Below are 144179 nucleotides of genomic sequence, written 5' to 3' on the forward strand. Positions count from 1 at the left end.
GCCAGCAAAAATGGAGCTTGGGAGGGCCACACTCCGTTTCTGCTCTCGGAGGGTTGCAGGAAGCAGTCCCAGCTGAAAACAGAGATTGGAAGCCCATTTTCCCTAGCAGAGTACTTGGTGCCCTTGACGTGAGTGACATCAAGCTGGCCACGCCCACTCTGGCCATATACCCCCCACCCCCATGATATGTCCCTCAATGAAATTGAGTTTGATGCCCCTGAACTAGATTGACCAAGCTGTGTTCATTTAAAATAAGGCAGATGCAGATATAGCCACCACTAAGAACACTAGAAGGCCATACCTCAGAGTGAGAGGCAGTAGTCTGGCTGATCTTTGTGTCAGGCTGAAGCCATTTTAATTAGAGTCTTTGGTCTGCCACACTTTATGCTATTTTAAAATGTATTCTTAGCTGTGAGAATTTGGGAGGGGTAGTTGCATGAGGTATGTCCACATGTATACCTCTGGGACCGCCTTCTGCTGCACGAATCCCAGCGACCGGTTAGGTCCCACAGAGTTGGCCTTCTCCGGGTCCCGTCGACTAAACAATGTCGTTTGGCTTTGCACATCTGCACCTGCACAGAAGGAGATGGGAGTTGCTGCCAAGCTGGCAGATGAAGATTGGTCAACGTGATGGACTTGGGGATGTGGGGACAAAGGGATTGAACTTTCAACTGGTTGGAGAAACTCCTGGGACTTCACATTCGGCTTTCTCCCAGATGTGGCAACATGGCTCTGTTAATAAATTTGAACTTTGAGTAATACTTTGCCTCGCACTCTGATTTGATTTTCAATGCTATTTGGAAATCCTGACACTTAGTCCTGAATTTGTCTTTCATTATTTGGATTTTTAAAAAAGTATCAACCCTAAATCCATAGCTTTTCCATGTACTACTTTGAGCTAAATTTGTAGTGGGCATTAAGAAGCTGCTAGTTTCATTCATTAATTGCTTTTGGCAAGAATTTTCTATCTCACAGTCCTTAGAACTAATTCTAGCATACAAGCAGGTAACTTGAAATGGAGAGATGCATGTGCCCTCTTTGCCAAGCCTTTGGGTAGTCCCCAAAATTATCCTAAAGCTAAATTGCCGCTTTTTAGATGGCAGGAGAACAATTATGCTAATTGCATTAATTAATTTGCATAAATTACACATGTCAAATTAAATGTTTGTTTAAAGTGCATGTTATATGTGTATTCTTTTAATTAAACAATTTCTCTCTCCTTCTTCTGAGAGATCTCTTTGTCTTCAGTCCATTTGGGGTTTCTACTGAATCATGTAAAATTTGACTACTTCAAGATGGAAACAAGTCAGAATTAGGGTGGGGTGGGAAGGATGGGTGCCTTATTTGTTGCAGTTAGGAGTTTTTTCTCTTTATTTCTCCTCTCTACTTCCTCAATTATAAGACAAATAAGACTGTGTCATCTTATCTTATGACTATTGGGAGCCAGATTACACATTTTAGAAGAAAAAGACTTTCTTAATATTGGCACCTTCAATATGGAGAAGTGATCCACAAACTTCATTTAGACCAAATGAAGTCCATGGATCACTTCTTCATATTGAAGGTGCCAATATTAAGAAAGTCTTTTCTTCTAAAGTGTGACTAATACAATGATTTTGAGCCTTACACTGGCATTTTGCCCAGAGTTATTTCTATCTCTACCTCTGGAACAATCAATAGAATTCTGAAGAATCCACTGTCAGCAATTGAGTAACAAGGATATTGACACGAGCTGCTTTAAATCTTTGAAACATGGGAAATATAAAAAGAAAAATGTTGAGGACAAGCTGAAAAAGCCCTATAATAAAATATTTAATAGCTCAGCTACATCCATGTTAAGCACGTCAGGTAAAAATATGCTAAGAACTATCTGGTACTGCATTTTGTAATGATACATTTTTAAATTTTTACTTTTTAATCTTGATATGAAATAGAGGTCAAATTAGGTTTTTTAATTAGGCTTCTTTCAGTTCAAGGTGCCCTCTAAGGCATCTAAAATAGTACAGCATAGATTTACCTGATCTCAGCATGGATTTACCTGATTTTACAAAAGCTGGCAGAACGGCTGTTAGTCTTTTAGTAATCCAGCTATTAGCATAGTCTACTCATCAGTCAAGTGAATTAAACCATTCTTTATTAAGAGGCTAGGATTAGCAGAGTGTTGCTTTAGCTCTAAAATTCTGGCCATGTGGTCATAGCTTAAGCTTATTTGCAAAAATGAAAATAGTGTAAAATATGTTCATTAATTTGCTCAGCAGGTTTTTGACCAAACATAGTATATGCATTTCCTTAATTGCTTAAATTATTATCAACTTTTTCCTGGCATGCTCACTGTTTCCATAACTTTAACCTCAATCTGATAAACAGAAAATTAGCAGGTTGTATTTCTTATCAGATAGGTCAGGCACCAAGACAAATTTCACTTGCTTAATTTATTTCACAGATCATTTTAAAGATATAGAAGCAAGTCTAATTAAGATGTTGCAACACTGAATTAAAATGTGTATTTGGACCAGTTGCAAAGGCTTGTGGTGGGTAAGGGCAATGTAATCACCAAAAACTCCTAAGTAGAGGTTAACAAGCCAGTCCCATGGTTTGATTTTTTTCGATGCACAAAAGAATAAGCAAAAAAAAAAAAATTTTAAGGGGGAGAGGAAAATATAAACCTAATTTAAAAATCAAGATTAATTTATCTGATAAAAACAAAGAACATCTTCAGAATGAAATATTTTAGCTGCCAGAGGAAAAGTATTAAACCAACATTTCCAGAAATAGGTTTACACTGAGACAAATATACTTACCACTTCCTAATAAAGAATGTGCATGAAGCCATTTTTCTCTTCTGTCGAAACACCTCCGCAGATCTTCTTAGAAAATTTAACCACAGCTGCTATCAGCTTCTTAAACTGGGCTTTTTTTTTTCTTTTAAACTGTCAACTCAGGAGAACAGTTCTGCAATTTGCCAATCTAATCTAGCAAGCCACTTGAACATTTATTTATATACGTGCTTGAAGGCAGAGGACCTAGTGGGAGCTTATTCTGTACAATTTTAGTGTCTTTAGCCACCCAGGTTTACACAGATGAGACCTTCGAACAGACTTACTGAGAAACATGACCCCACAATGGTTAGCACTGTAGCACCCATTCAGGATAATAAGTTTTATTAAAATGCATAAGCTTTCATGAACTGTGGGCTCCCAAATTCCTACATCAGTTTAGTGATGCCATTCATCTGATAAAGTCAGTTACAGTCCATGAAAGCTTATATCTTTTAATAAAACCTGTCAGTCTGAAGCAGAGTTACTAACCTCCAAGATTTGTATGGCTGAGCTCCTAAAATTTTCTGTGCTGGCCTATATTAATACATTGCATGCACCTTTTCCTTTCTGTTAGCTGTCTTCTTTGTTTTGAGCAAAGGACCCTTAAAATGGAATTCAGACCCCAAAGGGAACATCTCCTCCAAGCATTCTGCATTCATTGCGCTGCATTGCAAAAACATATCCAGGGCCTCCAGTGACCACTACACAGCTAATTTTCTGTTTTTAAAGCTTTCCAAATACACTGCTCAAAAAAAAAATAAAGGGGACGCTTAAACAACACAATATAACTCCAAGTAAATCAAACTTCTGTGAAATCAAACTGTCCACTTAGGACGCAACACTGATTGACAATCAATTTCACATGCTGTTGTGCACATCCAACTTTGTACGGAACAAAGTATCCGATGAGAATATTTCATTCATTCAGATCTAGGATGTGTTATTTGAGTGTTCCCTTTATTTTTTTGAGCAGTATATACAGTGATACCTTGTCTTACAAACTTAATTGGTTCAGGGACGAGGTTCTTAAGGTGAAAAGTTTGTAAGATGAAACAATGTTTTCCACAGGAATAAATGGAAAAGTGATTAATGCGTGCAAGCCCAAAATTCACCCCTTTTGCCAGCCGAAGCGCCTAGTTTTGAGCTGCTGGGATTCCCCTGAGGCTCCCCTCCATGGGAAACCCCACCTCCGGACTTCCGTTGCCAGCGAAGCACCTGTTTTTGCACTGCCGGGATTCCCCTGCAACATCACAAAAACATGGAAGTCCGGAGGTGGGGTTTCCCATAGAGGGGAGCCTCAGGGGAATCCCAGCAGCACAAAAACGGGTGCTTCGCTGGCAACGGAAGTCTGGAGGCGGGGCATCCCAGAAGCGGCGGTGGGTTTGTAAGGTGAAAATAGTTTGTAAGAAGAGGCAAAAAAATCTTAAACCCCGGGTTTGTATCTCGAAAAGTTTGTATGACGAGGCGTTTGTAAGACGAGGTATCACTGTATTTCAGGTATGAATATTCCCATAGGACAGCATTTAGTATGAATTTGTGCAATATAATTAGCTCTTGGAACAGGGTAAGTGCTATCAGGTGTAAAGTATGAGGAGTAATATATGGGAAAGGATTTTTTTAGCCTCCTCCCACCTCCCCCATCTTACTCTCAAGGAAAAATTGGTTGGGATCACCAGGACACAATTAGAGGTAGACAAAATAAATATCCTCTTTTGTTCCCCCTCTATCTATCTATCTATCTATCTATCTATCTATCTATCTATCTATCTATCTATCCACACACACACACAATTTATACATGTACAGTGACATACCAATTGATTTCACCAGCATAAACATACACACACATTTTCTCTGCTCATCCATTCACAAGTTTTTATCCACTTTCCTATCCAAGTGGTGCTCTTTCTTAAAAGTGCTATTAAGTTTGATCAGGAATGTAATAATTAGGAGCATAAGTGGCCCCCCTTATTTAAATTTGTGAGGGAAGAAGAGCAGGAATCTTATTCCCAGAATTTCTCTCACCAGGCAGTTAAAAACATAAAAGCAAAATCACTAAATTCCCAACAATGAAATCCTAGACATGTCTCTTCAGAAGCAAGAGTCCAACTAAGGATGCCCTTTTTGTGCTACCAGGGCTTTGTGATTTGATGCTCCAAATCACAGGTATTTTAGATATTCATCACACACCTGACAAAGTATAAAATTCTAATTGGACAACTATGTAATTCCAAGACCACCTTCATCCAGTGCAGAGCCAAAATTGTGGAAGCAATCGTCACTTTTAAAGATGAAACAATGGCAAGGTATAGCTGCTGGAACAGTTAGGTTCTTTTCCATGTTGCTCAGTGAATGGCAGAAACTGCAGGAAAGCTGATGTTCCCCATGCCTGCAATTCCTCTCCCAAGTTGGAGCCTGTGGTTTAGTCTTCCTCATTTTGGCCTCCCTACAAATAAACTAGGAAGGCAGATCTGACGCATCTGAAAGGGTGAGAGGCTTATCATATGGCTGCTCATGTTATTAGATAGTAAAAAAAAATAAAAATGAGTAGCATTGTAGCTGTTTCCATATCAGTGACACAATAGGCCAGTGATGGCGAACCGATGGCACAGGTGCCACAGGTGGCACGTGGAACCATATCTGCTGGCACACGAGCCGTTGCCCTAGCACAGTTCCATTGTGCATGTGTATGCTGGCTGTTCTGCCGGCGTGTCCCAACCGCCAGTAATTACAGGGTAATTGGTCCAAAAAGACACACACCACACGATAGAAGGAAAACAAAAAGTCTTTATCAACAGAAAAGCAGAAAAAACTCCCTTTTTAAATGTCAAAGGGATTTTCTGGTACACACAAGGCACAGGTTAAATGCAATCCAATTTCTCACCCAGTAATTGGGAAATTGAGTCCAATTCCAAAGTCCAGAAAGTCCACACACAATCTTGAACAGGGAAACAGCAAAACCACGATCTTGACGAAACTATGAATCAGATAAACTTCCACGAGGCTAAATCAGCACGCTGCTCTTTTTATCTGTAGCCCTAATTACAGCGGCTCCACCCAACCACAGGTGGCCTCACTTATGTCCTGTAATAATCCTTCAGTTGTTCTCTCCTATGCATCACTCTACGCATGCGTGGGTCTGTCATATGTTCTTGTTCAGAATCCAGGGATGATAAGGATGATTGATCTCCTCCTGTGCTGTCTGCCAAAGTCCCCTCTTCCCTGATACTCACACTTCCTTCATCAGAGGAGCCTTCGTCGGGAGATTCTATCGGGAGTAAAACAGGCCTGTGGCATGTGGATGTTTCCCCCACATCCACATCCATATTCCTTGGGGCAGGAGCTGGGCGAGAGCCAACCACAACACTGGCCAGCTGATTTTTGGTTCCCACAGAAGCTCTGGGAGGGCGTTTATGGCTTCCAAAGAGCCTCTGGGGGGTGGGGAAGGGCATTTCTATCTTCCTCCAGCTCCAGGGTAGCCTTTGGAGCCTGGGGAGGGAGAAACATGAGCCTACTGGGTGCACCAGAAGTTGGGAAACAGGCTGTTTCCAGACTTCAAGGGACTTGGGGGGTGCTGTTTTCACCCTCCCCAGATATTGAATTATGGGTGTGGGCACTCGCACATGCACGATAGTGCGTATGCATGCTCTTTTGGCACCCGAGGAAGAAAAGGTTCGCCATCACTGCAATAGACAATAATCCATCTGCAGGGTTCTTGGTGCTCTCCGAGCTTGATCGTTTTCTTGTAGGTGCTTCATTATCCAACTACAGTATGTAACATCTTCAGTATTAGATTAGATTACAGCACTATATAACGTGTAACATTTTGAAAAAAAATATTTTAAGTCTTACACAACTATTAACATCCTGTAATGTTTATGATCATATAGCTAGGCGGTCACTTTGATTTTTCCCTAAATAAACAGGGTTTCCCGCCCACCCCCAGAGATCTATAAAAAGCAGGAATGGGTGCAGAGAGGACTATATTTTTTCCCTGCATTTGACTTGAGACCATCTAAGGTATAAGACATCTAGTTCTTTACTCTCAAGTGACATTCTGGAGCTGATCTGCATAGCCAAGCTTGCAATTATTTTTTATAACTTCGAATGTTATGACAGATAGCTTATACTTGTGCTCAAGGAGAAATCGTCATCTATTCTAGATATTGTGAAGGCAGTGGACCAAGTCACAAAACAGAGCAAAATCCTTTTCAAGCGATTTCATTATGCAGTGCAATACATGTATTCGCCTTGGTAATGTCAAGAAAATTCAACAGTCCCGATTTGCAGAAATAAAATTCCAGGCCATCCCTAGTTCACAGAAATTATTACTTTGCATTATCTATCTATCTATCTATCTATCTATCTATCTATCTATCTATCTATCTACCTATCTACCTATCTACCTATCTATCTATCTATCTATCTACAGTATCTATCCAACCATTCATCAATCCATTCATACATTCATTCATTCATTCATTCAAGTACGTATTAGTAGTATACAAAAATATAACAATGTTCATATACATGGTATTAGTAAGAGAGAAACATTAGGACGTAGGCACGCTGGTGCACTTATGCACAGCCCTTATCAGTCAGTCCTAAAAAGAACAAGGATTTTGCATGTGGTTCGCAGACAGAATCCAAGTACATACAGTTTGAATTCTTATGGGGTACATTCAAACTTTTAGAGGACAAAGAAGAATTACGCTGCACACTATTAAAATAATTTGTGGGATCTGGGTTGGTAAATCAAATGCGTTGCAGCCTTAATTTATTTCCCACCCTCATGTTTCCCCTGTGGCTTTAGAAATACTGCCATCAAGCATTTCCAGTTCAGATTAATTCTTAGTAAAATGTGTGCAATCATAATAAGGATGCACCTCAAGCAAAGGTAGCAAGCTAAGAAATCAAGCTTGCTGTCTCTGAAACCTGTAACAACGCATCCATTCTCAAGCTTTCTCACACTTTGAAACCAGAGAACAGAGATACACTGAATAGGAGCTTGTTAATAGAAATTCATCGCTCAAATGGGTTCCATTAACAAAATAAAAAAGACCACTTGCTCCATTCGTCCTGGCTTAAAAGGGAGAATAGAGCCCTCTCCCTTCAATTTGGCCTTTTCCAGTCCTAAATTTGGAAAGAAAAGAAATAAAATGGCACTACATCCAATGCAAAGAATTGTGACCAGGTGGTAAACCAGAATTCTGATTTTAGCTTAAATCAGCAGAACTGCCCTGTAATGCATGCCACCTTGTATCAAAATTATGGGTCATTTTTCTTGTTTCTTCTATCAGTGCAGCAGGTTAGCACAGAGATTTTTGTATCATTCCATAGCTTGGCTGCCAAAGAAATACATTTCCTTGATCCATAATGAATGCAATGGTTCTTTCCCCTCTCTTTTTCAGGAATGAGGAGAGGGCAGTTTCCTACTTTTTGTACCCGTGGGAGCCACACAAACAAGGTATTTTAGCATTTCAAGGTGATCTTTGTGAACAGCAGCAAGAACATTTCCTCTTCCTGGGCAAACCCCCTTTTTGTCATCTCTTGTGATATCTTCACTAAATTTCCAAGGCAGAAAAGAAACCAGATTAAAATCGGATAGCCTTTTGATTGGCACTTGCAATGAGGTGCCAAACTTAAAAGCATGTAATCCCTGGTGGACATGGGAGACATCTGCACTTTTTATATGGTAAGGAGAAATGGAAGAAAGCTACAGAATTCACTCCTTGCTTTATGTCCTGGTTGTTCCGATCCATTAAAAAACGAAATTTACGGCACCACGCCTTGCCATAAACCTCCCAGAGACCAATAAGAGACCAATAAGAGTTGGCCTCGTCCAGATCCCATCGACTAAACAATGCAGGTTGATGGGACTGGAGGGAGGGCCTTATCTGTGGCTGCCCCAGCTCTATGGAACCAACTCCCCCTCCCCAATGTCCGTACTGCTCCCACCCTGCTGACCTTCTGTAAAGCCATGAAGACCTGGCTTTGCCGGCAGGCCTGGGGGCCATGAATTGTAAATCTTTCATCGCCAAACTATGTGAATGCTATGCATGCATGCAATTATGACTGGTTTTTTAAATAACAAATGGGGTTTTTATTACGGGGTTTTAGTTTTAGATATTATATTTGACTTCTTCTTATTGCTTTGTATCTTTTTGTATTTGTATTATATTATTTTGTAAGCCGCCCTGAGTCCTTCGGGATTGAGCGGCATAGAAGTCGAAGAAGTCGAAATAAATTTTTACCCTGAAATTAATACTGCATTCCAATATAGTTGTTTTTTTAAAATATGTAGATATATATCAACACTTGTTTGAAGCAGAAAGCACCTAAATATTGTAGGAAGCAAACTTCTGAAATGGGAAAGGGGTTCAAAGGCAGAATAACCTGGAGGAAACGGCAATGTTGAAAAATCCTGTATGGAAAAAAGTTTTAATCCACTATGAGGAAGGTGGAGTCCTTTAAAAAGGGGTAGAAAACTGAACTGTCTTCCATACAGGTAGTCCTTGACTTACATTCATTTGCTTAGTGATTATTTGGAATACTGTACTGTGTTCAGTTTATTTATTCGATTTTTATGCCGCCCTTCTTAGACTCAGGGCGGCTTGCAACATGTTAGCAATAGCACTTTTCAACAGAGCCAGCATATTGCCCCCACAATCCGGGTCCTCATTTTACCCACCTTGGAAGGATGGAAGGCTGAGTCAACGTTGAGCTGGTGATGAGATTTGAACTGCTGACCTACAGATCTACAGTCAGCTTCAGTGGCCTGCAGTATAGCACTCTACCTACTGCGCCGCCCCGGCTCATATTTCTGGAGACCTCACCTACAAAAAGATATTGATAAAATTGAACGGGCTACAAAAATGGTGGAAGGTCCTAAGCATAAAACTTATCAGGAAAGACTCAATTAACTCAATCTGTATAGTCTGGAGGACAGAAGGTAAAGGGGCGACATGATCAAAGCATTTAAATATGTTAAAGGGTTAAATAAGGTTCAGGAGGGAAGTGTTTTTAATAGGAAAGTGAACACAAGAACAAGGAGCCATAATCTGAGGTTAGTTGAGGGAAAGATCAGAAGAAACATGAGAAAATATTATTTTACTGAAAGAGTAGTAGATCCTTGGAACAAACTTCCAGCAGACGTGGTTGGTAAATCCACAATAACTGAATTTAAACATGCCTGGAATAAACTAAGATAAAATACAGGAAAGAGTATAAGGGCAGACTAGATGGACCATGAGGTCTTTTTCTGCCATCAATCTTCTATGTACTATGTTTGTTGATCAGAGTTTGGCCTTATCATTTATAAGGTAGGTAAACCTCCTTTTTCCTCCCTTTATAATCCAGGGTAGGTGCGGATGGTCATTTATCAAGCCTTTAACCTATCAAATACCACACGGTGAACCTTAATTAATCACATTAGCTATGTAGGCCTTGGATATAAACAGGATGGTAAAATGATTGTCTGTAATCTCCAGAAATTGGGGGAGAGAAACATTGGAACAGGCTGAGGCACACAGAGGAGAAAAGGTAGAGGGGGAGAAACAATGCAGAAGAAGAAACTAAATTTAAAGCCTGTAAATTTCTTTTCTCTTTACACCATCTGTGCTGTATAGCTCTTAGGTCTATTACATTGGTCATCCTGGGAACAAAAAACGAAAGCAGATTCCAGCAGTTTTTCCATTCACTATTCATTCAAAGGTTCATCAGCTCCATATGGATTCAGCCAACTGCTGTGTTAAATCAGAGGCCTTTCTCAGAATTGACATGGTAATGAAGTAATGGTTCTGCTCACAGAAAAAGGCCTCCATAGGTATTCCACTCATTAATACACCAGTCCCTCCTCTGAAATGATTTCTAACCTTTGTGAATTGGGTTTTTGCCTCTGGATGAGGACTGTTCTTTGCGCTGGTTAATAGGACTCCTATGTAAGCGATGCACTTTTATTCCTAACCCACCATGTGCAAATCCAATGCACAGCGATAATTGCCCCGTTTTCCCAGTGATTGGCTTGTGGAAGTATCTGCTGCCAGTTGGATTAGTAGCTGCATATGCAAAAAGCCATTCATATGAAACAATAACCTGTTTCAATACACAAAAAGCAGAATAGGGCACCCAATGGATGAAAACAAAAAATAATTTATTTTCTGATATTTGGTGAAGGCGGGAATTTTGCACAGAAATTCTTTACAAATTTGAATCACAAATTCAGTACGGGACCAACTCAATGCATTTGCTGGACGGCATGAAAAGAAGAATCTATGCTGTAATTTCACTGTTACATTATTTGAATGTACCCACACACGCACACCATAAATCAGGAGGGTTGTGCCGCTGCTCTTTCGCCCTGCCCCAACAAATTCTAACGGATGACGCAGTTACTTCATTTTACCTAATGATAAAACCAGCTTTGGTTCGTAAAAGTGATATACTGTACATATAAATTTACAAACTACATTCTATCAATCAAAGGTTTTGTGGCATTATTTCCAATTCCATGTGAACACAATGCTAAAGATGTTAAAAAGAACACTAAAAATGTGCAAAAGGTATCTAGAAAACTCAGGAGATTGAACTGGGATCCAGAGCGATTACTTGGACAGGATGTGGAGACTGATGGTTATGTATTAACATCAGTTCTGTTTGAAAACTGGAGACAGGAACGATTAAAAATCGTTATTAAAATGTGTCTGTGTGAAATTATCCAAGGCTTTTTCTTCCATACATAGGGATCTTACAGTCAAAAGAAAGAAATTTAATTTAATTGACTTCTATGCCGCTCAATCCCAGAGGAAGGAAGGAAGGAAGGAAGGAAGGAAGGAAGGAAGGAAGGAAGGAAGGAAGGAAGGAAGGAAGGAAGGAACGAAGGAACGAAGGAAGGAACGAAGGAACGAACGAAGGAACGAACGAAGGAACGAAGGAACGAAGGAACGAAGGAACGAAGGAACGAAGGAACGAAGGAACGAAGGAACGAACGAAGAAAAGAAAAGAAAAAAGAAAAGAAAAGAAAAGATCTATTGTATCTATTGATCTTAATTTGGTTGTCTAGCTCATCCTGTATGAAATATCAAAAATTACAAATCATCAAATAATACCATAACAATCTACATATAACAAGTAACAAATATGCAAAATATGTAAATGTTATGCAAATGTATTAATTAACATAGAAAATTCCTTTACCACAATTTATGGAATTGTTGGCTCGAGTTGCTGGCTGTGGCACATTCCCTTGTGTACTACAATAAATTATATTTCTTCATAAGACTGAAAGTTTTTTATTCAGTATCTTTTAATTCCGAAATGTAGACTCGGTATTTCAACGCCAAATTAACATTCCAAGGGCAAATTACTAAGGTATAAATATACAAATACTTCAAAACATCTAAAACAATAAAATATTTTGCAAGATATAACTTCAACCTGTTCATCAATCAAGCCCCGTGAAGGACCATTCATTGAAGAGGGGGGGGGGGGGAAATGACAAAGCATCCAAAAAATGTGATCAAAGCATTTAATTCAGAAGTTGAAATATAAGGATGCAAGGATGGCATTTACTCTAAGTCATAATGTTCCTGCATACTATTATTATGACCATCTTGTTTGCTGAAGATGGCTATTTATTAGCAAGGTCATTTCACCGGAGGTGGGATCCTTAACAAAAGGTGTCTCTTTAGTCCCCCACAAGATCAACATAGATTGATTTTTCTCCAAGAAGCACTGTCCCTAAACTGGTCTTTTAAGCCTCCCAATGGGGCATGCCTTAAATATTATTTTGCCAGTGGGTGAAATTAAAATATTGTACATCTCCTTAGTGCTTAGCACCCATTCAAAGCTACATTGGACACCCCCTCACAAATAGGTACTTATGAATCAATTCCAAAATTCCAACAGTCACTATCCTACCTCCTCAAAGTCCCTAACTGCATTTTGAGTTAGCAGCAAGCCCCTTGCATTTACGACCAGTGACCATGATTTAAACTTTTTTGCAGAAAACCAATGTTTACTGCTTAACAACCATGGTTTTATTCAACAACTGTGTAGTTTATGTACTTCCCAACCATGTATTTCACTTAACAACTGTGGTGATTTGTTTCACAACCATTGTAAAAATGGCCATAAAATCAAATCAATTTCAACACAAAGCAGTTCAGCAATGAGGAAAATAAGGATTTAGACTTAGGCAAGAAAAAGCCAAATGCACAGGTATAGAATACGTGATACCTGACACAACAACAGTAACTTTGAGAGGGAAGTAGGAATCCTATCACTATTTTCCAATATGCTTAACTGCCTCAAAATGTTAATGATTCCTAGTATAATTTCATAAAGTAACTAAATCCAACAGACTGAGTTTGTTAGTCCATGAATGTTTAATAAGTTATGTGTTATATTTGAACATTACAGTATTTATTTTTTTCATTTGTCTATGTGTCATAGTCCTTTTTTTCTGCTTTCCATTAGAGTCCCATTATCTAGTTTGAAAAACTAATGCCATTTAAAGTACTTTTTGGCTAAATTGATTGATTGCGTGAGATTGGGTGGCAACTAAATTGTAGCTAAGATGTTTTAAGAAACTCGTGGGTTGCTTAGAGTAAAACTCTATAAATATATTGTATCACTCTGATCTTTGATCAAAAAGTGTTGCAGAATTTTGACACAATACACTTCCTCTCCAAGAAACCCAAAAGTGAACCATGTTAACCAGAAATGACAACAGGATGACACTAAAAGCAGAAATCTTTTAACCCACTTTGTTTATGGAAAATAATTTCTTCCCACTAAAGTACTCATTAAGTTGCTAACAATGGGTGTATATTTGTTGCAGTCACTCCACCTGAAGTTTAGGGGGCAAATTTTGCGTGTCAGCATTCTACATACTGAATTTATTTCAGCTTCAGTTAACCTTGTCTGGATAGTCCAAACATTAAAAAAAATGCATACTGAAAATTGCATTGTTCTATTTTTGTGAATAATTCACATCTCCAAACCATTATTTCAAATTTGTACTCTTAATTTTAATATTGTTTGAAAAATATTTGCCTACCAGCTTAATCCTGAATTGTGCAAATCCATTTGTCATGAAGAGGTCTGAAGAAATTTATAACTATATGAATCATTGTGGGTCCATAGTGCATTTGAAATTTACTACATGGTAAAAACACCCCAGATATTCCCTTAATACTGGTAATAGCAGTAGCCACTCTGCTTAAAAGCATATGTTTTATGTTACTCGCCATTCCTGACCTGGTGAGTCAAAAGGGAAAGTAAGGCAATACCAGTACAGTGAACTTCCAAAGTCTCTATCCGTTAACTCAGACATAATCTGGAATCTTAAACTGTCCTTAAACCTTTAAATTGTTATGCTACACAACACAAATTGTATGGCAATATATCCAATTCTACATCAATCACCTGCCCCCAAGACTCAGTAATAACTCAGTAATAAAGGTCAGCAGCTCCACCTCCATCTCAACAAAGGCACCTGGAAAACATTTTCATCATATTCCTGCTAATCTGATTTCCTCATTCACCACCCCAAATCCCTTCAACACACTTAAAATTGCATTCAAGAACCTTTATTCACTGGAGTCTTCAAAAATTCAACTAAGGCTATATGTAAGTAGATCAGAAGGAGCCCTTTAAAAGAAGTGGGTTATATAAGAAACACCCCCGATTTGGTGGTGGGGTATGTGTGTGTGTCAGGGTGGTGGGCACATTTCACTATGCACTGTTTTATGTTGTGTGTATATTAAACTTGTTAAAAATCAATAAAAATATTTTTTTTAAAAAAGAGGGAAATAGAGGGGGTGTTGGTGGGGGTGGCAAAAGAGTGCAACCCCTATCCCTTCTTTCTCATTCCTCCTTCCCTTCCATCCCCCCCCCCATCAAGTATGATCTGAGTTCCATTCCAACTAGTAGACACATAGAGAGGGAAGAGGAAGGCTTGGAAACCCTCCATGCAAAGTGGAGGACACATAGAAAGCACATAGAGAGGGAACGAGACAGAGGAAGGCTTAGAAACCCTCCATGCAAACTAGTGGACACATAGAGAGCAAAAGGGATGAATCTCTAACTTTCGTCTCTCGCTGGAATGAGGGAGAAGGTGGTGGGATTGTTCAGAGTGGAGGGAAACAGAAAGGGTTTGGGAAGGGTTGGAAACCTTTTGTGCAAACTAGTGGACACTTAGAGAGCAAAAGGGATGAATTTCCAACCTTCCTCTCTTGCTGGAAGGAAACCCTCCATGCAAACTAGTGGATACAAAGATAGAAAAAGCAAACTAGGGGGAGAATTCTTGCTCCTCTGATTGGCTGGCAGCAAAAGCCGGGGGGGGGGTGAATGGGGTTTTGTGCCTGTTTGGAGAAAGGCCTGTGACTAAGGGGCTGTAACGGGAGGGGCTGTGATTGAAGGGCTGGGCCAAACAACTAAGGCCCTTTCAGTGAAGGAGAAAAGGCAGAGCTCAATAGTCCAAGGCAGAAGGCTGGAGATGAATCAGGCGCGGCCAACAGTAGGAGGCAAAAAGTCCTAGACCCAACTCTATGTGCTGCAACGAACAGGAGCCCAGCACAGTTATTGATGGGCAGGAAACTATGATCAACTCTGGACAGACTGAACCCAAATTACTCTCCAGAACCAACTGTACCAACCCCTGCACCAGAGAGAGTATTAAAGACAGGAGACTTGGTGTTTGCCCAGAATTACATAGTCAAAGCTAAATGGTTGAAAGCCACAGTAATAGAAGTTACCAGCCCAAAATCGTACAAAATTAGGCTAAAAGTGTCCGAGAGTGGTGGAGACATAGAGATCAACTGAGAATTAAAACAGGGATCTCCTGGCTCTGCCAACTGGGGACTGAACCTGGATGAGATAAGGAAGACAACAGATATCATCCCCGAGGACCATACAATTCTGCAGAGACCGTGACTGCTAGAAACAATGCAGACCCAATCGAAACGACAGTGGAGAACCACAACAGAGACCGAGAGGGCTACTGCAGGTACTTACCTGAACTTCCCAGAGTTACCAGGGACATCTCGGAAGACAACGAAACCAGAGGGGAGTCTTCAGCCAACACACCTGTAGGCCAGTTCCAGATTTTCCATTGGACACCGGAGGAGCTAAAGCAGGCATGTCCTCTCAGCTCAGAGACTCCAGAGGAACTGAACCGCGTAGGCCAAGTAGGACTGTCAGGCGGCCATTATACATAAGGGATTATGTGACGCTGATCAATGCAATGATTGGATAAGCTAGAAACCTAAGGGGAAGGGTATGTTATGTACAGAGGTATGTTTCCAAATTTGCATACAGCTCACTGATTGGTTAAGGTGCAAGCAGAAGATCTGAATGCTGTCAGCAGCTGGCTGCCTCCAAGCAAGTTCTTTAAAAGAGGTTTGCCTGGAGCCGGCTGGCATTCTGCATTCGCTTCAGCGGAGATTCAAATAAAGTGCTGAAAGGTCGTTGTGACTCTGATCTCTTGGTTAGCGCAAATCTAACACACTCCTACCCTGAGAGCGACTTTTTGTGATATTACTCTAAACCAGGGGTCCCCCAAATTGGCAACATTAAGACTTGTGGACTCCAACTCCCAGAATTCTCCAGCCAACATAGCTGGCTAGAGAATTCAGGGAGTTGAAGTCCATAAGTCTTAACATTGCCAAGTTTGATAACCTCTGATATAAACAAATCTCATAAACAAATCTCCAACTCCATCTAATATCTAGAGATAATTTGGACCTGGTTGCCATAACTGAGACATGGTTTAAGGATTCTAATGAATGGGAAATATCCATACCAGGATATACACTGTATAGGAAGGATAGAATAGAGAGAAGGGGAGGTGGAGTAGCCATTTATATTAAAGAAAGTCTAAAAACAACACTAATTCAAAATACGTGTCAAGATCTAGAGACTCTCTGGATTTGCATGCAAAATAAAGAAGGTTCTGTCATTAGAATTGGGGTGATCTATAGGCCTCCAGGGCAATCCGAGGAATATGACAACAAGATGGTGGATGAAATTACCCAAATGGCAGTAAAGGGAGATATTGTGGTTATGGGTGATTTCAACATGCCTGATGTTGACTGGAATATCCCCAGTGCAAAAGTAAGAATATAGTAGAGGCCTTTACAGGAGCAGCTCTGGCACAGCTGGTTAAGACACCAACTAGAGGGGAGAATATTCTAGATTTAGTTTTTACGAATGGGAATTGGGTTTCAGATGTCAAGGTGGGAGAAAATTTAGGTTGCAGTGACCATCTATGTTTGTGGTTTGATGTAAAAACTCATTGTGAGCAATCCTATAATGCAACCAAAGTATTGGATTTCAGAAAAACAAATTTTAATGCAATGGGAGAATATTTAGATAATGAATTAAAGGGGAGGGATAAAATGGCAGGAGCGAGCATCCAGTGGACTGTATTAAAAAAGGCCATCTTAAAAGCCACTGGACTGTATGTAAGACAAATAACTAAAGGTAAAAGGAAGAAGAAACCGCTATGGTTTAGCAATGATGTAAGGGCTATAGTCAATGAAAAAAAGGCTGCCTATAGGAGGTATAAAGAGTCTGGAAGTATAGCTGATAGGGAGGTATATAAAATGAGACAGAAGGAGGCGAAACAGATAATATATGCTGCTAAAGCCTCAAAAGAGGAAGAAATTGCCAAATCTGTAAAGAAGGGGGATAAAACCTTCTTCAGATATATTAATGATAAGAAGAAGAAAAACTGCAGCATCACGAAGCTTAGTACCGGGAATAATACATGCATTAATGGGAATAAGGAGATCGCTGACCATTTCAATAGCTACTTCTGTACAGTTTTCTCAAAAGACACCTTACAAAATAATACTATAGAGGGATATAGCATTGCTTCCAGCTGTACGGATTCAGCTCCAGTGATCTTAGAAGCCGATGTCTTAGAAGAACTTGAAAGATTAAAGATAAATAAGGCAATGGGTCCAGATGGCATCCACCCCAGAGTTCTTAAAGAACTCAGATCTGTCATTGCTACCCCCCTGACTGATTTGTTTAACCAATCCTTGTTAACAGGAGAAGTTCCTGAGGATTGGAGAATGGCCAGTGTTGTGCCTATTCACAAGAAGGGCAGTAGAGAAGAAGCTGGTAACTACAGGCCAGTTAGCTTGACATCAGTTGTAGTTAAAATGATGGAGACTCTACTCAAAAAGAGGATAAATCAGCACCTAAAAAACAATAACTTATTAGACCCAAATCAGCATGGCTTTACTGAAGGCAAATCATGTCAGACTAATCTCATTGATTTCTTTGACTATGTCACAAAGGTGTTGGATGAAGGTGGTGCCGTGGATATTGCCTACCTGGACTTCAGCAAAGCCTTTGATACGGTTCCACATAAAGAGCTGATAGATAAATTAGTGAAGATTGGACTTAATCCCTGGATAGTTCAATGGATTTGCAGCTGGCTGAAGCGTAGACATCAGAGAGTTATTGTTAATGGCGAGTATCCTGAGCAGAGTCAGGTTACAAGCGGTGTGCCACAAGGATCTGTTCTGGGTCCTATTCTTTTTAATATATTTGTGAGTGACATAGGGGAAGGTTTGGTAGGGAAGGTTTGCCTATTTGCCGATGACTCTAAAGTGTGCAATAGGGTTGATATTCCTGGAGGCGTCTGTAATATGGTAAATGATTTAGCTTTACTAGATAAATGGTCTAAGCAATGGAAACTGCAGTTTAATGTTTCCAAATGTAAAATAATGCACTTGGGGAAAAGGAATCCTCAATCTGAGTATTGTATTGGCAGTTCAGTGTTGGCAAATACTTCAAAAGAAAAGGATTTAGGGGTAGTGATTTCTGACAGTCTCAAAATGGGTGAACAGTGCAGTCAGGCGGTAGGGAAAGCAAGTAGGATGCTTGGCTGCATAGCTAGAGGTATAACAAGCAGGAAGAGGGAGATTATGATCCCACTATATAGAATGATGGTGAGACCACATTTGGAATACTGTGTTCAGTTCTGGAGACCTCACCTACAAAAAGATATTGACAAAATTGAACGGGTCCAAAGACGGGCTACAAGAATGGTGGAAGGTCTTAAGCATAAAACGTATCAGGAAAGACTTAATGAACTCAATCTGTATAGTCTGGAGGACAGAAGGAAAAGGGGGGACATGATCGAAACATTTAAATATATTAAAGGGTTAAATAAGGTCCAGGAGGAAAGTGTTTTTAATAGGAAAGTGAACACAAGAACAAGGGGACACAATCTGAAGTTAGTTGGGGGAAAGATCAAAAGCAACATGAGAAAATATTATTTTACTGAAAGAGTAGTAGATCCTTGGAACAAACTTCCAGCAGATGTGGTAGATAAATCCACAGTAACTGAATTTAAACATGCCTGGGATAAACATATATCCATCCTAAGATAAAATACAGAAAATAGTATAAGGGCAGACTAGATGGACCATGAGGTCTTTTTCTGCCGTCAGACTTCTATGTTTCTATGTTTCTATCTAAGTGAATAGAGTTAGCTGTCAGGAGCGCATAATTAACATGTTTTGGTACTGCCATGGTGTAAAAATATGATTCTGAAGAACAATCCTTTTGATTTTGCATTATTTTATGATAGATCCACACAAAATAACGGTTGCCCTGCATATGCTGAACCTAAACAGCTTAATGCCAATTTCTGGCAACACCATCCTATAAAAATGTGGATCCAAAACATGAGCTTCCTGGCTTCACGATTTTACAATCCAGTCTACATGAAACCATCATCAAATCACAGAGCACAGCTATCTACATGCAGTGACCAATTACAATCATAGATAGGCACAACACTTTTTGTTGCTGTTGTGATACAAAACCTTGTCTTGACGATATGGATAGCATGCTTTTATGCATGGAGGGAAACTATCATAATGATGGAATCAATCATTTTTCATACAACAGTGACACAAAATGAGGAACATGGTTGTTGCATAATGTCATTTTTACATGAGATAAACATAAAACCACCACGAGACGGAATTATCCCTGTGGTTCTATCTGTTTGCTTATCGTTTTGCTTGCCTGCAACCTTAATGTTGTCCACTGTGTGTTTCTATAATAGTAATAGCAATAGCAGTTAGTTATAACTGCTTCTTAGACTTAGACACAATGCTTTTACAGCCCTTTCTAGATGATTTACAGCAGTGTTTCCCAACCTTGTCAACTTGAAGAGATCTGGACTTCAACTCCCAGAATTCCCCAGCCAGTGAATGCTGGCTGGGGAATTCTGGGAGTTGAAGTCCAGATCTCTTCAAGTTGCCAAGATTGGGAAACACTGATTTACAGAATCAGCCTATTGCCCCCAACAATCTGGGTCTTCATTTTACCACCTTGAAAGCAGAGGTGGGTTCCTCCTGGTTCGGACCAATCCTATAGAATCAGTAATAACGTGGCAGCCTGGGTCTCTGAACCACTAGTAACCTCTGCAGGTGGGGGTTGCCATTCCTGCCGCTATCCAGTGCACTGCGCTCACAGCTCTGTGTCTCCAGTGTGTCCAAGGGAGATTTTGCTTCTGTGTATGCACAGGCAGCAACATCTTGAGAATGTGCATGAGATTTTGGCAATTTTTGGCTTCTGCACATGCGCAGAAGCAAAAAATCACCAAAATCTCACATACGCATGTGTCCCCTCATGAGATTTTGCTTGCAACACATGCTTGAAGACGTCTGCTCTGGGAGGAGCTGAAGAAGCGTCTTGGAGGAGATGCAAAAGGTCTTAGAAAAAGCAGGAAGTCCAGCTGCCTCTTGAAAAAGAAAGCATCTTTGGGGCAACCTGGATGACCAAGAATCCTTACAGACATCCCTCATCCTAGCCTTCCTTTCTGATGCCTCCTAGCCTGGCTTGCCTTCCATCCTTTGTTTGATGATGACCTGATGTTGGTTTAAGTTTTGGAGAAAGATTTACGGTAATTCACCCTAAGTTTGTGACTGCTTTCATCAAACCTTAGAGTGGGGAAGGAAGGAAGGAAGGAAGGAAGGAAGAAACAAAGAAAGAAACAAAGAAACAAAGAAAGAAACAAAGGAGGGAGGGATAAGGAAGGAAGGAAGGAAGGAAGGAAGGAAGGAAGGAAGGAAGGAAGGAAGGAAGGAAAGAGAAATAGATAGAAACAGAGAAAGAGAAAGAGAAAGGAGACAGGAGAGGAAGGAAGAAGGAGAAGGGAAAAAACGGTGGTATTGTTTTTAGTTGTTCCATTATCATGTGTTAATACTTTACATTGTCCCTAACACCTAGAGCAGTGATGGAGAACCTATGGCACAGGTGCCACAAGTGGCACATGAAGCCGTATCTGCTGAGAGAGGAGCTGTTGCCCTACCTCAGCTCCAACATGTATGTGGGTGCTGTCCAGCTGATTTTTGGCTCGCACGGAGGCTCTGGGAGGGCATTTTTGGCTTCCAGAGAGCCTCCGGGGGATGGGGGAGGATGTTTTTACCTTCCCCTGGCTCCAGGGAATCCTTTGGAGCCTGGGAAGGGCAAAACACGAGCATAGCGGACCCACCAGAAATTGGGAAACAAGCCATTTTCAGCTTCCAGAGGTCCTTTGGGGTGGGGGAAGCTCTTTTCGCCCTCCCCAGGCAGGCGAGTGTGGGCACTCACGCATGCACGATAGCACACGCACACGCTCTTTCGGCACTGGAGGAAAAAAAGGTTCGCCATTACTGACCTAGAGTGATTTTACTGCTTTTCTTTTGCCCAGGGCTACCACATATTTTTCAGGGATTAATATGCATTCAATAATTTTACAGAACTATAGATTCGTTGAAGCTGGGTGTGACAAGGAATGACCGGGAGGGCAGGGGCCAAGCAAGGCACTTAAACAACACAATTTAACTCCAAGTAAATCAAACTTCTGTGAAATCAAACTGTCCATTTGAGAAGCAACACTGATTGACAATCAATTTCACATGCCATTGTACACATTCAACTTTGTACAAAGTATTCAATGAGAATATTTTATTCATTCAGATCTAGGATGTATTATTTGAGTGTTCCCTTTATTTTTTTTGAGCAGTATACATGGATATTTGGGGAAAGCCCTGCTTATGGAAGGTACTAACATGAAAAGACTATGACCTCAAACACTTTATATTTGTATTTTGACCTACTGTTCCTTGACTAAGTGCAATTCTTTGTTAAACACATATTTGCATAAACAAATTGCTGGATGCATGATTTTTCTTTATATGTTAAGAAATGTATTCCACAATTTTGTAAGCTTCCACAACTTGCGACTATTTTTCACACCATGGCAGCATCTCCAAGATCAAGGGATCAAAATTCAGTTGCTTGTCAACTTACTCATATTTATGAATAAGGTGGCCACGTGATCAGTTTTTGCGACCATCCCACAAGCAAAGTCAAGAGGGAAGCCAGATTCGCTTAACAAGTATGTCACTAACTTAACAATCGCAGTGATTCATTAGAATGACTTGTGGCAAGGAAGGTTGCAAAATGAGGCAAAACTCACTTAACAACCATCCCACTTAGCAACATAAACTTTGGGTTTGGTTGGGGTCGAAAGCCAAGGATACTCTAGGGGTCTTGACCAGAAGGTCGCTACTACGGGCTTTATTCCCCTCACTCTCTCGCGCGGGCTTTCTGTCTCTCTGCCTCAGCCTGTCAGGCCTGAATTTGTCCTTCGCCCACGTCCCGTTCAAGGGTCCCCGAGCGGCCCGCAAGAGGCTCTCCCGGCTAGCCGCCTGGGGCTGGGGGAACCAGACAGGGGTGGCTGCTTCCCATGAAAGGCACGACTGCGCTGCCGCCGCCCCCTCCCCGTCCTACAACCGGGAGCCACCGGCAATGTTTACGCACAACAGCACGCGACAGGCGTGCGGCCGATAGTTTACCACAGCGGCGCCTGGCGTTCTGCAGAAACTGGCGCAGGGGCGGCCACTGAGGGGAAATACAAACTGGGCCGGCGGGCTCGTGCTTGGAAGCCGTGGCTGGGCGAGAGTCAAGCCAAAGGAAGGGGCTTCGAGGCGGTTTTTATACGCGGTCTGCTTTTCCCTCCTCCCCCCCTCTCTCCCCCTCAGGTGCAATCAGCCCTAAATATCTGGAGGTGAGGAGTGCACCGTGCAAAAAAAAAAAAGGGAAAGGAAGTGCGTTTGAAGCATTGCCAACTAGGGTGGGGGTCATGCAGGCAAATTTGCAATTGACAGACCTACATCCTCTTTATCACAGGAGAAACGCCACTTCTTCGGGCTCTTCTGCAGCAGACTTACCAGAATCGTCCCCCACCCCGCAGCCTCCTTTTTAAAACAGCATGTTGACAAGCGAAGTTTTTCAAAGCCAGCAACCCCCGCTTTTCACTCCACGGCACCCTACCCGCTTTCTATTTTTCCCCCCTCCTCCCGAGAGAAAAGAGCGCACACAATATGTTTCTTGTTACGGGGTCGGACTTTTTTTTCCCCCTTCTATTTTTTTTCTGTATGGGTTACATCGAAATGTTAAGCTGTAAATTTAGTTCTGGACAAACAATATCTTGTTGCATGTCTGGGATAGAAGGGGGGGGGGGAGTTAGTGTATTCCCACAGATGATGTTGCCCAAACAGCGATCGGCTTGTGACTTGATTTCCAGCATCATGATGTGGTGTGTGGAAAAGGGAGGGGGGCGGCGGGGGGGGGGAGGTCAGTACAGACAAGCGCATTGAAGGGGAAAAGGCTGCCTACAGCAGGATTGTTTCTACAAGCTAATTGTACGGAGTGCAGCTGCACAAAGCTGGATCAACAGTAATAGAAGGCGGCGCAGACTTTCTGACGCCAGCCCTGTAGAGCTCCCACCAACACTGGCAATTCCAGATTGTTTTGCAGACCTTATCTCTCCCTAGTTAATTTCTTTCGCTCGCTGGCTTGCTCTAATTTTGTGACCGGAACAAAAGTTAACAGGAAAACCATTTGGGAAAGCAATGCACCCAAAAAAAAAAATCCTGTTTGAGATCAGTGCACTTCACAGATTTCTCTAACGCTGTTTCCATATATTGTTTTAACTCCCCCTCCCAAGTTTTCTTATAACTTTTCGAGGGGGGCAGGAGAGTTGAAAAAAATCATTCAGTGAACTAGAGAAATGTTCCCACGGCATTATCTGCAAGGCGATTTGTCGGTGGCATCTAGTTGCAATCTAGTTTTTACGAAGAAGCCCCACTGAACCCAATTCCGAATTGACCTACGTAGGATTTTTCTATTAACGACTCGGCATAGGATCAAAAGGATGGATTTTTACGCCAGTCGACAATCCCACGTTTGAGTTCGTGCCTGAAGAAAGTATCCTACGAAGCGTTCGGGGTGTCAAATAAACAAAATTGTTACGATCTCTTTATTAAATGAGTCAAAATGACAGGTAAATGTAGGGAGGCTTCGATCTCTTTTCCAAACAAGCGGTTGCTCCCTATCGTTTTGTTGCCTCGTTAGGGTCTGTCGGTAAATCACGTAGAGGTCTGTATGTATAGCCGCTCCCCAGATGAAGGGGATCTCCAACGTTTATTTTGAAGTGTCTTCAAATATCCATCAATCCAAACAGCACTCTGAATTGTTGACAAACTTTTTAAGTTCACGTGGAAGAAACATGAAAGGCCACTGATTACATAGAATTTACGGGGCTGTAAATCGATCTTTGGCGCACACACAGGCACACACGAAATTTCACACAAGTTTCCTCTTCCCAAAGTAGGTGGAGGATGCCCCCTACCCTTATCTCTCAAGCATTTGCGCAAGTATGGGTTGCACCGGGGGAATGTAATCTTAAATTATCTATTATGTGTCATCCTGTCGGGGGGGGGGGGTGTTTCGACTCGACCACACAGATAACGGTATGAAATCCGCCAACTGGACCAAATCTTGAGTTGCAGAATCTGGACAGTCTATTTATTATTTGTTCAATTTATCGCACAAATAATAAACAGTATTGCACTAAATAAATAATAATATTGCAGTCAAGAAAGGGTAGGAAAGAGACCCAGAACTTGTTTTTTTTTTTTTTGCTGCCCCCTCGTGGTAGTCCGGATGTTTGCAGCCCAAATTTCCTAACAGCGGCTTTTCCTGGGATTTTTTTGATGGGAACGATCTGGTGTCAAAATGACAAGGAGTAGCTGCAGGACAATTAATAATAGGCGGGGGAGTCCGTCGCTTCTTCAGGTAGGTGCGCTTTTAAAATCAGCCGCCCTAGATAAGCCTGGGGAATCTCGGGGGAGCTGCCCGGTCTTCCAGTGCAGGTGCGGCCCGGGAGAAAGGCCGACCGCCGCTGCTCGCTCCCGCCGCCAAGCCGAGCCCTGCAGCAGCCTCCCACAACTCAGGGCCGAGCCCCGGTCTCCATGGCAGCCGCCTCAGAGGCGCCGCCGGCCCGAACCGGGAGGGAGACGAGGCAGCGGGGGTGACGTCACGGCGCTGGCGCCGAGGAGTCGGGCCCGGCCTCTGGAAAGGGAGGGAAGGAGGCGGGCGGGGGCGGCCTTGAGCTGCAAAAGGGAAGAGGCGCCCGGTGCCCTCGCGCTGACTCCGGGAAATGCTCAGGCCGCGGCCCGCGCCAACCCAGGTGCAGGAGCCGGGCGCGCGCGTGGAGGCGAGGGCGGGCGCGGGGGGGGGAGGGTTGCGCAAGCTTGCTGCGGGCCGTGGGACTCCCGCTTTCTTCCCCTTCGTGCGCCGGGAAGGCTGCGTGTCCTTGGACGGAGAGAGCGGACGCATCTCTGAGGGGCGAAACCCAATATCATACACACTCGCGCACACAGAGTGGCGCCTGAAAAGTTACTGTTTTCCCAGGTACGGCATCCTGGGCAACCTTCCCGCCACTTTCCTGTGGTAAACAAACGCCTCTTTAAAAGGGTCAACCCAGCTATGCCCTGCCTGCATCTTTATCCCCCCCCCCCTCAAAAAAAGTTTTATAGGGTTTGGTTTGTAGCGTTCTTTAAAGCCGTGTTATGAAGGTTTCCCTTCCTTTGCCAACCTGTAAGGAAAGAATTGTAACCCACCTCAAGTTTTTCCCAAGTCATCAGAGCACAAAAATAGATGGCTTTGCTTTGGGTAAGGGCCGTGAGAGTGGAGACATTGAGCCAGAGTCGTTTTTTCCTGCATTTGCCAAAATGTTCTCACCATGTTTGACTCGGCCCGGTTTTGCGACTTCATAGGATCTGCTTGGATCTTATATTAACCATATGGATTGAGTTTTGCACACCACGCTATAAAATGAATGCCATGCCCTCCTTTGCATCTCTTAAAATACATAGTTTGGGGCATTAAAATAACGATTTATAACTGGAGCCATAAAGAAAGACTACCCCCTCTGTATTGCAGTACTATATAAACAATCTAAAATTGTATTGCAATTCTGCCGACCTTATTAGGGTTCGTATAATTGTAATTGCAAATAATGTAAAGTTAAAAATGTTCCCGTTGCTTTAATTCTCTATTGTGATTATTATACTGTACTTCAAAATGATAATGTAGTCTGGAAGATAGCATGGTATCTGAATATGTCCAATTCTGATTTTAAATTTGCTCACATACCCCCTGGACATAATTATCACTGCAATTTGTTATTGTATTAGGGTACAGCAAATTAAAAACTATGAAATTGCAAGTCTGATTGGAGAGGGTACTAATTCAGAGTCTTAAAAGATCTGCTGGCAGTTGGGCAGTTTTTAAATATATTTACAAGTAATTGTACAAATAAGTAACGATTTAAAGTAAACCTGTTCAAGTCTACAGGAATAATCTTAGGTGTCTATAATCTTATTGTAAGTATTTAAGCAATATTGTCATAGTGGAACATTCTTTGGCAGTAAATGCTCAGATACCATTCTGATCAAGCATCCAAAAATATTATACTGTACAGAGAAGATCAGTGAACTTCTAAATAAACTTATCTAGGACTACACTGCCAGTCTTCAATTGGATCCTAGCCATATGTTGTACTTTGTTACACTGCTTGCTCTATTATTTGGATATCCCATGTAAGATTGACAATTCTATTGTCAATTTATAAAATACAAGTAAATGGATGAATAAAACATTGTAGATACAAGAACTCCGTGTATCTTTTCAAATATTGTTCTTTTAGCTCAACTTCCTCTCAATGAGATGAATCTGAGAATTTTCATCACAGCCATTTTACTATTACTGGGTGAGAATGAAAGTAATCTGAATTACCAGTTCTCAGAATTTTAAAGGGAACAGTATTTTGTGGCACCCACTGTACGTGAATTCTGGGTCTTGCTGCACTTGGAGTATACTTTATCACAATTCCAGACTTTATTTTACTAAGTAGCACCTTAGTTAGTATTTAACTTGTCCAATCAGTGTTAATGAGTATGCTCTCAAGCCTACATTCAATCTACAATGACATGGAAAAAAAGAAAATGGGGGGAAAGACGATAGAATAAAGTTTTCAGGTTCCAGAAACACAGCACCCAAAAAACTGCCTAATAAGTCCCAGTCACAAAATTCCCACCTAGGTGATTTTTTATTATTATTATTATTATTTACAAAGTTGAAGGGAAAGTGAATAGCTTCCATTTGCTTAAGTATGTTTATTCAATAAATTTCAAACTGGTTGAGTCTGCCAACACACTCAGCTTAATATTGTAGAACATCTGGATTTACACAACTTAAACAGCCAAACAAATTCTTAACTATCACCATCTTCATTGGATCACATTGTATGAATATCATTGCCACTAATACCCAGCTACTAAACAAGAACAATATAAGATTTTATTTGTGGCAAGTCAAGCTGTACAATAAAAAGTATATGTTAGTGGTACTTTGCAATCATTAGGGAGAAAATGCCTCAATTGCTGTGCCTGGCCAGATCTTGAATCCAGAGATGACAAAGTGATGTGTATCTTTCTTTTGTTAGAACAGACAAGACAAAAGGCAAGAAAGTAGCATATAAACTTGCCAAATACACTTGATAGTTCTTAGATATATATTTACTATGAGTATATCCTCTATAACCTTCATTGTGTATTTTACTATGTGTATACCCACTAAAACACTCATTGTGTATTGGACAATCAATTAATCAATCAATAAAGCTAGTAATGTGGTGGAATGTGATTTGCAGGTATTGCAAATATGCAAGTTAATGTTAGAAATTAGTAGGGGACTTTTAATGAACTGTTGTAATTAAATGTCATGATTACATTGGAATGTTCTAGTGATCTGCTTAGGGATTGACTACCTTGGAAAGCAAACTTGCATTCTTGTTTGAAATGTTTCTGGCTGTGGTGACCTAGCGCTGCATGTACCCTATGCCTAACTTAATTGCTCTACGCGCCTGAAAGGCGGCGCTGATACAACCTCATATTATATGTATATATAGGTATTCAATGCGCGCTCTCCCAATTAACCGCACGGCTACTTTAGCATACTTGTGAAATTCAATGACTGCCTTGTCCTGGGAACGGACGGGCTTTTTATTCTGGAGCGGTTCCCACAGTTGTCACTCTGCCTGCCTCCGAAGGTGCTAGCTGGCATTGCAGAATCCGGAGCGCCCTGCGTTTCATCCACGGGCAGTGCACAAGATTGACAGCATTGTAAGCAGCCACTGTTCTTTCCTGTCCCTGACAATGCTCGGTCTGTTTGTCTCCTTTCTCTCGTTTGGCACACGCCCTGCATCGGAAAAGCCATGCCTGCAGACCGAGCCTTTAAAAGCAAGATCGTTTCAAAGCCACTCTTTTTTTTTTACCCGAGCTTGGACTGGGAAGAATGCCAGCCAAGTGGGGCAGAAATGCCCCGACCTGGATTTCCCCGCGTGGAATTGATTGGATAAATTTGTAAAACGAATGACCCGCTTCGCTCCCTTCACAGTCGTCCTTCCGAGATCGCCTCGGGTTGAACCGAAGCTCGGCGGCTCTACGCCACACACGCACACCCCGCCGCCTTTCCCGGCGCCAGCGTACTGTATATTTACTAGCCACAGCTGTGCTTTGGACACACCCCCTTGGCCGAGGATTGGCTCCAAACGCGGAAGGTCCGGGCCGCCTCTTGGGTGAGACTTGTACCAATGAGTAGCGCCTGGAGCCTTGACGGACGTGCAACGCTCCTCCAATAAGCAACGAGCGCGACCCGGATTTGTCAGCGGAGAGGCTAAGGCTATAAAAGCAGGAGCGGAGGGGGGGCTTAACTTCATTCTGACTGTACAAGTGGGAAGCCGCAGGGAGGAAGGAGAGAAGCAGGCAGGCAGGGCTGAAAGGCGACATCGTTCTTCTCCGTCCCGGAGTGTGCGGCGGGCTTTAAAAAAAAAGCAGGCAAAAGCCGCCCGGCTCCCTCCGTCTTCTTTCGCAGCATGAAAGCCTTCAGTCCGGTGCGATCCGTCCGGAAAAACAGCCTTTCGGAGCACAGCCTGGGCATCTCCCGGAGTAAAACCCCGGTGGACGACCCTCTGAGTTTGCTCTACAACATGAACGACTGCTACTCCAAGCTGAAAGAGCTGGTGCCCAGCATCCCGCAGAACAAGAAAGTCAGCAAGATGGAAATCCTGCAGCACGTTATCGACTACATCCTGGACCTGCAGATCGCCCTCGACACGCACCCCAGCATCGTCAGCCTCCATCACCAGAGGCCGCCGGGGCAGCAGGTCCCGCCTTCCTCCAGGACTCCGCTGACCACCTTGAACACAGACATCAGCATCTTGTCGCTACAGGTGAGCTGCTTCCCCGTCCCCTCTTCCCCTTGGCTGGTCGCTCCTTTAAACCGGGATTTAGATGAACGGCGTGGCTCTCAATCTGTTGATCCGGGTTGCGATTGGCTTAAAAAAAATAATTGGGAAACAAAATCAATGATAAGGTACCTGCGGCGTCGGCTGATTTATTAGCAAGAATCGCCGTTGGTTTGATGGCGTTCGGAGTTTGCAAGCTTCCTTGAAACGCTTTGGGTTTTTTTAACCCCTTCTTTTTTCTCTCTCTCTCTCCTCCTCCCCCCCTTTTGCAGGCGGCTGAATTTCCCTCAGAGTTAATGTCAAATGAGAGCAAAGCACTTTGTGGCTAAATGTGTTTGGTAAGTGCTCAATTCCTGTGTTCTTATATATTAATATTAATATATTATATATTAATATATATATTAATATATATTAATGTTTTATATATATATTATATATGTTTTATATATATATTAAATACTGAGGCATTTTTGTTGTCTTTTGAGGACTCCGACATAAAATCCAGGCGCAGTTCTCCTCTATATTTTAATCTGGAGTGAAACTTGTGGTGTGTGGCTCAGGATCAATTGGACAGCTTCTAATTTATTTATTATTTATTTATTTTATTACTTAGATTTGTATTAAATTGTTGCTTTTTCAGAGGTCTTCAAACTTAGCAACTTTAAGACTTGTGGACTTCAACTCCCAGAATTCTGGGAGAATTCTGGCTATGCTGGCTGGAGAATTCTGGGAGTTGAAGTCCACAAGTCTTAAAGTTGCCAAGTTTGGGACCTCTGCAAACTGTTAAGCTGACCATCTCCTCCTTGACCCCTCTAAGAGTTTAAGCAAAAATCAGATCGTGTCTCCTCTTGAATGTGCTTGTTTCATTGGGTGTGTGTGTGTGAAAGGGAGCACGCATTTGCATGCACATGCTGCATCTGGACGCCAGGGTTTGCCCAATCTTTGAGTGTTTGGCTAAATGCTCAAACTGTGGTTTCCTCTCTGGCGCCAGTCTGTCCGGATCTCTCTGCCCTGTTAGCATTCTTCTAAATATGCTTCTCTCTTCAATGTTTTGCAGGTGTTTGCTGAATTTTTTGCACAAGAAGATACATTCCCCCCCACGGCAACTCCGTTGTATCTGGAGGGGAGAGGAAATCCACATTCAGTGAAAGGAACCTTTTAAAGAAAAAATTAATGGATATCATCTTCCACTGTTCTTCATCTTGGACTAATCTTAATTATTTATGAAGAGACTTTTAAAATGTCCTTTCCCTAGCTGGAAAGGCTTCATTTATATGCTATTCCCATAGTAGGGAGCCAAATGAAACTTTTTTTAAAAAGCCCTCTTTAAGGAATTTCCCCTTTTAAAGCAGACTTTGCCTTTTTTTCCTCCAAAAGGTGGAGCGTGAGTATTAGAAGATTTGAGTGTTCAGTTTTCTGTGAAGTCTTGGTCAAAAATTAGCTTTTTTTGACATGCGTATAGGACTGAATGCTGTGTACATATTTATATATAAATATGGGAATGAAACTTTGAACTCTTTAATTAGAGTTTTCTTGTATAGTAGCAGAAATTTATATTTCTGCAACAACAAAAAAAGTTATGTACCTAATCATGCTGAACTTTTTATAAAAGTTTAGTTGTAAACTTAACCTTTTTATACAGAATCAAAATAAATTGTGTGTTCATTGAATAGCTTGTTTGCCTTCTTTGTAAGTGCCAGCTGTTTTGTGGCAGAGCAGCTGAATTGGCAACATACCAGTTACATTCTATGTAGATTGTCCTGGAAGTTCTTTATTTTTTCTGAGAAACTGTTTGAAAGAAGTTGCTTGTTTAAAAAAAAAACCTCCAAAGCTGTGAAGAGAAACTTTTTGAGAAGTTTGAATTTTTGAAGCAAAAACTTAAAATTGTGCACAAATAATTTCTTTGCCTGTTTTCTCTTCACCCTGTTGATTGGCTGTGTGAACTTCTAAAAGCAATTACACCACCTCTGCTGAACTTTTGATTATGCAGAAATTAAGAATGGGGCTAATAATTTCCCCAACCGTTAACTTGTTAAAAAAAAAAACTTTCATGTAAAAGCAACTTTAATGTAAGAGCTCTTGATGTATGAATACTGGAAAGTTTATATGAATCTCTGAAATATTTCATGGAAAGGATATTAATAAGTTGTAGCAGCTTCTCTATATGACTAAGCTGCTGAGAAATGAAAGTCACTCTCATGTTGTTGATTAAACTTTGGCTGCTCTAAGCATCAACCTCCTAAAAAGAATTAAATGTCATTTTCTAGTATTGTTTTAAGGTTGCAGTGCCAACTATAAGAGTAAGATGGACTTCAGCAGGATTTAAATTATAAGCATATGCAGAATGGCTGCTCTTCTGTCAGTTCTCATCACTACACCACTAACTCCTTTTTTTTCAATACTGTCCTACTATAACCCTAATTTCTTAATTATATGCTTTGTAGTATTCTCCTAAACTTCCCCTACTGTAAGGTAATGGATAATGGCTCAGTCCCTTTGCAGCTTGGAATGATGTTTTAATTTCCCACTTCAGCCAACCTGCAGGCATACTCAGCAAAAGCAGTTTGAAGCAAGCTAGCAAAATCCATTGCAAAAAATAAATAAAGAGTTTGCCAAGCAGTGTGAAACTGGGCACCTGGGTGTGCTCTGGAGACACTTATGGGAAAAGGCAGAAGCTCCACCTGAGGCCTGTATATAACATTTGCACCAAAATGAACAGGTGTGTGGGTGGTGCCGTGCAGTTTGGTGCAGCTGGGTTTTTATTTTTTGTGGTTTATTTTGCACTCAATATCAGATCTATGCAGAGTTACTGGGGGGTGGGGGTGGACAGATAGATGGCAGACTGGCCTGCTCTGAACCGAAAAACTGCTATAAGCAATGTGCTATGCAGTGTTTTCGGAAGGTGTAACTCTGTGCCAACTCAGATGCTTCATTATTTCTGTTAAATGGTAGATTTGAAAGCCTTAAAGTGTACAACAAGCACAAGTAGTCCTCAGCTTATGGTCACAATTGAGCCCAAATTTATGTTGCTAAGTGAGTTGCCTCAATTTATGCTACATTTGTTAAGCGAATCACTGCAGACCTTAATAACCCTGTTAAGTGACTCTGGTTTCTCCATTGACTATTTGTCAAAAGGGGAACATATGATTGGGACACTGCAACCCTTATGTGAGTTGTCAAGCATCTGAGTGTAAATCATGTGACCATGGGGATGCTGAAATGGTCATACGTGTGAAAAATGGTCATGTGAGCCACCCTGAGTCCCTAGGGAGTTGAGCGACCATAGAAATATAAACAAACGAATGTTATTTTTTCAGTTATTTTTAACTTTGAAGGGTCACTAAAGGAATTGTTGTAAGTCAAGGGCTACCTGTCAATACTCTTTCAAGAGACTGCCCTGCAGCGTAATACTTTCGAAAGCAAAATCTTCAAGATCAAATGAGATTAGTGATCTTTTCTCCTTTCTACATATTGCAATTTCTCCAGAGTAGCTTCAACAATTTATGAGTCACTTGCTTCTCTTTTTTTCCAAAGGCTGCTGCATTTCATGTTGCATGCTCATTAACAAAGGCAAAACAAACTTTTAGATGATCAGATTTTTCACTACTTAATTTTGGATTAGTCATGCTAATCTAAAACATAATTACTATTCCAGGTAATAAATTACTGTATGTTGATTTTTCAGACTCTTATTAATGGTTGCGCTGTTAGTAGTTGGAGAGAGAATGGGAAATTATTTTATACTCAGCCTGGCTAAAATAACTTGATAACTTATTTCTTGCATATTGAAGATTTTATTATATCACAATCTAAACAAATGGGGATCTCTAGTTTTAGTGCGTATTTGCAATATTTGAGATTCTCATACTTAACTATTTGGTTATACAATGTATTTTATTTTAGAAAGTGATAAAACAATGCACATTAGCTTATAGGAAGCTGGTTGGGGAAGGAGAGGATAAGGATGAATCACCTCACAGTCAAGAATTTACATGATAGGAACTTAGGGTTTTTTTAAAAAAAATTGAATAAGTACATTCTTAATTTATGCAGACAACTCTTAATAATTGTATACAGTAATTTAAAAGTACTGCATACTTTTGCACCTAACAGGAATATAGAGGAATTATCTATAAGATTACCTAAAACACTAAATCAAGCAAATTTTTAAAAACTTAAAAGTATTAAAAGTGAGAAACACTCTAATAGTTTATCGTAATAATCCCTATTCTGAATATAAAAGTGTGTGATAAGAATTCGTTGAAAGTTTATTAAATTGTGAGAGCCAATATATTTGAAAGAACAGTATGCCAATTTTTGGATTCTAGCCTAAAGTAGCCAAGTACTAGTACCAGTTAAATTTTACACATTCAACAGCAAGCAGGAAATAGATCTGGATAATATTGGGAGATGGGAGTTAGCTAAGGTTAACTGAAAGGAATTCAAGTCTCATAAATTTTACCTGTATGTTTGAGTGTGCCTTCTAAATTACAAACTGCAACAAAATTTGATGGAATTAGTCAATCATAAGATTTTAATTAAGAATTTCAGAATTTCCTACACATAAAAATTAAGAAATAAAATAATAGTCTCTCCGATGTGTACCTTAGAAAATACATGCAAATATTTAATATTTATATTTTGAGCAACATTCCATTCATGCCAACCTCTTAAGATCCTATTGTTAACATTTGTGGAAGACGAGTGCCACCTTCTGGCCTATGCATAGAAGACAATTACCATTAAAAAACCTATTCATTAAAAATAGTACATTGGCATTGTAAACAAAATTTTGTCATCTTCAGAGATTTAAATTAAAAGGCAAAATTAGTCATTAAAATGGTTACAATGTTGAAAAAATGTGTTTAGTACTAGACTGTCAATAAATTTTCACTTATTGAAGTAATTCCACTTTTGGATTAGCTTTATTGTCAAATACGTTTTAAAAACATTTAACAATAAATAGCATTTATTTATTTATCCAGCCTTCCCTGGACCCAGCCGTACTTAATAACTTTCATCCAGTCTCCAACCTTCCCTTTATGGGGAAGGTTGTTGAGAAGGTGGTGTCGCTCCAGCTCCAGCGGTCCTTGGAAAAAGCCAATTATCTAGGCCCTCAACAGTCAGCATTCAGGCCCGGCTACAGCACGGAAACTGTTTAGTTGTGCTGATGGATTATCTCAGGCGGGCCCGGGACAGAGGTTTATCCCCTGTCCTGGTGCTTCTTGACCTCTCAGCAGCTTTCGATACCATCGACCATAGTATCCTTCTACGTTGGCTAGAAGGGTTGGGAGTGGGAGGCACTGTTCTGCAATGGTTCTCCTCCTACCTCTCCGGTCGGTCGCAGTCGGTGTTAGTGGGGGACCTAGAGGTTGCTAGGTTGCTCCCTTGCGGGGTACCTCAGGGGTCAGTCCTCTCCCCCCTGCTATTTAATATCTACATGAAACTACTGGGTGAGATCATCCAGGGGCATGGGGTGAGGTATCATCAGTATGCTGATGATACCCAGTTATACATCTGCACCACATGTCCAGTCGGTGAAGCAGTGGAAGTGACGTGCCGATGCCTGGAAGCTGTTGGGGTCTGGATGGGTGTCAACAGGCTCAAACTCAACCCTGACAAGACAGAGTGGCTGTGGGTTTTGCCTCCCAAAGACAATTCCATCTTTCCATCCATTACCCTGGGGGGGGGAATTATTGACCCCCTCAGAGAGGGTCCACAACTTGGGCATCCTACTCGATCCACAGCTGACACTGGAACATCATCTTTCGGCTGTGGCAAGGAGGGCATTTGCCCAGGTTCGCCTGGTGCATCAGTTGCGGCGCTATTTGGACCAGGAGTCACTGCTCAGTCACTCATGCCCTCATCACCTCGAGGTTCGACTACTGCAACTATCTCTACATGGGGCTACCTCTGAAAAGTGTTCGGAAACTTCAGATCGTCCAGAATGCAGCCGCGAGAGCAATCATGGGCTTACCTAGATATGCCCATGTCTCATCAACACTCCGTGGCCTGCACTGGCTGCCAATCAGTTTCCGGTCACAATTCAAAGTGTTGGTTATGACTTATAAAGCCCTACATGGCATCGGACCAGAATATCTCCAGGACCACCTTCTGCCACACAAATCCCAGCGGCCGGTTAGGTCCCACAGAGTTGGCCTTCTCCAGGTCCCGTCAACTAAATAATGTCGGCTGGCGGGACCTGGGGAAAGAGCCTTCTCTGTGGCGGCCCTGGCCCTCTGGAATCAACTCCCTCCAGAGATTCAAACAACCCCCACCTTCATCGCCTTCCGTAAAATGTTGAAGACCCACCTTTGTCGCCAGGCGTGGGGATAATTATCACGCTCTCTCCCCTTTTTTGTTGTTTTCGGCCTTACTGTATGACGGATTAGGTTAAATGTGTATGATTGTATAGTTAGGGATTTAATTAATGTTTTTTAAATTGATTTTATTTTTCTACTATTGGATTTGTAATGCATTGTATCACTGTTATGTTGTGAGCCGCATTTAAATAGAATTATGAAATAAAAGTTAAAAATAAAAGGAATACAGAACATTTGTTGCCTTCTTCCAGATAAGGCACAACTAAAAAGAGAATTTCTAATTTAAATTCTTCACTAAAGCTTTTTACTGTTTATCCACTATATAAACAGGCTTGGCTTATGGCTTTCTATCTAACTGTATAGCCAGGAAAGATGTCACAATATATTTAGTTCTTATTCTCCAATGTCACAATATTTAAGTCCGTAAGATGACGTTCCAGTAGAATTATAAGATTATTAAAATTGAACATTTTTTAAATTTCTGTACCCAAGTTTCTTTTTATTCATTCTTAGGAAGGTAAGTACTTTGATAAAGTGTTGAGTTACTCTGAATTACTGGAAAGTGCCTAGAACATGTTCACTAAAATTAAAAGGGGGAAGAAATCCAACACTTTTAAACATACAAATGGCTTTGGAAGCTGTGAAAAAAATGCCATTAAAAGAACAGACTTCTCCAGTTTTCACGTAATTCCAGTCAGCCATGCCATCTTCCATTATATTTTAGCACTGGCAAAGCGAGAAAAACAAAGTGCAAACATTGGCCTTTTTAAGTTATTCCTAATTTTATTGCCATTTTTGTGCAAGGCCTGGCCCAAGAATGATACAACACAAGCTAGCCAAGGTTCAGTTCTGTATCATGACATTTTTCTTCATGGAGCTGGGGTAGGCGTGGCCTGGATATGACGCATCCAGCCCGCTGGCCGCCAGTTTGACACCACTGATATAGACAGAGCATTGTCAGATTACATTGATAACAGCTCTTACCCTGATGGATGTATCTGTAAGATTTTAGGGAGTGGACATCCTAAAACTCTTCCTCTGACTCCAGCTCTGCCTTTTGTCTTGTGCATTTCTTCCTGGGAACCTGCTGAATTACTGTAGTCCATCACATTACCTCTCGCTTCCTCTTGCATCACAATTTGGGAACTATTTTTGGTTGCTTTATTTCTCACTTGAAAATAGATCCTGGCATTTGGGCTACATAAGGATTTGTGTTTGGAAAGTTCAACAATTACATATAGCATGTAGAGCAACCTATCATTCTTAAAGCAGAATCCTTTGGCATTTGAGTGTGCTTCTCCATGAAAAGCTGGGATTTACCGTTTTGGAACACTGAAAATGATACACACAACCCTTCTAGATTATTGTATGTGTTTTTGCTGACTGTAGCTTTTGGTTAGCAAAATATAAATAATGTAACCTACCCAAACATAGGTACATGCAGAAAAGTGGAGCAGACTACTCTGCTTCACTAACAGGGTCTCTGGAATGCTCTGGAGACCTTTAAAAGTTAAGTGCATGATGGACAATGGGGGGGCAGAGTGGAGAAAAGGGTGTGGGACCCGGTTGGGTGAATGACCATGGGGAACCTGCAGTGGCCATAATGTCAAAACCAGATCATAAAAAGCTTTTCTGCAGTAACTTCAAATATTTGCTAGATCAGGGGTCAACAACCTTTTGGACCTCAGGAACCACTAAATTCATAATTTTAAATCCTGAGGATCCCTAATACGAATCCAACGTGGTGCTTGCTGAAGCGCCTGGACTCCCAGTGATGGGATGGGGTCCTTCAGGCACTCTCCCCCCTTTCTACCTCTCTATCTCTCTCAGATTCTCTTTGTTTCTTTCATTTTCTCATTCTGATTCTTTCTTTCCCAGACTACGAAATAAATGCATCTTTTTCCAAATCTTTTAATTGTTGATTTTAGCACTTTTTGTGATTAATTCCTTATATTCCATGTTTAAATTAAAATTTAATTTAGTAGCCAGTAGGGCAGAAATATAATCAATATAAATCAAGGCAGTAAATAAATATAGGATTTGTTTTCACAAGTAGTGATCTAACAAGAGAGAACTGACCAGCCACAGAATGTATTAAATGGACGTAATAGTGAGGGATGGGAGGGTAACCCCTGCATCTCACAATTGAAAACCTGACTTCTAAAATCATTATCTTAAAAATAATAGTTAACTATACATATTTTTGTTGCTCTAGAACCATTGTTAGAATAAGTAGATTAAAACACTGAGTATGGTCATCTAGATTTTTTAATGTATCAAAATAGGGATTTGAAATATTGAGTTCAGAAAAGATCTTATTCAATTCAGTGTAGCTTCGCTGAAGAAATTTAAGAATCTTTAATTTAAGCCAACAATGTCCATCCACATCACTTTTCTTATTTATGCTCTGCCTTTTGTTTCTCTGGGAAGGTTTCTGTAAGTAAGCTCTGACTACTTGATCAGACTTTCAGTAGCTTTACCTTTATTTTCTGTTTTATTCTGATTGACCTCAATTTACAGTTAATGCTGTTTTGATGTTGTTATCTGTCTCAAAGACTCAGAATGAGAATTCTGGTTTGACGTTGCGGCGAGATTGGATGCAATGAGCGGGGGTCAAACTTGTGCTGAATCCTCCTCGTTGGAGGGCCCCCAAAGGGGCTAAATCACATGGTGAAGAAAGGAGGGGCACCCTGCAGGTCATGTAGAGCAGCGGCTCTCCAGCTTGACCCAGGGATTCCCCTCCATCCAAAAAGGAGAGGCAGCCATTATGGCCACAGCCGAAGAACGTGCTGGAGCGGTGTAGATAACAGTGATTGGAACCGGGTGAGGTGATTCTCTTTTTACCTAGAACCTAACCCCAAAGAAAATAAACTCCTACAATCTTGGAAAGTACTGACAAGACAAAAGGAAAAAAAGTGGAAATAAATAACATCTGGAGGACTGTTCTATATCTGTCTGCTTCATAGTTATTGGAGGTTTAACTGTGAGATTATCTGAAGAAAGCAACTTTTAAGTGCTAAGATCTATGACTGAATTTACAGAGTGGACTTGAGACATTTGGAAATCTTCCTGGATTACCTAAATGGAACTAATCGACTGATTGTGGGATACAAAGAACTGTAACTATTGCATTCCTCTGAGGAGCAATACTAAGATTGAGCAAATGGTTTCTAAGCTGGCTTTCTGAGGTCATGGACAATTGAAACTTTGGGGTGGTGATGGACTACTGACATGCTATTCAGTAATATTTGGACCTATCAAAATAAGATAAGATGTTGCATCAGAGGGAGATGAGTGGGTTTCAAAAAGAAATGGTGTTGATGCTTCAAAATACTTATGACATGATGATAACCACAGGAGATAAAAGACTTAATGCATGACGATGGAGGAAATCAGAAAATGTTCAACAAGGGGCAATGAATAAAGATAATGAAACACAGGAAATACAGATAATTCCAGAGGAAATGACAGAACAGATGAATCAACAAATAAAAAAAGAGAATAAAAAGACAATAAAGATTTATTAATCAAATAAAGGATAGTATATATTGTAACCCCAAACCCACTTATTTATTACTTATTGCCAATTTATTATTACTGAAGTGCCAACATGGCAATTTAACTTAAATAAGAAGTGGTGGGATTCAAATAATTGAACGACCTGGTGGGCGTGGCTGGCATGGTGGTCATGTGACTGAGTGGGCATGGCCAACTCTATGTCACTCATGTGGATAGTGTCTGTATGAGACAGGCAGGGTTGGGGAGGGAATCCAGGGGGTCTCTGGTGGTTGGGGTGGGAGGAAAGAAAGATCCAACCTGTTTGTGTGTGTGTGCATGCATGTGTGTGTGCGCTGCCAGCCCCAATATAACCCTCCGAGATTGAATTGGCTTTCTCTCTCTAAGAAAAAAAATAAGTCAGCTTTTCTCTTTATCATCAATTTTCTTCCGGTTCTAAAGTCTTTCTTTTGTTACACTTCCACATTGAGTCTGTTGTTTTTAATTACAGCAAGTGAAGAGTGTTTTTCTTACCTCTGAGTAAGTGCAGGAATTAGTAGGATTGTGGTGGGAATTTACCTTGAGACACTTATATCCTCAGCAATACCACTCTCAATATCCAGGTTGAACAAGACAAAAAATTTCAGAATAAGTGTGAAAAAGCCAAGGGGTTTAGTAGCTACCCTTCTGTTGAATCAGATTAACAGCAACAGAAATCATGCACATATCTATAGTTTAAGAATATTTTTATTTTAGTAAACTTCCTGACACCAAAAAGACCAGGACATGAGCAGAGGCTTAGAAATATTTACTATCAGATGTAAATCTAAGTGTAGGTCTGCAAAAGTCTACTATCAAAGCACTTTTTCTAGAAACACTAGCCTATTCAAGTAATGGGGTGGTGGTGTATATCTAACATAACAAAAGTCGAATCCTTTTTAAAGAAGTAACCAATACAAAAAACCTGGAATTGCTACCAACAACTATCATCAAGACCATACATTTGGCTGTTGGCCTGTGCCTCTACATAGACACAACAGATGTCTATGAATTGGATGCAGTGGAACTAGATTATTCAACCTGAGTTTTCTCTTCAGATGAATGGGAGGGGACTGGTCACAGCTGTTTTATAGAAGAAAACCATTTTCTATCATTCTGTGCTCAACGTGGGCAGATGGGTGCCTTCAAAGCTGGTAAAAATGGAAATATCTATTGCCTCTCTAGTTCAGACTTTTCAGCCCAAGCCAAATTGGGGGAGGGTCTCATTGAAGCAAAATAATGAATCATGTCATCCATAAATGTATGTAAAGCTGAAAATAGAAAGGAACATTAGTACCAAAAGAATTTTTGTTCCTCTTTAGCATGAGTAATCGCAAAGAGGAGAATCCCGAGACCATGTTTTCTGATAGAGACAGAAGGGAAAGCAACTGACAGTATTCAAACCTGGAAAGATTTAATAAAAACCAAAAATTGCTATCCAAGAAAGCTTGGATGCAATGGAACACCCACCACGGTCATCGGCCACCATGGTAGTGTGTTGCTTGAGCTGCTCCAACACCGACTCCATCTTCTGCTTTTTTACTGGGGAAACTGACATGATCGTGCGCACGGTAGTGAAAGAAATTAAAGGAGGCGCGACGGGGGCGTCCGAGCCTTTTCCGTAAGAAATAAAAGGAGACAGGTGGCTGCGGGCTGTTTTGGCGGAAGACGGGAGGGTGGGCCTACATCAATACAGAACCTGCCCCCTCCCCTTTCCAAAGAGCGCTGGGGTGAGCTAAGGCTGCCCTGGGCAATGGGCACAATAGGCGATTGGTGCAGACTTTGGTTTTGTTTCCTGCTCGGCAGCCAATCAGTATAGCTCTAGGTTGCAGGACGAGCAAGGCGGTGTCGTGGCCTCAACTTCCTTATTTATTTAGTCCACCCTTGGCAACTTTTAAGACTTTATGGACTTCAACTCCCAGAGTTCTTCAACCAGCTTCACTGAGTCAGAGCCCTCCCCACCTCCACCTCCCGCCCACCACTTGAACACGGACTTTTAAAAAGGTTTGGGTTCGAGTTCGGTATGCCGAACACTGCAAAGTTCGGCACAGACCCAAACTATGCAAGTTCAGTTCGCCCAACACTACCTATAAATAAAAAAATTCAGCAGTGTTATAAAAGCATTACAAATAAATTAAAGACAATTCGAGCTTTTTCAGTTTAGGTAACTGCCCTTGGTGTTCTGAAATCTAATGTTTGCAAATTTTAAGCAATTTGTTTATGTGGCTTCCATCAAATACCAGGATATGGTAGAAAAGGGAAATAAACATTTGCTTCCATTTACTACAGATCTGCTATATTTGATTTAGGGGAAAAGGTGATTAATTTGAGTTCTCATATTGGAACAAGCCACTATTCATTAAAACAAGTAGTTTACAAGATTTAACCAGGAATTGCAGTTGCTTAAGTAATTATTGTAGTCTTGTCTCCTGACAATCTAAAGAGAAGGGGAAAGCACATAGACTGTGTTGTGGTTAGCTCTGGCCCAGCTCCTGCCCCAAGGACTGATGCGGTGGATGCGGGGGAAACATCAACATGTCATAGGCCTGTTTTGCTGCCGACAGAGTCAGACAGTGAATTGTCCTCTGCAAAAGGAAGTGACGGTGAGATGGAGGAGGGGGGCTTGGAAGACAACCCAGGAAAAAGTCAATCTTCCTTAGATTCGGATGAGGAAATAATGATAGACCCACGCATGCGTAGAGCTATGCATAGGAGTAAACAGCTTCAAAAGTATTATAGGAGATATTTGAGTCTACCTATGGTTGGGTGGGGTTCAAGTAAATAGGGCTGCTGTTAAATTGGCAGCGTACTGGCCTTGCAGTGTGGAGATTATCTGATGGTTTGGATCATGACTTGCTGTTTTAGGACTCTGTTGATTTTTCAAGACTTTGAAACCAAGGCAGAGCAAAGCGTGTATGTTTCAACTTGTGGAAGAAGGAGGGCTGTGACTTTTCTTCACAGCTGCTAGCTAAGTACTTAAGGACTGTTTCAAGGGGTTTTTACAGCCTACAAGTTTGTTTTGGGAAGAGCACTCTTTGCAATACAAAAAGGGTGCTTTGTTTCTTTTGAATTTTGTGATAAGAAACATTGTTTTTGAATGTTCAAGTGTGTGTGTGTCTGAATTTTTTACCCTTGGATTTTCAGGAGGCTCATTCCGGCTGAACAGACTGAAGGCTTACTGCAGCTTTTTTGGAAGCAGGAAATAAAAAACTTACATTTTGAATCCAAATATTGCTTTGAATGGAAGTTTATTTCTTAAAATTTAATATATGGACTTAAGCTAAGTAATATTTAGCTTAATACTGATCCTGTCCAGGTCAACTTGAGTTTTGAACATCCTTACACCTAACATTAAAATTTTGTCCCTCTGCTTTATAGTATAAAATTACACAATCAAGTTTGAAAATACAAATTTGTAATCTGTCGCATTTTATATTAGAAATTAGGGAATGGAAAATCTCACATTCTTTTCCCCAAGCATGAAATGAATTGTTCTGTTCATACCATATCTTTTAAATACTTCCAACATCGTGATAACATTTCTGATAAGATGAGAAAAGCTGTTTAAATTCAAAATGTTTTGTAAACCAGTAGTCCAGATCTATTACTTAGTTTTGCCTTAGTATGTTACAAAAATCCAGCTGACTGCAATTTATTTAATAAATCATGATTTAGGGTATAATTTACTCTTCAAGTATAAGAGTAGGTGGTACAATTTTCTTAATAAAACCAAAGTATTTATTTTTTATTTTTCATTCTTTTTCTAACCAAGCTTTTCTTCTATACATTTCATGAATAGTACTTGAACAATTCAAAATAAAAATGTATAATAGGTTTAGATTGTTAATATGAAAAAAATTTAATAAACAATTTGGAATTAGTTCAGATTTTTTAGTTTCTATCTGAGGACTCATCCTAGTTTCAGAAGTTAACATAAAGTATAACAAATGATGATCTTAAGGATGTAATCCAATATTAATTTAACTAGATATACTGAAATGTATGAAACTGGCTCCTGAGAATTGCAACATTAACAATTTGTTCTGCAATTTCCACAGAACTTTCTTAACTTCTAACTGTGAAGGTCTCTACGGTTCTCATGGTATTATGAAAGACTTCCATCACTAGAAAATGTAACAGCCTTTTCAGAAGAATCTTTTATATTCTTATATTATATTGTTATCATTTAATACTTTTGAGGGGGAGGGAAAGAAAAAGAAAGGTTAAATATCCATTGTGAGCTATATCAGACCTGGTATCTTTTCTCTTGTGCTCTCTTTCTCTCTTCAGCCACTGTCTTCTATAATTTCCCCCATTCTCATTAGGAAGATATCCTTCCCCTCTCTATTTTTGTAAGTTTTGTGCCTGTAAATATCAATAAAGACTTTCAACAAAAATATACCCAGTTGTTTACAAAAAAATATTGAAAGCATAGCAGTAACTGTTGTACTTAGCATTAAAAATATCTCCCACATTGCAGAATTAAATATCTAATACAAACTGTATAGTAAAATGAAAAGCCCCAGACATGGTAAAGCTTCATTGGAATTTGGAGGTTTTACATGAAAACAAGTTTAACGCCAAGGGTTTTGATTCGTTTCAGGACATCAAAGAATTCTGGTATGTACATAGAACTACACAGCACTCTTATTTATAAAAGGAAAAGCTCTAGGCAAAATCCATCTAATTTGTTTCCTTCAGGACACTGGATGGGTTTTATTGTATTTTCAGCTATTTCCCATATACTGTACTTCGAAACAGAAAATAGCTGAATTTCATCCTCTGGGAAAATCCATATTGCATGTTCAAATCTCACATCAAGATTCAAACAACACGGTAAGATTCTTTAAGCAGTTAGGAAAATGGTACACAAGTAAAAATAAATGTTTTCAGCTTCTTACTAAAAACGTATTTAGACAGCAAAGTTGATGAAGAGATCAACAGATGGTTTTAGCTAAGATACAAAAGATGGTGAATTCATGCTCTTAAGAGAACACTTAACAGCTCCCACCAAATTTAATGAAGACATAGGGCTATGATAGGATCATAAGTGCTGAATTCACAATAAGATTCATTCTACCATAATCCCCCTTTTTAAAAATTCAACTGTTTAATCCTACCAAACAACTGAAAAGATGTTCACTAAAATTAAAGAAATCATCCAACACAAAAGAAGCATGCCTGTGATTTTTTTATTATCTCCATTGTAGTGGAATGTATACAATTCACAAATCCTATTTAAAATCATGCATTTTCATTTGCATATAAAGTACTGATACTTTATCCACAATGCTAAAAACAGAATGGACATAATTATACACTACATTGCTACATAACGGCAAACATTACATTTTTGCTAAGTACTAAGGCCATGAAAGCCATCAATTATGTTTACTCTCCACAATCAAGTAAAACACATTAATCAAAGGCCACTATTGTTTAAAATTAGAAATTCTTTCAAGAAATTACATCAAAGCAAAATAATACTACAAAATACCACAATCACAGTTACTCTTCACAATTACTTTAGAACTATTGTTATACTATAGTCTATGATAACCCCCCCAAAAAATCAGACAATTTATTCTTAAATCTTGAGCACAATTATCATTTCCAACATGCAGTATTCTTTCCTCAAATTTGCAAGCACAAATATAGCATTCCCAAAGGCAGAATCATTTAAATCAGCAAAAAATGAGTTGTAATACTTTAATTTTAGCTATTTAAACATCAATACTTTTAAAGTGTCGCAGGACTGAAAAGTATAAAATCATAGGTTATCAAATTTGTAAACCTCTATCCAGTTCCTTTATTTGATAACTTAAAATGTTAAATCAAATTGGTACATTGATTCTTACATAGATATACGATATTCATTTTTATCTCAGCATCACTTCTCAACATGCAGACCAAAACATGTATACTTGCCCTAGAAAAATTGAACACCATCTTTACCAGATCAATGGCCACTCATTTATGCTGGCCATTATTCAACTATTTTTCAATATATTATGTACGAAGATCGCCCAGAAAGTAATGCACCACATTTTTTTTCTCAGCCTACAGTAATGGTACAAATGCAAAACTTTAGATATACATTATTTGAATTGTCAGGAGTGCGTGTGTAAATTTTGTGTTTCTTCAGACAGATAGTGTAGCTGCAGCAGTCTGTAAATGATGTACGTTACAAGCAGTGTGTCATCACTGAATTTCTCACTGTGGAGAAAGAAACTATTGGAAACATTCATAAATGTTTGTTTTACAGTTTATGGAGAATCTGCAGTCGACAGAAGTACGGTTAGTTGCTGGGCACAGAGGGTGAGGGCATTGCAGTGCAGAAATGGCTTCGTGACCAGAAAATTGAGTGCTACTGTAGTGTAGAAGAAATTACCATTCTTTCTTGTGTGGAAGTTTCATTGTGTTCAATAAATAATTGTTGAAGAAAAAATATGATGCACTACTTTCTGGATGATCCTTGTATTTTTTCTATTCTAAACCATGAGATTTTGACTGGATTACAACCCTATTTGTTTTAGGAGAAGAGCAAACATGAGTAGAGGATACAGAAACAAGCTGCAGACTGGAATGATAAAGTAATGTGTAAATCTGATGAGGAACTTAAAAATGGAGGCTGTATAAAAAATAAAAATAAATAAATCAGTTAGATGAAGAAAATGTGGTAACTTGGATTGTTTTCAAAGAATACTCTCTCTCTCTTCTCCAAAGCCTGCAGCATCAGAACCAGTAACGGTCAGAAGCTCAGAAGCATCTTTTGAAAGCCTTGAATAACTTGAACGCTGACTACGCTTATGGGTCACACCTTTAATATTATCATTCTGAACTGCGACTGAGTTAGAACTCGATCCAGGACACAGAATGATTTGAGGAGGCTCTACTATGATACCATCAATCTCCTCAAAATTCTGATTGGGTCTATTGGTTGGTGCACTGTTATTATTCAGGGTGACTGTGCTAGGCGTTCTATTTAAATTGTAGACTTTTTGACACGCTGGCCAATTCTCTTCCGGACTGCTTGCTATTAAGCTGCTGTCTGAAGGACTTTTCTTATCTTCTGAACAAATTGACATACGTGCGATTGTTGGATCTTGAAGGCCACTCAAGCTATGGGGAATTCCCCTTTTCCCATTGCGGCCATCATCTTCCAGCTCAATGAGATTTGCTTTTTCAAGCTGTGAGTCATCTCCATCATTATGGAGAGAATGATTTGGAGAGCTTTCATTGGATCTTACTCCAGAATCAGAGGAATCCTTTTTGTCTAGAAGGGCATCTGTCAAATACTCCTTTGCTTTAATCAAAGTTCTGATAGGCTCAGAGCTATGTTCTGGAGATTTGGACTGTTTCTCTACTTTCCCTTCTATTTTCCGGTCTTTACCTTCCTTGAGGAGAGGCGTATTATCAGATTCTTCTGTTCCAGACTCATCTTCATCACTTGGAAGTTTCTGATAACGTAGAGCTACCCCTTTCAACTTCAGATCTGCAGCTTGGAAAATGCTAGTTCTTTCTGAAGATTTCTTCCCAGAAAGAAGCTTAGATCCAGACTGATCTGATTTTTCATCTTCTTCAGTAATGGGATCTAATGGAGATGCATCACTGGTAGATACTGAACTACTGTAATCTACCACATCATTCCGCTTCATCAAGAAGGATTTCCTTCCATCATCTTGTTTCTGTTCAGCATCCTTTCCCTTATCTTGTTCCATACTGGAATGAAGAGAACCTGTGGATGTGCTCTGGCCCATGTAAAATGCTGCTGAACTATGTGGTGAAGATCTACCGCTAACTGTACTAGAACTTGCACCTCCTTCTAACTGTGACATTTGAGCAATATATTCTCTATATGCATCTCTATATTCTGCTTGTACCTTATCAGTAAGCTTTGAAATTTCAATACTAGAATCTTGAGAATTGAGACTTGAAAGACTTGGAGTCCGGCGGGCTTGTGACTGTTTAAAGACAAAGAAAACATATTAAAATATTGTCTTGATTGCTATGCATAAGACATCTAAACAGACACAAATGAATAAAATTAAACCTGAAGAAGTAGTTACGAATAAAAAGTGCTTGATATTTCAGATAGGGGCACTACGTCAATGGAATATATATATAATTAGCATGTATTGAGATTGGTCCTGTGAGGGTTCTGTAAGAATTCAATACAGCAAATTCATTTATCATATAAATGGTTTTATGAAGAGCTGGAAATTTTACATTTCTCAGTTTAAGTTCCTAACTTTAACAATAATTAGAATAAAAGGGGAAGTTGTAATGACTTTCTGTTAAAAACCAACAGCCTTTCCCAATACAACACGTTTTGTATTAGGAAAAGGTAAATTTGTCCAGAAAAGTCTATATATAGCTCTCGTATAACTGAAATGGAACATATAAGTGCATAATTAAAATGGTACAGAACGTAAACTAGAAACAAATGTAGTAACATTTACTTTTTGATAGTTATTTCTGATGTGCAACATATATTCTTTTAAAAACTCTTCTAAGGAACTTTACTCTTAAGAACATAAGAACATAACATAAGAACATAAGAAGGGCCATGCTGAATCAGGCCAAAGCCCATCGAGTCCAGCATTCTGTGTCACACAGCGGCCCACCAATTGTCCTTGGGGATCTTGAGCAGAAAGAGAAGGCAAGACCCTCTCTTTCCCTTGACCCCCAACAAATGGTACTCAAGGGACTCCTGCCTGCCTCAACCAACATAGAAGCGGCACATGGGCATCCATTTCAATAACCAATTGTATGTTACTAATAGTATGTTACAATTAGTTCTTGTATGTTAATAATAGTTATGATTGAAACAGAAGGCACTGGCTAAATTATATCTAATCTGAAGTGAAATTACCTGCCAGCTTAGATTGCTATGACGTGGAGGGGCTTCCTCTATGCCAATATTATTCAGCTCTTCAAAGCTAAAATTGAGACCATAAGGAGCTTGACCTGGAAGACCAGTAATTTCCGTATGGGGTAATTCGTTGTTTAGAGCTGGACGCAGAGTGAGATCATTATGAGGAATTGTGTTGGCATGCTCATTCACTGTTCGAGATTCTTCGTGGATAGCTTGACTTTCTGCATTTCTCATATCAAGTACCTAACATAAGAAAAACGGTAAGTTGAACATAAAAGGCTAACTAAAATATAGTCTTATTTTAGCAAAGAACTACGAAGCCCACTTTCTGTGGCAACCTCAAGCTTCATGTGATTCATTTAGTCTAATGCAGCATTTCACAACCTTGGAAACCTAAGCTCCAGCAATGGCTACACTGACTAGGGAATAATTTAGGCAACTGAAGTCTACATATCTAATTGGCAGTTGTGAAATACTGTTTTAAGGCACATTCAAATGCATTTATAAGGAGTTCTTTGGATCTCATCTTGTACTTGTATCCATATTTCACGCTAAAACACGTATTATTTATGCAAGGCCTAACCTTGAATATTTAAATATACACAAATGGTTTAAATGCATATTTTAATTAATCACAGATATAATTAATAATTAATAAATATCAAGCACCCCTTTCTTATCCCTTTCCTCCTATAGAAACCTAATATTATATTCCTGTTCATGGCACCAAAGCAAATAATTCTGCAAGGATGCAAGGACTCAGTTTCTTCCTGCCCCTTTAAATATGAAACTACAAATAGTAGTTACAGAAATTATTAACAAAAATCAAGTAAGGTAAAGTAAACCATTCTTAGAATGAAATCTTATGCCAATATAACATTGAATTTAACTGAAACTAAGTATGTAATATGCTTCAGAATAAATATATGCAGAAAGGCAAATACAGTATAAGTTCTATCACCCAGTAGTCCTAATTATTAATACTAATATTTTATGTAATAATAAGTCTTACTGCACTCCTGAAGAGATGCCAGTCCCCAAAATTCATGTTCATCTCACGTTTTAGTTCATCAATGTTACACTGAGCTAAAACACGACCGTTTATGTTAGCCTAAACAAATTATAAAAACACAACATAGGTATTACTTATAAATGGTAGTAAAAAAGTAAACTTTAATCATTTCAAAAGTAATTCATGTAAAAGTGCATCTATAATGCATACAGGTATAGTGCATGTTATATTTCAAAAGAAAATATTACCATTTAGGATGCATTATATAATGTATCTTTTATAATAACTTTAGGAAGTTTCTGTATTATATGTTTATATTATGAGTAATGCCCAGTCTTCATATGAGTCACTCCAAAGCTAACTTATAAATTGACAGCATAGATACTATAGGACACTCCACACATTCCAAATGTGCCAAATAAAGGCCAAATTGAATTAATAATAATAATAATATTAAAGTATTTTCTAGGAAGAACTCGACAGATGTTTCAGTTACAGTATTTCAAAATTACAAATTGCAACAGATTTGGGAACTGGGAGAAAGATTAAAATATTATTCCACTTGCAGTATCCATTTTGTTGGGAGATTGAAACAATTGGGTGATGTACAAATGAACATACAGGCTACATATTGCAAGCTGTCCTAAATATTATGCTATCAGTGTTTTTATCTAGGTTTTATCCACAATCACGGATATTTGATCCAGGATGAATCAGAGCTAACTGTTGGGATGACTTGGAATTTATCGAAGCCATCGTAAATTTTCTACAAGTTGAATACAACAATAGTTTGTTAACAGAGGGTTTTGATTTTTTAAGGTTTTTTGTTTGTTTGTTTGTTTCTGTTCTACTTGTTAACTATTTGTCTATTAATATAACAGAAGACAGATTAATAATTTATAAGCAGAATTAGAAATTTGAAAAAAGAAAAGGGACCTGTTTCGCATGAGGTGGGAAACTAATATGTTGCAATTTATCAGTATTCAGCTGCGGGATGGTAATACGTGAATATGTTTTTATGTGTTTTATAGGGACAATTATATTAATACACTGAGGTTCATCTTTTTAAAAAAATTCAGGCCCACTTAACACATACATAGTACTTTATTTTAAATATGATTTATCTTTCTATAGTCATAGAAACATAGAAGACTGATGGCAGAAAAAGACCTCATGGTCCATCTAGTCTGCCCTTATACTATTTCCTGTATTTTATCTTACAATGGATATATCTTTATCCCAGGCGTGTTTAAATTCAGTTACTGTGGATTTACCAACCACGTCTGCTGGAAGTTTGTTCCAAGGATCTACTACTCTTTCAGTAAAATAATATTTTCTCATGTTGCTTTTGATCTTTCCCCCAACTAACTTCAGATTGTGTCCCCTTGTTCTTGTGTTCACTTTCCTATTAAAAACACTTTCCTCCTGGACCTTATTTAACCCTTTAACATATTTAAATGTTTTGATCATGTCCCCCCTTTTCCTTCTGTCCTCCAGACTATCTATCTATCTTATCTTATCTATCCTTAATTTATTAATGGTATTTTGGCAGTAAAACAAAATTTTCATATATTCTCTGCATATCCAATCTACTGAAACATAATTATCCATTTTTTATTCTCCAACAGTATATTTTTACAGACTAAGGAGAAGATGCACCATTTATGCAAGCAGAAACTTACCTTCTTTATAGTTGCAGAATACTGAGCCAGCATAGTCTGATCTAGTCCTTCTATTTGTTTCAGCTTTTCACACACGGCATCTACATTCATTGAGCTCAAAGGAACATGGGATGGTCCTGATCCAGGGACTGTCCCCTATGCAAAGGAGAAGTGCAATAGGCAATAGGTTTAAATGATTATTGTGATTCCTTTGCAAACACAAACAACAGCTAACATGTTTCGAGTCACTATTAACAGTATCAGGAATCGGAAATATTGACATACCATCGTATGTCAATAATAAAGTGTCACAGGCAAGAATTTTCCCTGAAGATTCTTATACAATGGAAAATGAATTTCTAAAGAAATTACTCTTTGCACAAAATAAGGAAAACCTTGTTGGACCTCTCCAATGTATTCTACTCTTTCAGTACTTATTTCACTTACAGCAGAATTTAGTGAATGGAGCATACTAATCAAAAGAAAAATAATCATGGCTAGGTTTAAAATATGTAAATTTGTGACAAAGACACAAATTTTAGAGTATAACAAAAAAAAGGAAGTAGTCCTGGAATCAGATATTGGCTTAATCTGCATAAATTTAAAAAAGGAAGGAATATCACTTCTGTATAGACATGCAATATTACTGATAATGCTATATAAGAGATTATTCATTATTTTTTATTGTGCGTGCAATATATTTTTCATGGTGTACGTACAATCTTAGCACTAAAGTCTAGCAGGCTGCATTCACTATATTCCAAATAAAGTTTTTCTTTTTAAAGAAGAGTAAAAAATACCTCACTCAATTTGAATAATAATCTTTGGCTTAACAACCAACTTGCTATTTTCATGAACTCATAAATCCTACTGTAATAAAAGCTTATATAGTTAATAAAAAGCTGGAACTGGGAAAAATTGTATTCTCAGTTGCCTCTTTTTTCTCTCTAAATGCATTCCTGGGACTATTATATGCAATTGATTTTCAAGATTAGTTGGCAGATTTGAATTTTTAAAAAGTAATTGGAACTAATGTTATGGTACCAAAAACAAGTACCAAAAAGTGTGAAGAATGGTGGACAATTCTGCCTGAGTCAAGTCAGAAATAAAGCAAAAGATGGGGGAGGCACTAGTAGAAATATTTGCTCACTGATATAATTAAATTCAAGATGTCCGAAACTAAAAGGTATCTTTCTAGTTAAAATTTTTTAAAAAATGCCTGGCTAATATGGTTCATTTAACATACTCCTAAGTTCAAGAATACTATTCTAAAGCAAATTTCTATAAAATGTTGCATTCATCCCTTCAAATTCCAAAAACAAATGAGGAGCAATCAGTATCAATTCTTTACAGTTGTCTAGAGAAGTATTTATTTAAAAGATTAAATTGATAATTTCATGCATTTTAACATCAGTGCAACATTAGCAAAAGGCGGGGGGTTTAATTGTCAAACACCATACATTTTTCACAATCTATTTGCATTGATCTAGTCAAATGCAGAAAAAAAGGCTGAACATGCTATTATGTTTTGGAATTAAAACCAAGGAGGTTTTAAATGAGCAGGGAGCTTTACCTTTATAAAGTTCAATGGAATAAAAGAAACCCTTCTATATATATATTGAATGATGTTTATCCATCATGTTCGAAGAGAACCTTGACATCTAACAGGTTGTGGGGCTGTCCACAGTGTGTCCTTAGGTGGCTGGTAAGGCCTATTTGGGCACAAAATGTTCTGCCATATGTCGGGCAGATGTGCGGTTTGTCCCTATTTAATACACTGAAGGATGTCTACAGGCACTGATCAATACGTAGGAACAAAAATCAAACAGGCCTGTATAATCAATCAACATAGTTCAGACTTGTAAAAGAAGTGATTTTTTTAATACAAAAATCAGTATTCGTATAAGGCTTTGCATAAAACTAGCTATATTAGCACAACCACATTAAATAAAGTTTATATTATATCTCTGCTAAGGAATGTATCCAATTTGAGCTGTTTCAAATTCAAATTAATCTGCTTCTCATCTAAAAGTGTTGTTTTGAGTTGTAAGCAGGCTGTTTCCATCATTTTGGATGTCGGTAAGAGGCAAGCAGCTGTTTCAAACCCATGTTAACTTCAAAATTGTCAAAACATTCAATTTTGAACTCAACACACTTAAATCACAAACATTTTGCACACATCTACTGTGTTTTTCAAGCACACTTTATCGAGAATTCTGCTTTTGTGATTTTAACTGCATTCCAATCACACTACTATTTACAAAGAGTAGGGAAAAAACCCCTCACAATCTAAAAGGTAATGCTGATGCTAATTATTATTGACAAATATAGTTTCTTCATGCTGTGCAAGATAACCTTTGAAAAAATATATTTAACAAATTCTCTGTGTGAGTGTATTCACACTATGATAGAGATTCACTGGAATCCAGAACACTTATATTTTTAAGAAAAGCAATAAAAAAGTAGTGAAAGTGGATCTTAGAGGTAACATGAGTGTTACTACCATACATTCTTTTCTCAGCTACAGTGTTTTTCAAAGGTATTGAGAGCAGAATCCTGAATTTTGTCATGCAAAACCTAAGAAGCAGAACATCAAAAGTAACCCCCCCTCCAAAAAAAGTGTAGACAGCCAGCATGGCATTCCATTGTGATAACAGAAAAACATGTGATCATTGTTTACGAAGTTGCTGTACCTGTCTTTGTCTTTTTAACCCAGTTTTACAAATTGCAAACACATAGAAATTGCAAACATAGTATTTCAGGTTATTTAAAATCTATTTCCTATATACTGTACATTCAAACCCCATTAAAAATGCCTTACAAATTTAAATAAAATTCCATGCTTCTTTCAAAAAGCAGACAAATGAATTTACTTACATTTTGTCAATTATTATTTGGAACAAAATGTTTAAATCAATTGGGCTAATCACTTGGCTTAAAATATTAAAGAATACAATTCATAGTATATTTCTTTCAGCACTGTAAGTTCATCTAAGAGATAGGCCTCTTCTCAAAAGAAATGAACTGCCTTATATTATACTTACATCAATAAGGCTGTATGTCACTACAGCATACACAGAAATGTTTGTGATGTCCATCTGCTTAATGCTTGATTATGCAGTAGCATGACCTTCCATATAGATACAAATCTATTAAAATATAGTATTATAGTAGATTTCCCCATCCTAAAACATAACAATCCTTTTTTTTTTTTTTGGTTACTTGTTCGTAAGTGCTGGAAATGCAGCAGTCTATGAACGGTATCAAACATAGTCCAAGAAGTTAAATCTGCTCTTAAATGAATAGTAGGCGAACCAGAAGATGGTACAGACTAGGATATCTCTTTGAAACGTATTGGCAAACAATCCAACAGAGATCCATCCAGTGAGCATAGTAGAGGGGGGTTATAGCAGGATATAATCATTTTCTCTGAAATGTTTGCAAGTAGTAAAAGACTAACTTTCTCTTTCTTACAGGAATACTTAACACAGGACTATAAAATCAAAATCATGTTTTAAAAAAACACAGGCTAAAATCAGTAAATGGACGGTCAACCATTTTTGTAGGTAATGTTAAGGATGTAGTTATGAACAGCTACAAAGAATAGATTTCAAATTAATGGGTTTTTTTTAGAAAAGATGGACATATGGGAAGAAAGCCTCATGTTTAATATAACCTATGGAAACATTTGTAAACCACAGTGTGACAATAATATAAATATATGAAGTCAGCCTTCTGTGTAAGTTCAGGAAGAATATGTTCCATCATCACTACTGTCTAAAATCAGTGTTCTGGTCTGTCAACTGCAGCAACTTCATGGGTGTAACTGAGAAAGCACAGGTTTTATTTGACCAAATCATTTAGAGAAGGCATCAGTTAATCACTTCTACAGAACTGACTAGCTAATACAGTTTTACTTTACAGTATGGTGTGTCATAGTAAGTGTAAACTGCCCAGAGTATTAGAAGCTCAGCATTATACAAATTGTTTTACAACATAAATCTAAATATATCAAATGTGTTTCATGAACCGACAAAAAACCCTACTAATAAAGATGTAACATACTTTATATTACTAAAAAATAACTGGTTTTGACAGACTACTGAAAGGTAGCATGGAAAATGTAAATAATACATTCTATAAGCAGGATATTAGACAATTCATTCACAAACTATGCTTATTAGTCTTCATCTACACTATTTGTCCATCAAGCCACTGATGCAGAGTTAGTGAATGGCAGGTTTAATTAAAGCAAATTCATTATTGTTGAGGAAGCAACAAGATGCTACAGTTCCACACACCACATGACTACACTTTTACCATTGAGGGCTCGGTGGGTATCGGTAGCCACTCATCAACATCCTCCTTGATAATATCCTAACAACAATAACAAACCATTATGACTTGGACAAAATGTTGACACACACAAAATGTTGAAAACACACACACACAAATAAAAATAAACAATGGATGAAGATGTATCAAAGAATGTATCATTCTGTACAGAGAATATTTTTAAGCAAGGGTTAGGCAGGAAACACTATAAATGGTTATCCAACATCTTAAAAAATTTCTAGTGTTGGAGCATTCTGGAAGCAATCTGTTCCACTGATTAATTGTTCTGTCAGGAAATTTCTCCTTAGTTCTAAGTTACTTCTCTCCTTGTTTAGTTTCCACCCATTGCTTCTTGTCCTGTCCTCAAGTGCTTTGAAGAACAGTTTGACTCCCTCTTTGTGGCAACCTCTGAGATATCGTAACATTGCTATCATGTCTTTCCTAGTCCTTCTTATCATTAAACTAGACATACCCAGTTCCGGCAACCATTCTTTATATGTTTATAGGGGCCTCTTTATAGGGGCCTCTAGTCCCCTGATCATCTTTGTTGCTCTTCTCTGCATTATGTCTAGAATCTCAACATCCTTTTTGTATTGTGGCGGCCAAAACTGAATACAGTATTCCAAGTGTGGCCTTACCAAGACATTATAAAGTGGTATTAACACTTTGTGTGATCTTCATTCTATCCCTCTGTTAATGCAGCCTAGAACTGTGTTGGCTTTTTTGGCAGCTGTCGTAACACTGCTGGCTCATATTTAAATGGTTGTCCACGAGGACTCCAAGATCCCTCTCATGGTTACTACTGTTGAGCAATGTACTGGATATATTGTACCTGAGCATTTTGTTTTTCTTGCCAAAATGTAGAACCTTACATTATTTGTTTGTATTTTCCTGCTTTCTCTTTCCTATATTCATGTCAATTCTCAAGTTAACTTTTTAGTTTTACAATAAACCACAACTTTCTATTATATCTGAATTGGAGAAACCCACGTTTTGTGCAAACTGTTATTTATCTATTAATAAGTGTAGAAGAGGGGGCGCATATGATCAAAATATCATATCTTTGTTAGGAAGAACATGCTTCCCAAAGAAACATGTCTGTCACCTGTGGCCCTCAAGCCTTGAGGGTGATTATCTGATTTTGATTAATTTTAAAACAAAGTACAGTGGTACCTCATCATATGAACTTAATTGGTTCCAGGAGGAGGTTCGTAAGGTGAAAAGTTCGTAAGATGAAACAATATTTCCCATAAGAATCAATGTAAAAGCAAATAATGTGTGCAAATCCTTCAGGAAAATCCCAAACTTGAGAAGGGAGGCGAACAGAGGGCAGGGAGGAGCAGCTAAAGGGGGCGGGTGGAAGAAGCAAGGCTAGGCTAAAGGGTGAGTGGGAAGGAAGAAAGGCAAGGGGGGCACCCCTCCCTTTTCTTTTTTCAAAAGACACTGTTTCAGTGCCTTTGCAAGCATGCAAAATCTTTACTCTTCCAAGCTGCCCCTCCCTTTTATTTCTTCAAAAAAGGGGGAAAGAAGAAACCCCTTCATCCCAGCAGCAGCTGCTTGGGTTCGTAAGGTGAAAATAGTTCGGAAGAAGAGGCAAAAAAATCTTAACACCGGGTTCGTATCTTGAAAAGTTCGTTAGAAGAGGCGTTCGTAACATGAGGTACCACTGTATAAGTGTATGTATATTTTCACTCTAAAATCATTTTTTTAGTTTTTTCTAATATATCTTATTTTTTAGTTGCTTCAGTATGAATTCCTATGAAGATAAGGAAAAATATCTTTTGAGTCTTGCTTGACTCATTACTTCCTTGAATTGGAGCTTGTCAATATTATGAGGGTAACTTGACACTGTCTTTTTCTGGGTTATTTTTAATCTCTAATGTAGTCTACATTTCTGGGATGTCCTAGGGATCTTCCATCCTAATAGTACTATTCAGGCCTAATTTTGCTTAATAATTTCAGAGACTAGCCAGGGACAAGTTGATGAATTAAAGTGCTGTTAAAAGATTTTAAATGTACAGTGCAATTATGAAAATGTGTGTAAGGCTCAATTTTTAACCTGACTTAGAATCAGAATCAAACTAGAAGTAATCTTCACAATATGATTTTAAATAAAATATACAATTATTTACTCATCTGTTTGTCTTTATAGTTACTAATTTGCTTACACTAACTTAGAGGTAAGCCTTTCTTTTCTTATGTTAGAAATACATCGATTTTAATATAGCAAGTGAAACCTAACATACAAATGTTTTAAAAGTGGAACAAGATACATTGTACTGTCTTAACTAACTTTTATTTTAAGTGTTCCAATAATACTTCTAAAGAAAATATAGTTTAGGTATACATGTGCCACAATTAAACATAACTATTCTTGTATTACTTACTAATCTTATCATGTAAATTAATATGTTCATTTACTTTACAAGATACTTACTAGACCATTGGTTTGTTCCCTGGACAAATTCGGTTTTAATGATGGACGGGAGGTGAGATGAGAACTGCCAGGGTAATACCTTGGCATGTAAACATATGGGGCAAAGAATGGCTATGGAAAGAAACATGTAACAAAAAGGGACCATTACAAAAATCAAAAGAACTTAATTCAACAAATGCTAATTTAAAAATGTAAAACATAAAGGTTTAGTTCCTTCGGTAATTAGGCAGTCATATCTTGAAATGATCAAAATGTGAAATAACTAAATAGTTACCTACCCCATTTGAAATCAACAGGAAAGTTTCGTATAGGTTCAATGACAAACAAACATTAAAATGAAACATTTTTATAATGAAATGATAACATATACATAGTTTCAATGGAAAACTTTTAATACAGTTTAGAACTCCTGAAAAGTAATATAACAATATAAATGATTTCTGTTCCTTTCCAATTGTAGTATTATCTCTATAAGCAAATCTGATAGAAACCATGGTTAAATATTTTGGAATCATTTCAGAAGTTCTCATAAAAATAAGAATCCATGCAGTAATTTGTGTTTAACTTTTATATCAATTTTAGAACTGTAACTTATTCGCTACTAGATAAAAATTCAACAAGCATTGTATATCCCTTTAAAAATTAACATGTCTTGAAAATTATTATTTGAATTTGGATTGAAATAGTAAAATGTCTGAATTTAAAAGTGTAATACTATTGATACCATCTCTCAGTAGGTCCTACTCGGTCCTACAAGACTGCAGCTTTAATTTTAGAGTGCATTAAAAATTGAATTAGATTCCTTTAGAATACAAGCTGATAAAAAAATGAATGTGCATATATCCACTGTGTCTCAGTGTTGAAATGCAAATAAACATTTTGTCAGTGCATACAACCTTTCAGAGAATAAACAATCAATCCAGGAAGTCCTTCAATTAATCAAAATCAAATTGAAAACCAAAATGACTGAATTACAAAGTTACTGAAAATGAAATATATCATCTCATAATTTGAAACTTAATATGTGGTACACTCAAAACATTATTACTGTCAGATAATAAAACATATAACAAAAAGTTATAGAGACTTCTTAGTCTGACTGTTTACATCTTGAAAAAGGTTAATGGGTAGTTATATGTTTATTAATGTTCATTTTTATTAATGTTCATTTTAATCAAACAGCTGAATTGTTCAAAATAATTTTGTTCAATCCATTTTTATAAAATGTTTTGACGTATTACACAGACAACATGCTGAGCTTTTGAGAAAGCTCGTGACACTTAAACAAGTACCAGGAATCTATAATTATATATATGGACAGTTTAAATAATCATTTTAACCTATGCTTGACTTTAAGATTAAGAGGACTTTTTTTCTGCAGGGCTAATTAAATCTGAAAATTTTAATACTTTTGTTCATCTAATCACCTATTGATAATATAAAAATATTAATTTCTACACATGCTTACACAATGACACTATTTACCAAATACAATCAGTAGAAGGCTATCATTGCTGCCTTTCTTCTACTAAGATATAGGATTTCTAACCAGATATGGCTCCCAAACTAAATAAAACAGTGCAGATTTTAAACTGCTATTGTTTCTTACCCTGTTATAAAATGGATGCTGAGGTCCTGTCATTCCACTGTAGTAGCTGCTATGGGGCTGTGGTGATACAACTCCTCCATTGAAAGGTCCATTAAAAGAATGGGTTGAAGAGCACGCTGATGATGGCTGACTAAACACTGATGATGCTCTGGGTGCTGCATCTTGTATAGGCATTGCAGGATATGGAATTGCTGCAATATTAATTTGGTCTCTTGCGGCCCGGACATCTAAAATGTTCAATCCACCAGTGTAATTGTCAGAGCAGTTACAACTAATCACTTGATAAACATGAAGTTGAAAGGATTAATCTGAAATCAAATTTCTGGCATTCTATTTTTAAAATAAAAAACGAAAACTAAATGGTAGAATTCTAAAAAATTAAGTTTGTAGGTACAAATAGATACATGATCTTTTTTGTTTTATCACTTAATACCATGCAGATTCTTAAGATAAATTTTTTACTTGAGAAAATCCACAGTCAATTTCTTTACAATTTTTTTTCTACATTATCAGTATGTAAGATTTTATACAGTAACTACTAGGGTGTTGTAGCCCACCAGCGGTCAGCAGACCCGGCAGCAGATTTGGACAGTGAGGAGATTGGGGAAGAACATGGGCCAATCCTGGAGTCTGGGGAAGGCTCTGCCTCGGAGGCAGAGATGGGGCCAGGGGAGTGACATCTATCAGTTGCCTTTGGAGTCAGGCAGCAGTGAGGCACATAAACAGCTGGAACCTGTTCCCAGTATGCACAGAATTGCCAGACAAATGGAACAGCCAAAGAACAAGGGTCAACTTGGGAGTAAGACTACAATGGACAATGAATGACCTCTCCCAGAGGGAAGAAAAGAGGAGTGAAAAGGGAGTGGAGTTTGCAGGAGACTTAGTTCATTTGTGCATTCTTGCTAAATATTGCGGCATCTGAAAGGTATCAGCTGGCCACTCTCCAAGCCTGATAAAGGTTGGTAATTGTGAATTACCTTGAAAGACTGTGGGATAGGAAAGACTGTACATTAAATAAAAAGGGTTTATCTGAATGAGGTCAGAAGATAAGGCTGCAAGAAATAAATGCAAGGATGAGCTCTCAATTGCTTCACAAAGTAATGATGCATCTCTTCAAAGTGAATCGTAAGTAATAGGAGCTACGTGGACAACCAAAATATATCATTAATTATTGGAAGGATAGCTGCAAATAATGATTGCATAAAGATCTGCTATTTCGGTACGTTTGGGGAACTCAGGAAAAGGGGTGGTTTGGGTAATAGTGAAATCATTTGTTCTGTAATTAATTGGTGATATATTACCTGCAATAATTTCTCGCAGTTTGGGATCAAGATTCACTGTACACGGTAAAAACATTTTAACATCTCGTGCTATAAGGACTGGAGTCCGTGATGACAAAAATACTTCGAAATTTCGAATATCAGCATCAATTTCTAGTAAAGGTTCAACATCTTTAGTTGTTGGAATATTCTTTGAAATTCTAAAGAAAGCAAAGAAAGTTCCAGATTAAAAAACCTTATCTAATACAATGTACACATATGTAGTATGTTTTAAATCTGGCTAAAGAAGTTCATTTCAGAATTCTTTTTGAAATGAACTTTTTTCTGTCATATTTTAAAAATTGTGTTTGAAATTTTAAACAACTCTACACATGAAACCAAGTTATCTATAAATTAAATCTATAAACAGAGTAAGAAAAATCCACATCATCTATGCAATCATGCCTAAAATTAGGACAAATATAATTAAGTCAGAGAACAAAGAGTTAAATGTGTCAACCATCTGATTTTTGTCAAACAAGACTCCAAAAAGAAAAGGAGCTGAAGACTTTAAATGAAAAACCACAGCTGAGAAGTCACATGAAACAAATTAGCTGAATTTTAATGCCAGCTCTGCTTAAAACTGAATGTGAATAGTGTTCTGCGTATGTCAAACAATGCTTCTGTTCAGAAGCCAATAGCCTACGGATAGTTTATAAATCAAAATCTCTATTCTAACCTTTTGAGTTTAATACATTAAGCTGTTCTGCTAAAAGATATTAATGTAAATTCTGAACTTTTGTAAAAACAATAAAAAATAAAGGCCACTTCTGACACTGAGTACCATAATCAACCAAGAGAACACTTATGAAGGGATTTAGAGCTGACCTTGGGAAGATATGAGTAAGCTGTTAAAGGGAGAAAGAAAGAGCTATTAAGGAAGACTTGGAGAGGAAATTACACAGGCCATGCTTGAAGAAAACATGAGAAAGAACCTCAACATAATTCTACCTTGGTTTTATTTAATATACAATGAAATCTGAATAAGGTTTCAAGGGTCTATTAATATACCCTACAACCACAAAGCAGCATTCCTAGGATTCCTGTAGTGTCTATTCCTTGACTTGGCCTACCCCAAAGAGCTCACAAAACAAGGAAAGTGGCATAATTCAAGTCTTAATCACATAAAACCAATCCTCCCAATTGATGAAAACTATCAAGCAAGCACTGACACCAATTGATGAAAACTATCAAGCAAGCACTGACAATTATAGGTCAGCAATGACCTATAATTACAAAGTGTGATACCTAAGAACAATGAAGGTGATGTTTCTCCCCGTCTTTTCCAGCCCTGTTTCCTTCCAGGAGATTCCTAGAGAGGCCCCACAGTGGCTTCTCCTCGCCTTTTCCGCCCCTGTTTCCTCCCAGGAGATTCCTAGAGAGGCTCCATGGAGGCTTCTCCCTGTCTTTTCCAGTTACAGTTTTGGAAGCTCGGATTTTTAAGTGGCAAATGGTTCTTGAGAAGAGGCAAAAAAATCTTGAACACCCAGTTCTTATCTAGAAGAGTTCGTAAGTAGAGGGGTTCTTAGGTAGAGGTACCACTGATTATCATAGAACTCCAAAATGTATCCCAAAAATTTAATATCATGAAAATGGCACAAATGAAAATATGAATGTGCAAGGTTTTGTATGCATGCATAGCACAGAGAAGCCTGAAAAATGACATACTTGTGGCCCTGCAATTTTAAGTCTTGCAAGATCCTATGAGATGGATGAGAGGGGGGGGGGGGGAAACAGAAAACCATGGACCCAGCTGGAACACTACCAATGGCTATATGTGATTCAAATACTTGATATTGTTGCTTCAGGGAGTGAATCTTCATGAATGAATAAAACTGAACTACTTAAGTATCTACCAACCTCAATGAAAATAAAAAAACAAGAATAGAAGAAAATTACAAACTTCATACAAGATGAACTAGTATGCAGTGTCTGAAGGCTGTCTAAATTATCCAAGATAATGTCCTACCTATAAACCCAATTATTGAACATTTATGGATATATTCCATGACATCAAATGCACACTACAACCTGCAAAAAAATCTACCAAAAAACCTTGAAATTTCCTAATACATTTGACAGGTGAAAGGAACTCACTATAGGCAAACATGGAATTACAGGTAAATTTAATTGAAGATTCTGCTGCAGAGTTTTTATAATGGTTGAGGAAACTCTATAGTCAATTACCAATATTGGAAAACAGGCCTAAAACCATGGATAAATTAAGAATGCTAGTTCCTACAAGGTAAGAAACTAGATATCAGTAGGCCAAAAGGAAAGATTAAGGATATACTGAAATAAAATAAATAAAATACATCTTGTGCTATACTGTTCAGAAAGAAGTAGTATTGATGTTGAAGTTAATTTTAGAAATGCAGTAAATACAATATGGCACAAAAATCAAGTAAATTAGATAATTATCAGAACATCTGCAAGATAGAAATTAATGTGAGACATGCCATACCACTAAAAAATACTACAATACAAAATAAGAAAGAGTAAAATAGCCCTTCTGTATTGTATTGTATTGTATTGTATTGTGTTGTTTTGTTTTGCATTGTATTACATATACTTACACACATGCATATTATCTCTGGTGGCTAAATTAAGCAATTAGTGAAGTGTGAAAGGGAGAGGGTAGGAAGAGGGTGTGATGAACAAGAACAAAAAAAGAAGCGAATTAAAAACTATACATCCAAATATCAGTGTCTCAATTTTCAAACATAGAGCAAAATTTCAACATAACAAATGTGACAGCAAACCAGTGTTTTAAATAAAAGTAGCAAGAGGCCTAATAAAAGTCGCAAGAGGCCTTTTATTTTTATACCTGGATAAAGTAGTACAATGTGACTGATGGTCACTAGAAACAAAATTGAGGCTTATAGTCTTCAGAAATGCTGCAGCAAGTACTGAAATAAGTATCTCATGCTAAAAACCTTTACCTATCAATGAGTTGATGCAGTTCATGATGGAGGAAATGACCCAAATTTGTGAAAAACTGATCACCAATGTGAGAAATTGATTACAATTAAGAGGAGTCAGGAAGTATTTGGCTGCAGTTACTGCAGTTAAAGGTGGTATAAACACTACCTCCATTACTGAAACGGAGGGATGATTATTTTTCCACACTGGCACGTGGCATGATTGGATTACTTTTTTATGAGATTAAATGAAGCAAGCATCTAACTCAGATGTGCTTTATATATCACGAGAACTCAAAGCCCTGAGACGCAAAATTCAGAAAATGCAAACAATGGGTAGTTTTTCACTGGACTGTATATACAGTTGGAACTATACTGTTTTCTTATAAGCTGTAAAGGAACTTCAAGGCAAGGAGCAAAAGAAATAAGATTAAGAAAAAAAATTCCCCTCGGGTTTTATATTGGATTATAAAATATAAATAAAGATATGAATAAATATTTAATCTCCCCACTCCTTAAATAATTGTCCCTGAGAGTGAAGAATTTTTCTCAATAGGAAATAAGTACGGTAAATAATCAGAAATTCCAGCCAGTTTAGGTTGTGTCTACATTCTTTAAATTGTATCAAAATTATTTTAATAAAATCCATGCAGTTTCCCATCAATAGTTAAACAGAAAACCATATTAATTTATCTAGAAAATAGAAAACCACTACTACCATCTACCAGCAAGCAACTCGTGATATAATGTCCACATGTTCTTTTTTTTAAAAAGTATGCTAAAATCTTTTTAAAAAAACATTTATGCTATTACATTTCTAAATACAACATTGCAAAAATAAAGAAAAATACTTACATTTTCATTTCAGCTTTTTCTGTTATGTATACATTAACAACAGCAAAAAAAAAATCTGGGACAAAAGCTTTTAACTTAACACATAATTGCAGCAAAATTACAATAATTGTCCCAATTAAAGTAACCCTAAATGAACAGTTTGTCATCTTAATGTTCTAATAATTTATATAAGGATCTACTTAATTAGATGAAATTGCTTTCTAATGTTAGTATCCAGTGTCATTTGTTAAAAGTTGAACAATTTAGAAAATTATTTAACAAAAGCAACTTCACTGAACACCAAGAACCAACGTTCCTTTTTTTCCAGATGAATAAGGCACATATATGTATCCTCAAATTACTGTAAAAATAAACGAGGCTTTTATGGAAAAATGAACTTTAAATCTGGTGGTAAAAATTCTTCTGGGTTTGTACTGATTCATATTTAATGAAAATTATATATTTAAATTATTCTTTATTAGTGCAATCCTCTTTCAAAGTATAATAAACCAATTTCTATCGATCCTGAATTAGAAATATTACAATTTAAAACTTTATTCAATAGCTAACAGAGCACAAGGAACATATATCAAAACAGCAAGTGCCTTTTTTGGGTACACCAGCGCGCACACATATACTCCTACATATGTATCCCATGTATCCTACATATGTATCTTAAAAATAAAGGAGCAAACTACAAATCAAAGCATTTTAATATAATTGTTTTATAATGTAAATGTCCCTGTGAAGTCACTGCATTTTCTTGATAAATTACATGGCAAGCATCATAAGGTTGCACCAAACTTCTTAATGAATTTATTGTTATTGTGAAAGCAGTGTTTTCAAGAAATCAACAGTTTCTCAGAAATCTAATTGTTCAATCTGGATTACTTCATGGGTGTTTGTTTCAACATCAAGAATAATGATGTCCCCTAAGGTTTAATTATGTGATATTACTAAGAGTGCAAGGACAACTTTGTGCTTCATATTTAACACAAGTGCCACTATATCACTGGAGATGGGCAGAACACTTTCAGAGAACTTCAAACTTCTTATGAATAAATCAACCACATAGAAATATTCATTTCATAAGAGTCAAAAGATGGGCTCATAAACAGCTCCTTCCTCAATTTTGTCTTAGTCCTAAATTCATCAAGTCGGATTTCTACTATTTCACTCATACTGATAAAGAGAAAAATAACTGATGTTTATAGTACCAAATTCAGATTGTTACAATAAAAATAATGCAAACACAACCTTTAGTTAGCCAGTAACCTGATACTTTCACGAAGCTCTACATCCCAAAACATGTTTGTACTTTTTTGTTTTCCAAATATGGTGCTATTGTTAGAACATTAGAATAGATCTGTGAGGCTACAACCAAATTCTTAGTCAGTCATAAAGCTTATTGGGTGACACTGAGCCAAACTTTTATCTCTCAGCCTAACCACTAACATGTGAATATATTCTACCAGTTTCTTGGAAAAAATGCAGAACATAAATAAATAAAATAAAAATCTGTGAAATGAAAACATGAAAACACCAACTGCTTCCAGTGCTCAGAATCTCAAAACCTTAAATGTCATGCAGATAAATGTAGATGACATTTAAATGTTTGGTAAATGAAATAGTGTCTCATATATTCCTAGCTGTTCATGAAATATGATGGGTAACAAAAGCCACAGTAATCCAGCAACATAAAATTAACACATTAGCCATCTGTTAACTAAATCACATGCCTTAAAAGTTATCTCAAAACTGACAAATCTTCTAATGTAACCATTGGATATTAGTAAGCATTCAGCTGGACTGAGTGCCACAGACAGCCTGCTGTTTGAATCTAACACAGAAAAAAAATAGTCCAGAATACTCCATAAATTCTAAATGAACTTGGTTCATCTTTGGCTTAAGATTTTCAATTTGTGGTTTCCTTGAGTTGCATCTGCATAAGACATGTCTGTCAGTATCAATATATTTAATTATTAATAAATTCTAAACCATAAAGGTAACACTCTACAACATGGGTGTCAAACTCAATCCCATTTCGGGCAGTAACAGGATTTTGTTTTCTCTTGGGGTGACGGGTGGGTGTGGTCTGGTCATTGCGGCTGACAGGGTGAGTGTGGCTGGGATAGGCCAGGGCCAGTCCCTCACCATCTACAGGACAGCCGTGCGGGACAGCTGTGGACCTATCACAAGCCAGATCTGGCCCATGGCCCGTGTGTTTGATGCATCTGCTCTACAACAGCCTTTTCAGGAAATTTATTTGGGGAGGTATCACACCTAGAATCTCTCTTTCTAAAATTCATTTGTCTATGATAGATAAGAATTTTGAGCTTCCAGATTTTCAGAAATATTGCTAGCTTATATTTTATTTTATAATCAACTTTTTATTGTAATGATTGTTATAGAGGGAGGAAAGGAAATTGCCATTATTGTACCTAGTTATATAAATGTTGCTAAGTTTAAGTATAAAGTTTACTTGCACTAAATTAGTGTTCCCAACTTTGCTACAGTTAATACATATTTGGGCTGTGTTAGGTGATAGGTTTAATTTTCATTCAGAAACTTATTAATAAATCTGTTTTTATTTAATGACTTTTTTTACTCTGCAAATAGAATTTTCTTTATCGTCAGTTCAAAATTGAATATATACCCATGTATTGATGGGTCAATATGGACCTGATACTTCTAAAATATCTGATACATTATGAATACTGAAGAATTCAATTCAAATCATTTTTTCTTCTGTCAAAAAGAGAATTGGTAAAGGAACAGCTTAAAGCAGAGATGGCAAATCTTTTTTCCCTCGGGTGCCGAAACTGTGTGTGCATGCTATCGCGCATAGCCAAGTGTCCACACCGATAATTCGATGCCTGGGGAGGGCAAAAACAGCTTCCCCCACCTCTGGAGGCCCTATGGAGGCTGGAAACAGCCTGGGCCCTGGAGCCTGGGGAGAGTGGAAATACTCTCCCCCCCATCCCCCTGGAGGCTCTCTGGAAGCCAAAAATGCCCTCCCAGAGCATTTTTGTGAGCCACAAATCAGCTGGCCAGCACACACATGCATGTTGGAGCTGAGCTAGGCAACGGCTTGCGTGCCAGCAGATATGGCTCCGCGTGCCACCTGCGGCACCCATGCCATAGGTTCGCCCTCACTGGCTTAAAGTATCTGTAACTATCTGTAAGGAAGCTTATAATCAAGAATTGGAAACGCCAATCTTTTCAAGCCAATGGAGTCACTTTTTGAAAAATACTAAGTTTATGATTTGTGATTTTAAAGCTAAAATCAATCTATCAAAATATTGTTTTTCATATCTACTTGATACTTTTTAGATGCTTTGTAAAGAATGGGGTGATCATTGTTTGTGCTGATGTTTCAAAAAATATAAAGGCACCCTAGCACATATGTTATGGTATGTTCTTTTTACCTTTTTTGGAAAAATAGTATACAAGATGCTCACAGAATTGCTGAAACAACTATTTTTAATGTAGATATATTGAACCGAATTATACATTAAGTGCTGGAGAGGTGAAATATTACAAATCCTTATATAAAAAGAAATGATTTAGCAATTTTCTGTTAATCAGAAAATGCCACATTATTGCTCTCTTTGGGGAGAAAATGCACAGGCTTGGAAAATACTGGAAGTTTAGTTTTCTCTTTTAAAGGCTTACAAATCAGGTGAACTTGGAATGGATACCTAGTTCCAAACTCTATTTTTTATGTTTATATATTATATATATTTTCCTCTTCAGAGACTGTTCATTTTTACTTTATATATTTTTGTTTGAAATGGATTAATAAAACTATTCAAATATTAAAAAACAAACTTTATTTTTTTAAAGTTTGAGATCTGAGATTAACCATATTTTTTCTATCAAACTTGTAACATATTATATCCAAGTATAAATAACCAATTATAGCAGTGCCATCTACTGGAAGAAGGAAACTAGTTACAATATTTAAAAGATAAATGGGATACTAATTATTCATATTTATTTTAAAGTAAGTTTCTTTCAACTCAGTGGAATCTTCTAGACAGATATGAATAGGTCTGTATTGTATCTGTATTACAAAAAAACCTACTCAAGAATGACAGTTTCCCAGCAATGAAATCAATGTGGTGGATTCATACCGCAAAAGAGCAAATATTATTAGTTGCATTTTGGAAACTTTGTTTTAATAGCTCAGTAACTGCCACATCTACAACATTATTATTTTCTTAACCTATCAACACTTTTTAAAATCTCTGCTACAGAAAAGAAACAAGCTCCATCCAGAAGCCTGGCAGAAAAAGAACTGTTAGCCACCAAAATAATTTAAGAAATGCCACTTAGAAAATTCATATTAATGACCCATAATTCACTTGAGCCAACTAAAAATTAATTTTGAGTACATAAATCAAGAAGAAATTATCTGATCTATTTTTATAAAGTTGGAATAGATAAAACAACCTATCTATCTACCTGTATAAACTTTAACAGGCATTTTTAAAGCTTTGCCAGTTTAGAGTCATATTAAATTACGTTAAACATTTAATTTGGAAATATGACAGCTTCTTTCATTAATACTATGGATTAACAATTCCTTATTTTACATAAGCATCACAGTATTCATTTCCCAATCTCTGTATCCCTCAAAAAGCTAAAAAAAAGTGCAGAAAGGGACACAGATACTTAAAACAATTTATCTGGGGGGGGATGTGAGCTTTGAAGCTAAGTGAAGACATAATCAAAGCATATAAAATTATATATACACAATATGAAGAAAGTGAATCAAAGATTTTCTTTCTTTCCTACTACACCAGAATCTAGTCAATCGATGAAACTACAAAGAGAGAGCTCCAAAAAAACAATAACTGAAAGACTTAATAAGAGTTGCCAATCTGGGCAACATTTTATAGGGTCCTGATATTGGTAGCTATCAGCATGATTTTATACATAATTTCAATAGCAATTTGCTTTTTAATACCACTTCCTAGGTCAATGATGGTTAACCTTTTAGGCATTGAGTACCAAAATTGGAGCAAGCATGTGCACACCGGAACCAGGAACAAAAGCAGCTGGCCAGTGCATATGCGCGAGACAAAACTCAGAAGAGTAGCTGGCTGATGCACATGTGTCCAGCTCTCTGGCATGTATGTGCGCAATGGAACCCAGAAGAGCAGCTGGCTACGGTACACATGCCCACAGAAAGGACTCTGTGTGCCATCTCTGGCACGCATGCCATAGGTTCACCATCACAGTTCTAGGTAATAGAGCTTGAAAGGTTCTCTTGTACCAGTGTAAAGCTCTTCTGATAAAATGGACTAAATAAACCTTAGTTTTAACTAGCATGGCTATTTTTTAGATTCTTAACAAATAACACAAATCAATCAATACTATAGCAAATTTATCCTGACTGTTCTTTGGAAGGACAGATGTTGAAGCTCAAATTCTATGGTCAATACATGAGAACTCATTGGACAAGACGCTGAGGTTGGGAAAGATTGAGGGCAAAAGGAATAGAGGACAGCAAAGGATGAGATTGTTAAATACAGTGAACATGGATCTGGGCAAACTCTGGGAGACAGTGGAAGACAGGGGGACTCGGCATGCTGTGGTCCACTGGGTTAGGAAGAATGATATATGACTTAGTGACTGAATAACACATTTAAAAGAAATTAAAATAATTCTGGATTTGAATTGTTGGACATTTGTTAAGCGAATTCTAAGGCTTAGAAAGTTACTAGGCTAAGGCACATGTTTTGATATGAAACAACTAGGTAATGTTTTTTCCTAGATTGCTGGACCACTGTCGAAGAGGAACCCCCCTTTTCAAAAGGATTTAGAAAAACAAAATGTTGCTGTTTCATCTTAACAAAATATACCTTTGGATTAAATCTTAAGCTTCTATTCCTTTTTATTTTATTTAAATCCCTCATTCATTATAAGCAACTCAAGGTAGGGAACATTGTTAATACTCCTTCCTCCTTCTATTTTCCCCAGAACAACAAGGTGAGTTAGGCTGAGAGAGTGACTGGCCGAAAGTCACCCAGCCAGCTTCAGAGCCTAAAGGAGCTAGAACTCCTGGTTTCTAGGCCAGCACTTTAACTATTACACCAAAGTGGCTCTCCATATTTGGAATAGCCACTAGAGACACTCGCCATTGTTAAATGTTGGCTTCCTAACTATTCCTAACAGATTTTACAGTTAAAACAACCCTTACCTCTCATAGATTGTTTTTAGGGTTAGTTGATCTGGAACGCCTTCTGTTTCTTCCAAATACAAAATAAGCCAGGATGTTCTGTATGGCCATTGCTCTGTCAAGTTGATCCAGCTTGCCAGCCTATCCCAGTTAAAAGTGATCTGATTAGCTCTCAATAAACGTCCTATAGAATTCAAAAAGTTATATGGTTAGCAATATGGTTCACATTCCCACAAAATAATGTCAGCTTAGTACAAAATTTCCTATGAAGAATCACATCTCAGCTTCCAAGTCACTATATGCTCTTCTGAATTAACTATGTATTCTAACATACCAAAATCACAGTATATTAGCAGAAATATGTAATTGTGAGTATCAATAAGGAATTTTATATTACTCATAATCATTAACAATCTAATTATTGAAATTTCATAATAGAGATTTGTCATCCCAACTATATCCTTGAACTATAAATCTAATGGATTTGTTTAACAATCCAAATATTTTTAAAAGATGGGAATAAATATTTCACATATTGTTTCTAAAGTTTAATGCAATCTCCAAATATTGCATTTTGTACCTGATACTTTTTCATGCTTCCACTAATGGAATAGTTTCATCAGAAAAAGGAGAAGCTATTCCTTCTGAGCATATACTGCAATGTGCAAGAAGTCCAGAAGAAAGTGACAATTATCTCCCTCTCTCTTTAAATGAGTGAGCTTTTATTTATTCCAAAGATAAACTTTCATTCACTGGAAGGAATATTTATTATCTAGGTTATTTTCACAATAACTTAAGAAGCTATTTGTCCAATAAATTAAAAATCCATAACAATTCTGTGTTGTTTTCAGCTGACTTCAATTAATAAGAATTCAATTGATTTCTTATTCTTAACTAAGGAAAAAATTACTCTTTGCAGAAATGTACTCTTTAAACAAAAGTATATTCTGCCACCATTCTTTGGAAAGTTTGTAAAACAGAAATATTGTTTGCATATTTCTAATTTTAAATTGTCACATGAATAGCTCCAAATTCATGTAATTGTAAATATTTTTTAATTTCGTTTCAGAGTGCAAAAAAAGTTAAAAACAAATGATATGCTTATTCCTCAATACTACACTGGCATATAGCATGAAGACTAAGATGATAAATGTTTGGCACCAGTGGTGGGTTGCTAATGGTATGAACGGGATCTACGAACCAGTAGCTGCCGCGGTGGGAGGCTCTGCCCACCTACACTGGACGCTTCTGTGTGTGCACAGAAGTTGCATGCACGCACAGCACAAACACAAGCTGGTAGTGACAGGATTTGCAACTCATTACTTTTTAGTACTAATAAGTAAACATACCTGTCACAGAAACAATATTAAGTAATCGCCTCATTGTCTGTGGGCTAATGTCACTGAACCAGTCTTCTGTAACCAGTAGCTTGGTCAGATCAAAAGACATCTGACGTGTAATGGTACGTTGCATTTGCCTTCTTCTGTAGGTATCCTAAATTTAAAAAAAAAAGTTGTGTACTTTTACTATTTTCATATACTGTACAGTGTGCCAGGAATATGGAATTTTTTTTAAATTTCAGAATCCCTTTAAATCTTTTTATTACTTCTCAAATGTTATTAAACTTATTACAGGAGCTCTATATAATTAAGCTCTGCTTTATCCTAATTTTTTTGATTGGAATTTGCCTTATCAGAAGTTCACCCATGATGCAGTATAGAAATGTATTAAATAATATCACATTGAGTCAGATTAAGATTCCAAGGATCACCTTCAAGTAGTAATTTTCATCAATACAGAAGCCTTTCTTTTTTCTTTTCCATCCAGCAGGAAACAAAAGTTGTCAATAAAGTTGTAAGAGATACAATTTTCTCACTTATATGCCAAATCTATAAAAACACTCAGCTTGAAGGGCTTTCATGACATCTAAATTAGATCCAACAAATCCCACTTAAACCTATTGGACAACTGTTTCATATAACATATTCAATCATTTTTCTTCCATTTTTCTGCCAATTTCTTACCCTTCTATTGAGAGCTGTTTTACTTCCAAGCTTAGTCACATCTCCCAGGCTATTCTGTGAAATTCTTCGATCAATGTCTTCATGAAATCCTAAAAATATTTTTTTCTGATTAAAATGCAATTTTAATATACTATAGGTTATTAGCACCTTTTTGAATTCTGCCTTTTTATTCATAAAATGCTCAAAGCAATATAAAAATACAGAAAAATTAAAAACTATCTGTGAAAATAAATTTACTGCATAAGCACATTCTCTCTCTCTCTCTCTCTCACTCACTCACTCACTCTCTCTCTCCAGCTAATGCTAATAATCTTATTTCTTATTTATAATTTTGCTACCATACCTGAACTATCTGTATATGGAACATCTCCATTTGTGGTTGCAGCTACCATCATCTTTTTAGCACTACTGAGTCCACGACTATTAAGAAATACAGGTAAATGAACTATATTCCTCATGTAATCATGTCCATTTATATTTGAATCTCTTAGTACACTGTTCAGATTCTGATTAATTGCCTTGATAATGATATGGGGATCACTAGCAAAAATGGCAATAAATGGACCTTTAGAAAAAAGGACTCGGACCTGTAAAAAGGAAAGAAAATTAATTAAACTGAGGGAGGGAGGATCACATCTAGTTCATGGCACAATTATTATGTAGTACTTCAAGATGGAAGATGTCTCATTGCTGTTTTCTTCTTCAAGTAGTATATATGACAATTCATACATTTTGCCCAGCGCTGTAAACATTTAAATATTTCTTAAGACATAAAACATCTGGCAGGCAATATATGTGAAATATAGTTTTCATCACACCCAAAGGACAGCCTGGAAAATTGAAGCTTTCCTTGAACTAAATGTAGTGTACATTTTGTTCCTGAGATGCAGGGATGGGTTGTAACTTACCTGGCCGCGGGTTTGTTCTCCAGTGAGGTTGCAGGATAGTCCAGGAATGAGTGCTGACTTTATCCTTCTGCCTGGAGACTGAGTTATAATTTTTAGCCCCATTGCCTCTCTTCTCTGGCGTTGCCTTAGTCACTATTATTATTATTATTATTATTATTATTATTATTATTATTATTATTATTTATTAGATTTGTATGCCGCCCCTCTCCGCGGACTCGGGGCGGCTAACTCCAGTTATCGACTCAGTCCTCGCCAGAGAGACATCTTGCTTAGTGGCTGTTTATCTCTAGGCAGAAGAGTCATTTCCCATTCAAATTTATCCAGAAACCTCCAGAATCTGATATTCGGTCCATTTTATATCGCACAGGTTTGAAATTGAGCTGCCTTTTCAGCACACAGGACCGCTATCCTGATATTAGTGCCATCCATTGCCTTTTCTTGAACATTGGCATTCAGGGCCAGTAAGAGCTGTGATTTTTTTTTGTTTCTTTTCATTATCTATCTTGCCAAACATCGTTGTCGTCCCTATTCCTGCCTCCAATAATCAATTGACACTAATTGACTATAATTTTAAAGTTAGCGTGTGTTTGTGTTTATATTTTATAAATTTCTACTTAGAAATAAGTCTGCTGAATTTATTGAGTTTCCAACAAAAACATGCACAGAATTGAGATGCAAACCTTAGTTTAAGCAGTGAAACAAGAAGCTATAATTTGTTCTACTGACTTAAGAATAATTTAATTAACTGTATGAATTAAAGCAAATTATTAGAACACTTCCAATGTTTTGTCTCAGTCTTATTTGAAAGGCAAATCGATTAAACACTTACTGTATCAAGCATCTGTAAAACTTTATCCTGTTCACAGGCATCCAATCCATCGATAATTACTACAAGCCTGGTTTGATTCTGAGTAAAGCTGTCTATAGTTTTTGCCATTTTTGCCATCAGTTCCACTTCACATTTAAGAACCTACAGAAATAAAAATATGGTAATCTTAACGTCAATCCTACAAACATCTTAAAAGAGGCAAACTTCTAATTTAAATGCCATAGATATAGCTTTCCCCCCAGTATTTAAAGTAGCAAAATCTTTTGAGTAATTTTACTCATAATGTTTAGTTTTCTACTTCAGCGATTCCCAAACTTTTGGCACCAGGGACCAATTTAATGGAAAACAATTTTTCCACTATCCAGGGGTGGTTGGTTTCAGTTTCACTCATTCATCTGCTCCTCACCACCAGCTCTGCAGCCTGTGCAACCTCCTAACAAGCCAGTAATGTGGATCAGTAGTGATTTGTGGTCTAAGTTTGGGAATATATGCTTTATTTTTATGAGTCTTCGTGTTAAATCAAACTCAGAAAGTGCAAAACTGATTCAGGCACATTTCAGAGAGCCTTAGAACGTTCCATTCCCCTTCCATTCCCGGAAAGCTTGTGACAATTTCCGGAACTGAATCCTCTAAACCAGAAGTGGTTCAAAGCATACTGAGAGTAGTCTGCTTCTGAAATGAGGCTGTTTCCTTTAGAAAAACATATGCAGAATGTTTTAAACCACTTCCAGTTTGGAGAATTTACTTCTGGAAAACTACCTTAGCGTCCTAATAACAACATGTGATCTAGAGGGAATCCATTCTCTGGAACATTTCATACATAAATTGTGTTCTGCAGGTCTTTAGAAAAAACTCACATAATTCAAAACTGCTAGATTATTTAGTACGTACTTTCATAAACCCCTCACTCTTCAGTTTGTGTAGTTTTGAAGCAGCACTGTGAAGTCGTTTTCTCTGTGAATTTAAGAGGGAGTCCATCACTTGCCACCACGTGCGACAGTTCAAGATAAAGCTCAAACCCACAACGCATAAAAACGAAATCAGGATAGCATTCACTGTCATGTTTTCAGGAGTCACTTTGAAATAGGCTATAAGAGTGATCCCAGCAACAATGCAGCTCAGAATAAAGAGGAAGATAACGAAAGATGGGAGACAACAAGTTTTTTTCCATTTCTTTTTACCTAAGAACAAAGCAGCAATTGGTAAACATATAATTTATAACTTCAAATACGTACATTTTACATCATTTATATTCTGCCTTCTTGCTTACTAGGTGCCCTAGTCAACTAATTAACAAAACAATTAAAAACTCACAAAACAATGTATTATTGCTAATCAAATTAAAAACCATGGCTAAATAGAAAGGATTAAAACATTTCCTTAAAACAGAAAGAACAGGGGTTGAATTTTATTCCTGTATTCTGTAAATTGGATATGATAGAAGAGAAGGCCAAATTTTGGTTGCCTAATAAACGAAGCTCATTAATGTTCGGATAATTTTAAGTGAAACTCTCCTATTGCCCTTGTAAAAGCTCAAGAAAAGCAGATTCTTATTTTAAAGTTTTCTAGAATCCTTACCTGTATAGAGTAGCTACACAACAATATTATGTATTCCTTTTGCTTAAAGGATGTAATGTCTCATCCAGGGGTGGGTTTCTCTTATCTCCTCTACCAGTTTGGAAGTGCATGTTTTGCACACACTCACACATTATATCCAGGTACTGACCCTCTGCGCATGCACAGAAGCCTTTGGGCATGCACAGAGGGTTTGTTGTCAACTGCCTTCAAGCAGCGGTGACCAGAAAACTATTTTGGCAGCGGCAAACAGGGCCAAATTTCTACCACCGGCTCGCACAAACTGGTCCGAACCGGTACCAGCCCACCACTGGCCTCATCCCCTTTCTTACTTAGCTCTAAGCCATTTAGGATTTTGAGCAGAGTAACCATTACTTGTATATCCTAGTTTTACATTTTAACATGAACAAATACTGTGTATCAATATTATTTGTTTCTTAGATTTATATTCTGCATTTGCTTACAAGAGCTCAAGACAATTCACAAAAGAGTTTAGATGCAGCCCTGTGAATCCGGTGGCACTTAATGGACCAAAAACACTAAGTTTCCATAACCAAGGCTGCCTTGAGCCTGAGGCTCCCCAATCGTAATCCAATACCTTCACCACTTCACATTGACTGAATAATAAAGAAAAATGTATTTTGGAGTGGGGAGACAAATATGCTGCTATCACTGAAAAACAAAAACATTCAATTCAACAACTTCACACATACCTTGAGTTTCTTCAGTTTTGAATACTCGAAAAAGACGTGTTGCTAAAAACCCAAATTCTCTCTCACACGCATCTGAAAGGGTGGCAATCATTTCAGCCATGGAGGTTTCTCCACCTACACTGGACAATCTATTGTAATCTGTAAAGAGAAACCTTAAACAACAAATAATGCAGATTGTTACTAATTGGTAAAAATTGATATTTTCCTTTTAAATTAGGACTTTTTTAAATGGCTGAGCTTTCATTACAAATCTCATGGTTTTCATTTTAATGTATTATTTTATTATTAAAAATGCATTTATTCTTTCAATAATTCCCATTATTTATACAACTATTGAAAGTATTCTTCATAAATCTGCAAGATACTTAAAACAAAATACAGTGATCCCCCGCTCGTTGCGAGGGTTCCGTTCCAGGACCCCCCGCAACGAGCAGGTTTTCGTGAAGTAGCGCTGCGGAAGTAAAAACACCATCTGCGCATGTGCAGATGGTGTTTTTAACTTCCGCAGCGCTAGCGAGGAGCCGAAGATTGGGGGCGGGGCGGCTGTTTTAAAACGTCGCCGCCGACATGGGGGGCTCGCTAGCACCCCCCCGAACCCCCAACCCGGGTTCGGGGGGTGCTAGCGAGCCCCCCATGTCGGCGGGGACGTTTTAAAACACCCGCGCGGCTTTCAAATGAGTCCCGAAGACAAACGCGGAAGTTTGACGTTTGTCTTCGGGACTCATTGGAAAGCTCCGATCGTTTTAAAACAGTTGCGCCGTTCTCCGCTGACTCCTGGCGAACTTCCCGGGCGAAGGGCGAAGGGCGGGCGAGCGGGTGCTGGGGGGGGCTTCGCCCTCCCGCCAGCAAGAGGGGGAAGACCCAGGGAAGCCGCCCAGCAGCTGATCTGCCGGGCGCCATCTACGCATGCGTGCCCATAGAAAAAAGGGCACGCATGCGCAGATGGTGTTTTGACTTCCGGGTTCAAAAATCGCAAATTAACCCTGTTCGCAATGGTCGGGGACGCAATAACCGGGGGATCACTGTATACAAATTTATTTATTTATTTATTTATTACTTAGATTTGTATGCCGCCCCTCTCCGAAGACTCGGGGCGGCTCACAACATGTAAAAAACAAATCATAAGCAATCAGACAATTTAAAATATTTAAATATTTAAAAAACCCCATATGCTAACAGTCACACACACAGACATACCATGCATAAATTAAACGTGCCCAGGGGAGATGTTTCAGTTCCCCCATGCCTGACGGCAAAGGTGGGTTTTAAGGAGTTTACGGAAGGCAGGAAGAGTAGGGGCAGTTCTAATCTCCGGGGGGAGTTGGTTCCAGAGAGTCGGTGCCGCCACAGAGAAGGCTCTTCCCCTGGGGCCCGCCAACCGACATTGTTTAGTTGACGGGACCCGGAGAAGGCCCACTCTGTGGGACCTAATCGGTCGCTGGGATTCGTGCGGCAGGAGACGGTCTCGGAGATATTCTGGTCCGATGCCATGAAGGGCTTTAAAGATCATAACCAACACTTTGAATTGTGACCGGAAATTGATCGGCAACCAATGCAGACTGCGGAGTGATGGTGAAACATGGGCATACCTGGGTAGGCCCATGACTGCTCTCGCAGCTGCATTTTGCACGATCTGAAGTTTCCGAACACTTTTCAAAGGTAGCCCCATGTAGAGAGCATTACAGTAGTCGAACCTCGAGGTGATGAGGGCATGAGTGACTGTGAGCAATGAGTCCCGGTCCATTTGATTACATATTTAATCCAAATGCCATCTTTGTAGAAGTTGAGCAAATAGAGCAAATTCAGTAGCTATTGGTAATTTTTAAATAACTTGGTAAATGTCTTCCCAGGAGCACATTTCTGCATTGGTTACCAGTAGAGTACAATGATAACTTTATTACAAGCCAGATTGACACTATGATTCCAAAGAGCTTTCTACATAAATTATAGTGGGCTAATAACCTTAATGCATTTGCGCAAGGCACCTACCAACAAAATTCAAATAATGTATTAAGTTCTGAGATTGTTTCACAAATAAAATGTGGCTTAGACATTTCATCATGTTCCATTATTTCATTATATTTCATTACATTTTATTGATTTTTTTTAGTGATAATAAAACTCAGAGACTAAAAACTGAAACTCTACCAATAATAAAACTTCGTACTAGTTCTAACTGTATTTTAGCAACAAATTACACTGAACATTAAATGATTAACTGAATAAAAACACAATTATATACTTGGGAAAGATCACAGAAGTAGATTGCTCAGACACAGTGCCTTCTCCCATGTTCACATACATTATGCTGGATACAAAGAAGAGCTCCTCTCAAAAATACAGATAGTCCTAGACTTATGTCTGTAATTGATCCCATGATTATATTTGTAAGTTGTGACAGTTGTTAAGTGGGTCATGACATGATCACACCCAATTTTATCTTCTTTTTTGGTGGCAATCATTAAGCAAACACAGGGACAAGTAAAGCGAATGTGGTCATTAAGCAAATCTGGCTATGGGGCATTTTATGTCAGAAATCAAAAGTAAATGCTGATTTCCAGCAAATATATTGAAAATCATGGTCTGTGGGACACTACAAATGGCAGTAAATGCAGATCGGCTTCTGAGTCTCCAAAATGCAGCCATGTTAACTATAGAGGGGGAAGCCATTGGAACTCTGAATCCAGCTTGCAAATACCTTTTTCAGGAAGTGATTGGTTGTAAGTCAAAGACTACCTGTATGGAAGAATTAAGTCTTTTAAACAGAACTTGGAAACAGTACACCAGTTCACAGTGAGTCACAGATTCCATGACCTGAAAATAAATCAATACTGCACTTTGGTTCTAGCACTCAGGCCACCTGCGATTTATATCATAACAATCTTACAAAGCATAACATAAACACAATACAGATAACTTATCCATCACTGTGCCCACATCTGAAATATCCATTAAAAAGCACAATGGCAAGCTAGCGTATGTAGTCTTGGCCTCGGCTGAAATGTAGTTTTAGAGATAATTTCAGGTATACAGTGATCCCCCGTTTATTGCGTCCCCAACCATTGCGAACAGGGTACTTCGCTATTTTTCAACCCGGAAGTCAAAAATACCATCTACGCATGCGTGCCGGGCACGCATGCGTAGATGGCAGCGGCTTCCCTGGGTCTTCCCCCTCTTGCTGGCGTCAGCGAGGAGTTTCCCCACCGCCCACGCAAACTCCTCGCTGCCGCCCGCCCTTCGCCCGCCCACGCCGTTCATTCTCGCCGCTTTTGAGCTGAGTCCGGGAGCGAATTCGCTCCCGGACTCAGCTCAAAAGCGCCGATAGCAAGCGGCAAGGAACGGCTTGTCTCGGCGCTTTCGAGCTGAGTCCGGTCAGCTCGAAAGCGCCGAGACAAGCCGTTCCTTGCCGCTTGCTATCGGCGGTTTTGAGCTGAGTCCGGAAGCAAATTCGCTTCCGGACTCAGCTCAAAAGCGCCGATAGCAAGCGGCAAGGAACGGCTTGTCTCGGCGCTTTCGAGCTGAGTCCGGTCAGCTCGAAAGCGCCGAGACAAGCCGTTCCTTGCCGCTTGCTATCGGCGGTTTTGAGCTGAGTCCGGAAGCGAATTCGCTTCCGGACTCAGCTCAAAACCGCCGATAGCAAGCGGCAAGGAACGGCTTGTCTCGGCGCTTTCGAGCTGAGTCTGGTCAGCTCGAAAGCGCCGAGACAAGCCGTTCCTTGCCGCTTGCTATCGGCGGTTTTGAGCTGAGTCCGGAAGCGAATTCGCTCCCGGACTCAGCTCGAAAGCGCCGAGAGCCAGCGCCCCCCGGACCCCCAACCCGGGTTTGGGGGGCTGCTAGGAAGCCCTCCATGCCGGCGGCAAACAGCCGCCCCGCCCCCAATCTTCGGCTCCTCGCTAGCGCTGTGGGAGTAAAAACGCCATCTGCACATGCGCAGATGGTGTTTTTACTTCCGCAGCGCTACTTCGCGAAAACCCGCTCGTTGCGGGGGGTCCTGGAACGGAACCCTCGCAACGAGCGGGGGTCTACTGTATCTCAAAACTACAAAACTGAGTTCTTGTTGAATCCCTATGCTTTGACATGTCTCCCAACTTATCAAAAGATTCTATCTCATCTAGGTTAAATTAGGGTTTGTTTGTTTGTTTGTTTGTTTGTTTGTTTGTTTGTTTGTTTGTTTGTTTGTTCATTCTACCATTATTGGAATCAGATACTCTTAATTTTTGGAAAACATAAAAATGTGCCTATTCTACAAAGCTGCCTCAGAACATGTATGGGAATAAAATAGAATCCTGAGGGACACAATAGAGGAATGACAACATCAATGTCAGAGAATTGCACAATCATGAAGTGTTATTGCAATTTGGAGGCTGAAAAACATGGATATCAAAGACGGATGTACCAATTACGGAAACAAGAACATGCAAACTCAAAAATAACAGAACTTCGACTGGCTGATCAGTGACAACTCATGATCAGGAACCAAATGTTCAGTGAAGTGAAATTAGAAGAAATACGGAAAACTTGCAAAATAGAAAAACCAAAGTCTGATATGGCACCAGTAGAAGCTCCAATAAGATCCGGAGTCACTGCACAACTGGAACCTGATGAAAATTTGGAAAGACAGCAAGAAGCTATGGATGAAACATCTGGCACTATAACTCAAAGGCAGAAAGAACTGAAGGACCAAATACTTGCTCATGCAGGGTCCAATGCAGAGCGAAAGAGACTGCCAGCATTAAAAAAAATATTGTTATTATTATTGTTGTTGTTGTTGTTGTTGTTACTATCATTAAAACTTACTTCAGAATGAATAGACCTAATATGAAAATGACAAGTTTTATACATAATGCAGCCATTTATGAATTTTCAAGTAAAGCATTAGCTCAGTATTCCTAGCAAATTTGAGCTATAATAAAAATCTTACAGCATTAAACCCTTTAAAAGATCTTTTAAAAGCCATTGTCTGTAATGAAACAGTATTATAAATGGTTCTAACCTGACGGGTAAGGCTTTAGTCGTTTGCTCTGGCAGCTCAGGTGGGTTCACAAACATGAGTTTAAGAAGTAATTCCATGTAGCCAATATGTCTTGCCAATCTTGTACTAAGAACCCATGCCCAATTCCAATTTTCTCCTTCTCTTCGGCTCCCAAAATATATTACAGCTAAAACAAGATGGTTTAAAATATTTTAAATGTTAATATCATGTATCGAAAGTATTAGAAGATGCTATGTAATACACTTTAGCCTACATCACTACATGGAGTTGTGCCCCATTTTACAACTTTTCTTGCTAAAGTTGCTAAGTCAATCACTGCAGTTAATAAGTTAGTAACATGGTTGTTAAATGAACCTGGCTTCCAATTGGTTTTGCTTGTCAAAAATTTGCAAAACATGATCGCATGACCTTGGGACACTGCAACAGTCATTAGTATGAAACAGTTGCCAAGCAGCTGAATTCTGATCACATCATCATGGGGATGCTACAAAGGTCATAGGCGTGAAAAATAGTCATAAGTCACTTTTTTCAGTGCAGTTGCAACTTTGAACGCTTACTAAATGAACTGTTGTAAATCGAGGATTACCTGTATAGACTTCTCTTGCTTTATGCTCAGATTATGTTCCCTGAAAACCTCATATACTGTAGAGTGAATTCACATAGAGTGAAACACTGAACCAGTGGGGAAAATGGCTGTCTGCTATTAAATTTTGTAACTCAAATGTATTAATAAATCCATTTATAAATGTTTCAAATATTCTTTAGTACTAACGGTGCTACTGAACTATATTTTATTCCTTGTTTCATACTTTAAGTACAGTGAAAGCATTTTCTCCATCTTATCTACAGCTCTATTTCTATTGTGTATGGTTATCATGACAGATAAAAGAATTATAGTGATCCTGATTCCTATTTAGGAAATATTTAAAGCCTAATTATTGTAAATATACTAAGTTACCCTATCTTAATATATCACTCATTCTTGAAATCTAACTTATATGATTAGAGATTCCTGCTGTTCTTTTCTATCATCTGACGTATTTTACAGACTGTTTTGATGGGGGGCAGCTAATATATAATTTCTATACATAAGCTTTTCCAGAAAGCATTTCCAGAAGATTACAGATCTTCCAACTAGCGACAATGTTATAGTTTTCAATAATTTGACTTTGTGATTTGACTTTTGCTTAATTTATGCATTAATTAAAGTATCAGCTTAATTTTAAACATGCAGTAAGTTAAAAATTAATTTCACTTAAAAGAAAACTCACTGAAAAATACATATAGCAGTGCCAATAAACTCAGTGCCACTGCTATTCCAAGTTTTTCATCTACGGTAAATGCAAGGACTAAGCCAAGGCCGCCACACAATGAAAGTGAAAGGAACACAATAAGCCAGGAAAATTGAAACAAAGGTTCGATCTGCTGTCCTGCAAATGTTTTCATTTCATCTAAAAAGAGAGGAATAAGAGAGAAATAATTTTTAGTCAACATAAAATTTCCAAGATAGATACTATTTTTCTGGAAAATAAAGGTTATTCATTTGATATTGTTGAGGTCTTTTGAAAACAGAAGTGAATTTTCCATAAAACTATAGGGCTGGAAGGGACTATGGTCTAGACCAGTGGTTCCCAATCTTTTTTTGGCCATGCTCCATCTAAGTATCACTAAAATCCTGATCCCCCCCCCCCATGACATATAATTCTTACTATTCAAAAAGTTTAAAAGTTAACTTCTATTCATGCAGAGGAACCCTAAAAGGCCATTAACTTGGTTTAAACAAGGTTCCAATTGCCCCTATTAAAAATCAAATTACCCCTCCTGTGGGGCATGGGCCCCACATTGGGAACCACTGATCTAGACCAACCTGCCACCCTGTATAGGATTTCTCATACTATCCCAGACAAATAGCTGTCCAATAATGTCTTGAAAACCTCCAATGATTGAATATCCAGATTTCAGGAGGCTGGTTTTCATACTCTTGTTTACATTGGATCAAATAAACAGGACAAAATCTAAAAAGATATTATTCTAACTGCTTATTAATGTTTTGGATTACCATTGAAGTTGTTTATTCTTTGAAATAATTATTTGAGTTATTTTTTGTTTTTGTTTTTTTAATTCACTGTTTGCCGTCAACACCTGTAACATCTGAAATGGATGGTTGTATACATTCTCTAAATAAATACATTTTCAAATAAATAAAAGTAAACTTACCTTAAACAGTGAGATGGCCAGTAAAGCTATCTAACAGCTTTACTGTCTAACCAAGTTGTTGTCTAGCATTCAGTAAGAATTCAAATCAAATATTTACCTTCAAGTTTCTTGAGCAAGAAAGATTTGCCACTTCCCCACTGGGCATACAGTCCAACACAAATCGGTGGCTGCATTGTTGGTTCACTAAGAATGTCAGCTAATGCACTGCTGTAGAGATCATAACCCAACATATCCCCATCTGATTCAGTAGGAGACAAGTGCCCTGCAACACAAATAAATTTGTAAAATCATCTGCTTTTTTTGGCCCTGTTCTTTAATCACTAATACCTGATCAAGCCAGCCAGCCAGCTTAACTAACTATTCTATAAAGTCAAATTCAATAGTTGCATGTTTATTTTCTGTTCCTATACGAAGAATAAGAAAACTGATCAATCAGAAAGGGAATTCTTCTTGACTTTCATCCCCCATTAATCTACACTGGAAATGGCAAACTGATTGTGAGAAAATCCCCATCAATCTCCCAGGTACCATATCTTTCAAAAAACTTGAGAGAGAGATATATCCCAAAATATTTAGAGGTCATCAGGCAATACACGTCTGTCTATTCAGTCTACTGCTAATGAATCTTCTCTTGGTAGCTGGATTTTTACGTGGTGTTAAAAGGCAGAAAATATTTGAATTAATCTAGTTTCTAAGAGAAAGACCTTCCAAAGCTGGAGTACAAGAATACAGAAAAATTCCTTGCTATTTAAAGCATGGAGGAAAATTCATAGCCACCTGGAGTTGCCTTGTGTGAGATGGGTAGTCATATAATTATAATATATATAAATAACAAATGACATTACAGATTATCTAAGAGCACTCAAACATAGAGATTTTTAGAAACCAAACTAAAAAGATTAGCATGACTAAACAAAGCTAAGTTAATATTTCTTTGATTTCAATTGGTTTAGCTTGATACGAAAATTTGTAGCTTCCTCCATCCAAGAAGGCTGGAAGTGTTTGTAAACTTTTTGATCTACAAACTATGGATTTAAAGAAATATATGCACAAGTGCAGGAAAAGGCTAGACCAGCGATGGCGAACCTATGGCACAGGTGCCACAGGTGGCACACGGAGCCATATCTGGTGGCACATGAGCTGTTGCCCTAGTTCAGCTCCAACATGCATGTGTGTGCCAGCCAGCTGATTTTTGGCTCACACAGAGGCTCTGGAAGAGCATTTTTGGCTTCCAGAGAGCCTCTGGCAGGATTGGGAGGGCATTTTTACCCTCTCCTGGCTTCAGGGAAGCCTTTGGAGACTGGGGAGGGCGAAACATGAGCCTACTAGGCCCACTAGAAGTTGGGAAACAGGCTACTTCCGGCTTCCGGAGGGCCTCCAGTGGTTGGGGGAAGCTGTTTTTGTCCTCTCCAGGCATTGAGTTATGGGTGTGTGCACTCGTGCATGCTAGATAGCGCGCACCCATGCTCTTTCAGCACCCGAGGGAAAAAAGGTTCACCATCACTGGACTAGACTATTCTAACATATTTCTAAAGCAGCATTTATTATTACATTAAAAAAATAATTACGGCTGGGCTAACATTTTTGTATATTAAATGTTTTATGGCATTCCAGAAATGGACTTTCCAAAGTATCGGAACTATTTATATTTTTAAAAAATCCTAAATACTTACTAGCACCAAAGATTTGAGTTAAAATACTTTTCTGATGACTGCAATCAATGTTGTAAGGGGTTTCACCACCTTTATTAGGCCTATAAAGTAGTCTGCCGTCTTTAGGATTTCGTAACAGCAATTCTGCAAGCCTACGGCTCCTGCCACGAATAGCAATATGAAGTGGAGTGTCTCCTTTCTGTAAGAGTTGTTGTAAGTTAATAGATGCAGAAGCATATGAGAACTATACAGAAATATAAAGGACAACATACAGTTTGGACATGATGTACACCTGTCAGGAGTAACTTATAGCAACTGCATCTTCTCTGCTATTATACACATTTTGTTTAAAGTGTTTCTGACAAGTGTCCATGCATAATTTTCTCTTGAATCTGGATTTCTTTCTATAGATTTACTTGCATAACTCATATAGTCAAAAGCTCAAGTTATGTTTCCTCATTCCTTTATTCCTTACAAAAGTTATTTAACTTATATTTTTAAAAATACGGTATTTGTTTTCTCACATATATATATATTCGTACCAAATGAGAGAAGTTTAGAAAGTCTTTTTTTTAAAGCAGATCGCTCTTTTCCCATTATCAAAAGTATAGAGAATCAGCCCTCCGCTACTATTTTACTTTTAATTGTGCTTTTCACATTGCTCAACAATTAAACTTTACCTTATCTACAGCAGAAACTTTTGCTCCTTTGTCCAGCAGAAGCTCAACTATTTCAATGTTTCTCATTTTTGTTGCCTTTATAAGAGGTGTTTCACCCTCCTAAAAGTAAAAAAAAAAGATATAACAGTCACTTGAACAGATAAAGAACATTTAGCATACTTTTCAAGCCACATTAATTTCATGACAAAAATGTTTTCCAATAGAATGGTTTGAGATGTGTTATAATTTTAGCCATATTATTTTACTAGCTTTTAATTATATCAACAGCTGTTGAACTATCTTTTAATCACTGAAAATATACAAACCAATTGAAATTAATTACGGTAGTAATGTAGTTATATGCGATCAAGTTGGTGTCAACTCTTAGTGAACTCTTAGAATTTTTCCAGGAGGATATATTCCCAAACCAGTCCTTCAAATCTTCCGACAGTGTGCCCAATACCACTATAATTGAGTCCATCTACTTACTAGCTGATCATTCTGTTTTTTCTACCTTTCCCACAATTATGAACTTCTCCAAGAGTTAGTCTTCACATAATATATACAAACTATGATAATTTGAACCTGGTCATTTGCACCTTGAATGACATTCCTAGATCTGTTCTATGACCTATGTGTTTTCTGTAATTTTCTCCAATACCAAAGTTTAAAAATATCAAAACTCTTTAAACTCTACTCCTAAAGATCCCAACTTTTGCTCCCACAAAGTATTACTAGAAAAATCATTGTCTGTACAATTATGTTCCCAATAATAAAACTATTTCAAGAGAATCCTAGAGAGGCCACACAGAGGCTTCTCCCTGCCTTTTCCGGTTACAGTTTCGGAGGCTCGGGTTTGTAAATGAAAAATGCTTCTTGAGAAGAGGCAAAAAAAAAGTTTGTAAGTAGAGGCATTCTTGTATTATTATCCAGCCTGCATGAGGCCTATGGTTGCAGAGTTCTCAGGTAGCCATCTTCTCTTCCTTCCTTCCTTCTTCTCTCCAGCCTAACACTTCTGTTTGATTTGCAGTTGGGTCATCCTCACAATGGGGAGGGCCAAGAAGGGAGAGAAAAGATGCTTTTAATCTGTTCAGACAGTCTTGCTCTCTATAATCCTCAATAAGTTATTTGATTTTATTCCAATTTCCTTCATTTTTCATCGAAGAGATTAATTGTGAATCCTGGATTTCAAAGTAATATGTTCTCCATAAATATGCTGAGTATGTGTTCAAGATCGTATTGTGGAAACTGGCTTTACTTAAATTTGACTTGGGACTTGCATGGCAGAAGCTTGTCATTTATTCCACAGTCAAGCTCTAGTCATATCTTTGCTGTTATAACTATGTGCCACATTCAAATAACTGATATTATTTGATCACTCACCGTATTAAATCCAAATATTATCATTGCTATATCCTTCCCCACTTATTTAAGTATAGGCCGACACTGGGCAGTTTACAATTAAGAATTTAAAAAATTACAGAAAATAAAGAAATTGCATCAACTCCCAAAACAACATATAACCCATATGTTGTTAGTAGACTTGACTAATAGCTCTCAAGGTAAGAATCACATTGAACAGACTTGGTTTTGGTAGTTAAGACAAAATGCATGCATTCATAAGAAAAAATGCATTTTATTTTACTGTCTACTACTATTCCAAAAAGTAATAAGGAGCAATGGGGAGATATATAATAAAGTTATTGGTAAATATAAATTTAATAATTACATATCACACTTCTAAGAAAACCAGGTTATTGCTGTGTATTGATTATTTTAAAAAATCAAATTCATTATTAAATAAAATTTATTAGTAAAGTTCAAGAACTATAGTTTTTAAAAATAAAATAATATACACCAAAAATGCCTATTATGAAGCTTACTCAGGATTATAAACTATTAATTATATACTTACTTTTGTACATATTTCAGTATCTGGATTACACTGCAAAATATCTCTTACCATGGTAGCATTTCCCTTTTCAACAGCCCAATATAAAGCTGTTTTATTATCCTATAAATGAATAACATACAATCAATAGTTTAAAAGCCAGTTGGATTAATTTCTTAAACCAGATATCTTATATGTGCATTATTTAAATATGAATAACTCATGGGTAACTCATTCAGGAGAAAATGTATACATAAATAGTCTGCCTAAAGTGATATATTGTTATTATTTTATTTCTTAAATATATACTTATTGTTATATTTAAGAAATAAGTTTATAAGAGTACCTCCTATTCAGGGTATTGAACCTGAACTTGATTAAAATATATTGTGTGTTATTATTTTCTGCATGCAGCTAAAACACATTGTTCATATACCTGATGTAAGTACAGGGCTGTCCTCGACTTACATCCACAATTTAGCCTAAAATTGTTGTTGCTGAACAACATTTGTTAAGTTAATTTTTCCCCATTTTACAACCTTTCTTGCCATAGTTGTCAACTGAATCACTGCATTATTAGTAACACTGTTAAGTGAATCTGGTTTTCCAATTGAATTTTCTCTCAGGTCACAAAAAAGTGACCACATGTCCTTGGGATACTGCAACTGTTTTAAATATGAGCCAATTGCAAAACAGCTGAATTTTTTTGAAAAAAGTATTTTTTAAATCTTTTTCTCCACCATATTCATACATATACCCTGAAATATATCAATAATATACAAAATTATACTTTCTTCCCCTCCATCGTTCTAGAATCAACATCCTGTTATGTACTTATTACTTCTAACCAGCAGACTGTTATTCTTCATTCATTTCTTCACACTCCCCTCCCTCTTTCTCCATCTATTCCTTCTACTTTCTTCCTCCTTCTCTCCCCCTTCCTACTCCCCTCCACTACTTTTCTTCTCCTTCCACCTTTCTACTTTCTCTTCCTCCTCCTTTATCCTTCCCTGAGTGATTCTTGCCAAGCATCTGAATTTTGATCAGGTTACCATGGTGGATGCTGCAATGGTGGTCAGTGTGAAAAACGGTCATGTCACTTTTTTCAGTGCTATTGTAACTATGAACAATCACAAAATGAACCATTAAGTTGAGTACTACCTGTAGCTCCTAACAGCTAAGTGTCAGAACAATTACAGGTAGTCCTCTAATTATGACCACAATTGTGACCATGATTTCTGATGCTAAGCAAGATAGTTAAGTCAGTTGGGGCCAATTGTATGACCTTTTTTTTAACCACAGTTGTTAAGTGAATCATATGATCATTAAGCAAATCTGGCTTAGCCAGTTGACTTTGCTTGTCAGAAACCAGCTGGGAACAAAGCAAAAGGTAATCTTATTACCTTGGGACACTACAACCATAATAAATACAAGCCATTGTCAAGCACATTTGATCATGTGATAGTGCGGGTGCTGTGACTGTCTTAGTGTAAGGATCAGTATCAAGTAATGTTTTTTAGTGCCACTGTAGCTTCAGTCACTAAATGAGTGTTTGTAAATTATTATTGTTGTTGTTGTTGTTGTTGTTATTATTATTATTATTATTATTATTATTATTATTATTATTATTATTATTATTATTATTTGGATTCCTATGCCGGCTCACAACATATAAAACGTATAGTACACAACATTTTAAATCCAACTAGATAATTAAAAGAACTGTGGTATACAGGTAGTTGAGTATTACCTATACACCCTAGATAAAAATGAAAGTACAGTAGTCCCTCGCTATACCGCGCTTCACCTACTGCGGCTTCACTTCATCGCGGGTTTTCAAGAAATATTAATGAGAAAAATTATTCGCGGATCTTCACTGCTTCGCGGGTTTTTGAGGAAGTCGATCGGCAGATTTAAACAGCCCGCCGAACTCGATTGGCAGGTTTTTCAAAAAAAAATATATCTAAAATTGTAAATACTGTATTTAAATACTGTATCTAAAATAAATACTGTGTGGGAAGGGTTTATAAACACTTAAAACAATGAAAACTTACCAAACAATTACAATATAAATACTTAAATAAGTACTATCAGTCGATAAATTCCACATCGCGGATTTCACCTATCGCGGCTGGGTCTGGAACGTAACACCAGCGATAGGTGAGGGACTACTGTACCTATTCCTCATTCTAATGTAGAAACAATGTGCAGTAAATTTTAAGAAATATACTTGCCAGTCAAACCTTTACATCTGGTATGGGTATTTTTTTCCAAAATATAAATATTATCTGATATGTCTCCTGTCTACAAGGTATGCTTCTACATTCTCCAAATGCCACATTCAAAAGCATCTTATTAAACAAAGAATTACTTACCTGACCTCTAATGTCAATATCAGCATATTTATGAAGCAATGCTCTCACGATTTCAACATGACCACCTCTGACAGCCCCAATCAGCACGGTATCTCCACTCTGAAATTAGCACACAGCAGAGTCACTAACTACTTCAGACATTCCCAAATTAGCTTTCAAAGTGTTACACACAAATAAGGCAACACTTTTGTGCCACACAAACACATACTCACTCGATCAGGAATATTCACGTAGGTTCCTGCATCCAGCAGATCTTGTACAATTTCTATGTGTCCCTCCTTTGCAGCGATCATCAAAGCTGTATTTCCATCTTTATCGGTTAAGTTCACATTTGGATTTCTTTTCAGGATTTCTTTCACTGAATCTGTAAAGCCACCTCTTACTGCTACAATAAGTGCAGTCATAGAATTCTGTGAGAGAATAAAATACACTTACTAACATGAATCAGTATATTTTGTTCTAATGTATTCATTTTTTCAATACCAAAAGTAAACATATATTTTTCTATTGGGGTTTTTTTTTTTACAAATGCTTTTTATTTTGACAAGATAATGATAACAAGAAGCCTGTGTTTGACATGGACATCAAACCTCCACTACTCAGTTCTTGGCATCTACTTCCCTGATGTGTTTCTTGATGTGTAGATTCACTTGGATAACCAAGGGAACTTATAAACTGAATACAATAGATATGTTGCTTTTGATTAGAAATATATTTTAACTAGCATTTTTTTTTAAAAAAAGTTATACTTACAGCTCCTTCTTGATCCACATCTGCTCCCATTTGCAACAAGTACTTTACACAGTCCAGATGTCCTTTTCTTGCTGCCCAGATCAATGGTGTAGTACCATACTAGTAGAAAAAAATACATATTTTATACCTCTGATAAACTATCATGTGATTGCTAAATGCTGCTTCAAATACAGATGGCAAATATAAATATATATATATGTCAGATGTTTTTGCTGAATTTTTAAAATTAAGGGAGACTAGGATAGCGCTATTTCGGCCTTGTTCTGGCCTCATCAGCTAGCCATACCCTTACTGGGATTTGATCCTGGGGCTTCTCCCTTGTAAGGCAGAGAATTAACCTCTAGGCCACCAGATCTGATCCCTTCAGCTTTGTACCAGGGAGGGGCTATATGTTTTTTCTGTTGGATCACCCTGGTATATTGAAGGAACGTCACAGCTCCTTTTTGCCTCCTTTTATATATATATAAAATTGGTGAGTGGGCAGAGATGAGGCATTGTTATTAAGCGCAGGATTTTAAGAGGAAGATTAAAATATTTACATGATGCAAAAATGCAGCATACAATCTCATTACCACCAAATTTTTTATAGAAAGCTAATTCTGATTCTCCTCCAACATAGAGATAGTATATACCTATATTATATTTAATCTACATATAAGATGAGAGAGAGAGAGAGAGAGAGAGAGAGAGAGAGAGAGAGAGAGAGAGAGAGAGAGAGAGAGAGAGAGAGAGAGAGATGAATGATAAAGTTCCAGTCTTAAGCAAATGCTTTCAATTTTACCTTGTCAGAGCAGTTGACTTTAGCTCCATATTGCAGCAACAGTTGTACTATACGAGAATGGCCTCGACCTGCTGCCCAAATTATCGGATACACACTATATTGCTAAAAGAAAAGCAATCAAAAACAGTAAGAATAAAATGTTATGGACTCACCTCAGTTTTCAGACTCACTTCAGCTATTGGGTATGAGTTTGACTAAATCCAGTACATTACAAATAAAATGAAAAACAAAGTGATTTCTTCTTAACAAATTGCTGATATTAGGGGGAAAATACAGAAATATATTTTCATCAATAATAGCAATTAAAGAGCAATATTCGATCTCTATTGACAGAATCAAATTACAGCCACAGCATACATACAGTTAATCTACATGAAACAAGGACTCTCAAGCACGGAAGTAAGTTCTCTTCTACTTAATGAATATTTCTTTTAATGTTGTTGAAGCAGCAAAACATGGCTGAATGTGCCTTTTTATATGGAGAATTTATATTATGGGGGTCCTCAGTGTTCCATTCATTCATTCATTCATTCATTCATTAGATTTGTATGCCTCTACGCAGACTCGGGGTGGCTCACAGCAAAAATATGAAACAATGTATCACAAATCTAATATTAAAAATCTCTAAAAAACCCTTATTTAAAAGCAAGACATACACACATACCATACATAAAATTACATAGGCCGGGGAAGATGTCTCAATTCCCTCATGCCTGACGCCAGAGGTAGGTTTTCAAAAGTTTACGAAAGGCAAGGAAGGTGGGGGCAATCCTAATCTCTGGGGGGAGCTGGTTTCAGAGGGTCGGGGCAGCCACAGAGAAGGCTCTTCCCCTGGGTCCCGCAGGACGACATTGTTTCATCGATGGAACCCGGAGAAGGCCAACTAGGATTCGTGCGGCAGAAGGCGGTCCTGGAGATATTCTGGTCCGATGCCATGAAGGGCTTTATAGGTCATAACCCACACTTTGAATTGTGACCAGAAACTGATCGGCAACCAATGCAGACTGCGGAGTGTTGGTGTAACATGGGCATACCTGGGAAAGCCCATGATTGCTCTCGCAGCTGCATTCTGCACAATCTGAAGTTTCCGAACACTTTTCAAAGGTAGCCCCATGTAGAGAGCATTACAGTAGTCAAACCTCGAGGTGATGAGGGCATGAGTGACTGTGAGCAGTGACCCCCGGTCCAAATAGGGTCCTAACTGGTACACCAGGCGAACCTGGGCAAACGTCCCCCTCGCCACAGCTGAAAGATGTTTCTCTAATGTGAGCTGTGGATCGAGGAGTTGCCCAAGTTGCGGACCTTCTCTGAGGGGGTCAATAATTCCCTCCCCCAGGGTAATGGACAGACAGATGGAGTTGTCCTTGGGATGCAAAACCCACAGCCACTCCGTCTTATCAGGGTTGAGTTTGAGTCTGTTGACACCCATCCAGACCCCAACAGCCTCCATGCACCAGCACATCACATCCACTGCTTCGTTGACTGGGCATGGGGTGGAGATGTACAACTGGGTATCATACGCATACTGATGATACCTCACCCCATGCCCTTGGATGATCTCACCCAGCAGTTTCATGTAGATATTAAATAGCAGGTGGGAGAGGACCGACCCGAGGCACTCCACAAGGGAGAAGCCTACAGGTCTACCTCTGACCCCCCCACTAACACCGACTGTGACCGACCGGAGAGGTAGGAAGAGAACCACTGAAGAACAGTGCCTCCCACTCCCAACCCCTCCAGCCGGCGCAGAAGGATACCATGGTCGATGGTATCGAAAGCCGCTGAGAGGTCGAGAAGCACAAGGACAGAGGATAAACCCCTGTCCTGGGCCTGCCAGAGATCATCCATCAACGCGACCAAAGCAGTTTCCGTGCTGTAGCCGGGCCTGAATCCTGACTGCTGAGGGCCTAGATAATCGGCTTCTTCAGATTATCTAGGGAAGGTTGGAGACTGGCCGATAGTTGTTAAGAATGACTGGGTCCCGGGAAGGCTTCTTGAGGAGGGGGGCGCACAAGTGCCTCCTTGTAGGGATCCGGAAAGGACCCCCTCCCCAAAGAAGCATTGACAATCTCCTGGACCCAGCTCCGTGTCACCTCCCTGCTGGCTGAGACCAGCCAGGAGGGACATGGATCCAGTCAGCAGGTGGCGGAACTCACAGCTCCAATGGCCTTGTCCACTTCATCAGGTGTCACCAGATCCAACTCTTCCCAGACAGATGGACAAGTATGAGCCCCACTCACCTCGACTGACTCGTTGTCAGTGGACTCTGTTCTCCAATCGGAGTCGAGGTCCGCCCAGATCCGAGCGATTTTATCAGCGAAAAACGTGTTAAAATCCTCGGCACTACTCTGCAAGGGCTCCCCAAATCCCCCCTGGTTAAGAAGGGAGCGGGTCACTCTAAACAGAGCAGCTGGGCGGGATTCCGCTGATGCAATCAAGGCGGCATGATACACGCATCTTGCCGCCTTGAGCGCCACTTTGTAAGTCTTAATATGAGCTCTTACAAGTGTTTGATCGGATTTGGACTTACTCTTCCTCCATTACTTCTCTAGACGTCTCTTCTGGCGTTTCAACTCCCGGAGCTCCTCGTTGAACCATGGAGCTCTACAGGGTGTAGTGCGGGGTTGTTTTACGGGTGTTGTTTTCTTGAAGACATTTCTAGGCTAGTTAACACCATCATCTATAAATATTCACTTTATCGGTAATAATTTCTATTATCTTGAATTAATTCTGCAGGCAATTATTTGCATCATATTAAATTAAAATTATTGTTTTGATATGTGAGACATTTTAAAAAGCATTACAGGTAGCCCATGTTAACAACTGGCAATCATTTGGCAATCATGCATATTTACAATGGTGAAGACCACCCTTGCATTTTCAATCTTCACAGGTCTGTAAAGCAAAAGAAAGCTGAAGCAAAATTATAAGCACAATTGCAATTTCACTTAGTGATCACTTTGTTTAATTGGGAATTGCCAGTCCTGACTGTAGTCATTAAACAAGGAATACTTCTAGTCTTTTATGGGGAAATATTAATTTTACAAAAACTAAAAATGGCTAGTGGTAGATTACTAACCAATAGAAGAATTTCTATAATTATCATTATCATTCTATAATTATCTGAATAATATCATTCAAGATAAACAATTCCAAATGAAATTGATATGTTAATGTTTGACTGCAAAAAGGGAAAAAATGAACTTACTATTCCAGTGATGTTTGGGTTTGCTCCTTTTTCAAGAAGCAGTTCAGCTACTTCAGTACAGCCTTTGTAGCATGCCCACATAAGGGCTGTCCACCCACCCTAAAACCGTAAAACAGAAAATCAGCATTCCTACAATTAAACAAAGGGCTAACATACATAATTGCTGAATTATATTCAAGACAACAATATATATTCATTTCCAAAGGAACACAAAAAGTGTTTCATTGCAACAAAAACAAAGTTCTAAGGACCTTAAAGAATAGGGCAGCATAGAATATAAATAACTAAATACAGTAAATCAATAAATCAATAAATGTCTTATTATGTAAGATTTGGGATCCATTTCATCTGAAGCACAGAGCATTACCCTCACTTATGATATCTATATAAATACTGCTGCACATATAGACGTGCCAATGTACACTTCCACCCAATCAGCCTGAGTCTTGATCTTTCTACATAGTGTGTGACTTTTTTTTTACACACACTAATAGTAAACAAGACAGAAAGGAAATACACGTAACAATGAGGCAAAGAAAGTGAAATGGAAAAAGTATAGATTTTATTCATATAAAATCTGGCCACCTCAAAATAGAATTCTGGGTAGCTTATAACACTAAGTAATAGATATCACCTTACTGATGGGGTTATTCTCTGAACAATTACTGTTGGACAGTACATTTGTAAATGTCCTTTGAAATTTTTACTCAATTAGCAAATGCATTCTATTATGTAAACCATCTATATGAACTTCTGGCATTACACTCCAAGAAAGACAATTACCGAACACTGTTTATAACGCATCGAAATTCAGTTGTAACATAATAATTAAAAGGAGCTAAACAGTATACAGGTAGTTCTCAAGTGAAGACAATTGGGACCGGGACTGCCATCACTATCAGTGCAGCTGGAAAGTGCAACATCATGAGTACATCACTTGGCAATACCAATCTCAGAAGTTCTGGCTGTCATAGTAACTTTAAAGGTATTCAGTGGAAGCCAGCATGAATCCAAGTAAGAAGCATACAAGAGGGGTTGGAGAGGCCAGGGCATGCACTGAAAGGGTTAGTGCATGACTTGGGGGAAAGCTTGGAAGGAGGCCTTGTGCAGATTTGCGAGACTGCAGAATATAAATTAAGAAACAAAAATACTGGAGATGTAACTGTTTGATGTTGTTATAAAAGTAAAAATATACCATGTCTCGATGTTCTATATTCACATTGCATGCTAAGAGTTCTGATACAATAGCAATATGCCCCTCTTTAGATGCAGAGATAAGGGCAGTCCAGTTATCCTAAAATAAAGCAATCAAAGAAGGAAAATGTCAGTTTTATAAGTACTTAAGAACAATTTTTTATATTTATTTCATTTATTAAAACAATGTATATAGCTGCTCATGTACTAGAAAGAACTTTCAGCTAGCTGTAAACAAAATAAAACCGCAACACACAATTTTTTTAAAAGTAAGGTTGAAGCTTTAATAATAATAGATTATTAAATTTGTATACAACCTGACTGTCAATGGTTCTGGACAGCTCAAAACAATCAAAGAAAATACAATAAAATCAATAAAAAAGAGTAAAAAGGAAAAGATAAAACTCCCATTCATCTGTCTGCCTGCCAGCTCCATTAATAACTTGGCCACAATTCCTGAGGAAAAAGCCAAGTCCTCACCACTTTTCTCAAGGGCGGCAGGGTTGCAATCCATATCTCCAAAACAAGGAGATTCCTTAAGGCCAGTGCCATGACAGAGAAGGCATACTTCCAAGGACCCATCAGATGACATTGTCTCACTGAGGGAATCCAGAGTATTGCCCACTTCGCCAAATCTATTAGGACAGGCAGAAGCCACCAATCAAAAGAATGTTCTAGCTGAATTAACTCCCTTAAATTAATAAGCTTTAACAAAGAATGAATTCTAGACATGATATCAAAGTTTATTACTGTAACAACAAACAATAGGATGAAATGGCACAGTCTTATCTGTTGTATATTTTGTGTTCACAGGTCTGATTTCAAGATACGTACAGACTGATGGCTAATTAAATGTGCTGGAGGAAAGATAAAGTATTGGCAGGATAGGTTTCTTAGTACTTACTGAATCTTCCAAGTTACAATTGGCGCCTTTCTTTATCAGTTCTTGGGCAATTTCTAAATTGCCTTGCTCTGCAGCCAGCATTAAAGGAGTCTGACCATTCTGCAATCATAAAAAATGCATATAGGAAAAAGCTAATGAAGAGGATATGTAACAATTATAGCAGAAAACTATGTAGTATTCAAAATTTACTTACCCTGAAGCATATCTCCTAAAACAGTACTTTAAAAAATTTAATAACCCTAACTGGGCCCAGCAACTTTGTTACTAAGCAAAGTTAAGCAAAACATCAAATGAGCACACTGGTTTACAAAGACAGTGCTAGCAGCGCTGGTTTTGGCTGTTAAGCAAGAGATCAGGTAATTGTGACTTACAGCTTCCTGCTGGGTTTGTCACAATTTTGCTTGTTGGAAACTGGCTGGGAAGGTCACAAATGGTGGTCATACGATCACACAATGTTGCAGAATGGTTGTTGAGTGCCTAAATTGTGATCATATGACTGCAGGGATGTCACAACTGTTATTCAGTTGAAGACAGGCCATGAATCATTTTCTTCAGTACCATTATGACTTCAAACATTTTCCAATGATTTTCAAATAAATGGTTATTAAATGAGGTCTGTCTGTTATCCGGATTCAATAAATTGTATTGAATAAAACATTAACAGAAACAAGTTAAGGCAACTCAGTATCTTGTAAAAAGATCACATTTGTGAATCCTAGGATTTGGTTTTGAAAGTTTATTTCACCTTATTGAACAGGGCAGCAACTATTTATTGATTGTAAAAATTCTTGTTAAAATATTTAATAATATTAAACAGTTGTGACATCTATATTAAAGCCCTTAAATATAAATACATATTTTTTACCCCATCAAATCAAGAGACTTTGGATAGCTTGCAATAGTGTACAAACCAAGCAACAGACCAGGATTAACTAACATAGAAGGACTGCTTGGATACTCCAGGTCTCTTGTGGCAGAATTATATTTCATAAGCCACCAAAGGTTCTCTGCCCCTGCAGAGACTGGCAAAGGGGATAAGCTGCAGACTAGCAAAAGAGAAATCTGATCATGTCAACATTCCACATTTAAAATCACAAATTAATTGCTCTGAAATGGCGAACAGAATGAACATCAGAGATATGCCATGCTCCCATAGGCTCTGATAGTTTTCAACAATTATCCAAAATTGGATAGTTTTCAAAGGGTTTACTTCACAGTTTATCATACTGTTGTGAGTGGTCCACGTCCTGCTCAGCTGGTCACAGATATTGAGGACCAGGGGATGGAGGAATACTGGCATCTGAGAGTGAGAGTGAAAGGGAATTGTAGACTGGGGAACCATCAGAGACTGTAGAACCCCCAGTTAGGGTAGTCTGAGTCAGAAGATGACGGGGACTCTAAGGATCGGGAATCCCTGTTAGATGCAAGAATAAGGAGGATGAGATCCAGGCATGACTATCTCTCTAGAAGGGGTTCTTGAGGTTGATTAGATCTATGGGACATTTGGTCACGTCTTGATGGTATATAAAGAAAAGCTGATGGGGAAAAGGGGTGTGGAAAACAATGTCCCTATCATGGAAGACAGTGCTCTGGATCTGAGAGACCTTTTCTGGCTCCTTGGACTTTGAAACCGGCTTTTTGTAGGAGCTGCGGAAGCCTGGGATGTGAGTGTATTTAAACTATCAGAGACATTTGATTTATGACTCTAGCTGGCCAGCATCCCAGAGTCTGTTATCTCTTTGCTAATTGGGGAACTGCTGCCAACATGAAATTCTTTGCGTTCACCATTGTTATTGTAAAAACTGCTTTACCAATAGAACTTGCTTACTGAGACTTTTGCAAGCAATGTGAGTGGGTCTTTATTTCCTGACAATTGATCTGGCCAGACAGAACACATACCTCGTCCCTTTCATCCACATCTTTGCACTTCTCAAGAAGTGCTTTCAAAGCAGGAACATTTTCTTCTTCCACATAAGTCACCAAACTCTGAGACATCAGATTAGCCATCCTTAGTGGTCAGGTTCCACAATGCCAGTTATCTACATAAACAAAAAGAACCATTTTAATGTGTCAGTAACACACTGAAAGAGGTAGGTGACAAAATTCCTATCACTAGAAAAAACAATTTCAGTTACCATATATCTGTATACAGATAATCTTCAAGATACAACTTTTTACAATGGGACAAGGTAAGACGATATAGGGCGAGTAGGATCCAAGACCAAGCTATAAGAAACAAGTTGGAATCACTCTATAATATGTAAAGAAATATTTCGCTCTTGGGTTTAAATGATTTATACAAGAAATACCCCCAACTGGTGGTGGGGTATGATTGATTGTCTGGTAGTGGGATCACTGAGCACATGTATATGTTATATGTTGTGTGTGTGCATTTTATATTATAAAAATCAATAAAAATATTAATAAAAAGATACAACTTTTTAGTGTTATAATAATAAAGAAATGATTAAAATAAATGAATTACAAACAATATTTTACATCTGATAGTAATAAAGCAACTGATGCCAAATGTATAAATATTTCCTTTAATCGTGTATTTACCAGCACTGCGCTGTTTTGGATTATCATAGCTAAAAATATACACTAGAAAAGACCACTTAGAAGGAATAAATATGTATTTTAAAAAAAAAAGTTCAACTAAGGCCTTCGTAAAAATATGGCAATGCAACAGAGGTCGTCCGTTACTATTTGAAATAACGAATAAACCTACGCACACCACAATCAATGTGCAATCTCCTCATGCTTTTAAGAGTTTGCCTTTAGTCTTTCTAGCAGAAATGTTGAGATTCAAAGATGTTGAGACTCTAGAAAGAGTGCAGAGAAGAGCAACATAGATGATTGGAGTGGTGATTTCTGGGGGAATTTAGTGCAAGATAGGAAGCTTTTGGAATGGCGATTTCTGGGGGAATTTAGTGCAAGATAGGAAGCTTCTTGAAGTGGCGATTTTTGGGGGAATTTAGTGCAAGATAGGAAGCTTTTGAAGTGGCGATTTTTGGGGGAATTTAGTGCAAGATAGGAAGCTTTTGGAATTGAAATTTTTGGGGGAATCTGGGGCAAGATAGGAAGCTTTTGGAGGGGAGATTTTAGCAGCGAGATGGGGCAAAGGAAGCAGCAGGCTGGGGGGGTTGGCAGTAGGATGGGGCAGCTGCAGGGAGCAGAGGAAGCAGAGGGCTAGAGGGGAAAGTGGCAGGGAAATGGGGCAGCTCCGGCGTTCCCCGCCTCAGGTGCAAGCAAAAGGGGGCGGGGAATTCTGGCGGGGAATTCCCATGCAAGCAAATGGGAAATCCTGGCGGTGACAGTCACAAGGCAGAGGAATCCCTTCGGCAGTCAGAGAGCGCAAAGCCCATGGACCTGGGCTCAGGTTCGTATGACAGAAAAGGTTTTTAAGACGAGGCAAAGAAATCTTAAACCCCGGGTTCGTATCTCGAAAAGTTCGTATGACGAGGGGTTCGTAAGACGAGGTATCACTGTATATGTAAATATAATAATTACCACCTAATACAAGTAAACCTCACTGCTCAGTGGAATTAATGTAAGCCTTTACAGAATTTTCATCATGAAGTCTTTATACTCTAACTTTCCCACTGGCATACAAAATTGTTTAGGTAACATATTGTATTTATCCTGTTTAATTTACAGCTCACAATTAGATTAAACAAGTGATCATTAGTAATCGAACTTCGCTGATGAAAGATTGTGCAAATGTATTATTACTGTGTACTTATTTAAATAAGGAAACTAGTAGTATTAGTTATAGATAAAACAGAAACTGGAATTCCTATATTCCAATTCAATATACCTTAATATTATTCATCTTGAAGTTAGGAAGTAAAATTTCCATTGCATAAAGATATGCTAATAGACTTTGTAAATCCCCAGGGAAAAAACTCGTGGAAAAGCAATATTCCCTTCATATTATCTTTCATAACTTGTCATTCCTTCTTAACTAATATGCATTCCACGCTTTACAATGTTGTTTTAACATAAGTGCATTTCTGTTGTCAAATTTTTTCAATAAAAATTCAACACAGAAATTCTCCTGATTTTGCATACTGTGAGGAAGCAAGTGAATTCTGGGCCTGTTATTATAGAGATTACTAGCAGTAAGGCTATCTCACAGAATGTACACAGAAATTAGTGGTTAGATCTCTTAGCATTAAAAGGGTAATGAAGGCTAATATAACTCTTTGAAAAATCAGTTCTGAGTGAGAAATTCAAAATAATAAAAAAGAGGGAACTGAATAAAATATTTCCTCCAGGTCACCAGACATTACTTCCTAAAAACATGGATGACTGTCAACTTTGCAGATACTGTACTGTACAGCAAATTAATGAAGCTATGGGAAAATACATTCTAATATATTACTCATATTAATTTAAATGATTCCTATAAGTATTTCCTCAATGATTCTACACAGATATGTTCATGAAGTCCCCAGAAAATTAACTCAATTGAAATGACTATTTTTTTAAAATACTGTATGTCAGTGTAGGGTAGTGGTTAAGATCTTGGGACTGTCACTAAGGAGACTCAGGTTCCAGTCCACCCTGGAGGAAGTTCAATAAGTATCTTTAGACCATGAATAGTTTCAGTCTAATCCATCTCATTAAGTTGTTGCACAACACAAGAGTGAATACTATATATAGTATACTCTGCCTTGAGCTCCTGAATGAAAAGAATAATAATTCTTTATTAAAAAGTCAGTACAGAAACATTTTTAACCTTTCCTAGAACAGCCAAATTGCCACAAACACAAAAGGCTGAATCCAGAACTCTGGTAATTTCACTGTCACTGAAATTGAAAGGGGTTGATAGCAATTTTCTAGATTCCCTACCAAAAAAAAGCTTACAGTATTTTATCATTTTTTGAAATATTTTTACATTCTAAAAATAAGAAAATGGAGTAATATATAGTGTTTCTGTATGACTTTTAGTGATAACTTTAAATGGAAATGGAATGCATTCCTACGTAGACAAAGATTGGATTAATTTTATATGCTATTACATGAGCCTTATTTATTTTCTTTGTTCATCTTTTTTTAATCATTATAATGCATGTCATTTTAACCTGCACAAATCATGATTGTATTTCATTATTCATTGTACTTCACTAATATATTTGCAAAAAAAAAATGTAACTTTGAGATTCTTCCTTTCTCTGAAGCTTGGGATGTCAGAGAAGTACTGTACTGTATAAAATAGCCTGGATCACTAGCAACAATGCACATCTACCAGTAGGTATCACAAAGATTTACAAAAAGCTACAAAACCTAAATTTATGGAAGATCAAAGTAAAATTATAAGCAAACAACAAAGCACATTTGATATATGTTATAATTATAAACCTTATTTTTTACTCAAGAACTTTTAACATACTGCAAATAACAGATCATAGCTTGTTATTTTGCAAAAAGATTCTTGTGATCCAACCTATAATTAAGAAAAATGCATTAATCCATTTTTTATAGTTTGGTAGCAAGCTGTATCATGTAGTCATAGCCCTCTGTAATATTCTATGGATGCCACGTCCTGGAATTTGACAGTCAAAAACAAAAGCCAAAAATGCTGAACAGAACTGAACAACAGAGTTGGAAGGAATCTTGGAGGTCTTCTAGTCCAACCCCCTCCTTAGGCAGGAAACCTTACACCACTTCAGACAAATGGTTATCCAATAACTTTTTAAAGTTCCAGTGTTGGAGCATTCACAACTTCTGGAAGCAAGTTTTTCCACTGATTGTTCTGTCAGGAAATTTCCCTTTAGTTCTATGTTGCTTGTCTCCTTGATTAGTTTATACCTATTGCTTCTTGTCCTGCCCTTAAGTGCTTTGGGGAATAGTTTGACTCCCTCTTCTTTGTGGCAATCCCGGAGATATTTGAACATTGCTATCATGTCCCCCCCTCCTCCTTCTTTTCATTAAACTAGACATATCCAGTTCCTGCAACCCTTCTTCATGCACTTTAGCCTCCAGTCCCCTAATCATCTTTGTTACTCTTCTCTGCACTCTTTCTAGAATCTCCACATCTTTTTAACACTGTTGCGACCAAAACTGGATGCAGTATTCCAAGTGTGGCCTTAACAAAGCATTATAAAGTAGTATTAACACTTCGTATGATCTTGATTCTATTCCTCTGTCTATGCAGCCTAGAACTGTGTTGGCTTTTTTGACAGCTGCTGCACACTGCTGGCTTATATTTAAATGATGTCCATTAGGACTCCAAGATCCCTCTCACAATTACTATTATTAAGCAAGGTACATAAAGTCTAGACATCATGTGATGACTAATCTCATACACTATTTTCTTCTCAATTTGGGTTTTTTTCACAAATGAAGCATTAATCAGCTGCATCCTAATAACCTTTTCATACTATAATACTTTTCATACTATCATACTATCAAGCTTGCACTCAAAACCTGTCCAGTTATTTAAACATTTAAACAGTAAGAGTATCTTTGCATAAAATAGGTTAACCTAAAGATGCTTTTATATGTCAAAATTTACTACCTAGTGATACTTTAAGCCTGCAGAATGTTAAATATGAAAAATTCATAGAATAGACTATATATATTGACTGTATTTTAGTACAGTACACAAAGACTCACTCCTGAGTTTATTTTGATAACCATCACTTTTCAAGGTATTCTTTATTATTTTTTCTACAGTGTATTATCAGGAAATGGGGGATATAGGTTCCAAAGAGAAATGGAATGTATTCCTCCATAGACAATTTTAGTAACGCATAAGAATGCTTTTAAGATTAAAGCAACTCTTTCCATATATTCCAAGATGATCAATAGCTCTGACGTCTCACGGCAGCTAACCAAGACTCTTTCAGTTGAAACAATTTAAACTCTTTATTATTCCATAGTAAAGATTTTATCCTTTCTAATTTATTTTTTTAATATTCAGAATTAATTTTTTTTAAGTCTATTAGATTAGCTTTTGGACTCAATTTGTTTTTTTAATATTTTCACAAAATAATTTATGTAAGAAAAACATTTTATCTTCTATACTAATTTTAATTTTTTACATATAAAATGCTGTGAAGTAATATTATCCATTAATACAGCTACAATTACAAAAATCTTTCCCTCATTATGTTATTACCAACCTTTGACATTTCTGCAAACAAGTGGAAAGGCTCTTATCAAAAATATATAATTTTACTACAATAACAACACTGTTTACCACTTATGCAAGTTCAATAATTAACACTTGTTTATCACCCAGAACCACAAAGTAGGCTAGAAAAATATCTACTCAGTCAGTCTGATTATTTACACAACACATTCACTCATGGATTCCTTAATTAATAGATTTTTGTTTGATTTACAAGACACAATGAGCCATAAACACCACTGAGGTCACAAACAACGCAGTTGTGGTTCAAATGTGTTCTGTAAAAATAAATAAATTGACTCTTGCCCATATCTAGAGGGCCCCATATTGGTAAATATTATTATTATTATTAGATTTGTATGCCGCCCCTCTCCGTAGACTCGGGCCATAATCTGGCTATCTCTCCAAATACTAACCCTTCCAAACAATTTTTAAAATGTCAAAAATAATTTTAACAAACTATGCTTGAATAGTGAGCACACCAATGTTAAGTAGCCAAATCCTTCAATTTACTCATTGTTTCAATTTACTATTTGCAATTGAGGAACGCTCTGTATCTTTCTTTGCTTCATTTGAACTCTAAAAGGGCATGGTATTTCAAATCCTTTCAAATATTTCAGCTCTACCACTTTGCAAAATAAAGGGAGCCACATATATGCTTGCCAGGCTTCATGCACAGTACATCATCCTAAGGTGGCCAGTATGCATTCATCACCAAGTGCTTTGCAAGGCAAGACATTGGGCTGGCCTATTGCAACTATCAGATTTTAATGCACATTTTATTGGTTATTAGATTGCAAAAGAGTTGCCAAAGGTAACGAAAGTTAAATTTTACAAACTGCAAAATCCATAGAAATGAAGAAACCTAGCCCAGGTGATGGAACACAGCACGTAATGATTGATAACTACAATGCCATCTAAATCCCTGCTTCAGAATGTTGGGTTATACCTTTAAAAAGTCTCGGCAAACAGAAATGGGGGTTTTTTTGTGTACACACACAAATACACACACAAACAAACGCATGCAACATATTTTTGCTGATAATAAAAATGTATACACACAAACACACACACATTTTTATATACATATTTTTTGACAGAAACGCACACACACATGTCAAGGCAGCAAACACACACCCATATTCATTCCTCTTCCTACTGTCCCTCCAACAATCACCCTGTGAGGGTGCGTTGGGCTGAGAGCCAGTGGCCAGCCCAAGGTCACCTCAATTAGTTTTCATGCCTAAGGATTTAAACTCAGGGTTTTCCTGGTTATCATAACCTAACGCTTAGGAGTGCCAGTCTGCCTGTCTGTCCCACTCACTGGTATGCTTGTTTTTAACCACCCAAATGCCAAACTGATAAACATTAGGCATTGCGCTCCTGTCCCCTTGGGTATCAAACAAACCTAGACGTTTTCCTAAGGTCTTCCAGCGTTCTTGCCTTAAGCTAAAACATAACTGAGCGCCGTTCTCAAAGCAACCAGCTCACAGAAGAATGGCCGCAATCCAAGATAACGGCCAGGGACAGGCATTTTTTATGGGTGTTTTTTCCTATTCGCTTCCACTAGCTAACTGAATTCGCCACTAGTTAAGTGAACCGTGCACAAGTGCGCCATCGTGCCCATCGTCCCTGTCTTACTGTCCTATTGTTTTATTTACCTGTAGCTTAATTTACTTATATTTATTCGATACCTGTTATCTTATACATTATGTTTATTCGATACCTGTTATCTTATACATTATGTTTTGGACAAATAAAATAAAACAAATGAACAGGTTCCTCAGCCCCGCAATCCAAAGCGTCCACCCATTTCAAACGTACGGGAATGCAAGGTGAGGGGAAGGTTCGGAAGAGGCGACCACCTGTTCATAGGTCGCCGGCCAGCGGCTTTAAACACAAACATACACCCCTTCAAATCCTCACCCAGTTCACAACCGCCCGCGTTAGGCTAAAACAGCTTCTCGAGAAGCCGAAGGATGAAGCCGAGGAACGAAAGGCGGCCGGGAAGCTCCGCTCCCTTTGTCTGAACGGCCCGCGACCACCGCCCTCCCCAACACCCCCCCTCCGCTCCCATTCCCCCTTGCTGCGCCGTTTAACTTCGCTTGCGCACCCTTTACCAGGGAGAGGACGAGCGGTTTTTGGAGGACGACGACGACGCTGCTGCTGCTGCTGCTGCTGTTAACTTGATGGCGGCAGTACGATAGTAGCAACGGATATGGTGGGAAGGCTGTTGAGGAGCGCTCCGTCTTCCCTTCAGCCCGAAGACACAGCGGCCATCTTTGCTTTAGCTGCCGGTCAGGTCACGTGAGGCGCGCGCGTGCCCGTCTGTCTTGCTCTCCTGCCCCCGAAGGCGGCTGAGGTTCCGGAGCGCGCGCCCGGCTGGATTCCGCCCGACCCTCCTTTTTCCGCTATTATACGGAGGCGCGCACGCGCCCCGGCGAGAGCCGAATGTTAAAAGGAGACAGGGGGAGGGGGCACGGTTCGAACGGCTGCGCGCGACCCAATTGAATAATAAGTTCCTAACCGTTAATTGACCTACCCGCGGCCCAACGGCGGGTGTCGAAAGGCGTTGAGGAGTCTCGCAGCATCGGGAAGGAGGGAGAGAGAGCTGGTGGGACGGGGACGGGGACGTTTATTTGTGGGCTAAAATCCTGCTCGGCTTCGTCAGGCGTTTCCCCATCTTGCGCGGGTGTTATTTATAGGTAGGCGCGGATACACAAACCATTATAAGGGCATTGTAAACCCTGGAGCCGAAACAAAATTAGAAATGCCGGAGATAAAATATGTTTCGAAGAGATGCTAAAAGGTGCTTTTTCTATATATAAAAGAAGCAAATAATGTACATTTAGGCAAGAAAAACAAAATGCATAGGTACAGTACTGTATATGTGGTACCTTGCTTAATAGTAGTAACTGTGAGAGGGATCTTGGAGTCCTAGTGGATATGAGCCAGCAGTGTGCAGCAATGCCAAAAAAGCCAACACAGTTCTAGGCTGCATTAACAGAGGGATAGAATCAAGATCAGGTGAAGTGTTAATACCACTTTATAATGCCTTGGTAAGGCCACACTTGCAATGCTGCGTTCACTTTTAGTCACCATGATGCAAAAAGGATGTTGAGACTCTAGAAAGAGTGCAGAGAACAGCAACTAAGATGACTAGGGGACTGGAGGCTAAAACACAATGAAGAACGGTTGTAGTAACTGGGTATATCTAGTTTAATGAAAAGAAGGACCAGGGGAGACATGTTAACAGTGTTCCAATATCTCAGGGGTTGCCACAAAAAAGGAGGCGTCAACCCAGGTGTGGGCTACTACCTGGATGTGGGGGGGGATGCAGTGAGGTAGCAAAAATGGAGCTCCACCCCAGAGCACCCAATTTGCACTGAAAGATGTTTAAACAAAATGTATAAGCCATGCCCACAGTGTGGTAGAAAAAATTTTGGTACCCCTTCACTGAGTCAACCTATTCTTCAAAGCACCTGAGGGTAGAACAAGAAGCAATGGGTGGAAAGTGATCAAGGAGAGAATTAATTTAGAATTAAGGAGAAATTTCCTGACAGAACAATTAAACAGTGGAACAAGTTGCCTCCAGAAGTTGTGAATGTTCCAACACTGGAAGTTTTTAAAAAGATGTTGGATAACCATTCATCTGAAGTAGTGTAGAGCTTCCTGCCTAAGCAGGGGGTTGGACTAGAAGACCTCTAAGGTCCCTTCTAACTTGTTGCTGTTGTTATTGGCCTTCCTTGGTGTTTTCTTCACTGCATAAGAAGCGAAACATTTAAAAAACCATCAAGAAAGGCCAGTTGCCTTTTGGAAAAAGCACCTTTGGGACATTAATGACCTAGGCAGGTTTCAAAAATGAGCGTGCAGATGTTCAACACTGCAAGCGGCTTAGATTTAAATGCATGCTGTTAAAAGGATTTGTTTGTGGGTAAAGGATTTTTTGACAGATAGGTCACAATCAGTAAGGGTGGGATCTCATCTATTCAGATACAAAGCACAGGAGCCCCCCCCCCCCAGGGTTGTGTACTAAGCCTTTTCCTTTATTCCTTGTACATACATGACTGCACCCTATTGTATAACATCAACACGATTATTAAATTTGCAGACGATACGAGAGTGGTGGGGCTGATTAATAAGAACAATGAGTCTGCTTACAGAAATGTAGTACAAGGGCTGACATTGTGGTGCAAAGAAAATAATATTACACTTAAAACCAAAAAAACTAAGGAACTGATAATTGACTTCAGGAAGAAGAAAGATGTACATTTACCATTGTACATAAATGACAAAGAGGTTGAGAGGGTTGGTAGTTTTAAGTTTCTGGGTATTCATATCACAAAGAACATCTCATGGACGATGAATGTTAACATGCTTGTGAAGAAGGCACAAAAGAGGCTGTACTGCCTAAGAATGCTCAGAAAGATAAATCTTTCTCAGCATCTATTGTTCTACTATTGCAGCACCATTGATAGCGTCCCAACATATAGCATTCTCACATGGTATGGGAGCAGCTCCGTAGCGGATAAAAAAGCTTTACAGAAAGTCATAGAACTGCCCAGAATATCATTGGGATCCAGCTACCATCCCTCAACGATATCTTCATATCTCACTGTTTTAGAAAGGTGCACAACATTCTCAGAAACTCTTCTCATCCTGCTTACAATCTTTTTGAACTCCACTATATTTGAGCCGGTGAAATTGTATTTGTTGAATAGCAGTACGGTTTCCTGCAGTTGATGGATTTAGCCCAGGTTTCTGAGTTTCTGGTTTTGTACAATGTACAAAGATGATGGTGATGATGATGACATCCATGTCTGACACTTGGTGATTCTATGGGCCAGGTCTCTCCACATCAGCGTACACAGAATACTACAGCAATTGGGTTATTGAACACACTGGAGCAAGCTAGTTTGTGGCTTGATGTGGAAGAAAGAATGGTTATAAAGGAAATTGCTGCTATTAAATCTTCCTTTTTTTCCCTATTTGTTCCATATCTTGTGGGCACATGAATGGGAAAGAAATCATTGCAGGATTTTAAATTGAATAAAAATTACAATAAAGGCTCACAAAAATTGAGAACCAACTATAGCCATTACCACTTAGGAAATCTGAAATTGCACTCCATTTGCAGGATAAGGTAACCTGCTACCATCAGAAGCTGGCTGCAGGACTAAGTGTATATGTCACTTATAGTGCCTGTGAGTCATCTGTAATGCTAACTGCAAAACCATGACTTAGAATTACCAGTACCTCATTTGTATATAGAATCAAATATACAAAGATCTAATTTAAACTCTAGCAGTGGAAAAAGTCTTTTGAAGCTAGAATCAAATTCTAGGAAAAAACCTAACAACCAGTTTGGTCTAAGACATAAGGCTAGAAAACAAGAGACTTTAAAGTCCTGGCATTTGCCAGAAAAGACAGTTGGTTAGCTTTGGGCTGGTACCTCTCCCTCAGCCTAACACACCTCACAAGGTTATTGGAAAATAGGAGGCGGAAGTGGAAGCTGTGGTGTAACATTCACTGCCTTGTAAAAATAATAAAAGTGGGATATAAACAAACAGGCATGGGGGAACTGAGACATCTCCCCCGGGCCTATACAGTTTATACATGGTATGTTTGTGTGTATGCTTGCTTTTAATAATGGGGTTTTTAGTGTTTTTTAAATTATTAGATTCTTACATTGTCTTTGTTATTGTTGTGAGCGGCCCCGAGTCTACGGAGAGGGGCGATATACAAATCTAATAAATAAATAAATAAACCATACAACAGACTACTACTAGCAAGTAGCAATACCATTAGGACTCAGCATTATTTAAACCATGGTCCAATTAAGAAACCATAAAGAAGCCATTTGAGAGCATTTCACTGAGGCAGCCTTCATAGCCGCCCTGAGTCTGCGGAGAGGGGTGGCATACAAATCTAAATAATAAATAAATAAATAAATAAATTGGCACCATCTTGGATTTCATTTCATATCACCAATGACAAGTTGCTTGTGTGTCCAATCACACTTGGCCAATAAAGGATTATATTAACTCTAAACAAGCATGTTATATGAATAACGGAGTGGCTGTGGGTCTTGCCTCCCAAGGACAATTCTATCTGTCCATCCATTACCCTGGGGGGGAATTATTGACCCCCTCAGAGAGGGTCCGCAACTTGGGCGTCCTCCTCGATCCACAGCTCACATTAGAAAAACATCTTTCAGCTGTGGCGAGGGGGGCGTTTGCCCAGGTTCGCCTGGTGCGCCAGTTGCGGCCCTATTTGGACCGGGAGTCATTGCTCACAGTCACTCATGCCCTCATCACCTCGAGGTTTGACTACTGTAACGCTCTCTACATGGGGCTACCTTTGAAAAGTGTTCGGAAACTTCAGATCGTGCAGAATGCAGCTACGAGAGCAATTATGGGCTTCTCTAAGTATGCCCATATCACTCCAACACTCCGCAGTCTGCATTGGTTGCCGATCAGTTTCCGGTCACAATTCAAAGTGTTGGTTATGACCTATAAAGCCTTTCATGGCACCGGACCAGAATATCTCCGGGACCGTCTTCTGCCGCACGAATCCCAGCGACCGGTTCGGTCCCACAGAGTTGGCCTTCTCCGGGTCCCGTCGACTAAACAATGTCGTCTGGCGGGACCCAGGGGAAGAGCCTTCTCTGTGGCGGCTCCGACCCTCTGGAACCAACTCCCCCGAGATTAGGATTGCCCCCACCCTCCTTGCCTTTCGCAAACTCCTTAAAACCCACCTCTGCCGTCAGGTATGGGGGAACTGAAACATCTCCCCCTTGCCCATGTTGTTTTGGTGTTAGATTGATTGTGTGCTTGTTTTTTAATATTCTGGGGTTGTTTTTTATGAATTTTTTAGCTTAACATTGTAATTGGATTGGTGGGTATTGGATTTGTTATTATGTATTGTTTTTACTTGTTGTGAGCCGCCCCGAGTTTGCGGAGAGGGGCGGCATATAAATCCAATAAATCCAATAAATCTAATCTATATACCACAAGCTTCTTTAATTCCTCCTCTACAGAAAGTATATTTTGTCTTTAAATAGCATTAGAATCTTATACACATCTGAAAGAGTCTTACTTCTAATCAATGGTGCTAAATTACATAAACCAAACTTCTCCCACACAAATTTTATTCACTATTTTACCGTAATAGGAAAATGCTTAAGATTGGTTAATTAGCTCCTGCATTTTTCTTATACTGACATTAGTAAAGATAGCAGAAAGTTTGGCTAGCTAATAATCTCCTTGTCAAAGGTTTTGGAAAATTTCCATAAACGTGTTTTAGATGAATTGATACTGACTGACACAAACTATTTGCCAAATAGCTAGCAATTTATTTCCCACATCTAAATAAGAATTCATATTACCTGCATAGCCAAATATTCAGGCAAGCAAACACCATCAAGTATTACTGGACATTTTCAGACAGGTTTGTTTTAAAATAGATTAATATAATCGCTGTTCGTGGAGGTAGAAATGGGGTACCATTAAATAAAAGGGCAGCCAGAACAAAAAACGGAGACAATTTTGAAAGTGTACATGCAACACAACCAACAAGAACTTTAAATTACACTGCATTGCATGAGACATTTATCTAGAGATAAGGATATAGGTAAATAAACAAGGAAAGTATGTAGTAATGCAAGGAAGTGAAAAGTATAGCTTGCATGTGACTATTTGGACCCCTTTTATAACCCCAGAGGCATCTTAGTGGACAAAAAAGTGCTGTTTTGTTTGGAGGAGGATTGTGGAGAAGGTTAAGTAAGTAGAGAAGTTTAAGCTGTTCATTGCAGTCCTTAACCTAGAACCACTTAGTAATCTGAATTTAGACTCTGCATATTGTCTAAAATCCTTGACAGAACTTCAGCATCCTTGCTGTAATATGACTTAATTTCAAATTGTCATGCACAATGTTTTTAAGGATTGCTGAAATTGAAATTTCTAAATTACTGTCTATAAAACATTACTGTCTATAAAACATTCTAAGAAAATGTTCTCAACTCAAACTCTCCAGCAAATGTAGTTATGGCCAGTGAACCAAACCCTTAGATCCATTTCCCTCAATGCCTTATTCAAAAGTAAGAGAACGGTAAGAGGAAAGCATACTATAGTAAAGCCAATCTCTTTCCCACTAATGCTTAGGATGGTTATGGGAAGGAAAACTATTTCTCCTTCATTGAAATACAATTTGCCAGTCTAGATGATGACTGGCAAGGTTGGTTGGAGGATTAAGGAGGCTGATTGTGCTGTCCCCAGAGACAGAGATAGTTGGACTGTATTTAGGTATGTCTCTTTAAGATATTGCATTAGGGGAAATGTAGTGAAATTGCATTCTGGGTAATGTAGTTCTACATGTGACCACATTTGTGTATTCCTATTGGCTGTGACTCGGGATGAGGGGTAATTGGAGAGAACATTCCAGAGGGTCTTTTTGTCTTCACTCTTTCACTAAGTCAGCCAGCATGTAGATGCTCCATCTAGAGCCTGGGTCAATTCAACCTCTTTTTACCTGCACAATGGGAAAGATTATACTGCAGAAGAATCACATCATGACTGAGTTATTGTGAGAATTCTTGTAATAAAATGATCTGTGATATCTCCTTGTGCTGAGTTATCTGACTGGGAAAAGTTGATTTGTACCAGAACAGTAAAAAGAGGTTGTAAAAGAGGCAGTAAAAAGAGGAGAAATTCATGTCCCCTGGCACAGCTGTAAGCCTTCAAAGCAATCACTGCTGCCTTAAAGAAGTAATCAGCCTACTAAAAAGGATTAAACCTCCCTCTGGTTCCCTGCAAACTTAATAGCCTGAAAGAGGTCTGACCCCTCTTCTGATGACCAGAAGCCTTAAATTCTCATCCTGGGGGTGCTGCATGCTATGTTACTGTCTTCTAAAGACTTAAGAATAAGAGAAAAGAAATCCCCACCACTTCTTTTCCCCTCAGTTACTGCTTTGGAAAAGTATTGCTCTAATCTGTTCAGCATAAGGGAAGAAGGGGGGCACGTTTGCATTTAAAGGCTATTATGCTTGCCTGTTTCAACTATTTGTGCATCTACAAACTCAGAGTCTTTGCCTCCCTCCACAACACTAACTAAGAAGCCTATATTAAAGTTATGCCTAAGAATTGAATGCTTGTTCTAGAAAACTGCACATGGCTCCCTTTAGACAAAGGAAGGGCCAGTGCACCTAAGCCTTTACTAGCAAACGGCGTCATCTACTAGTTGAAGTGGAAATCCACTTGAATACACCCAAGCCTTAGCAAAAAAACAGCGCCATCTGGTGGTCACACTCTGGATCTCAGTTAAAATATGCCAAAGCTTAGAATACGCTCGCCGCCTCCCTCTACTGGCCACCAGCTGAATTTTGCTAAACACACTAAAGCCAAATAAACCAAGTGTGTAGCCCACTACCAAACCTATAGCGCGCCTTGTTGTTCAAAGCAAGCCAAACCAAGCCAAGCAAACCAAGCCAAAGCAAGCCAAGCCAAGCGAACCTAAGCAAGCCAACCCAACCCAGAGCAAGCCAAGCAAAGTAAACCAAGCCTAGCAAAGCAAAGCAAGCCAAGCATAGCCTAACAAGCTAGTCCGGCAAGAAGCAAAGCAAAGCAACAGCAAGCAGCGGACAGCAAAGAGCAAAGCCCAAGTACCCCCCACTCTCGAACACCAACAGCACCTCCTAGTGGCTGTGGACAAGCAACTAAATATGGAGTGGGAACAATTCAACAATTCCTCATATAGGCAGAGCCTATATGAGGAATGGAACAAGTACTACCAAAATATGGAAAAACTTTGGAAGGATTTGTTATATCTCTCAAACATTAAGGAAGAAGAGCTTTCTTCACGTCGCATTCGGTCACTACATGGAGAGTGCAAGGGAACTCGCATACTTTGGAAAAACTGTGAATAGGAGCTAATCGACATTCAGCAGAAGTTACAAGATGAGGACCTTCTGAAGGACATACGAACTATCCAGCAGACAAACAAAGAACGAGCGAAGTTCCTCCTACACAAATTTAATTTTTTCAAACCCATGGAAGATGAAGAGGCACAAATTGAAGCAGAAATAGCCAAACTTGACCATTTGATGAGTAAGAAGACAGGCCCAAACAACAGTGGCAAGGCCTATGAAAAAGAACAAGATTCGCTACAGCAGGGATGTGAATCTCATCAACCAGAAATACCAAAAGGTCAGACATGTGACATCGCACACTCTGTATCACAAGATCCCTCCCTCACCATTACAAAACATAGCCTGATGGACCAAGACGCTAAGGGTAACCAAGGAGATCCTTCAGCAGCGGTGAAAGAGTCCCAGCCAGAAGGTTCACAAGCGATTGTCAAGTGTAACCTCAATGCTGAAGCTGAGACATTCCCATCAAACCTGCAAGACCCCTTGAACGTGGGACACCAGATATATCCAGAGGTATGCCTGGAAAAGGCCGTGAAACCGTATGCAATGATAGACACACAAAGCAACCTTATTTAGGTCTGCATTTCTCGACCTCTTTGGCATCCAGACCGAGGAAGCATGCTACATGATGTAAGCATGCGCTGGATACCAGCGCATGGCAGGGAGGAAAACCACTGGATACTGCGTGGAATCATCAGAGGGGAATGTAACATTCACACTATCACCATTGCCAGAATTCGACAAGTTGCCAGGTAATCGCAGCCAAATCGCATTGCCTGAAGTAGCAAGCAGTATACCTCACTTGAAGCCATGCCAAGGAGCGCTCATAACTTTCAAAGACAATCCTGTCCTAGAAGTGACAGTACTCCAGACTAACAAGGAAGACAATGATGTAGACATATCAATAGAGGACAACAACGAGGACAACGACTTAGCCACCTCAATAGAGGACAAATGTTCTCCACAGCTCATAGAAGGAGAATTTAAACAAGACACTAGCAGAAGCTGGGTTGCACCACTGCCCTTTCAACACTCGCCTAACAAGTGAGCAAGCTTCCTCCCACCTTTTTAACCTGAGAAGACTTATGAACAAGAAGCCTGAAATCAAAGCTCATCTGGTGGAGTTCATGGACAAGATGATCCAGAATGGACACGCTGAACTTACCCCATCTCCTAAAAGGAACAAAGAATGGTGGTACTTGCCATTCTCTGGAGTGTACCTTTCACAAAAGCCAGAGCAGAAACGAAAAAGGGAGTCAAGACATACCTCCCTGAGCAGTCTTCAAGGCATCAGTATACAATGCCCGCCTGCCACCATGACGAAAAGAGAGCTGCATGTTTTCTCAGATGCATCCACGCAAACAATAGCAGCCATGACATATACCAGAATCTACGGCGGGGAGCATAACTTCCAAACCCCTTTTCCAGCTTCTGTTCCTCCTACTCCTGCTCCTGTTCCTGTGGGACCCTTTCCACTTTCTCTTCTAGTTTCTATTCCAGGTCCAGGTCCCGTCTCCGATCCTGATCCTGTTCCAGGTTCAGTTTCCGATCCAGTTCCTAAGGCATGTGCTCCTGTTCCTGATCCTGTGGAACCTGTTACTGTTCCAGGTCCAGGTCCAGTTTCTGATCCAGTTCCAGTTACTATGGCATCTGCTCCTGATCCTGTTCCAGTTCCTATGCTCCTGTTCCTGATCCTGTGGAACCTGTTCCAGTTTCTCTTCCAGGTCCAGATTCTGATCCAGTTTCTGTGCCAGTTCTGATTGCACCTGTTCCTGTCAATCTGTTCCTGTTCGTGTTCCTGTCCTGGTTGCACCTGTTCCTTGTTCTGTTGCAGGACAAGAACACATCTCCAAACTCTTGGCACATGGGACTTGTGCTGCAAGTTCTGCCCAGCGCAAAAGACGTTCGCCAAGAAGATCTATGCCATACCAGTCACCAACCTAGTCTTGCTGAAAAGACAGATCGAGCTTCGAGACTGAACCTCAAGCTTTGCATGCCTTGTGTCTACCTGTGTTTGCATTGTTTGATGATATACTTCATTGATCTTTGTTATTTAGTTCGGATAGACTGTTATTCTATGCCCTTTATTTAGTCAATTAGATAGTTATGTTACATTGCTTATGCTATGCATTGTTTACCTTAGTAAGATAGTTAAGTTGCACTATTTAGCCTATATCTTTGTTTATTTCAATTTATTCGCTAGTTAGTGTGGAATTTTACAAATTCCAGACAGGGAGTGTGCTGTCCCCTGAAACAGAGATAGTTGGACTGTATTTAGGTATGTCTCTTTAAGATATTGCATTAGGGGAAATGTAGTGAAATTGCACTCTGGGTAATGTAGTTCTACATGTGACCACATTTGTGTATTCCTATTGGCTCTGACTCGGGATGAGGGGTAATTGGAGAGAACATTCCAGAGGGTCTTTGTCTTCACTCTTTCACTAAGTCAGCCAGCATGTAGATGCTCCACCTAGAGCCTGGGTCAATTCAACCTCTTTTTACCTGCACAATGGGAAAGATTATACTGCAGAAGAATTGCATCATAACTGTGAGTTATTGTGAGAATTCCTGTAATAAAATGATCTGTGATATCTCCTTGTGCTGAGTTATCTGACTGGGAAAAGTTGATTTGTACCAGAACACTGGTTAACCTCTCTTTCACTGTAACCAATTTACTTAGCAGGATCGCTTAATTAATCTGTGTTTACAATTTTCTGTTTTTAAGAACTTCTTTTGCAAAATCAAACTTTTCAATCATCTCTAAAATCTAGTATTTCCACAAAAACTGCAAATATGTCTCCACAATTGTCAAATTTTACCCCAAAAGAACATTATGGGTATTTTTCATTAAAAAGTCACAGTTTACTTTCAAAATTTCTTCACTTGTATTTCTAAAATATGAAACTTGTGATCCCTTCAAAGCTGTCTTACTCTAAATATTAAATCTCATTTTATTGGGAAAAGAAATGTTACATGTTTGTTTTTCCTGTACCTTGCAATACAACACTAATCTCAAACTCAGTTCTGACCCAAAGCAGGTTTTTTTAAAAAAGAAATCTGAGATGACGTGAGTTCTTTCCAAAGTAACAATATGATCCCTGAATGGAATCTTATGACCAGTAGGAATGGTGAAGGAGAGCCATGCTTAGCATCTAAAATACCTTTTATAGTCCCATCAGGCAGAGAGGCATGGCAGAATTATGAGACATTCATTGTTGCCCCAAGGAAAAGAAAAAATGCAGGTGTAGATCCTAATTTTAGAGTACAGATGCAAAATCATCTTATTTTCAAGCTCACAATTTCCAACTTAGCAAAAGCTTCTCCCCCATATAAGTTTAAGTGATGGGCTCCAAATTTTTAAACCACTGGTTCTCTGCCCTAATGACTGGTTGGGGGCATGTCTGCAGTGGTGGGAGGCGAGATGGAAAGAAAATTCAACTAGTTAGTGTGCATGCGTGCATGTAAGAGACTACATTAAGCTAGACTGGGAAAGCTGGCTATGACAGAAAAAGAAGCTGAGTAAGCTAAACCCAGATGCTTCCCAGTCCCCTCATCCCAGAAGCAGCAACCTCGCACTCTCCCCTCTCTGCTAGCCCCTTTCTTCACAAGGAATTGCCCAGCAGCAGAGATGGAGGGAGAGAAGGGGGCAGCAGCCGCCGCTAGCATTAAGGGGAAGAGTGCCACACAGAAACAGGAGTACACAGAAATGCTGCTCCCTTCTCCCTCTCCCTCTCCATTGCTGGGTGATCTCATGGGAAGAAGGGGATTAGCAGAGAGGGGAGGAATGCAAGGTTGCTGCTTCTGGGATGATGGGTCCTGCTCACCTGGCTTCTCTTCTTCTGACAGCCAGCTTTTTTGGGCCTTTTTTCCGACCATTTTCAGGCTGTCTTTTGGGGTGATTTTGGCAGGAGAAACAGCCTGAAAATGGCCCATAAATCAGCTTGAGTTTGGGGCATTTCCAGGCCATTTTCAGGTTGTTCTCAGGCTGTTTTTGGCCTTAAAATGGCCTGAAAAACAAGTGTGGACGGTGCCAGCCAGTGGTCCAATTTGCCAGTTCTCCAAACCATGTAGAATCTGAACTGGTTCAGGCAAACTGGTCCGAATCAGCAGTAACCCACCTCTGCCTAAGACATATCATATTCAAGTAGTCCTCTACTTACAGCCACAATTGAGCCCAAAATTTCTGTTGCTAAGTGTAACATTTGTTGAGTTTTGCCCCATTTTATGACTGTTCTTGCCAAAGTTGTTAAGTGAATCTGGCTTTCCCATTGACTTTCCTTGTCAGAAGATTGCAAAAGGTAATCATGTGATCCTGGGATACTGCAATTGTCATAAATATGAATCAAGTGGCTGAATTTTGACCACATGACCATGGAGGGATGCTGCAACGGTCATGTGAAAAATGGTCACAAGTCTCTCTTTTCAGTGCCGTTGCAACTTCATATGGTCACTAAATGAACTGATGAAAGTCAAGGACTAACCTGTATTGTAACCAGCCATGTGAACTCCCTTTCTTTTTCACTGCTTGGAGGAGAATCAAGATTGAGAATAAATCTGTTAGGAGTGTGTGTTTTAGAAGATTATAGTCCATCACTAGACTAGCCACATACTTTTGAGTCAACATCTGAGGCATGTGGCACCTTTCTACCTCCCCCTTTTTCCCGTCTCTCCCTTTCCTCAACAAAGGACATAAATATTTCCATAGGCCAGAGAGTGGAAAATACTTGCCATCTCATAATGTTCAGTATCACCCACAATCCGGCTTCCTGACCAATGGGGGAGTATAGAAAATCTGCATCTAACCATTGCTTTCTCTGGTTCTTGTCCTTGCCTCACTTGTCCTTGCCTCATTTGTCCTTTTCCACAAGAAAAAGGTTAGTCACAAGAGTTGGAAGGGATTGTGGTGGTCTTCTACTCAAAACCGCTTGATCGAATAGGAAACCCTGTACCATTCCTGGCAAATGGCTGTCCAATCTCTTCTTAAATCCCCCCAGTGATGAAGCACCCACAGGTTCTGGAGGCAAGTTGTTCCACTGGTTAATTGTTCTCACTGTCAAGAAATTTCTCCTTATTTGTAAGTTGGCCCTTTCCTTGATAGGTTTCCATCTGTTACTTCTCATCCTGCCCTCGGGTGCTTTGGAGAAGCCCAGTGAATAGGTTATGTATTCACTTCAGCAATTTAATATTCCAGACAAAACGTTAGCAGGATGCCCCAAATCTTTCTCCATCTTGCAAATTAGCTGTGCAACTAAATGCAAGCTCAGCAGAGTTGCAACCAGTCTAAAATCAATTCATGAAGTCATAGCTAAGAATGGGAATAGTGGGTCATCACAGCTTCCCGAATTTTAACTTAGGTGTAGAACATCCCAAGGAGCAAAAGAATCTGGGGTCCCTTTCAGGAATGGCACCTGTGCCCCTTACCTCTACTGCTTATCTTGAGGAAAGAGCATGTGCCAACAACATTACAACATCATGAAAATCACGATTGATTGAAAACAAGATTGTAGGTTCAAGCATCAAGTGCATGCCCAATGATGCTGACCTCATAAAAACAAATCACCATGCATTACACTTTGAATATCTTTAGCAAGAGAAATATGTATACATTTCATTAAATTGCTTGAGCCAAGTTTTCAGTTTTCAGTCCACCTTTTTTAATGATTTCACCGAGACATCTTGAATATCTGTTGTGCAGCTTTGTTATTTGCTATTATCAAGCATAAAATTATCCTTCCCATTTGAATTATTCTGGAAAGAGACCATTAAATTTGACAATTTGTAGAGACAATTTGTAGGGAAACACCATCAGGCTTAAATGCTGACCTATAAATGCTTAGAACTATAAATTTGATGTCTCAGTTGGAACAAGACTAATGTATTATTTATTAAATCCCAAATATCAATTTCAATTTGTGTTTTACAACTATTTTTATGGAAATCACACCTCAAAATTGGGATGTTGAATAGTATAGAACCACCATAGGTAGTTCTCGACCTATGACTGCAATTGAGCATAATTTAATTTAATTTAATTTAATTTAATTGACTTCTATGCCGCCCAATCCCGCAAGACTTTCTGTTGTTAAGTGACACATTTGTCAAGTCCTGATTTATGACCTTTCTTGCCTCAGTTGGTAAGCAAATCACTGCAGTTGATGTTAACTGGTTTTAAGTGAATCTGGCTTCCCCGTTGACTTTGCTTATGAGGTAGTCACAATAGCAACAGTCATAAATCTGAACCAGTTGCCAAGCATCTGAATTTTGATCGCATGATCATGGGGATGCTTTAAAGGTCACCTGTATTTCTGCAATATAGACATTAAGAGATTTCTTGCTATTTTCTAGTGACTTAGTTAGACATTACAGCTTATTTGTAAGGCATTACATTTAAATTAACGTAACAATTAATAATCATGATATAGAGAAAACAAGACCTTTTCTTTTGCTATTGTTTAATCAGATTTGAAATTTGCAAATTAGAAAAACATTTATGGGTAAGTTAAAAACACCTTTAAAACATATCAGTATGCTACATAATTGTAGCATCTCCAAGACAAAACTAGAAATAAGTAATTATTAAAATATCACATCACAGTGTATACTAACACAGTGGTATCTTAAATTACCATACACCAAGACCTAATTGTATGGATCTGTTTAAAAATAACAATTTTTTAAAAATATAGAATAATAAAAATGAAATCCATGGATAAGGTCTTTATATTTTGAATTGGGGAAGGCAATTTGAGGAAATACTGCAACTATCCACTTCTGAAGCATATTTTCCTCTTAAAAAGCAGATACTAGAGGGGGAAAATACATAACTGTTTCCACATTCAGCTAAGAAAAGTCCCTTTAATGTGTATCCAAATGTGAACTGAATTCCACATTCATATTTTTGCACTGATTAACATTTATATTAACTTTAGTGACTGTGTTGTATCCACGGTGTTGCTGGTTTCCATTCAGTACCTGTAGAATATTTTTGCAGAGTTAGCAAACATATTTGAGGTTTGGTTTCAATAGTATTTTTATATCTTTTTGCCATTGTTAAGATTATAGGTAGCAGAAAACTAGACAGAATCAGTAATCATGAAAAGCAAAAGGACATGAAATTATATAGAGCAGGACAAAACTGAAAAGAAAAACAAATGTAATGGGTTGGTGCAGTTATGATGCCGGTATGCACTGTTCTATGTTTGAGACCTCTGCCACAGAGGGACAGTTTTTACAAGTACATGCAATGGAAACAGAAAAGCCAACATGAGTGGAGCTGCCCATCAAATTGCTATAGTGAACTAGACAATGATCCCAGGAACTCCACTTGAATCAATGTCAAAGGGGGAAAAAAATTTAAAAAAAGAAAGAAGAAAACTAGTGTGACAATAAGATTGAAACCTGTTAAAGACAAAAGGCTATACAAGTTTCCAGTATTTTCAAGTTGGCCCAGAAAGGAAATCACGTACTATAGAAAAATAATTATTACAAATATCCAGGTTTATGAAAATTTGCAAAATCCAGAACTTCTTTGCTTGCTATACTATGTCCCAGGCCTTTTAGATTGGTTTCTTAGCAGGTGTTTTCAGGAACACATGGAAATTACTACGGGAGGATAGAAACATATTTCATGATTGAACTTTGGCTGAAATAAAATGTTTTGCCTTGCAAATTTTTCATTTCATTTTTCCTTTCACACAGCAGGTTGTTGTAATGTGTGTGTAGAACAATCATGGGTGAAACCAGTATCCATAGTGGTATTTGTCTAAAGTCAAGGGTTAGATATTTTTCTGCATTGGAATCTTCTAATTGGAAGACTTTTTCGAGGCAAAAATGTTATTTCTACCTAATATCCTCTAACAAAGTCACGTTGTTAATTTTTAATTGCAAAATGGGCACATTTTTTGTAATGTGGGTTTGGGTTTGGGGGTTTGAAGAAGTTTGCATCCCAGAGTCCTTTTGTTTCTGCTTTGTATTTTCAAAAACTGCATGGCTGAATATCAGCCATTATTTGAAATTGGTGGTAGAACCTCAAGGAACTAAGAGAAGGTTTTCATAGGCTGTTTCCCCCACCACCACCACACACACACACACATACACACACACCTGTGTTTATATAAACACTTTATATTATAGTTAAGGGTGAGCATTTAAACTACTGACTTCAAAGCACGTTTGTGCAAAAATGAAGCACCTCTGTTAGAAGTACTGTATAGTACTAAAGCAGCCACATAGCTTCCTAGGGGTGTCCTAGTAGATGTGCTTTGTCTCTCTCTTTCTCCATCTCCCTCTCTCTATGGCAATGGTTCTCAATCTGGGGGTCGGGACCTCTTTGGGGGTGTCAAAAGACCATTTCACAGGTGTCGCCTAAGACCATGGGAAAAGACAAATTTCCCATGGTGTTAGGAACTAAAGCTTCTATTCTGACATCTTGGAACATATTTTTACAATCTGACCAGTCAGGTGTTTACAGTGGGGGGGTCCCTCTGACCTTCCTCTGGCAATCAGCTTAAAGCTCTGTTGGGAGAATTGGTGCTAGCCTTATGGTTGGGGGTCACCACAATATGAGGAACTGTATTAAGGGGTCAGGGCATTAGAAAGGTTGAGAACCATTGCTATGGAAACAATTAGTGACAGCTTTCAAAGCAGCTCTGTGAATTTTATAAATGACACAGTTTCTCTGATGCGCCAGCAAAAGGTATTCCAATATAACTACAGTTTTCTGTAATGCTAGTGCTTTGCATAGCTCTAATAATAGTTTCCAAAATGGTAGGGGGAGGGAATTTCCCTTGTGGTTAAGGATAAAAACTCAAATACAGATAGTCCTTGATTTACGACCACAATTGAGCCGAAAATTTATGTTGCTATGCGAGACATTGAATTTTGCTCCATTTTATGACTTTCCTTGCCACAATTGTGAAGTGAATCATTACAGTTGTTAACTTAGTAACCCAGTTAAGTGAATCTGATTTCCCCATTGACTTAGCTTCTCAGAAAGTTGCAAAAGGGGATCATATGACCCTAGGAGGCTTGGCAACCGTCATAAATATGAACTGGTTGTCAAGGATCCAAATTTTGATCACATGACCACGGGGATGATGCTGTTCCACAGGGCAGGCGTAAGTATGAAAAACAATCGTAACTTGCTTTTTTCCGTGCCGCCACTAAACGAACTGTTGTATGTCAAGGACTACTTTACTGAAGTTCTCAAATAATAAATAATGAAAGATGAATATCTTTGGGGAAAATAACCAGTACATTTCAAGGAACTTGCAAGTTTCATTTCTAAAAGGTGTAAAAACTTTTAAAAATCTTTTATCAGTTTCTTCAGGAGCTGAGAGCGCTTACTTGAGGCATGTCAAGTTCACTTTATTTACAAAGAACTCCCTATTTGGAATTTTTAAAAAAATATTATTATTATTATTATTATTATTATTTACTTATTTATTTATTTATTAATTTGATTTGATTTGTAACTTAACTTAAAATTAACTTTAAAACTTGGAAAAATCATTTTTTTAAATCTTCTACTCCCTGGTTTCAAGCCTACAAAAAATAAGTTAGTATCATTTCATTCCATAACTTTGCTTGTTACAATATTAGTTGGATTAAGATCCTCAGTACTGATTGGATATATTCTGGATATATTCTCAGTACTGATTGGATATACAGTGATCCCCCGATCATTGCGGGGGTTCCGTTCCAGGACCCCCCGCAACGAGCGGGTTTTCACGAAGTAGCGCTGCGGAAGTAAAAACACCATCTGCGCATGCGCAGATGGTGTTTTTACTTCCCAGCAGCGAGGAGCCGAAGATTGGGGTTTCCCCGCCGCCCACGCAAACTCCTCGCTGCTGCCGCGCCTGCCGCTCGCCCGCCCTGAAAGGGAAAGCCCCCCCAGGCTGGCTCCGATCCCCCCAGGCCGGCTCCGATCCCCCAGGCCGGCTCCAATCGTTTTAAAACAGGCGCGCCGCTTCTCCACTGACTCCTGGCGAACTTCCCCGCTTTAGGAGTCAGTGGAGAAGCCGCGCGCCTGTTTTAAAACGATCGGAGCCGGCCTGGGGGGGCTTTCCAGCAACCCCCAACCCGGGCTCGGGGGTTGCTGGAAAGCCCCCCCAGGCCGGCTCCGATCTTTTAAAACAGGTGCGCGGCTTCTCCGCTGACTCCTGGCGAACTTCCCGGGCGAAGGGCGAAGGGCGGGCGAGCGGCGAACGGCAGGCGAGCGGCGAAGGGCGGGTGGCCGGGCGAAGGGCGGGCGAGCGGCGAACGGCGGGTGGCCGGGCGAACGGTGGGCGAGCGGGTGCTGGGGGGGCTTCGCCCTCCCGCCAGCAAGAGGGGGAAGACCCAGGGAAGCCACCCAGCAGCTGATCTGCCCGGCGCCATCTACGCATGCGTGCCCATAGAAAAAAGGGCACGCATGCGCAGATGGTGTTTTGACTTCCGGGTTGAAAAATCGCAAATTAGCCTGTTCGCAATGGTCGGGGACGCAATAACCGGGGGATCACTGTACAGTAATCTCTCGCTACTCAATGATTCATCTTTCGCGGATTTGCTATTTCATGGGTTTTTTCAAAGGTTTTTTCAATGGGAAAAGAAAGCCAGGGCAGTGACGGTGGAACGCCAGGACAAGGGGAGGAACTGCAGCAGCGGCCTCCTTCAGCCCACACGTTAGCTGAGAGAAGCTGGTCTCTCTCAGCGGTCACCAGCGGTGCATTGTTAGCAATACAGGGAGGGTTTAAAGTCCAAATATTTGTTAAATACATCAAAAAATATCTTTCCTCTACTTCGCGGAAATTCGTTTTTTACGGGTGGTCTTGGAACGCATCCCCATGAAAAACAAAGGATTACTGTATTCGGCATAACAATAGTTCGGGAATTTGGTATAGCTATTGTTTTGCTGCTCTATGACCGTAAGAAAGATTTAACTATGTTCATCTTTTATCACAGAGGAAAGAATAAAACAGGGGTTTTTTGTCTATTTATTCTGAAGTAAATCAGATTATATTCAGATACCTGCATCCATGTAACTGTGCACAATGTTATAAATAATTAAGTTAATAAGTAAATTCTATTGTTTGTGATAGAGGAAAGTATTTGGGAAAATATTAAGAATGTACTCTGATAAGAGTACAGAGCATATTTTGCAAGTTCTATTAACATAAATATTATACAAGTATGAAGCTCATGCATTTCACGAATCCAAATACAAATGTTATAATCAATTGATAGGGAAACCACAAACTACAGAATGGATTTCAGGTTTCCTTTTCGGGGTTTGAGGTTAGATAACTACTTTGCAACAGCAAGCTTGGCCTTGCTTTCTATTAACAGGTAAGCCAGAAAATGAAAAGAACTCTTGATCTTTTATCTTCACTATCCCTGTGCAACTTGTTATTCATTCCAAAAGATTAAATGTCACTAGACACATAGGAATAGGTAAGAAGTGGACAAAGCAAGTTTTTCAAATTTTCAGTGGTTTCCACTGATCTCTATGAGTGAAAAAAATAGTTGCTTTTTCATATACTAGAAGTGAGTTTCCTTGTAAATTATGAAACTGGGTAATTGTATGAGACAGGAGAAGGGAGGAAGGGAGAGGAAGAGTCAAAGATGCTATTCATCTGGAATCCAAGAAGTAGCATTTCTTGAAACAGCATTGGATAAGGTTGTAGATAGGGAAAACTAGTCTTCAGTAAATAGGAGCTACCTCTATGATGTTGACATTTATATATAGATAACAGATAAACCAATGCACCAAAATATGTCTATACACTATCTTCCTCCTTAGCATGAATAGCCACAGACACCTTTAATATAATGTTAAGTGAACAACTGTTCAACCATTATAGAAAGTAATTATAGGAAGGTATCACTGCAGGGTATATTATCCAGCTTCATGGCATGTCCCAACATAGTTTCTTCCTGATGCTCGTAGGGTGCAGATTTCTGCATAAAGATAACTTCATATATTCAGCTGGAGTTTTCGATACATATATATAAATTTGAGGGAGAAGTAATTTGGCACAAATAAAACCATCATAAATCTATTTGCATGTTCTGCAATAAGCTAAAAGAGTGTTCGTGTTTACATCAGGAGATTGAGTAAGCCTATTTCTCCTAATGATGAAAGCCCTTTGTAATATTCAATTACCTACTCTTCGAATGAACACTCCATTTCCTAGGGAAATTATTAACTCGCATCGTTTGTTTCCTCCCACAAAATACATATGTCTGTAGTTTTTCTCTAGAAAAGAGGTTTTCAAACTTGGCAACTTTAAGACTTGTGGACTTCAGCTTCCAGAATTCTCTTGCTTAGTTGCCAAGTTTGGGGACCCTTGCTCTAGAAGAAGGATTTCAGAACAGAATGAACATCCCAAACAAGAAATCTAGCTTACTCTTATTTGCCACTGAAAGACTGATTGGAAGATCAAATTTATGATAACTTGATATTTCTGCTGAAAGGTGTCCATCCTCCGGAACCGCCTTCTACCGCACGAATCCCAGCGGCCGATAAGGTCCCACAGAGTTGGCCTTCTCTGGGTCCCGTCGACCAAACAATGTCGTTTGGCGGGCCCCGGGGAAGAGCCTTCTCTGTGGTGGCCCCGGCCCTCTGGAATCAACTCCCCCCAGAGATTAGAACAGCCCCCACCCTCCTTGTCTTTCGCAAATTACTTAAGACCCACCTATATCGCCAGGCATGGGGGAACTAAGACATCCTCCCCCAGGCTTTTATATTTTATGTTTGGTATGTATGTGCTGTATGGTTTTAATTGCTGGGGTTTTATATATGTCTTTTAACATTGGATTTGTTTTACTGCTATATTGTTTTATTATTGTTGTGAGCCGCCCCGAGTCTTCAGAGAGGGGCGGCATACAAGTCCAATAAATTATTATTAATAATAATAATTATTATTTCTTTCCAAGATTCCTGGATCTATTTCTCCCTTTGTGGGTTCATATTTGGACATGTGGTGTGTAACATTTAGGTTTTAAAACAAAACAGGAATGAAAAATCAACGTATTTTAATAATAACCAAATGCCATTTTTCATTTCTTACCGTCCCTTTCTGTGTATTTTAAAGGTAACATCTTTTTCCATTCAGTAAAAAAATCTAACAGATAGACAAGCAAGCAAATGAAAGTTATAGCCCTTTAGCACATCATTTCTTTACCAATTGTAAATTTTCATCAAAAAGCAATTAATAATTGATCAATTTCCTGGATATAAATTCAAGGTAAAATTATGAAACAAAAGAATTGGTTGAGGAAGTTTTAACAAATATTACACTATGGTCCCCATATATTACATCTCGCTTTAATTTTGTTCTAAACCACAGGTATTCTGGTGTTACATAGTTAATGGTGTTCAACTAGACAGTACCAATTTAACAATTTCACTTTTAGTTTAATATAAACGGATTGATAACCATAAGATAAAATGGCCATCTTAAGCACCTTTTCACACTAATTCTATATCTGATCCATCTTTACTAGTGACACCCCCCCCCCAAGTGAAATGATTTCTATAGGATTAGGAGAATTGTTATTGTGAAGTTGCAGTTTTAATAGGAATTTTGTGCACGTTTTGTGAAGGTTGCTGCAAAACGTACTCATCCTAAAGACCAAAGTTAAATTAAAACATTTGGCTCTAGAAAGGGTGACTTTTCATATATATTTTTTTAAAAAAATGTTTTCAGAGGGCTTTCCTTCAACCACTGTTTTTAATAGAGAAACCAACTATGATTTAGCATTAGTGATGCTTTCCATTCTCTACTGTACAAACCTGATATACTAAGAAAACCCTCCAGATAGTGAGGTGCTTATTGCAGTTCCTTCTTCTTTTCACTCCGGGCAGTGGGGTTTTCTGCTTTCCATTTCTTGTTTTGTCCCTCAGAATCCAAAGCTTACTTTTGAATTATACTTTAAATATATTATACTAAACATGAAAATACTATTTAGAAATATTACTTTTCAGTAGATAGAGGGTTTTAAGGCAATGCAAGATTTTTTCCTTCTGGTTTTCCAGATTGACACAACGGTTTCCCACCCCACACAGTGCCTAGGGATTTACAATGTACATTCAGCATAGGGGCACGCCAATGACAAATGCTGTTGGTCCTGAGCGCCCACTGAAATGATTGTAATATTTCCATATAAGGCGTGATCCATAGGAACATGGCACGGGAGTGGTTAATTAGCTTTGCTTTCATCTTACTAGTGTATTCCCTAGAGATATAGCATTCTTTTCTAACCATCTTTTCAGACAAATACAAACCCCTTTTAAAAGGTGCTATAAATGGTCTTGCAAATATAAAATATAGCATCTGTAGCATCTGCAATCATTGTTTCGTTGCTGCATTTCTGGATGTGATGTCTCTTCTTTGATTGAAGCTATTTGCCACAGAATAACTATTATGTCCTGTAATTCTTTTTTCTTTTCCTTCTTCTTGCTGTTCGGACCACGAAGGCTGGATGCTTTCTTGCTCTTTATTCCCTTTTTGAGTTCTTGTCATTGGAAACATCAGCACTAAAATGCAGGCAATGTGGAGGGAGAAATACCAGGAACTAAGCGAAGAGACAGAAATAGAGAGTTTTGATCATTATATGATAATGTTTCGACACTTCTATATTTATCTACTTGTCAGAAAACCAGCAGTACAATCTGTGAGTGTGTTTGTGTATAAAAATATATGAGATTATTTGGCTATCTCAGATTGTAGATAATAAATAGCTTATTATCCTTCTCCCCGGTTAATTTTCCCACATTGAGAAAGCCTGGCCATTTTCTAATGCCAGAAACACCATCATGTGGTTAAAAGATACAAATGGAACAGTGGGAAAGTATGTGGTTAAGAGGACTGAATTTGCTGACTGGAAACTCCTTATAGACTTTTGGAAAGTACAGTAGTACCCCTAGATACGAGCATAATTCGTTCCATAAGGGAGCTTGTATCTCGAGGCAACTCGTATCTGGAACAAGTTGTTTTTCCCCTCCGAGATAACCAAAAGCAAGGATTCTTGCGCCACCTAGTGGACGCTCGGCTCGTATCCCGAATTTCAGCTCGGAACTAGAACAGAAATGTCTCTCCCCTCGTGGCTCGTATCTTGAAATACTCGCATGTAGAGCAGCTCGTATCTAGAGGTACTACTGTACTTATTCCTCTAGTGTTATTTTTCCTTGTTTTTCCAGTATCTTCTGCTACCATGATGAACAAAACATTTTCTTTGTTTGAGCATTCATTTTATTTAAAAGAAATCTGTGATTCTGTGTTAATTTCCTAAATCTCAATCAGGCACCAAACATCACATAACATTCTAGCCATATGAAATTGAAAAATGGATTAAAGTATTGCTTTTAAAAGTGGCACTTTTTAAAAAGGATAAAGGATCATCTTACCTGTAAAATACATAGGAGGGTTTTATAGAGAGAAGTACAAATGGCACAACTGTGTAACTTATTGCTATTTGAGTTGCGATCCATGTCATGATATCATAATATAATTTAATGGCTGGAGAATCAAGGAAATAATTTCTAATGTTCTTTCTAATCTAAATTTAAAGAGAGAGATGTTTAATTAGTAAATAAACATTTTATAGAACAGGTAACATCTATATAAATCTGAGAAAAAGCTGTATCTAAAGAAATATACAGTGGTACCTCATGATACGAACCCCTCGACATACAAACAACCCGAGATACGAACCCGGGGTTCAAAAATTTTTTGCCTCTTCTTACGAATGTTTTCTGTCTTACGAACCCGCCGCCGGGCGGTGGGGCTTCTCAGCGGCCTCCCAAACCCGAACTTTTGCCAAACTTCCGGGTTCGGCATTCGGGAGGCCACCGAGAAGCCCCACCACCCAGCTGTCATCTTTTGAAACAGCCCGGGGGGGCTTCTCGGTGGCCTCCTGAACGCCGCACCCGGAAATTCAGGTTTGGCATTCGGGTTCAGGAGGACGCTGAGAAGCCCCCCCGGCTGTTTCAAAAGGTGACAGCCGGGTGGCGGGGTTTTTTTGCATTCCCCCCCCCCGCACGGATTAATTCATTTTACATTGTTTCCTGTGGGAAACAATGTTTCGCCTTACGAACTTTTTGCCTTACGAACCTCCCCAGGGAACCAATTAGGTTCGTAAAACAAGGTATTACTGTATCTATCTATCTATATCTATACACACACACACACCTCTATATCTATCTAAATTTAAAAAATAGACAACATTGCCTCAAATGATTACTTACGACCACACTTTTTGTAAATTTCAATATAAACTGACCTATTAGCTCCCTCCTTTACAATATAAGAATTAAAACATAACTCTTCTTGAGATTTTATAGTTCTCTTTTTCAGCTAAAAAAAATTACCACTATACTTTTTAAATGTGGGGTTTGAAAACTAATACTTAAGAAAAAAAGTTTCTTAAACAAGTATGCTTAAAATATGTATTACCATTTGTAGATGAGTTTTTAAAAATAAAATAATGCAGAAACAATATAAAACAGACAGACTAATAAACACCTATGAAAAGTTGAAACTTAGTAGGAAATTTGGTTGGGAAATTGTTTATTTATTACAGTATTACCATCATATTTGCAAACAGTCTCTTCTCTGTCATTACGCCTGCCCTGTGGAATAGCATAGCCTTCAAAATCCAGACTGTCCCAATCTTACTTGTTTTTCTGTAAGATGTTAAATTTCTTTCTTTTTTTGCCCTGATTTTTTTTTACACTTATTATTAAGGAATTAATCAGATAAATGCCTGAAGAGTGTTGTCAGTTGGTTTGATTACTTTGTTTAACTTGATGTTAACTGCTAGGCTTACATCTGTGACAGCCATATAAATTAAATCTGTAAATAATCAAATATAGGGACTCTTCAACTTATAACAGTTCATTTAGGGACCATTCAAAGTTATAACAGCACTGAAAAAAGTGATTTGTGAACTGTTTTTCACACTTATGACCTTTGTAGCATCCTCATGATCATGTGATCAAAATTCAGCTGCTTGGTAATTAACTCATACTTATGATCACTGCTGCGTCTCAAGAACATGCTGTGATCTTTTCAACATTTTAACAAGCAAAGTAATAGGGAAGCCAGATTCACTTAACAATTCTATTACTAACTTAGCAACTGCAGTGATTCACTTAACGACTGTATTATTATTATTATTATTATTATTATTATTATTATTATTATTTATTAGATTTATATGCTGCCCCTCTCCAAAGACTCAGAGCATCTCACAACAACAATATACAATACAAATCCAATGATTAAAAAAAAACAATTAAAACCCTTGATATAAATACAATCATACATCCCAAACAAACCATACTTAAAGCAGGACGGCCGAGGGGAATCAATTTCCCCATGCTTGGTGGCAGAAATGGGTTTTTAGGAGTTTGTGAAAGGCAAAGAGGGTGAGGGAAGTCCTAATCTCTGGGGAGAGTTGATTCCAGAGGGCTGGGGCCACCACAGAGAAGGCTCTTCTGCTGGGTCCCGCCAGATGGCATTATTTTGTCAACGGGACCCGGAGAAGGCCAACTCTGTGAGACCTAATTGGTCACTGGGATTCGTGCGGCAGAAGGCGGTCCCTAAGGTATTCTGGTCCAATGCCATGAAGGGCTGTATAGGTCATAACCAACACTTTGAATTGTGACCAGAAACTGATTGGCAACCAATGCAAGAAAGGTGGTAAAATGGGGCATAACTCACTTAACAAATATCTCCCTTAACAACAAAAAATGTGTAGCCATAGATCCAGGACCACCTGTAATTCCACAGAGCAATTTAATGATTTTCAAAAGTCTTTTTATTATAAAGCAATTGTTTTTATTAAGAAGTAATCTAAAAATCTAAAAATAAACACTAAGTAAGTTTTGAATTAATACATCTAATTATATAATAAGGAATACTTACTGTTCGTGATGCAACTGTCATTAGTACCCCTGTTAAGAAAGTTAAATAATATCCAGGATATACCCCATGCCAAATGGCTGATAAGATAAAGGTTTGTATTGTTGGACTGAAAGAGGCTCGTTCATAGCATACTCTGAAAGTTAAAAAAAAGATATAGCATTATGTAGAAAGGCAAGAAGTGCATTTTTGCAATACAGGGCTTGCCAGAAATAACATTTTTTAAAAAATCCTTGAAAGTTTTAAGCAGCATGCAAGACAATCAATCCTACCAAATTTACAAATTAGAAAAAATGGTAGAAATGTTCTAATTTTGCAGAAAAAACAATTGCTGCCAATCTGCCTTCCATTGAGGACCTGTATACTGCATGAGTCAAAAAGAGGGCTATGAAAGTATTTACAGACACCTCATATCTTGGGCATAAACTACTTCAACTCCTGCCATCAAAACAACCCTATAGAGCACTGCACACCAAGACAACAAGAACAGTCTTTCCCTGAACATCATCACTCTACTAAACAAATAATTCCCTCAATACTGTCAAACTATTTACTAAGTCTGCACTTCTATTACTATTAGTTTTTCCCCCTCATCATTACTATCATCAATTTCCTCCCACTTATTACTGTATGACTGTAACGTGTCGTCTGTATCCTTAAGATTTTTATTAATATTGTTTCCTCATTGCTTATTTGACCCCTATGATAATAATTAAATGTTGTATCACATGATTTTTGACAAATGTATACAGTGGTACCTCATGATACGAACATGAGGTACGAACAACCTTACGAACAACCTGAGATTTGAACCCGGGGTTCAGAAATTTTTTGCCTCTTTTTGACAAATGTATACAGTGGTACCTCATGATACGAACATGAGGTACGAACAACCTTACGAACAACCTGAGATTTGAACCCGGGGTTCAGAAATTTTTTGCCTCTTCTTATGAACTTTTTCCTTCTTACGTACCCGCTGCTGCCCCCACCGAGAAGCCCCGCCAGCCGGCTGTTGCTTTTTGAAACAGCCGGGGGGCTTCTCAGCGTCCTCCTGAACCTGAACGCCAAACCCGAACTTCCGGGTTCGGCGTTCGGGAGGCCGCCGAGAAGCCCCCCGGCTGTTTCAAAAGACGACAGCCGGGTGGCGGGGCTTCACGGCGGCCTCCCGAACGCCGAACCCGGAAGTTCGGGTTTGGCATTCAGGTTCAGGAGGACGCTGGGAAGCCCCGCCGCCCGGCTGTCACCTTTTAAAACAGCCGGGGGGCTTCCCAGTGTCCTCCTGAACCCGAACGCCAAACCCAAACTTCCGGGTTCGGCATTTGGGAGGCCGCCGAGAAGCCCCCCGGCTGTTTTAAAAGGTGACAGCTGGGCGGCGGGGCTTCCCAGCGGCCTCCCAAACGCCAAACCCGGAAGTTCGGCAAAAGTTCTGGTTTGCCATCGTGGTCCTAGATCAGTGTTTCCCAACCTTGGTAACTTGAAGATATTTGGACTTCAGCAAATGGTGGCTGGGGAATTCTGGGAGTTGAAGTCCAGATAGCTTCAAGTTGCCAAGGTTGGGGGACACTGTCCTAGATGATAAGCAAAAAATTTAATTTATCTCCATTTGTCTCTTTTGCACTGCCAAAATGCCACCCTAGAAAATCAGGTGGTCCTGATGAACAAGATAGAATGAGATGCTGAAACTGCTGAGCGCAGACTTTCTCTCTACCCCACATTGTTAGGAAGGTTCCTTGATCATCAATAGATTCTTGAGTACAAGAAACTGCAGAATGCTGGAAGGAAAGAAGAACATTTCTGCTATACATTTAGGGTCTAAGGCCATTATTCCAATGTAGAACTTCCAAAATCAAGGAATCTGGAAAAATATACTTCTTGAAAATGGCACACTGTTACACCCATTCACACCCAAAGGGACCTAGATTCTGAAGGGTTTCTCGAGATTCCAAATCTGACTTATAACCATATAGCAGCCTTTGAAATTAGTCTTCCTGAAGCAGAGGAAAAGGACAATGGATAAGCAAACGGAAGAGATTCAGGCTTATTAGCAACACGATAATCCCCAAATCTTGAGGACAGCTTCGTAATACTGAATTATCAGCAAGAGAGTAATATATGTTTTTAACAGTAATTTTGATTACAATGGGATGTACATCAATCAATTAAACAATGTACCTTTTGAGCCAAAGTGCTGTCTGTATATTCCAGTTATCAAGAAACATCTTGAAACTTGTTGAAAACTGTAACATGAATAGATAATTATATTATTTCACCAAATTTAAACTCTGTATACCAGTGACATGGGCAGCATAATAATTTAATTAATAAATAAATATTTCAGTATTTTTGGCAGCCACCTTAAATCAGTTTTTGTAAAAACAATATTGTGATAGAGTATCCTTTAGCAAGATTTACTAATATGAAAAGGACTTGGTAACAAGAATTTCAGCAACTGGACATTTCCCATTTTAAATCAAGTCCCAATTTATTACGGCAGATATATATTATTTCTTTCTAACAACTCTCCAGATTCCCAGGGAGGATGCAGTAATAATAGAGAAGGTTATCTCTATAGCTATCTTCATAGTTACGTTTTACATCTGATTTAGGCTATGAATGAAACATGTATTGCATTCTTTCCGATAACATTCAAATGGTATGTTGTAAACTCTATATCAGCCATACTTGGCTCTATCATTCCTCTGCTGCAGCTTCGCCAGTTTGAGAGGAGCTTCCTGTTGGGGGAGGAGTGGAAGTAAGGCATGCCAGGAGGAGACTCTATGGCAAGGGGCGGGTTTTCTGGACAGTTCCACAATTGATAGAGCTTTCTGTTAGGACTGGTAGAGGAAAAAGGATGCTGCGCTAGAAGGAGACTCTATGGTGGGGAATTGGACTTCTGATCGGCTCTAGAATTGAACCAGGGGATTCCAGTTAGGACCTTTGTGGCTCTTTGACTGTTTAAGGTTGCCGACTCCTGCTCTATATAATATAGTTTGTAATTATAGGTAATAAGTTAGGTCTGAAATCTTGTTTCATGTAGAAAGGTGAACTATTACAGTTGAGAAAACAATAAATAAAGGCTAGATAAGGTGACTGGTCATAGGGCACGATCTTGATCATTAATAAATGAATGTACTTATGTAAATCAAGTTTGGTGGTTTCATACTATAGAGTAATAAATCAAATAAATATTTTCAAGAGACTATAGGCATTTTAGTTTTTAAATTTTTTATTTGTAAATAATTTCTATCTTCACAAGGCATTTAAGTGCTTTTAAAAAAAAGAAAATAAACATTATTTTGAAAAGTATACTTCTGAAATACATAATCTGATTTCTATGTGATTTTGGTTTTATGAGGTTCTTTTGTTGAAAGGGGAAAATTTGTATTTTCAAGTCATATAATTCCGGCAGACCCATTGATTATACAGGTCTTATGTAGCATAATTCTACTGAGAAATGTTTATATTAATCATAACATCTGTCTCCAACAGATTAGAAGCAGCTTGTCATAGGAAAGGGGTTTCTGGTCCCCTACAAAAACAATAATAGTGTCCACATGTAGTAAAGGGAGAATTTTCTTTTCTCTATTAATTTCAGTAAACATATGGTGCTTGCTTATATTCTTGTTGAGCAAGTGAAATTTAAAACCACAGAGAATTGGCAATACATTAAAAACAAAGCAAACAAAGCAAAATGTAGTCAGTTTCAATGTGCCAGAAAACTCTGCAATGTTGTTGGGACAGATTAATGCAACTATGCTTTCATATAGAGATGTTCTATATAAAAATGCTACTCATTCTAATCATAAGATAAAAGAAAAGGACAAAAAATCAACTTCCTCTACTGAAGTAGAAAAATTAAGTATTATTTGTATTATTTACTTCTATTTGTACACAACCCACAGAATGGGTAGTACCTAAATCCTGTCTGTCTGTCTGTCTGTCTGTCTGTCTGTCTGTAAGGAAAGAAGGAAGGAAGGAAGGTGATGACAGAGTTGATGACAAGGAAGTATAAATGACCTCCTAGTGTTTTTTTAAAATACAGGTAATTCTAGATTTATGATCACAATTGAGCTTAAAATGAAATTATAAAAGAATGTTAAAGAGCTGAATTGGCTCAAACCAAAGGCTTATCTAGTTTATCTCTATTTTAATATAATAAGATCCTTCTGCTTATATTTTCTAGCACATGTATTGAGACGTACTGAGATTCCCATATGGGAATGGAAATAATACAGGTAGTCACTGACTTAGGATCATAATTGAAAAATTTATGTGAGACAATTAAGTGAAATTTGACACACAGTTGTTAAGTAAATCATTGCAGTTGTTAAGTTAGTAACAAGGTTTTTACATGAATCTGGCCTTTCCATTATCTTTTGTTTGTCACAAGGTCGCAAAAGGTTATCACGTGACCCTGAGACATCACAATCATCATAAATATGAGCCAGTTGGCAAGCATCTGAGTTTTGTTCACGTGAGTATGGAGCAATGGTCGTAAATGTGAAAAAGTGGCATGCCACTTTTTTCACTGCTGTTGTAATTTGAATGGTCACTAAATGAACTATTGTAAATCAAGGACTACCTGTATACCAGTGCAGTTAGGATAATGAAATTCTTACTCCTATTAAGCTCATTTCATCAGGGTAACTCATTCCAACAAACTAATAATATCCACATTATGTAAATAATATCCCCATTTGGAAAGTTTTGAACTAACCTCTATGTGCAGAATTCGTAGATTTGAAATTAAATCCCAGTGTGGGACGCCATTTTTATCGTAACCTCTAAAGCCAAATCCAGCTGCATTGTTAATTGCCTCTGCTGCAAGGAAAAGTAAGAATTGTAGAAAGCTATAAAAATATTATAAGTGGTAGCATTGCTTTTCACAAAGAACTTTTTAAAAGTATATTTTGCAACTACTATTACTGAACACCAAATACTAGCAAAACCCAATTTTTCCCTATTTCTACAACATATTAAAACAAATTATGAAAAAGTACATTTCAAACTGAACGCTTTAAAAACAATATTACTGTTTCTCTTCCTAAATCTGAAGCCAGATTAGAATCCACACACATATTTTACAGGCTTCTCAGTAGAGTCTGGATGTTGGTAATATTTCATATTAAAAATAAATGGTAAAACTATTAAAGGAATTCTTTTCCTAGAAGTTATGATAATTGAAAGTATTAAATCATATGATTCATATGACCACTAGATTTTTAAAAAGAGAAAATATCATTCAAAATTTTAAATGCATAATCATCAATGTTTATCCAGTAGTAGTATAGTTTTTTGTTTCTTTCTATGTTTTTGTATCAAATTAAAATACATATAACTGAGAAAAACAGCAGGATTATTATTACTACCAGTGTTGAAATTAAGAATGATCCATTATAGTCTTTGATTCTTTTGCCTTTCCACAAATTGGATCTAAATTTTAATTGTGTATATGAGCAATCTTTCCTAGGACATTCTGTTTAGCTACCATACTATCACAAACCATAGTTTTATGTTTAAATCTGAGCTCAAAACACCTAATAAAATGCTTTATTCGCTATTAAAAAAACCTAGTGCTTCTAAATTTCTGTAAATGTAGTTCTTCCTTGGCCCACAAGAGGGCCCACTCTATTAAACATATTATTTCAGCATTCTGTTATAAATTGTGTAAAAGGAACACTCTTCTCCATCCCTTCCCCCCAAACTTCTTACCCAAAGTCCATGCAAAATAATACTTCGGCCTGGCAGCCATTAGTGACAGGTATAGGTAGATAATCTTTGTGGGAAAAGATGCTGTTGCTCTGAATTGGTCATCAATGTTGTATTCTACAGGGAAAGTTTTGCTAACAGTCATATGAAATAATAAGGATAGTCCACACACTACAAGTTTCTGCGCCACAGCTATCTGAAACATGCAAGATATAAGACATTGTGAGCATCTTTTATACAGAAACCTTTTAAATCGAATTATTTACGACTGATTTCATATATGAAGCATATTGCTCTTGCATGATTAAAATAAAACAGACTTTCAGGGATGGGGAACAATGGCCCTTTTGTGACGTGTGGACTTCAACTTGCAGAATTCCTGAGCCAGTTGTCTCAAGAATTCTGTGAGTTGAAGTCCCCAAGCCATATAGGGGCCATCGTTCCCCACCTCTGCTTTAAAGCCTACCTTTCCAATACCAAGTTAAGCAAGGAGGATGGATTACTTGGCTAAAACAAAAAGTATGTCTATTATTGACTTGCAATAGTGTTAAAAGAAAGAGACCAAGAGGCATTCTAACTGCCATGATTAATGGAAGGGTTGTTTGTTTGGATTTTTTAAAAAAATATTACTATTATTTCTTGTCTTAATGTAGGAGTCTCTGTTTTAAAGGCCATTTTGGATTTCTTCTACATATTAGGGATCCATAGCACTCGCCTATTAGGGAATAGGGCATTCTGTTATTGAACTGATTAGTTTTCTAGATTCCTTAATGGTATCACAAAACAAACAACTATATAACATGCAACCAGAAATTATATTCTTCAATCGTTTACAAGACTGTTTTATATCTTTAAAAAAAGTTTTGAGTTACAGATGTGATATGGAAATCATTTTAACACATTTAGTTTGGAATTATGGGACCATAAACTAGTATTCTATCAATATAAACACTGAATAAAATTAAAAAAAAACAAGAATGACCTATAGATACAGTATATCAGTCTACATGATATGCAACTTGGTAAATATAGTAGTGATTTTTAAAAATATATTTCTTATAACTGAATGCAAGTATGCTAAAACTATAATTTTTAATCCAGTACAGATTATGTGTAGCTTTCTGAAATTATATTAGCATCCTGACCCAGATTCTTTATTGTTATTATTTTTTACTCTTGGTACACTAATTCATTTTGGTATTGATATTTCTGCATTTCTGTAATTCCTCCACTGTAATTTCTGATGGCATAACATTACCCCTCATCCTCAAATTCTAAATAGATATTCCACTTCAGAAATTTCTTGCCTTTATACAAGATTAATATATCCAAAATCTTTTGCTCAACTAAAATATTGGATCAGCAAACAACCACAAATAATAACTAAAGCAGTACAGTAATACAAGACATGCCCATTTAACATTTAACAATTTTGCATTGTTGAATCACTTTGTTAGAATAACAATCAGTTTGTTAGAATAATTATTGTTTGTGGCAATATGATTACTCTCTGTAAACCACGTACAGAGGGCTATAAAGCACTGTGAAGCAGTATATAAGTCTAAATGCTAAGTGCTATTGCTGTAGAAAATATATCTATATTTAATATGTGATATCACATCATATATAAAATATACATCTGCCTGCTCTAAAAAGACATTTGCTTCCTGGAGGAGATAATTTAGAAGAGCAACCTCATAACATGGTAAAGGGTTGTCTACAATGTTTCACTTTAGAAACAATTGTTCATAGAAAAATTCTACTTATTGATGGGAAAATAGCTTACTTAACTGCTGTTCCCACGAGAATCTCAGAACTGATATCCATGTATCTTTTCATTCACTGAATTTATATTCTGCTCCAGGAGAGAGAGCTCTAGATAAGACTACCCTTTTAAAATATGGAAGTAGGTCACTTTCTGGAAGAATTTATTTGCTCATTTTAGTTAGGATGCTGAGCAGGGGTGAAATTCAATTTTTTTTCTATACCAGTTCTGTGGGCCTGGCTTGGTGGGCATAACAGCAAAATCCACATTCTTCCCCCCTTTCCTGGGGGGAAGGACATTTCAAAATCTCCATTCCCATCCCAAACTGGGGCCAGCCAGAGGTGATATTTGCTGGTTCTCTGAACTATACAAAATTTCCGCTAACGATTCACCGAACTACTCAAAATTTCCACTTTTTGGTTCTCCGGAACTTGTCAGAACCTGCTGTATTTCACCCCTCATGCTGAGGGTTCCCAACCAAGTAATTGGGTTTTTTGTGGTGGTATACAGTGTTCCCTCGATTTTCGCGGGGGATGCATTCCGAGACCGCCCGCGAAAGTCGAATTTCCACGAAGTGGAGATACAGAAGTAAATACACTATTTTTGGCTATGAACAATATCACCAGCATTCCCTTAACACTTTAAACCCCTAAACTGCAATTTCCCATTTCCTTAGCAACCATTTAGATTATTACTCACCATGTTTATTTATTAAAGTTTATTTTAAAAAATATTTATTAAAGGCAGATGAAAGTTTGGCGATTACATATTATGTCATCAGGCGGGAAAAACTGTGGTATATGGAAAAAACCGGTGAAGTATTTTTTAATTAATATTTTTGAAAAACCGTGGTATATACTTTTCGCGAAGTTCGAACCCGCGAAAATTGAGGGAACACTGTATTGTGAATTAAGCTCTTCCAGGTTCAAGATTTGGATCATCAGTAAAAGCCACAGCTAGCACAAAACATACAGTCCTACTTCTAACAAGATACTCCTGACATGTAATAATAATCTGTATCTTTAAAATGCTGCATTGGCTGCTAGATTTCCAGGCCCAATTAAAAAGTCTGGTTATTCAAATGCACAGCATTGGGTTGTATTTACTAGATTTAAATCTGCCTGTCCTTAAATCTGGCCTTTTACAGAGGGTCTATTGCAAATCTCTTCTGTGAGGCACAGGACTGGTACATACTTTCTCTGCAGTAGCTCCCTTTCTGTGGAATACAGAAGAGAGATGGATATTCCCAACACTATCAGCATTTTCGCAAACAAGTCGAAAGAGTTTGTCCCAGCATCCATTTGGCTCTTCAGATGATTTATTGATGGGCAACTGTGATTAAGTTCCTGTACTGTTTACTGATGCCATTATTTTAATTGATTGTGCTGTGTCTTATATTTTAATTTTGACTTTCTTGTAGTCTACCCAGAACTGGGGGAGGGGACCATGAAATATTGTAAAATAAATAAATAACATACATTTGCAGTTGGTTCATTTTCATTTTTAATTGAATGTAAGAGGTCTACTCTCTTTTTCTTTTCTGTGTCAAGTACTGTTACCTTTAGATTAAAAAAATGAAGGGTATATACCAGTGATGGCGAACCTATGGCACTTAACATAATGATCATAATGAACATAATAATCAATGTATCAAATAACTTATTTCTGATATACCATCATTTCGACTACATATGTCAATATTTAGTAATAAACTATTTATATGGAAAAGGTTTTTTTTTAATCTCATTTACTGTTGAAAGTAAATTTATGACTGTGCTGAGATCTAAAGTATTGCCTAGCCCTAATTCTAGTTCAAATTCATGAGCTTCTACTTAAGTTGTTAGCTCCTATTCATTCATAAATGAAGCAATAGCCTTATTATTTACAGTAAAAGTAGCCATTCCCAATGTAATGCACTCTCCAAATATGTTGCCTACAACTCTCATAATTCATTTTCCGAGTTTGGGATTGTAGGGGTTGTAAGTTCAACAGATCCGGAGGGCAGCAAATTTGGGGAGGCTATTGTACCATGTGGTATCTGCTTTACAGCATTTCTTTGTTTAGAAATTAGTTAAGTGAAGTGCTTACACCAGGTGCCTCAATTTTGCATCTCTCTGAAATCAGCTGAAATACAGTAACTAACCCCCAGCACAATGGAGTTTAACTCAGGCTCTTAATGACTGAATTAATTAAATAATGTTTTAATTAAACCATTTCAATGGTTGGTTGCCTCTTCAGAAAATGTCATTAGTTCAGTAAAATCTTCCAAGTGTAATAAAGTTTGTTGTGCTTGGATTCATTAAAAACTACAAAGAATCAAGAGCCAAAAAATTTTATATGAAGCCAGAAGCAAAGGGGATTTGTTCCATAGGAACATGGGAATATGAGAGTAGCTGAAAGCTGTAAGAAGAAGAAACTTACGAAGATAGACAATAATTTCAGACAGTTGACACCAACTTTGAGCACCAACAAATGATAGCTTGTAAAAGGGTATAATAGGAGTGAGATATGAAATAAGTCACTTTAAAATGTTGGCTAGTGTTCAGTTAACATGCAATTAGCAAACAGACAATGTTATTTTAAACTTGTATCATGCACCTAATAAAAGGAAAAGGGGCATTCGTTAATTTTATGTTACAGAAATGAAATTCAAACCCAAAAAAGAGAAGCTTATTAGATTAGGCAGGACACCATTCTTTCAACTAGAGCTTCCCATTTGCTGATCCTCATGGTGCAAGAAATTTAAATTTAATCTAAAAATGTCTTCATGTATTCTTTGTTTTAATAAACAAGTATGAGAATCCAGCCTAAACCCCCCCCGCCCCATTCTATTTTACACAAGCATTTCAGCAACACAAAGCAGCAGTGAAATTTTTATATAACCATATAAAATTGCAAGTTGCAAAGGGAAAATGCAGAAAGTCAAGAGCTGCACCATTCAAAAGGTTTCCCCAAAGCAATACGCTATGAAGGACAGGCAGGTTTCTCTTAACACCATTGGGAATAGATGTAGGGTCAAGTGCACACACTGTTTTGTTTGATGTCAGAAAGCTAAAGTGGCATAAACTACAAAATGTAAGCAATACAATGGGGGGGGGGGAAACTTACCTGTCCTGAGTAATTAAATCACATTTAAAAGTAGTGTTATTTATAGATCCTCACTGATAGATGCACTTATTTATACATCAACACTTTCCAATAAGTTTTTATAGAAAGTCAGCATCACCCATTTATCATTGTTTGTTTATATTAGGAATCAAAAATAACTTTTATATTTGAAGTCAGAACTGAAAATGATGTTCTAAATTTCTACTTTTTTTTTTGCTTCTGTGATTGGAAACTGGTATTTGCCAATAAATTATTATTATTATTATTATTATTATTATTATTATTATTATTATTATTATTAGTTGTGATTCAGCCTGAGGCTCCTCAGGGACCGGCTGCGTCTCTGCTGGATCCATGCCCAGAGGAGGAGGACAGTGAACAGGAGGGGGAGGACCAGGCAGACGGGGGAGAGGAAAGTCAGGAAGAGGAGGAGGGAGAGCAGCCTGAGAGTCCCGGGGGGGGGGGCTCTCCCCAGCTAGTAGCCTGGACTCATTGGATGAAGAAGCACAGGCTATAATTGACATGAGACAGCGACGTGCAGCTCAGAGACGGGACCAATTAGAAAGGTATTTGCATCACTGAATTGGCAACAGCTGGGTTTGGGTGTGGTTCTCCTCAGCAGGGTTTAAAAGGCAGGCCCGCCCTTACAGCCTTGTGGAGCGTTATCAACTGGAAGTTCTGTGACCCTGCTTCGCTTCTCGGCGTCTCTGATCTTGGCTTGTGGCCTAGAGGTCTGGAAGACTTGGGGGAGGCGTGGGTTTGTTATCTCCAGCGTTGTTTTTGACAGCAAGAATCCTGTTTTCTTTCATGGCCTTTGTGAAACCTCTGTGAAGTTCCAGCGTGTTCTTGTCTGTAAGAACAGTTTCTGTTACCTGTCTTTGCTTTGAATTATATAAACTGCCTTTGATTTTTACCAGTGTGTCTGGCTTCTCTTTCTGGTTGGTGTTGGCTTCTGGAGGGACCCAGACAGAACATTATTATTATTATTTTATTTATTAGATTTGTATGCCGCCCCTCTCCATAGACTCGGACATACCATCATCTTCACTTTTAATACAAGTAAGAAAGCGGCCAACGAATTTGTTTGAATATTGGCTGTAAGACAGGTGAAAGTAGAATCTTAATGCCATGGACAGTCTGGTGCACAGCAGAATATAATGACATTTTATGACTCAACATCCATGGGATGCAATAGTTACATCAGCTTGGAAATTATTGTTGTTGTTGTTGTTTAAATGCTTCTCTGTTGGGAAAGATGCAAACTTTCCCAAGGAATGAAGGAAAGAGGGAAATATATTTTTGTTGCCCCAAATCAGAATCAACCAAATAAGAGAGGAATTGCAAGGTCTTTTTTTAAAAGCATTTTAAAATTCTTAATGTTTTATCAGAAAAATTATTTGAATGTA

The 144179-nt window shown here is 38.4% G+C and overlaps 3 protein-coding genes across 5 annotated transcripts in view; 1 reads left to right on the forward strand and 2 right to left on the reverse strand.

Annotated features, from left to right (window-relative positions):
• The first annotated feature begins 29026 nt into the window (after positions 1–29026).
• ID2 (inhibitor of DNA binding 2) lies at positions 29027–31163 on the forward strand. Its single transcript, XM_070732954.1, has 3 exons — positions 29027–29478; positions 29766–29831; positions 30551–31163. Exons 1-2 carry the CDS (start codon positions 29122–29124, stop codon positions 29820–29822), a joined length of 414 nt encoding a protein of 137 aa, XP_070589055.1. The 5' UTR covers positions 29027–29121; the 3' UTR covers positions 29823–29831; positions 30551–31163.
• Positions 31164–43065: 11902 nt separating this feature from the next.
• KIDINS220 (kinase D interacting substrate 220) lies at positions 43066–106783 on the reverse strand. Of its 2 annotated transcripts, XM_070732956.1 has the most exons (30): positions 106481–106783; positions 99119–99258; positions 97220–97318; positions 96317–96415; positions 95122–95220; positions 91914–92015; positions 91133–91231; positions 90592–90789; positions 90380–90478; positions 88029–88127; positions 86135–86233; positions 85476–85653; positions 83900–84064; positions 82857–83036; positions 81586–81751; positions 76593–76744; positions 75196–75485; positions 74305–74445; positions 72911–73154; positions 72568–72656; positions 71893–72037; positions 70565–70727; positions 60584–60762; positions 59283–59509; positions 57674–57784; positions 50923–51057; positions 49241–49339; positions 48226–48471; positions 47234–47314; positions 43066–43715 (listed from the first exon to the last, which is right to left on the reverse strand). In XM_070732956.1, the coding sequence occupies exons 2-30, from the start codon at positions 99224–99226 to the stop codon at positions 43695–43697; spliced, it is 4113 nt and encodes a 1370-aa protein (XP_070589057.1). In that variant the 5' UTR covers positions 99227–99258; positions 106481–106783; the 3' UTR covers positions 43066–43694. The 2 variants fall into 2 exon arrangements, with proteins under 2 accessions (XP_070589057.1, XP_070589056.1); XM_070732955.1 differs by lacking the exon at positions 43066–43715 and having other exon boundaries at positions 44529–47314; positions 106481–106715.
• Positions 106784–127282: 20499 nt separating this feature from the next.
• MBOAT2 (membrane bound O-acyltransferase domain containing 2) overlaps positions 127283–144179 on the reverse strand; it is a 106213-nt gene continuing 89316 nt past the window's right edge. For both annotated transcript variants that reach the window (XM_070732958.1, XM_070732957.1), the window contains exons 8-13: positions 137904–138096; positions 136909–137012; positions 134364–134428; positions 132195–132327; positions 129674–129825; positions 127283–128841 (exon numbers count right to left, since the gene is read on the reverse strand). In XM_070732958.1, coding sequence (XP_070589059.1) covers positions 128616–128841; positions 129674–129825; positions 132195–132327; positions 134364–134428; positions 136909–137012; positions 137904–138096 — 873 coding nt within the window. In that variant the 3' untranslated portion in view covers positions 127283–128615. The remainder of the gene's footprint in view (positions 128842–129673; positions 129826–132194; positions 132328–134363; positions 134429–136908; positions 137013–137903; positions 138097–144179) is intronic.

This window comes from Erythrolamprus reginae, chromosome 1 (assembly GCF_031021105.1).
Source record: "Erythrolamprus reginae isolate rEryReg1 chromosome 1, rEryReg1.hap1, whole genome shotgun sequence".
Taxonomy (NCBI): Eukaryota; Metazoa; Chordata; class Lepidosauria; order Squamata; family Dipsadidae; genus Erythrolamprus; species Erythrolamprus reginae.

Excerpts from the sequence above, each read along its gene's own strand:
- KIDINS220 (XM_070732955.1), bottom strand. The coding sequence starts at position 99,226 with ATGGCTAATCTGATGTCTCAGAGTTTGGTGACTTATGTGGAAGAAGAA. Across the intron at positions 90,790-91,132 it reads ATGTGGATCAAGAAGGAGCT|AATTCTATGACTGCACTTAT; the intron begins GTAAGTATAACT and ends ATTCTCTCACAG. Across the intron at positions 47,315-48,225 it reads ATAGCAATCTAAGCTGGCAG|TCACAAGCCCGCCGGACTCC; the intron begins GTAATTTCACTT and ends GTCTTTAAACAG.
- ID2 (XM_070732954.1), top strand. The coding sequence starts at position 29,122 with ATGAAAGCCTTCAGTCCGGTGCGATCCGTCCGGAAAAACAGCCTTTCG. Across the intron at positions 29,479-29,765 it reads TCAGCATCTTGTCGCTACAG|GCGGCTGAATTTCCCTCAGA; the intron begins GTGAGCTGCTTC and ends CCCCTTTTGCAG.